Below are 144,179 nucleotides of genomic sequence, written 5' to 3'. Positions count from 1 at the left end.
ACTGGATGCAATTAGATAATGCCCAGTGTCTCACACATGACATGCTTCCCTTTGTCATTGTCCTTCATTAGCCTGAGAGCAGTTGATGACAAATAACAATCTAAAGAGACTTGATGACCCAGCCCTTGCCTGTTGTACCTGAGCGCACTGCAGCTGAGCCCCATGCTCTGTTTGATGGTGCATGGCTCTGGCCTTCGCTGTTACTACTCACCAAGGTTAGGTGCTGGGGACAAGTGCCACTCCTTAGGCTCTGCTGCGCCTGTGCTGTGTACCCCTTCTTCTGAACTGGAGTCACGTGACACAACTAGCACTAGCTGTCTCTAGAGTCAAATGCAGATCCAGGGTATTTCCAAGCCAACAATAGCCCAGCATTCCAGAGTTCCAGTTTCCTAAAGCGAGATGTGACTTTTCCACAGGTTTGGAGGCAACAAGATATGCACTGCCTGCTCCATTATTTACCACTGCCTGTCCCCATACCCAAGTCCTTTCCTTTCTCGCCAATATGTAATCTTCTCACAGGGGTTTCAGGTACTCACATCTAGACCTCCATGGCAGTGACTCACACCTTGTTACTGAGTCTGTCGGGTTTGTGCACTGTCCAAGTCTTCCATCTGTTGGTGGAACTTACCTCCTTATCCCTAATTGCACCTGGTTTTTAATTTCCTGCCCTTACCCTTTGCTGTGTTTACTCCATCCTGTACCTTCTTCCTCCTGACCCCTACTACCTCATTTTGTCAATATTTTTCTGTCTTCTTGAATTCAGTTCAAACATACCCTCTCTGGCACCTTGTTCTGGCCTGCTCTGTCTTTCTTCTTCCTCCTCTGAGTCTCAACTTTTATGCAAAGTTCCCTTGGAGTGTCATTTTCAAACTACAGATTTCAAAGAACAAGTGACCATAGGTGTGTGTGTGTGGGGGGGATTATTTCTGAGTCTTCAATTCTATTCCATTGATCTACCTGCCTGTTATTGTACCAATACTATGAAGTTTTTTAAATCATTATTGCTCTGCAGTATAGCTTGAAGTCAGGGATGGTGTTCTTCTGAACAATACTCTACTCAATGATAACTTGGTCAATGAAGAAGGAAAGAAAGTAATGAAAGACTTTTTAGAATTTAATGAAAATGAAGACATAACATACCAAAACTTATGATACATAATGAAAGTAGTGTTAATAGGAAAACTCATAGCTCTGAGTGCCTCTAAAAAGAAACTGGGGAGAACATACAGTACTAGCTTAACAGCACACCTAAAACCCTTAGAACAAAAAGAAGCAAATACACACAAAAGGAGTAGTTGGCAGGAAATAATCAAACTCAGGACTGAAATCAACCAAGTAGAAACAAAAAGAACTATACAAAGAATCAACCAAACCAGGATCTGGTTCTTTGAGAAAATGAACAAAATAGATAAACCCTTAGCCAGACTAACTGTAGGGCACAGAGACAGTGTCCAAACTGACAAAATCAGAAATGAAAAGGGAGATATAACAACAGAAACTGGGAAAATTCAAAAAATCATCAGATCCTACTACAAAAGCCTATAGTCAACAAAACTGGAAAATCTGGATGAAATGCACAATTTTCTAGCCAGATAACAAATACCAAGCTAAATCAAGAATAGATAAACCAGCCGGGCATAGTGGCACACGCCTGTAATCCCAGCACTTGGGAGGCAGAGGCAGGCAGATTTCTGAGTTTGAGGCCAGCCTGGTCTACAGAGTGAGTTCCAGGACAGCCAGGACTACACAGAGAAACCCTGTCTCGAAAACCAAAAAAAAAAGTCCAGGACTAGATAGATGGGTTTAGTGCAGAATTCTATCAGACCTTCAAAGAAGACCTAATACCAATACTCTTACTATTCCACACAATAGAAACAAAAGGAACAATACCCAATTCATTCTATGACGCCACAGTTAGGCTGATATCAAAACCACACAAAGAAGCCAGGCGCACACCTATAATCCCAGCACTCTGGGAGGCAGAGGCAGGCAGATTTCTGAGTTCGAGGCCAGCCTGGTCTACAGAGTGAGTTCCAGGACAGCCAGGGTTGTACAGAGAAACCCTGTCTCGAAAAAAACCAAATCCGAAAAACCAAAACAAAAACCAAAATAAAAACAAAAAACAAACAAACAAAAATCACTACACAAAGACCCAAGAAAGAAAGGGAACTGCAGACCAATTTCCCTTATGAATATCAATAAAATTCTCACACACTGAATTCAAAAACATATCAAAATGATCATTCACCACGATCAAGTAGGCTTTATCCTAGGGATGCAGGGATGGTTCAATATACAGAAATCCATCAATGTAATCTACTATATAAACAAACTTAAATTTAAAAACCACATGAACATTTCATTGGATGCCGAAAAAGCATTTGGCAAAATTCAACATCCCTTCATGTTAAAAAGCCTTGGAAATATCAGGAATTCAAGGCCCATACCTAAACATAGTAAAAACAATATACAGCAAACCAGCAGGCAACATCAAACTAAATGGAGAGAAACTTGAAGCAATCCCACTAAAATCAGGAACTAGACAAGGCTGTCCACTCTCTCCCTATCTAGTCAGTTTAATACTTGAAATTCTAGCTAGAGTAATTAGACAACAAAATGAGGTCAAAGGGATACAAATTGGAAAGGAAGAATCAAAATATCACTATTTGCAGAGGATGTGATAATATAGTTAAGTGACCCCAAAACTCCACCTGAGAACTCCTAAACCTGATAAACAACTTCAGCAGTGTGGCTGGATATAAAATTAACTCAAACAAATCAGTAGCCTTCCTCTACTCAAAGGATAATCTGGTTGAGAAAGAAATTAGGGAAATGACACCCTTCACAATAGTCACAAACAATATGATATATCTTGGTGTGACTCTAATCAAACAAGTGAAAGATCTGTATGACAGGAACTTCAAGTCTCTAAAGAAAGAAATGAAGGTCTTCTTTTTTGAAGAAGACCTCAGAAAATGGAAAGATCTTTCATGCTTGAGGATTGGCAGCATTAATAAAGTAAAAATGGCCATCTTGCCAAAAGCAATCTACAGATTCAATGCAATACCCATCAAAATTCCATCTCAATTCTTCATAAACTAGAAAGAGAAATTTGCAAATTCATCTGGAATAACAAAAAAACCAAGCATGGCAAAAACTATTCTCAACAGTAAAAGAACTTCTGAGGGAATCATCATCCCTGACCTCAAGTACTACAGAGCAATAGTGACAAAAACTGCATGGTACTGGTACAGTGACAGGCAGGTAGATCAATGGAATAGCATTGAAGACCCAGAAATGAACCCATAGACCTATGCTCACTTGTCCTTTCACAAAGAAGCTAAAACCATCCAGTAGAAAAAGACAGCATTTTCAACAAATGGTGCTGGTTCAACTAGAGGTGAACATGTAGAAGAATGCAAATTGATCCATTCTTATCTCCCTGTACAAATCTCTAGTCCAAGTGGATCAAGGACCTTTACATAAAACCAGATACACTGAATTTAATAGAAAAGAAAGTGGGGGAAAGCCTTGAACACATGGGCACAGTGGGAAAGTTCCTGAACAAAACACCAATGACTTATAATCTAAGATCAAGAATCAACAAATGGGACCTCATAAAATTGCAAAGCTTCTGCAAGGCAAAGACACTGTCAATAGGACAAAATGGCAATCAAAGATTGGTAAGAGACCTTTACCAATTTTATATCTGATAGAGGGCTAATATCCAATATATACTCAACAAGTTAGACTCCAGAAAACCAAATAATCCTATTAAAAAATTCGGTACAGAGCTAAACAGATAATTCTCAAGTGAAGAAATTCAAGTGGCCAAGAAGCACCTAAAGAAATGTCCAACATTCTTAGTCATCAGGGAAATGCAAATCTAAACAACCCTGAGATTCTACCTCACACCAGTCAGAATGGCTAAGATCAAAAACTCAGGTGACATCAGATGCTGGTAAGGATGTGGGGAAAGAGGAACACTCCTCCATTGTTGGTGGGATTGCAAGCTGGCATAACTACTCCTCAGAAAATTGGACATACCTTGAGGACCCAGCTATACCACTCCTGGGCATATACCCAGAAGATGCTACAACATGTAAATAAGGACACATACTCCACTATGTTCATAGCAGCCTTATTTATAATAGCCAGAAGCTGGAAACAACTCAGATGTCCCTCAACAGAGGAATGAATACAGAAAATGTGGTACATTTTCACAATGGAATATTTATTACTCAGCTATTCAAAACAGTGAATTCATGAAATTCTTAGGCAAATGGATGGAATTTGAAAATATCATGCTGAGTGAGGTGACTCAGTCACAAAAGAACACACATGATATGCATTCACTGATACCTGGATATTAGGCCAAAAGTTAGGAATACCCAAGATACAGACCATATGAAGCCCAAGGACAAGGAAGACCAAAGTGTGGATGCTTCAGGGCTTCTTAGAAGGGGGAACAAAATACTCATAGGAAGAAATGTGGAGACAAAGTGTGGAGCAGAGGCTGAAGGAAAGGACGTCCACAGACTGCCACATCTGGTGATCCATCCCATATACAGTCACCAAACCTGGAAGCTATTGTGGATGCCAGGAAGTGCTTGTTGACAGAAGCCTGTTGACTGTTTCCTGACAGGCTCTGCCAGAGCCTGTCAAATATAGAGGTGGATGATTGCAGCCAATCATTGGACTGAGTGAGGGATTCCTAATGGAGGAGTTGGAGATAGGAATGAATGAGCTGAGGAGATTAGCAGCCCCATGAGGGAGCAACAGTGTCAACTGGCCAGACCCCCAGGAATTCCAGGGGACTGGACCCCCAATTGAAGAGTACATATGGAGGGACCCATGGCTCTGGCCGCATGTGTGGCAGAGGATAGCCTTGTTGGACATTAGTGGGAGGAGAGGCTCTTGAGCCTGAGGATGTTCCATGCCCCAGTGTAGGGGAATGCCAGGGCAGGAAGATGGGGGTGGGTGGGGGAACACTCTCATAGAGGCAGGGGAGGGGGATGGAATAGGGGGTTTCTGAAGGGGAGACCTGGAAAGGGGAAAAACATTTGAAATGTAAATAAAGAAAATATTTAATAAGAAATTGGAAAAATATTTCAAATTCTAAATCTAGTTCTAATAATTAATTGTATTGATTGATTGAATTATTCAAGTTCACTTATGGTAGCTATTGTTGGATAATATCATGAAGAGTAAAGCATAGAATTCAAGGTTTATTCTCATATAATAATCATAAGGTGTAAAGAGAGTTTTCAGGGTTCCAGAAGAATAGGGAATTTGGCTTGCAGTGCAGGACTCGTATCAGTTCTTAGAAGATAAGGAATGTGACTTGGACCACAAATGTTCATGAGTGCTCAGGGATGCTCTCCCAGACAGCATGGCGGACATGCTCTCCCAGACAGCATGGCGGACATGCTCTCCCAGACAGCATGGCGGACATGCTCTCCCAGACAGCATGGCGGACATGCTCTCCCAGACAGCATGGCGGACATGCTCTCCCAGACAGCATGGCGGACATGCTCTCCCAGACAGCATGGCGGACATGCTCTCCCAGACAGCATGGCGGACATGCTCTCCCAGCTTCTCTGCTCGGGTTGAGAGAGCTCCTGTATAAACGGAACCTGTTCTTATTTGAAACACTTTAAAGACAGAAAGATGCCATGTGCCCATAAAAGCCCATCTCTCAGAACAAGGCTCACTTGAAAAGCTATGCCATTTCAAGTCCACCAAGCATTCACTTCCTCCTTGTGATCATTGCTTCTGTCAGCCAGACCCACACAGATACCCAAATAATTCAGACACCTTCTGTCTTTTCTCTTCACTCATGGAGAGTGGACAGAGGCTTTGGCTTCCAGAGTGATGTCTCGTTAGGAAATGTAGGTGGCTTTTACTATGTGTCAGACAAGGCTCAGGGGCTTCTGACTCAAATCCTCATGTAATAAATTCAGCAATCCAACCGCTGATCCTGTTGGTGTTAGACCTTATAGATGGAAAAGCTGAGGTGCCAATGGGGTTGAACATGTTCCTGTGGTCACACAGCTGTTAAGCCTCACAGCCCAGTTTTAAACTAACATAGTTGCAGGGAGTATTCATCTTACCAGTCCTCCACTGGCTCCTTGTTATCCAAACTGATTTGTTTGTTACCTTAAAAGCAGAAAAAAAAAAGAGTAAGTAATGTGATTCTAAAACTTAAGGCAAACCAAAAGTGGTTTTATTTATTGTAAATATTTGGATCAATATACAGTCACAAATATAATGGTCCAAATTTTGTGGACTTAGATTTTAAAAACATACTGCTAAGCTGCATGTACTGTTAATTTCCTGACTATAAGCATAAACGAAGATCACTCTAGAGCCACTTTTAAGTCAGTCCAAGGTTACTTATGAAATGATCATTATATATAAATATCCATATCCAAATCTATATCTGTATCTGTTTTGTATCTATATATGTATATGTATATATTTCCTGGTTAATTCAGCTCCAGTCTGAGCAGTTCTGTGCTGGCCTCCTCCACATACATCCTGGGGATCTTGATGTAGGTGGTTTAATGTCTTGATGTTCACTCATGTGGTCCCATTTTGTTAAAAGTCTTCCTAAGCCTCATTTTAAGCAGAAAATCGTCCCATCCATCCTGTAAACAAATCTCCAGGCATTTCTTCTGTTTCTTCTCTCCTTGTCAAGTTAAATACCACAGTAAACAATAAACATGTTTTTTATTGGATTGGTTTATCAAACTTTGTTAGGTTTGTATCAGATTTGGTTAGTGACTCAATCTGAAAGTGCTAGACATCGAAAAGTACGTAACTCTGTGGAAGGGTTGAGGACACTCTCGTGTCCTTGTACACAAAGCAATGAATATGACTGAAGATCTGCACACCTGTGGATCTGACTCACTTGAAGGGCTGTCCATCAGTACGTATGCCCACCGGGAGTGTTAACATTCCGTCTCACTGAATCCCACATGAACTAAGGATCATTGTCCCCAATATGAAAGATGAAAAACATCATAACTGTCCATTGCTTTCCTATTTCTTTGATTTCTGCTGAGGTTAGACATTTAATCTATATTTATTATGCACAAATGTTTAACTTTTAAACTCTTGTTTAAGACTTCTTCTGCTTGAAAATATTTCTCTCATTTCATATTTCTCTGTGAAAATGAATATCTAACATACTCCCTGAAAGCCTTAATGTTGCTTTTTGGTTCCCATAGAAGCCAAGGCCAGGCTTTCAGCTCTTCCAGCTCTCAGAAATCTAGGTTGTTACAGAGAATCAAAATGCGCTCACCATCTGCTGAGAGAGAGAGAGAGAGAGAGAGAGAGAGAGAGAGAGAGAGAGAGAGAGAGAGAGGACCTGGGAAGGAACATTAAACACAATCAAGCAGAAAGTATTCTGCTGGTGTCCTGGTAAAAAGAAACTCAGTGCATATATCAACAATGGTTGGAGGTGCTCCTTGCACAGAGCACTGTGAAGATCCAAGCTTGTCTTTCTAAGGCAGTTTGTTATTGACTATAACTAAATAGGAATGAATACCAACTGCACGTGGATCTCATTGAGCTACTTGTTCTGTTGCTTATTCTTAGGAACTGCCTCTTCATCTATCTTGGCTGCATTGTGTTCCTTACAAATGAGGCCCCTTGGTTCAGCTCACATTCCAGTGGTTATAGAAGGGCATGAATATCAAGAGACAGAGATTGAGGACTGTCTTCTTCAAGCCTGCCAATCACACTCTCTGTCCCTTCCTGTTATATTTGCTACATCATTCCTATTGCCTAAATTACTTGTCTCCTCTTACTTTCTGCCTCCCTTCACCATGGAGGCAGGGTTTTGTCTGTCCTGTGCCACTGAGTCGCCAGGACCTTTAGCGTATCTGTCATGCATGGGCACTAAGTAACTGCTGTTGGCTTGTGTAACTGCTTGCCGGGACGAAGCAGCCTGGGAAAGCATTGTTTTGCACTGTAAGCAAGCAAAATTGGTCAAGTCCAACAGATCTGAAGTAAAATCCCATCTTTTCTTTGGTGACTTTGGACACATCACGTACTGGTTTCCCCTTTCCGGTTCCATATTGAAGAATTAGCTTGGACTTATTTAAATGAGAGAGGCATGGAAGGAGAGAGAGACCCAATGCGTGATGTTCTCAGGATAATTCAGTAAACAATTCTCCTGCGCAGAGTGTGACACTGAGCCCAGCAGCTGAAGCCTGCTCTGGGGAAACCCAATCCATCAGAAGGCCTGTTGGTCGAGGGCCACACGCACCACAGTCTTTTCACCTACCCCAAGCCTTGTTCAGCAAACCGAGTCATAGAGAAGCAAAAAGGGATCACAGAAGATAGCCACACAATCCAGAGACAGCCAGGGCCTGGGCCCTGCGTCAGGCTGAGCCACGAACCAGCAGGGCGGTTCTCTCTGTTACTCTGTCTCTTCTGAAACTTGAGAGTGAGATCAGAGGAGGAAACCCTCAGAATACTAGGGAGCAACTCAATATTCCAAGGCTCCTTTGACCTATGTAATCTATCCCTACAGCACAACTAACAGAACTTTCTTCCAGAAAAGAAAAGTGCCTGACCCATCTCCATACAGTGGGCAGCTTTACCCTGCTGCCCTGGTAGCATTAGTCATTCCAGTTGTCACCCTGTATTAATTTGCTAAGGCTGTTAAACAATGAACCATTAGCTATGCAACTTAAAGCAATCTAAATGTATTGTCTCATACTTTGAAGAATAGACACCCAAAATTAAGGTCTAGGCCCCACCAGCTTGCCCTAAAAACTCCAGGGGAACTCTCCTTGGTTCTTCTGTGCCTAGTAAGCCAACAAGTTTTGGAATCCCTGGCTTAGTAGCTAGACTGGAGCCATCTCTCTGAAGTCACACTGAGGAAGAAATCTGCCTAACTCCAGTTTCACTTTCACATGCAGCATTGCAAATAAAGAGCTGACCTTACCCATGTCACTGTAACACATGACATCACATTCATATGTTCCCTGTATTAGTCAGGGTTCTCTAGAGTCACAGAATGTATGGGTAGTCTCTATATAGTTAGAGAATTTGTTGATAACTTACAGTCCATAGCCCAACTCCCCAACAATGGTCACGGGCAGCTGTGAATGGAAATCCAAGGATCTAGCAGTTGTTCAGTCCCAGGAGGCAAGCAGGCAAAGAAGAGTGAGTCTTTCTTCTTCCAATGTCCTTGTGTAGGTCTCCAGCAGAGAGTGTGGCCCAGATTAAAGGCATATGCCACCATACCTTTAATCCCAGATGACCTTGAACTCAGAGATCTCCCTGTCTTAATCTTCTGGAATTCATAGCCACTATGTTTCAAGACCTCCATGCCAAGATCCAGGTTAGAAACTTGTATCGTTTAGCCTCCAGCTTAGGGTCATAGGTGAACCTTCCCATTCTGGATCGTAGTTCGTTCCAGATATAGTCAAGTTGACAACCAGGAATAGCCAATACATTCCCTTACAAAATGACACCCTCTTGGAATAAACTGGCTTCCCCTTGCTCAAGTACAGGCTAGGATCTGATAAGGCCCATAAGGTAATGAATGGTCCCTTGATTCAAAATCAGGTCAATCTCTACTCCCAGCCAAGGCTGGAGCCGCAGTCTTTATTAATAGCATCTCTATGCAAGCTTCAGTGGTGCAGGTGAGATGGGATGCATGGCAGGGCAACAGGAAAATCTCAGCTTTCTCTTTTGTCTATTCTGCTGCCCTTGTCCTGAAATCTCTGCGCATGCCCAGTCTGTTTCTGTCTAGTGGGAAGAAGGCACAATCGTAAGCTGATCCCCAGATGCAGTGCATTATCTTAGTCAGCAAGTGCACATCTCTAAGAAAAAGGCCGGGTGAAAATAGTCAAATGTTGCCATTTCCCGTGGTCTCCTTGACTACCGACTAATGAGGAACCAGAGTCCAAAATAGCTGGTGAGCTTACCCAGGAAGTGCACTCGCACCCCACTCCTCTGCACTGCTGTGGCTGTGGCCTCTAACCTGCCTCTGGGGTTTCCAACCCCACACAGGCTCCTGGCCCACCCCAGGAACAGCTCTTCTAAACCCCTTTGCATACAAGGAGCATGCGTGTGTCCTTGAGAATGTTGAGACAGAGACAGGGAACACTGCATTAGGTGTTTCACCTGCTGTATCTCTCTTGTAAAGACCCCTACAAAGGATGCTATAGAATCATTAGGAGCCCCCTTGCCTTACTCTCAAGGCTTCCAGAACAGTGAAACTTAGATCACGCCTTCATTTGGTATCTGAGGTCAATCAAAAAACAAAACAAACAAAAACTCCTGAAATGTAATGTTGCCTTTACAGTGAGGATTTGCTAAGCAGATGAATGCCAGAGTGTAAACAAGGCCTTCCCAGTCTTTCCCAGGAACCAGGAGGGTGCAACAAGCTTACAGCCTTGGAAGCAATCCTTTTACATGCTAATTACAAATCCCACAGTATTTGTGGGTCTCTCTGGGCTGTCTGTTTGCCAACAAGTTGTTTATTTCCAGTTTAAAGGGGAGAGAGCTATGAATTATTGAGAAGCCATCTACTCAGCTACTCGGTCAGCCAGGGAACCTGTGTGTGAAAGGTTGTTTGTCTTTATAGCCTTGCTTGGATCTGAGCCTCACCCTGGTCTGCACCTGTGGGAAGGCACACATGAGCCCCGCAGGCACCTGCACCCAGAAGCCCTGCTCTCTGGCCTCATGGTCTGCTTTTCTCTAGATTCTCAAATTCGGTTCTCTGAGTAGTTTAGAATGGTGTGTCCCTAATTAGCTCAAATTAACTCGTTTTTATAAATCTTGTTTTCATTTCACTAATGGGGGAAAAAGGAGGCCGTCAGCCAAGACACAAACTATCAAAAGAGGAAACTGCGATGCTTCCTGAAGCCTACCAGGGACTCTGAAACAAGAAAGATGGAAAATCACCATCTCCTTGTCAAGGTATTTCTTCCCTTTGGAAAGAAGAGCTTTTGCCACTCGGGGAGAAAGTGTTTTCTAGCTCCTGCAAGGTGAGTGCCTGGGAGGTATGGCTGGCAGTGGGTAGGCAGATTTAACCCTTCATCTGCATCTTTCTGATACTGTTTCCACTGTCTACCGAGCGTGAAGAAAGACTGACAAGATGTTTGGAGACAAACTTTGTGTTTAGAAATTCTGCACACCTTCCTCAGCCGGGAGGTGGTCCTCAAGCCACATCAGAACTTCCCATTGAAATGTGTTTGTAGAGCACACAGAGAACACAGTTTAGTGAAAGTTGGGCTTTTGACCCAGAGATAAAACAGCTGTTCGTCTTCAGACTGCTTGTCATTAGAAGACCTGAAACATCACTGGCAAGCCCAAACTCTCTGAGGTTTATAGTGCATGCACTGAGCTTTCCATAACAGCCCCTGTGCCATTAGCTTAGCCTCCCAGCGGCATCTAATGCATAAAACAAGACAGGTTTCAAACAACTACAAGGCACAGCATATAAATCAAGCCTTTAAAATATTTACTAATCCTGACATTTTTATGTGCCCCCCCCCCCCCGCCGTCCCCCACCCCAATTCTTGCAGAAACACATCAGCCGTGACTCTTAGGAAGGAGTTGCAGGACCGGCTCTGGATGCAAATTGTCTCAACAGTGCCGCACCGCACTGTGCTCTTTTAGCTATGGAGCCGCTGAGTCTAGGCTTCAAGTGCAGTGGGACTGCAAATAACCCCTGCACTTTAGAGCAGCGCTTGCTCTAGGAGACCAGTGAGCGAAATCCCAGCAACTCTGATTCATTCTGCTTACCGATTGGTTATTTTCCCTGGCCGCTGACGTCATCCTGTTGCTGGGTGGAAAACTTCTGCACCACAGTCCTCCATATTGACTTCAGATTCTCTTGAAAGGGACATTGTACTCCACGGTGAAATCAGATTATAGCTCAAATGGAATTAAAAATCTTTTTGTGTGATTGCTTCAGCCGTCTTACAGCCCTCCTCCCCACAATTTAGCAAAAGCTTTTATGTGGCACTCCTTCAGGCCACCTGACCCCTAAAGAATCTCAGAAGAAACTTTTTTTTTTTATCTTATAGATGAAAGGTGTTTTTGCATCTCCTAGAGTGGGCTAGCTTTCTGATTACTTTATATCTGCCTTTATGCAGAGAATTCAAGTATGCTATCATTTGTGGTGGTAATTGTGAAGGAGGGCTTTTTGTAATAAGTGGTTTTCTCGTTCTCACGTAGCCATCCAGCTTTCTGTGAGGGAGAGAGTGACTGCAAGTGCTGGCCGCCTCCCTGCCCTTTGTAACTTGCAGAGCACACCATAGATGAATGCCTCCCACATATCTCCAGCAGCCCCGTGAAATATGAACTGTTACTTCACCCAGTGTCCAGGTAAGAAAGGAATCCTTCACTAGCTATAACACAGAGCTCAAAGGGCAAGACTGGGACTCCATCCCTGGCTTTCTGACCCCAAGTCTGACTGCTTTTCCGGTGGACCAAACAACTTTCTGGGCTGACAGCAAGCTGATTTGCATGGAGTAGTCTGAAGTAACTACATAACCCAAGAGGCATCAGGCCCGGGTCCTGTCCATCTCCACACAGAGCCTTTGCTTCTAAACCTTTGGGTAGCTCTCCACAGAATCTCAGGAGATGCTTTTAGATGCACATTTATTATAGAAATCTCTAGGCTTTTATAGCTCTTACTTAAGTGCTTCTCTGAGCAGGAGAAAATAAAAGCCTAATAATTTCAACACACATTTGCATGTATTACGTAAGGCTCCTTTCTATAAGGGTAAGATTATCCAGTGCAGGCTTATTTTAAGTCTTAATGGAATGAATCTGACAGAGCAGAAATAGCAGGCTTCATAACCAGCTCAGTAAATCTGCTGTCAGAGCGGGATGGCAGGCTCCTGTGTGCCTCTAGATGGGACGGTGTGGCCTGCCAGCTGTTTGGCTGTCCTGTTGCCCACCTCACAGCAGCCATCTCTGCAGCGCATGCACCGCTGTGCAGTTCTCCTTTCCAACCTCCAAGGCACCCTTGACATAGTCCAGCTTTCCTAGGTTATTGGTACGTAGGGAAAAGCAAGCCACACACAGCATGGATTCACTCCATGGAAACAGCCACATCTGGCTCTCAGGTGAGAGCAAGGCTGCCTTAGTCTGAAACCAGACAGAGGCTAAGAGGGCACTTCATCCAAGGCTAGGAGACTAACGGGCTGGAGGAGGAGGAGAGGAGGAGAAACACGGAAAGTGGGTAGTTTGGGCTCTTTGCTGTTCTTTCTTGACCGTAGGCTATGTCCCCCAAATACCCAGCCCCCTCCTCTGGGGTGGGCGCGTGTCTCCAACCCACTCACATGAACAAAAGTGTCTTTCATTTTCCCAGTGATGGCTCTGTGCCTGTGAGCCACCATGCAGGGCCCTGGGTCTCGATCCTCGGGACTTCCTGCCTGGTCTATAGCAGGCACCCCACTCTCAGCTTCAGCCCACCGTGTTCATGACACCAGGTTCTTCCACACACTGCTCTCCTTTGCAGCCTTCTACTGACTCTGTTTTCCTGCGTTACTCTGAGGTAACAAGCAGTAGCCATTGCTGTCTCAGATCTCTGCCCTCGCTGTGGACCCAACGCACCTGTGCCCTCGCGGCTGATTTTGCAGATCTTTAAAAATGACAATAAGTTAGCATTCCACGGAACTCCAAAGAAAAGTTCCCTTGTCATATGATAACATGCAGATTTAAAGTTCATACACTATCCAGGCAGTTCCAGAGTGCTGGTAACACAGGTCAAAAGCAAGCTGCCCACCCAGCCCTCACCTCGCCCTGACTTTTGCTCTCCTGTGTAGGGTCCACTTTGCCCAGAAGGTAACCTAGTGGATGCAATCCACAAACACCTTTTCTCTTCAGAGCCAGGTGGCCTCGAAGAGCATATCCAGTGTAGCTTGCTGTCTTTTGGTGGGCCCTAGGAGATCTCTGAGTGCTGGGGTCAGAGTTCAGAACCGAAAATCAGGCCTCATTTAATCTCCACTCCTGTAACACACCTGCACATCAAGAGCAGGGAGGGCAACCAAAATCAATGGGATAATGATTTCTCTGCTAATTCATTTTAAAAATAAGTCAGGGAAAGCAAAAATATCTGTCCTTTGCTGGTGGTTCTGAATAGACCAATAATTAGTATATCCACATCACAGACCTGGCATGCGAGGTACAGAAAAATCTCAAAAAAGCCAAGCATGGTAGTGCATACCTGTAATCCCAGCACTCCAGAGGCTGAGGCAGGAGGATTGCCATGAATTTAGACCAGCCTGAGATACATTGAGTTTAAGAACAGCTTGGGTTACTTAGTGAGACACCATTTTAGCAACAGCAACAAAGACTCAGTAAAGGTTAGTAAGCATTCTAGTGTTTTTGCCAAACATAGAAATTCAAATATTGACAGACAAATCTCAGGCAGAAAGGAACTCAATGAGGAACGCAGACTCAATGTAGGAATGCAGGGAAGCAGAGTTTAATCACTGACCCCGTGAGTCACACCAGGAGACAGTGAAAAATAGAAACATTGAAATGAGTACAAGTAAAAGGATTTTTGGTTTTTTTTTAATTTAGCAATTGGTTTTCCATTGTGACAGTGATGTTTGCCATTTTCTGTACCAGTTACTAGAGAGAGGTTCTATCTGCAAATTGCTTGCCATTTGACACATCCTGCCTATAAAATTAAAAATTGGTGATTTATATGAGTTCTGCATCTCTTTTCTCCAGATTAAAAGATAATTTAATCTATCTGTTTGTCAGTGTGAATGTGCCCAGGTGCATGTGTGGAAGTTCCAGGACAATTTCAGGAGTCAGTCCTCTGGGGATTGAACCTGGGTCATTGCATGTGTACACCAAGCACCTTCACAGGCTGAGCTGTGTCACCAGCAGATGTTCTGAGATCGAGAGCTTCTCTGAAGCATTAGGCAGTGCTCTGGGAAGCAGGGCATGCGGTGCTGTAGAGCGACAGAGCTGTTGGCACTGCTCAGTAGCCCAGAGGAAGCTAAACTGCCCCCCTTCCCCGCTCTGGAGCTGGTCTGCCAGGGTTTCACACTTCCACCCTCAACATTCACCCAACACCCTGGCTGTTTTGCATACTTCCTGCAAGTCTAAAAACAATATGGGTCAAATTACTGAAAAAATGTTTATTAAGTGTCCATCACACGCCTGCATTCTGCTCCAATCAACAATATGGTCATGAGTAAAACAGCCGTTCGTGGATTGTTAGGTCTATAATCAACTACTGTGGGATGGGAACTCACAGGTCTCATGGGCACCCCTAAATAGAGCATTTGTCTCTAGCTACAAGTTAAGATAGGTTTCAGGAAGAATGCCATGTACCGACCAGCATCTACTACTGCTATGCCAAAGAGCATCTGTAAGGCCCCTGAAACCTGTCTTCGGTGACTATGGAGGAACACAAAGAAGACCCATCAGATCTGCATGTGGTAAAGTGGGAGAGAGAACTAGTAATGAACTAGTAAAGATGTGCTGGCTGGGACGGTGCCTGAAACTGGAAAAAAATAGAAGTTTGTATGACAATTGCAAACAACTGCCACCGTTAAGAACTAGGGGTTAGAAAGTGAACCTGAAGCGACCACATGTGACAGCAAGGGGACGAAATGACCCCTGCTCTGGGGATAAGCGTCATGACGAAGCCAGATGTCACCTGGAATACATCACATCCCAAGGATCACATCCCAGCATTTCAGTTTCCCTGCTTGTCTAGGACGAGGCCACATATAAAGAATGCCCCATAAACCTTTCTGAAACCAGTCAAAGTGAAGGCACCTAAAGCAATGGCCCCAACACTGAAGAGGCTGTGCTCGGAGCCATCAAAGGAGCCTGGGTTACTCCTCTTCTTGCTTGTGGTCCTCCCATATTGCTCAGGCCTTCCCATTTTCTCCCGAATATAAAAACCAATAGGCTGGATTTGATATCTCCATAGGCCCCGCCCAACTTTTCATGCTCTCTCCCTGACACAGACCCGCTCTAGCTCCTGCTCTTACTCCCAGGCTCCAGTGTCTCTTCCACACTGGGCTCTCCGCATGGAAAATGACACATACTCGCTTCCTGCCTGCTTTACCTAGCTCACTGCTGCTTATCTACTTAACACATCAGGGAAGCCTCCTCAGACGTCACAGTCTGGGCACAGCCTCTGTGCTGGATGTTAGCTTAGCACTAATCCCAGCCACCACTCAATGCCAACTGTGGAACTGTTTCACTGCTTCTGTGCTAGAATGACTTCTGTGAGGGTGGGCAGTCCAGGTGTCTCAGCCCTAGGCTGAGGCCTAAGGGAGTATTCCTTAAGCTTTAGTAGCCCCTGGAGAAATCTGGGGCATTTTGCAAACCTACAATCCTCCCACTCAGTGGGTCTGACGTGGGGCGGGAGGTTTACACTTTCTTGCAAGCTTCCAAGGACCACTAGATTTAGGGGCCCTCTAATGCACTTTGAGCCGCAAAGACCTGTAGCCCAGCTGTCTCCACGTCTCCACTACCTTGACCATGTCCTTCTTCCTATAGTCAGCTACTACATTAGTAGGCCCACAATACCCTTCACCAAACCATCAAGTCTCCTAGCTAGTCTCAAACCTTGATTTCTAGAGGTTGAATACTATCAAACTGGCTTCCCCAAATGCAAAGCCAAGCATGCTAACCCCACCTCATTTGAAAATTTTCAGACTCCATGCAACCTTACAGGGAAAACATCCACCTTTCTATTCAGCATTTTGGGCTCACTAGAGCTTTTCTGGTGCCTTCTTGATCCTCTCTCACCTTGTCCACTACTGCTTTGACTGTTCTTTTCCCCTTTAGCTTTACCTCAGACCTTCCATGAAGTACCCTTTCCCTGCTGCAGACACTTGTCAAAAGCCCACGCTCCTACCCTGACTCCCCTCCCACATGAAAGCATCTGAAAGGTTCCTTTCTCCAAAGCCATTTGGGTTCTGCTCTGTGAGCCATTAACTTACCCCACAGCAACTTGTCCCTGTAGGTCCAGAGAACTCTGAGTAATCCCCAGGTCTTTCATCCTTGTCCTTCAGTGGAGCACAAATGAGCCGATGCCATCTTCATTGTGCACTGTGCTCTATGTGCAGTTAAGGACAATGTGCATAGTGCATCCCTCTATGGAAGGAATGGTGCAGAATCCCTATGATGTGAGGAACAGCTCAAAGGATGGCCTAAATATGTAACTGGAGAAAAGAGCTACTTACACATAGTGAGCGCTCAATAAATATCTGTTGAACAGCAGAAGGAACAAATACGTCCTAATCATTGTCTCATGCGGAGCTGTCAGAATGAAGCAGTATTAGACTATGTGAGTTACCTGCAGCTCCAGTAGATTTCAGTCCAGTAAGAGGAATTCCTAGTAAGGCTATGACTTACCGGAATCTAGTTCCTTTGTGAGTCTTCTAAATGATCTCTTTCTTAGAAAAGGATAAAGCCATATGGTTTGGGGATTCGGTTCATTATTGTAGCAGCCACCATTAAAGCCATGGGAGATTTTCTCAGCTTTCCTGGTGTCTTAAAGAATCTGTTATCTCTTTCTCTTTCCTTGCCCTCGACTCCTTTTGTTCCTATACGGCTTCAGTGGAAAGACCCCATAGGCCCACTGTATTCCTTTCCCGAGCAAAGCTGGCACCACTGTACTGGAGAAGGCCCGGCAGCAACGATGCCCACCCCCAACCTCCTAGAGCACAGTTCTCGCCCTGTGGCTTGCAACCCCTTTGGGTGTCAAATGATGTTTTCATAGGGGTCACCTAAGATCATCAGAAAACACAGATATTTATATTACAATTTATAGCAGTAGTAAAATTACAGTTATGAAGTAGAAATAAAAATGGTTTTACAGTTGGGGGCCACAATATGCAGAACTGTATTAAAGGGTTGCAGCATTAGGAAGGTTGAGAACCACTGTATTAGAGGCCGCTGCAGCAGACAGAGCACAGCACAAGACTGTCGTAATTCACTGCACTGCCACTCACTCCCACCTTTCAAGCTATATTCAACACTGAGGTCACACACACTGAGCTGCAGTGTGCCACCAGGAGTATTAAACACCCAGGCATGCTGGGCAGTGGTGGCACACACACACTTTTAATCACAGCACAGAGGCAGAAGCAAGCACAGGGTTGAAGGCCAGCCTGGTCTACAGAGTGAGTTCCAGGACAGCCAGGGCTACACAGAGAAACCTTGTCTCAAAACAAAGCAAAAACCACAAACAAACAAACAAACAAACAAACAAGCCCAGGCAGTGAGTCCACTTTTCACTAAGAATTCACTGTTGCTGTGATATAAACTAAAACCTCATTGAGTTGATTATTCTGTCCATATTGAAGACAGAATGATAGTGAAAACTGTACTCACAAAGCATCTAATCTAGTGAAGAAAGAAGTTCAAACAAAAACCAGCCCCTCCCCCCAGAGTTCCAGGGACTAAGCCATCAACCAAGGAGTACACATGGCTCCAGCTGCGTATGGCAGAGGATGGCCTTGTCAGGCATCGATGGGAGGAGAGGGCCTTGGTCCTATGAAGGCTAGAAAGGTGCCCTCATAGAAGCGGGGGGGGGGGGGTTGCGGGGGGGGAATGGGATAGGGGGTTTCTGGGAGGAGGGAAACTTGGAAAGGGGATAACATTTGAAATGTAATAAAGAAAATATCCAACAAATAAATAAAACCAAATAAGCAAAACAAACAAAAACGACCAAAACCCATAAAACTGTGGGCCGCAGGTGCGTCACAACATTGTGTGTCCATCCTGCATGAAGATACAAGGGGACAGGTGAGCCGCTGGGAGAGAGGTGGCAGGTTTCCTTTGTTCTCTGGACCACTGCCTCTCCATACCGCAGAGCTGTTTGGGGTGGAGGGTTGGGTTGCTTCTTCTCTGCACAGCAGAAGTGGAGTGCTTGCTTTCAGACCTGGCAAGGACTCTCAAACGTGCCATAGCAGGCACTTAACTCTGCACCTTCAGAGGCACAAAGAACATCATACAGCCTTGGGCAAAATAAGTGGCTCTGCCAATGGCCGGGGCTGTCAAGGAATGGGAGGGAACACTGAGATGGGCAATGTCCCGACGTCTACATAGCCTGAACCCTATGTCACCCTGTCCTTGGTTTCCCTTGTGCTAAGACCTGTCACCTTTGCTGTGGATACTCTTTCCATCTGCAATGGCATCGTATAATGCTTGCTTTTCGGGGACCTGAGGTCACTGAGAAGATATGAGTGGTCCTCACTCTTCTTGGTAGAGAATCACGATGCTCTATCTTGTCTTACAGCTTCCATTAAACAATAATTTGGGTTGTTTAGTTTTCATAAAATGGCAATGGGAGGTATGTGACACAGGTCACCAAAATAATCTTAATTGTTTTGCACTTGGTCTATTTTTTCCAATTGTTCAATAAAATCTTGGTTGGTAAGTAGCACACCATAATTACAGGAGCTAAGCAAGTAGGAAGTGTCTCTGGATGACTCTGTTCCTACTGTGGAAAGCACAGGCGTGCTACCCCCAGGTGCCCCAAGAGACAGTTGGTTCTATTGCAATCGCTGGCTCACATTATGGGCCCAGCTGCACTGACATTTTAATTTCTGTCTCTTTTGAGGCTTCCATTATCCTGGGGGCCAAGGTATAAACGTGTCTGGAGTCACAATTTGTGGGAGGTTAGTACAGTTTTGGAGCAGGGCCAGAACCATTCAGGGCTTGGGATGGATTTCCTGGAGATGGTCCAGATGCAAGGCTTGTCCATTTGTGCCGTCTAGAATAGACAGTTACGCTAGAGGTCTGCTTCCTGCAGCCAGCTGTGCAGTGGGAAACCCTGACTGAGCAGTCTGGAGAGGTTGCTTCTAGGCTCCAGGGCTGGAGACAGCTACTGGAGTGTGGTGAAGTCAGGGTGCTTAGGAAGCAGCTACTGTGCAGAGAGGGTTCACCAAAGGCAATAACAGTGCAGCTAAAAAGGCTGTCTGCCCCAAGGTGATCCTGTATGGAGCAAAGAACAGAGCAACCCAAAATATATGGTGTGCTGGTTCTGCAGGGTCTGTATTTCAGCTCTAACACTCAACCATGTGACTGAAAATATTACGCATCAGAAAAGCAGTGACATCGTGAACCAAACCTAGGGATAAAGAAGTTAGAAGTTTAGTAGAAGGCCTGAATAGAAAGCAAGCATTCTGTCTCAATAAAAAATATTACAAGGAACGGGTTGGGGGCTTACAGTCTCTTAGGAATCAATAACACCTGGACCCTTGCTCAGTGGAAAAGAACTCATACAAATATTTGCACAGGTTTAGGGACTTAAAGATATGAGGAACAACCACAGACTTCAGATTCAGAATCTTTGGTGTAGGGTTGGTCCAATTCCCAAGAGGAAGACTAAAGTCTGTGGTTTTATTGTATATAATTTTCATTGTTTACTATCCTGACCTCATGACATATTTAATTTGCTAAAAATTTTGTTTGTCCTGATATAAATCCTCTATAGTGTTAATAATGACATCATCTGTTCAATCTTCCAAAATAACAGACTGATTAGAAGTCTAGCTATCTAGAAGTATAGCTATCTAGAGGAGGCTCAAGACCACAGCATATGGCATATATGAAAGAAAAGAGCCTGGACAGAGGGAAGCTTGTGGAGCGTACGGTCAGTGGTGGAAATGGTCCTCTCTTTCAGATCAGCACAGCCTGGCTGAGTCAGTTCACACAGAGGCCTCAGGTAGCCTGCAGGCAACAGGCTAGAGAACACCACTAGTACTCACACAGCCACTCTTCATGGACACTTGCATTCATGTGCGTAAGCATAGCTGAGACAACTGAGACTGCATACTAGCATCCTTCAAGGAATAGACCCGATCTCTAGGCAAACTCCCACCTATCAGTCCAGCAGAAACTACAGGTGGAGAGGAGACCACGCTAGATGTTGCACTGAAAAAAATTCTACTGCTAGTTTGCTAGCAGGATGACGTGGGTGGCTTTGAGAAAACCCTGAACATCAGAGGCAAGCTACAGTAAGAAGTCAGCAGGAAACACAGCAGCTGACGTCAAATGCCATGGATTAATACAGTGTAGGAAGAGGTGAACATGAAAAACAGGAGGCAGATCAAAAAGTGACAGGGTGAAAGGCAAGAGACACTCATGACTGGTGATCACCGGCTCCTGACAGTGCTCATGGAAGTCAAAAGCAGCTTGACACCATCAGGACAGCTGGCTTGTCACTGGGACCCACAGGCTCTGAGGGCTTCACCTCTCACTTCAGAATAGGGCAGAGTCATCCTGCGCGAGCATCACGCAGGGATGTTTAGAGGCCACTACACGACAGCAAAGAAATCCAGGAGAGAGGCTAAATGATGCTCATACATCTAAGCAAAGCGAAAGCAGCCTAAAGGAGTTAAATCATTAACTTGCAAGAACAGCCGTTTACTTTTGAGCCACCCAGCGATGCAGTGATCTTATTCCAGACATTCATAACTAATGGGCCACTGGAGTTTCGTTTGGCAAGTGAATTGTTTACCTTCTTTCCAGAGAATGCTGTCATAAGCAACAGAGTAAATATCCAATAGCCTTGCTTCTTGGATTTGCAAACAACCAGGAAACAAATAAGTTATTTGTCTGATGACCAGTTCAGACTGATGATCAACCTCATCAGTCATAAATGGTCTAGATATCTAGAATGCAGAATGCAGTCATAAAAGGTAAAGGCAGAACCTGGTGCACTAGGCATCCGCTGTCCATGCTGTGTCTACTGTACAACTCAAAGGTCTCTCTCGGCCCAGACCTATTTATAACATGGTCAGTTCCTGCTCGAATCACAGGGGACATATTAGTCACATTACCTTTTGTGATTTTGTTCATGCCACAAAAAGGTAGTTGTCTCCTGCAGAGTAAAGCTGGAATTATTAGCTATAACTAGTAGGCAACATGCTTGAATTACCCCAAAGCACTCTAAGATAGATTTCTGGATAATCAATAGAAATAATAATCCATCTGCATTAACTGGAAAACTATGTTCTTTAGCTAAAAGCTTAAAACAAATTGTTGTTGTCTCTAGCTTAGAAGAGAATTGGTTGAGAGCAAGTCACATAAATGTACCCATGTGCATATACCATCCACGTACACTATCCTGAATACACATCAAGCCCAAAGTGCAGGCATCATTCTTCTTCCTCCACAGAAACTGGAATGACTTAGACTGTGGTTGGGTAGACTGACAGAAATAAAAAAAAAAGTGTGCTTTGCAAATATAAGTGCAATAACTACATTTAATAATAATCTCTGCATATTTATAACTAAAAGCACTAACAACACTGTAAGCCAAAACACACTGTCCTAGTAAATTGTATGGGAGGCCCAAACATTAAAGTTTAAGTAAATTTCAATTGAAATTCAACTGAAAAAGTGTATTGCTATACATGAGATAGTTTCACCTTTAAGCTTTTCTTTTAAATTGTATATTTTAAATAAATAAAAATATTATTAAATAAATAAATATATTTTCCCAAACATTATTTGACAATTTCATACATGTATATAATGTATCTTGATCATATCTAACCTAAAGTCTTCCCTCCTCTACCACTGTTCTCCAAGTATTCCATTTCCACCTTTATATCATGTTATTTAAAAAAAATAACACACTGTCTCAGTTAGGGTTACATGGCTATGAGAGAGACCATGACCAAGGCAACTCTTAATACTTAATTGGGGCTGGCTTACAATTTCAGAGGTTCAGTCTATTAGCATCATGGCGGGAAGCATGACAGCATCCAGGCAGATACAGTGCCAGAGAAAAAGTTAAGACTTGTACACCTTGATCCAAAGGCGATTTCAGGATAAGACTAGCATCCAGGAAGCTAGGAGGATGATCTCAAATACCACCCCTACAGTGACACACTTGCTCCAACAAGGCCACACCTCCTAATAGTGCCACTCACTGGACCAAGCATATTGAAACTACCACATTCCACTCCCTGGTCCCCATAGACTTGTTTAAACACATAAGTCTGTGGGGGTCATACCTAGACATAGCACAATGCAAAATGAATTTAGTCCAACTTCAAATATCCCCATAGTCTATCACAGTCTCATCAAAGTTTAAAAGTCTAAAGTTTAAAGGCTCTTCTGAGATTCATGTAATCTCTTAACATAATTCCCTGAAAAATCAAAACAAAAAAAGCAGAGCATATACTTCCAACATATCATGGCATAGGATATACATTACCATTCGAAAAAGTCATAGCAAGGAAATATTGGACCAAAGCAAGACCAAAAACCAGCTGAGCAAACTCCAGACTCCACAACTCCATGTCCAATGTCAAAGCTCTCTTCAGATCTCCAATTCTTTTCATCCTTCCTCACTAATGTTGACAGATCTGGCACTCAGCAGCAACCAATTTTATTCTCTTGGGTTGTGTTCACTCCCTGTTAGCAGATTTCCTCAGGAGGTATGCCATGGCTCTGAGATCTTTAACATCTTGGGTTATCCAAGGCAACTTCAACTTAACAGTTTCTTGTTCCAATGGCTGGAATCCACACATGATCTTCTGGGATCCTCCAAAAGATGTATGTCAGTTCTCAAACTCTGCTGAAGCCCTCTAGGCTCTGGTTGACTCCACTGCTGCTGCTGATCTTGGTGATCATCCCATGGCACTGGCATCTCCAATATGCTGGAGTCTTCCAATGCAACTAGGCTTCACCTCATAGGCTCCCTTCAAGGTGCCAAGCCTCAACTTCTTTGCATGATCCCTCCAGTCCTAGGTCATCAACTGCAACTGAGGCTGCACCTCCATCTGGCCTTCCCTGACTTCTCACAGTGTCAAGCCTCAGTTGCTCTCCATGACTCCTTCATGCCTTCAAAACCAGTACTACCTGGGTGACTCTTACATATTACAAGGTACAACCTTGCCTATCTCTGGAACACAGCTTCTTTGTGCTCTCAGAAAACACTTCCCAGAATATTTCACCATAGTAATGCTGCTCTCTTCTTAATCACTACTAATCTCTCAGCTCCAGATAACCTAGATCAATTGTCCCAGTAGTCCTTTCTGATCTGGACTCTTACTAAAGCATAGACACATGACTGAAGCTGCTTTCTGGAGCTGGTACGTGGGCCCCCTCGTTTTATTACATTATCAGTAGCTTCCTGTTTTCTCACTGCCTAAACTTGGCTGCCCTGTATCTTGCTCCATAGATGGACCTTGAACTCAGAGATCTACATGGTTCTGTCTCCTGAATGCTGGGACTAAAGGTATGTGCCACCATGCCTGGATTTAAGGTTCTTTACCTGGAACTTGCTCTGAACCAGGCTGGCCTTGAAGCTAGAGATCTGCTTGCCTCTGTGTCTGGGGATTAAAGGTGTGTACCACCATGCCTAGACCTAAGCTTTTCCTGGCCACTCTGCTTCAAGATCTAGAACAAGAGCCTGTTCCCTACATTTCTGGACTGTAGTTCATTTCAGATTAAAAGTCCAAATGAAAACAATAACCAGGTAATAATAACACCTCTATAAAACTATCCCTTGTTCAGCTGCAAAAACACAAACAATGAGCTCAGCTGGAGGGATCCTGCCTGGGAGGCCACCACCCCCGTAAACCATCTCTCTTCTTGAACATAGGATTCAGCTCCATTCTACTGCCCTTTAATACATTTTACATTCTTTTTCTTTCTAAACTTGCTACACTTTATCAAAACACTCTTCATGAGAGTAAACCAAAAGACATAGTTGATGATGGGCATATCTGAAACTTCCTTTGTCAACGCAATTAATCTGAGTCTCTTCACCTTAGCCTCAGACAGACTCTTCAGACAAGGGCAGAAAGCAGCAACATTCTTCATGAAAACATTATAAGAATTATCTCCGGAGTTCAAATCACCTTCAACGCTGATATCTTCCATATTTTTTTACTAGGATGGCCCATTTAGTCCCACTTAAAGAACTCCATGGTTTTCCAAATCCAAAGTCCAAAATCCACATTCCTCCAAACAAAAGTATGGTCAGGTCTATCACAGCAATACCCCAGTCCCTGGGACTAACTTCTGTCTTAGTTAGAGTTTCCATTGCTGTAAAAAGACACCACGACTAAGGCAACTCTTATAAAGGCAACACTTAATTGTGGCTAGCTTACAGGTTCAGAGGTTCAGTCTACTATCATCATAGCAGCATCCTGGCAGACACGGTGCTGGCAAAGAAGACAAGAGTTCTATATCTTGATCCAAAGGCAATCAGGAGAAGACTGGCATCCGGGAAGCTAGGAGTGGGATCTCAAAGCCCACTCCCACAGTGACATACTTCCTCCAGCAAGACCACACCTATTCTAACAAGGCCATACCTCCTAATTGTGCCCCTCTCTGGACCAAGCATATTGAAAATACCACACCCACTGAGTCCAGGCAGTACTATTTGCATGCACATGGTCTGAGGCTGCCCACTAGAGCATGGGCAACCTACTAGCAGTCATACCTAATAAAAACGATTCCCCTCACGCACAGCTGTCGACCGCTCCTCAGCCAGGGTTGGTGTCTCATCAGCCCCTCTCCTGTTCATGCTAGAATGTTTACTAGCTTGATCTTATGCTGACAACTACAGCTCTGTGGGGTCATAAAGGTGACACTTCATAGCTTGCCTCGCCTCCCCATCTTCCAGTCCTTACATTCTTTCTGCTCCTTCTTCTGTGATGTTCTCTGAACCTTTGTTGGGAAGCTTAACATAAATATACCTTTTATTACACTTGATCATCTCTTACTCTCAGCACTCTGAGAATTTTAAAAGAGCAAAAATAATAGACATTTATTGAGTGCTCATAATCAGAGATATCATTCTATACACTATGTATTTTCAAAATATCATCACAAAATTCTATAAACACTAAAAGATGAAGCTTAATAAGAATTGAGTTTAAGTAGTGATTAGATTATATAATACTGGATAAGCTATAAAACAAAAGAATTTTCAGTTTCACTTTACAGGCATTCTAGGCAACGGTGTTCAGGTCCCGAGTAAAGGTGCACGTGGGTAACTTAAGACTGTTTCCACACGCTTCTAGTACTGTGCATTGCAGCACCCCACAGACTTGAGAGTCTCTAGGTACTAGCATCTTCAGTGGGAAATAGACAATCCTGAGTGTCAAGTTTTGTACTACAGATAAAGCAATAGCACCATCTCATCAACAGGAAGGCCAGTAACCACCATCCTAGGATCGCCGGGAGACCAATGAGTGAAGCATTTCTTTTATTTCCAAAGGCTTAATAAAGCTTGACAACTATTTTTTAAAAAGGTGAGAAGAGTCTGAGGGTCGGTAAACCTAGAATGAGCCCAGTAGAAGTTAGAAGAGAGAAAGACTGAGCCTCTCCAGGGGGGATAACAGTGTGGCATAGGAAGAGAACCAGAGCTTCTGGCTCTCTGACTGCCCCTGTAAAACTGCTTTGGCCTTATTTCCACAGTCTCCCTTCCTGTCCAGACCTGCATATCTACCATTGATTTCTACAGGACCCACACAGTCTTAGTCTGTATATATTTTATGGCATCCTCTTATACATGGACTTCACTGCCAACCATCTTAGTGTCTCAGTGTCCCAATGCTAAAGTTCCAAGTACACATCTGATTGGCTCTGATTATCATTTTAAACCAGTCAACAGTAGCTAGTGATTGGTTCTATAGTAACAGAACAATTAGCTGTTCAGGCACATTCCACTCAGGAAATTGAGTCTAATAAAAACAGGTCTCTACATTTGTATTTGCAATGCAGACTAGGTCCTGGACCCCTTGTCATCCTGTGGGATATCAGTGATGGCTAACTGCAGCCTGACACAATAGTACCCTCCATCGCTGTATCTTTTTCCTTGACTAGTAAAGCTTTGGAGAAATTTAGTTGTGATTTTTGTTTATTTTTACATTTATTTTTAATCTTGTGACTCATAAACTCTAGGAAGTAAATGGGCTGGATCCGTGGGCATTAAGGCTGAATGAAGGATGAGAAGGTAAAGGGTAAAAGCTTTTGTCTCAAGATCTGTCTTTTCAGGCACTTGACAAAGGAGACATATGAGAAGCACTTTAACATTGTGCCTGCAGAGAGGCAGTATGGGTATTACATTACTGATGGTTACTCATCAAGGCACAAAAATAAGGAGCTTGAAGGGTTTACACATTACACACGTTCTTAGTGAAACTGTAAGAAGTTCACCAAATGTAAAACCACCATGGGGCTTTCTGGTCCAGTAAGTTCTAGTTCTTTCTTTTGGAATATCTTACTTTTACATCCATTTACTAGTGAAAACTAAGAGTGTAGCTCCCATGTAGGGACACTTGACATGGAAAAGAGGGAAGATTGTTTCAGCTAATCGTGTCACTCAAAAGAAACATAAGTACAGTTACTCACTGTCAGTTGTGGCCAAAGACATGACTGGGAAAAAGAGATCCCCGCAGACCCGAGACAACAAGAGTGGAGGCCACTTCAAGGCTGGGGCGCTCTCTCCATGCACAGCCCCACCCTCCTTCCCAGCCAGCACTGTACTGCTCATGGTGTGTGCTCATGGTGTGTGGCGTCCTCTCAGGGTGATGAATAGCAGATAGCCTTAGTTTCCTAATGCCAAACTTCTAAGTAAGGAATCTGATTGTCTGATATGGTTGTTTAAAAAGACTTTAGAAAGATGACCAGCCCAGCAGTGGTGGTACAAGCCTTTAATTCCAGCACTTGGGAGGCAGAGCAGGTGGATTTCTGAGTTCAATGTCAACCTAGTCTACAGATTGAGTTCCAGGACAGTCAGGGCTACACAGAGAAACCCTGTCTCAAAACAAACAAACAAACAAACAAACAAACAAAAACAACAAACAACAAACAAAAAAAGAGAGAAAGATGGCCAGCCAAATTACAGAAAGGCTGTCTGTCTTTGGGTCAAAAGTCTATCCTATAATACTGATCCCAGACAAGAAGTGACCACATGGTAGAGCACTGAGCACAACTGTATAGAATGAGACCGCCAGAAAAAGGAAAAGGAAAAGGAATAGGAAAAGAAAAAGACAAAGGCCATACAGGAGGATATGGATGGGACGAATAGGTATAAATACCTCAGGACGCTGGAAGGCTATATGCACATCGTTCATTCATCCTGGCCACTGTCCTACTGATTAGCTATGGGCTTGCCTTGATGGGTATGTGAGAACAGCAATGCCACCTCTCTATGGGCTCTGTCATCTTATGCTCATCTCTGCATCTCCATCTCTTCATGTGCACATTAGTCACCAAACTCTTAAAAATTTGGAATGTCAACCTAACATGCAAAAGTATTTTCTTTATCCAGAGACCATCTAGTTGTGTTTTTGTTTAGAGGAACATACCAATAGGCAAAAAGCATCTGTCACCAGCTGTGACTATGTGGACTGATTCCCAGAAGCCACATGGAAAAAGATGAGGACCAACTCCTACAAGTTGTCCACTACATGTGTGCAGTGGCATGTATGTGCCATAAACATTCACGATAGATAGATAGATAGATAGATAGACAGATAGATAGATAGATAGATAAAATTGGAATACACAAGATACAATTCACAGACCAAATGAAGCTCAAGAAGAAGGAAGACCAAAGTATGGATACTTTGGTCCTTCTTAAAAGGGGGAACAAAATACCCATGGGAGGAGATACAGAGACAAAGTGTGGGGCAGAGACTGAATGAAGGAAAGGCCATCCAGAGACTGCCTCACCTGGGGATCCATCCCATATACTGTCACCAAACCCAGACACTATTGTGGATGCCAACAAGCACTTGCTGACAGGAGCTGGATATACCTGTTTCCTGAGAGGATCTGCCAGTACCTGACAAATAGAGAGGTGGGTGCTCTCAGCCAGCCATTGGACTGAGCACAAGGTTCCCAATGGAGGAGCTAGAGAAAGGACCCAAGGAGCTGAAGGAGCTTTCAGTCCTATAGGAGGAACAACAACAACATGAACCAACCAGTACCCCCAGAGCTCCCAGTGGCTAAACTACCAATGAAAAAATACACATGAAGGAACCCATGGCTCCAGCTGCATATGTAGCAGAGGATGGCCTTGTTGGACATCAAAGGGAGGAGAGGCCCTTGGCCCTGAGAGGGCTCCATGACCCAATATAGGGGAATACCAAGACAGGGAAGCAGAGTGGTGGGTTGGTGAGCACAGGGAGGGGGGATGGGATAGGGTGGTTTTGGAAGGGAAACCAGGAAAGGGGATAACATTTGAAATGTAAATAGAGAATAAATAAATAAATAAATAAATAAATAAATAAATAAATGTCAAATATTTTTAATTAATTTTAAGTTATTAGAATCAGGAGTGATAAATACTTCCTTGCCCAATCTCAGTGCTTATTTCAATAGATATCATAGAGGCACCCAAATATATGTGGTGAATGTATGACAGATCTAAGCTAATCCACCTGGCAGGAATTCATTCAAGTAATAGTGACAATAATGCCAAGGTTGAAATCATATAACACTTTAAATACAAACTCAAATCAAATTCTTCCTTGAAACAACTATGTGACACTCACTAGACCTTTATCGATATATATGGTAAAATGATTATACTACAACCAGTTCATTGAGGGTTTACAAATATTAGTCAAGATGAGATATTATATGCAAATTACTGCATAATGATTGACATGTAGCAAGTTCCAGCACATGCTATTAGTTGCTTTTATTACTATATAGATGATTATCAACACTGTGGTTTTATAAGATTTGCAGAATATAGAGCAGAGTAGGATTTTATCTTCAAGTACATAGTAGCATTAATGTTGTGGGCATAATAGAAATGATGCATACTTACAACTTGCACACGTGGATGGAACACGGTACTACTGTAATGGAGCAAATGTGAGATAAGGAAGCTAGCTAAGAGTCTTCCATCAGGAAAGGAGGAAAGGTTCTGTTGAATGTTTAGGGGCAGTGCTCTTAATAACCAGGGGATGTGATACCATGTGGTAGTCTGACTGCTGCAAAGCCATTCTTCGAGGGCGTTTTGTAAATGCAGCTTGAATTACATGGAAAGAGGAAATGGGACACTAACACAGAGCTGCATGTATTAAGGGCTTCCTAGATGGGGTACCTAAGCATCCCTCCTGGAGATGGAAGAGGGCAGTCCTCCACTTACACTTCATTTTATCTAGGAGACTGACATCAGGTGACCAAACCTTACTGTTTATTCCCTGCCTGTGTTCTCTCCAGTACTGCACTGGTGTTACACACTGGTGTTACTTGTTTAGGTTCAGTAGTCTTGGCTCTGTTTTAAATTGTGACTCTTGTGTTCTTTATATTAGGTCTATAATAAAGCACATGCCTGCACATGGGAAGCACAAATTCAGGAAACATCAAGCAACCAGCATGGAAGCAGGAAGTAAGCCCATTGCAATACCACTCCGCATCATTCTCTAGGCCTTGGAGGAGATCAATCCTGTCTTCAGGTTGATGTTGTAATTGCATGACTATACAAGAATTCTTCCTCAAACCCCCAAAGCTACTGCTGAAGGGCTTCTAGTTAGAAGCATAAATGTCTGAAAGTTCTGGGTTCTTTGAGAGCAATACTCCCCTCCCCTTTCCTCCATTTTCCATTTCTCTTCTCTAGCAATGCTGGGATTATGCCTCAGCCACACTGTTAGTTCATAAACCCGTTCTGTCAGTTTTATCACCAGGTCTTACTCTTTGGTAAGGGCTGAGAAAACAGGAGTGTGAACAGAGGGACATTTAGACCATATATACTTCCCAACACATGCTTCCAAACTTGCAAGCTTCTAGCATCCTATAAGTTGCCATTGTGGTTCCAAGTTTGCAATTCATGTCTGTATGCATCACCTTAAAGCAGTACTATACCTCTGAAGTACTGTGTGATTGTATTGTTTATTGAAACGGAGATTATCTCCTTTCTAACAAGGGCAATTGGTGAACTTTATGCTTGCGTGAAAAGATATTTACATTTTAAGATTATTTAGGAATTTTTATTAGTAAAATTGTATGTCCACTAGATTCAGTTAACAAACTCTGGTATGTTTCATTGTTTTCATTTGAAGAGCTTTTGAATAGCTCTTATATTTTAAGTGCTATAAATATCCAGCCAAGTAAGACATTCCTGGGAGATGGATGTCTAGAGTCTAGGTGTATTATAGCTACTACATTCAGAAGCTCTGAAAACTGCAAGTGCACATCTTTATGCCCTTTTGAGCTCCCTCTGCCTTTTTTCTCTGATGTGCCAATTACTGAAAATCCTTAAAAATGCATCACTACTCTAAGCTAAGTCTTCGATGAAAGCTGTTCTGGGTTTCTATTAACAAGCCCTACTTATAAACTGCCTTATTCTCCCCTGGATGTTCCAGTTACCCACTCATCTTCCTTTTCTAATGCTTAGACATGGTTACCTTTACATAAAAAATATAAAATATTTTTACTGCAGATGGGCATTATGGATGTCACCTATATTATATTTGTTCCTCAAAAAATTTTGGGGCAGCGAATTTGGAGTGACAGGGATATGAACAGGATAACAGGAAATGTCCTCGGGATACAAAACAAAACAAAACAAAACAAAACAAAAACCTAACAAAATCTCAAAGTATGCTTGAGAGGCTAATGAAATCAGACTTCAGGATTTATCACCAATACCCTCCATGGCCTCAAGAATTTCAAGTCATGTACTAACATAGTTCTATTTTAATTAAATTTCAAAAATAAGTATTTTATCCACTATTGACAGAAACTAAGGTCTTTCTTGGTTCAAATCCACCCCTTTCCACTTTCCATGTGCTAGAGGAACTGAACAGGAGTAAGTAGATCTGTCTGACTGGCTAAGAAAGCTAAGATGACAATAATTCTCTAATCTGGACAAGGTGGGCAATCTTCATGGAGATCATGGTCATTTGTGCATATGGTGGCAATGTCTATAATAGTTCATCATCATTATTAACTGTGTATGTATAGCATGTTTTTCTTAAATATAGTCCCTTGTAGAAGATGCTTCAAGTCATTACAAAGTTGAAATATCACTGACAACTCACGCTTGTCAGATTGGAAAGCTGAGGCTTAATATCATAGCTCATGGTGGTACTGTACTGAGCCCTGTATTTCTGCATTTTCATACATTGCTATCTTCTCTATCCCCACATTATCTTACACCTCAGATGTCAAATGTCATAAAACTCAAAGATCTTCAATGAAAAGCAACTTTAAGAGTATTGTAAAGATGGAATATCACAGTATTTCTTATAAGCCAGTGATAATTTTCAAGTGTTTACATGGAACCAGACCATGGCGGCACAGCGTATGGAAAGCGTAACGCCCTTCATATAGCTTCAGAAGCTATCTCTGCTATACTGCTCTGCTCTGCTCACTCAGGTGAGTACCTCAGCTACAAAAAGTTCCTGAATAATGACGTTTTAAAACTAAATACATTTTTTTTTTAAAAAAACAAGAGGTCAGCTGGCATTGGGTAGTGAAAGAAACTGACACCATATTTGCTGGACTTGCACTTGCAAGCAACCTTTCAACAGGGGGTAGGCGACAAAACCAGTATGTGGGTTAGAAGAAGGCTAGCAGGATATGTACCTTAGCAGATGAAGCAGATATTCCTGTTGGTAGACAAACATATTGAGGAGAGAAAATGGGACTAAGCCATGCCCTTTTCAGATTTCATTTCTCCTTGGAAGTAGTATTGGTCTTGAGGCACAGAGGAAAAAAATAGCAGGAATCTAACAGCTCCAGGGGAGTAATCAATTTACAACTCTGTGAAGTGCAGATTCCTCTGCAAGAAACTAATTACAGAATTTACAAATGTGTAAATACCACTTGGTATTACAAATGTGTAAAAATGCTTGGGGTAGTAGTGGGAGAGAGAAAAGAGAGAACAGAGGGAGATAGATAGATAGATAGACAGCCAGAAACAAAATTCTAAAGATTTCTTTACTAGTTGATTTTTGATACTAAATCCTTACTTAGCAACCACATAGGAGATAGTAGCTAGGTCAATGGAACGAGAGTCTCTAGAAAAGTCCAAAATTCACCTCATGTCATTAAGTAGGTGCCTCCTTTCAAAAGAGCTAAACATATTTCTCTCAGCACACCCTACATGCTTAATTTGTGTCAAGAACATTAATTTTATAAAAGTAGCCATGTTCAAAGTAGTCATGTTCAAAGCCAAATAAGGAATCATGACAGACTTGGACCTGATCTTTCTGCTCCACAGAATTAGTTTTTATGGGCAATTCTTTTCACAAATATTTCCTGGAATCCTTTTATAAGATCTCATCACTGTTATTAAAGATTAGAAGGACCTGCCCTGAAAGAATGTTTGGAAGTGAGATTGCAAACTCATTGGTCTCCGGGACCTTCTGAGCACTTAGCTGGAGCACAGGTAAGACTTAGGGGTGTGTGGGCTCCACCTATGTCCTCCAGGGTTGGGAGTCTGATGAGAAAGCATTTTTATCATCACTCCAGCAGAGAGCTTGCTGGTAGAGTGGAGGCCTAGAGAGGGACCATGATGCGTGGACAAGCGTTGAGTTCAGTAGAAGAACGGCAGGAGAGGGAGGGCACTTGAAGAGGGTGGGATATTAATGGGCTGACACTAGAGGTGACAGAGCAGATCTGTGGATTCAAATGTCTGCTTCATTGTAGGGTTTTTCAAATCTTTCCACAAAATATGCTCAGCAAGTATTTAAGGGCCTTCAACTAGATCTATACCCCTGTACCCTGAAATTCTCTACCTACCAATGAGAGCTGCTGAGCACAAACTTATATATGAGGAAGTTTATAACAACATTGGAACACCCAAAACCAATGTAAAAGTTCAGCCATAGAGAAATCGAAAGTAGTTATGGAATCTTCAACTTCCTGCACACCTTGTTTAAAAAAATAGTCACATTTGAAGAATATTTCAAAATAGGCAAAATGGTTATGACATGAGTTTCAAATCATGTAAAATATTTAATAAAGTATCACCCTACGTTTTAAAGAAAATATTAAGTAGAGCATAGTAAGATTTGCCCAGGTGACTATTTGCCCGAAACTCATAGCAGAAGTTTGATTCCTGGAGCCAACATGGTAGAAGAAAAGAACTGCCTCCCACACTCGTCCTCTGAGCTCCATGCCTTTGACCCTGGGTATGCACGCATGTGCACACAAAAACAAAACAAAACAAAAGTAATTCTTCACACTGGGAGCAAGTTTTGACAATATCCTATTTTTAAAACATCTTCCCTATTTTAGACAACAGAGGATTGGTGTTTCTTCCCATTTTGAGTGAAGTCAAAACAGCTGGCTTTCATCTTTCCTTCCCTGTAAAGGATCAGTATGATCTTAAGTTGGTAAGTCACACCATAGGCCTCATTCTCTCTCGCCAAGCTGCCTGGAGCAGGAAGGAAGACCTCAACACGTGAAGAACTGAAGATAAAGGCGAGAGAAAGCTGACTTCTGCCAGGAGAGAAAACACAGATGAAGAAAGCCAGGGTGTGAGGATCCAAAATGCGGAGACCAGAGCATAACTCAATGGCACTGAGCACTTTAGGGGAGGACCACACAATCACACATCACAGGTCAATCTAAGAAATGTTACCAAACCCCAAACAAACAAAAAACCCAAGCCTGCTGTCACACACTTTTAATTCGAAGCAGAGGCAGGCACATCTCTGACTTCAAGGCTAGCCTGGTCTACAGGGCAAGTTCTAGGACAATCAGGACTATGTAAAGAAACCCTGTCTCAAAAACCAAAACTAAAAACAAAAACAAGCAACAAAAAGGAAACGTTACCATGAAGTAGATGATTTATAGCTGAATAAATGGCTCTAAAGACAAGGCTTATCAAAGTGGAGGGTGGTGGACCAAAGAAACCTCCCTTTAGTGATCTTAGGTAGAGGATATCAGTTGTGCCAGCAGGAACTCTGTGCCATCTTTTCTTGGAATTTTTATTAAAGAGTGTAAAAGACCTTTTTGCAAAAGAGAACTTTGCTCTTAAATGGGAAAAGGGGGAAAGGTTATAAAAATATTAGAAAACAATTGGAAATAAAATACTATTTGAGGGAAATTCAATATCTGGAGTAAATTCACTTCATCCTTCAGTTTCTTCATTGCTTTAATATGGGCTCACATAAGTCAGCTTTTTAAAAAAGGTTATTTCTTTTTTATTCGATGTATTCTTTATTTACATTTCAAATGATTTCCGATTTTCTGGGTCCCCACTCCCGCAATTCCCATAAGCCCTCTTCCCTCCCCCTGTTCCTCCATCAACTCCTTCCCACTTCCCTGTTCTGGTATTCCCCTATACTGTTGCACTGAGTCTTTCCAGAACCAGGGGCCACTCATCTGTTCTTTTTGGACATCATTTAATATGTGGATTATTTCTTGGGTATTCCAAGTTTCTAGGTTATTATCCACTTATCAGTGAGTGCATACCATGACTGATCTTTTAGACAACATAAGGAGATCAAAGGGATACAAATTGGAAAGGAAGAAGTCAAACTATCACTATTTGCAGATGATATGATAGTATACTTAAGTGACCCAAAAAACTCGACTAAAGAACTCCTACAGCTGATAAACAACTTCAGCAAAGTGGCTGGCTACAAAATCAACTCAAGTACATCAATAGCCTTTATATACTCAAAGGATAAGCAGACTGAGAAAGAAATTAGGGAAATGACCCCCTTCACAATAGCCACAAACAGCATAAAGTATCTTGGGGTGACTCTAACCAAACAAGTGAAAGACCTATATGACGAGAACTTCAGATCTCTGAAGAAGGAAATCGAAGAAAATCTCAGAAAATGGAAAAATCTTCCATGCTCATGGATTGGCAGGATTAATATAGTTAAAATGGCCATATTGCCAAAGGCAATCTACAGATTCAATGCAATCCCCATCAAAATCCCAACCCAGTTCTTCATAGAGCTAGAAAGAGCAATTCTCAAATTCATCTGAAGTAACAAAAAACCCAGGATAGCTAAAACTATTCTCAACAACAAAAGAAATTCTGGGGGATTCAGTATCCCAGACCTCAAACTTTACTACAGAGCAATAGTGATAAAAACTGCATGGTATTGGTACAATGTCAGGCAAGCAGATCAATGGAATAGTATTGAAGACCCAGAAATGAACCCACACACCTATGGCCACTTGATCTTTGACAAAGGAGCTGAAAGCATCCAGTGGAAAAAAGATAGTCTTTTCAACAAATGGTACTGGTTCAATTGGAGGTCAGCATGCAGAAGAATGCGAATCGATCCATTCTTATCTCCTTGTACTAAGCTCAACTCCAAGTGGATCAAGGACCTCCACATAAAACCTGACACACTGAAACTAATAGAAAAGAAACTGGGGAAGACCCTTGAGGACATGGGCACAGGGGAAAAGTTCCTAAACAGAACACCAATAACTTACGCTTTAAGATCAAGAATTGACAAATTTGACCTCATAAAAGTACAAAGTTTCTGTAAGGCAAAGGACACTGTCAAAAGGACAAAACGTCAACCAGCAGATTGGGAAAGGATCTTCACCAACCCTAAATCTGACAGAGGGCTAATATCTAATATATACAGAAAACTCAAGAAGGTAGAACCTAGAGAACCAAATAACCCCATTAAAAAGTGGGGTACCGAACTAAACAAAGATTTCTCACATGAAGAACTTCGGAGGGCTGAGAAACACCTTAAGAAATGTTCAATATCATTAATCATTAGGGAAATGCAAATCAAAACAACCCTGAGATTTCACCTCACACCAGTCAGAATGGCTAAGGTCAAAAACTCAGGAGACAGAAGGTGCTGGCAAGGATGTGGAGAAAGAGGAACACCCTTCCACTGCTGGTGGGATTGTAAGATGGTGCAACCACTTTGGAAATCAATCTGGCGGTTCCTCAGAAAACTGGGCATGGCACTTCTGGAGGACCCTGCTATACCACTCCTGGCATATACCCAGAGGATTCCCCAGCATGTAATAAGGACACATGCTCCACTATGTTCATAGCAGCCCTATCTGTAGTAGCCAGAAGCTGGAAACAACCCAGGTGTCCCTCAGCAGAGGAATGGATACAAAAAATGTGGTATATTTACACAGTGGAGTACTATTCAGCCATTAGAAACAATGAATTCATGAAATTTGTAGACAAATGGATGGAGCTGGAGAACATCATACTAAATAAGTCAGCTTTATAACACAAACCCACGGGGCACGGCAGTGTGACTGTGACGCTTTAATCACAGCACTTGAAGGCTGAGGTAGTTGAATCTTTGTAAGAGTGAGAGGCCAGCCACCATGAGTTCCAGGCCAGCCAGAGCTACTTAGTGAGACCCTGTCTGGGGGGGGGGGGTGGAAGGAGGGAGAGGCCCAGCCAAGAATATAGATTAAGAAACTCAGCAAAAATGGGAACACATATGTGTTTCAATTTTCAGGGGAAAAAAAAAAAACCCGTGCCTTGCTGACTTTCTGCCTAGATTTCTTGGTTCTCTGCAATGAAAGGCACAGGGTAATTTCTTCCTTCATTGGGTTTCTTGCTTTTACAGTCTTTTAACAGAATGTTTAGCACCCTACCCAAATCACTGCTGTTCCAGGCTCTGTTGGTCCACCGAGCATCCGGCCGCCCTTAGCTAGCTATCACTAGCTAAATGGACCCTCACACTTACCTAACCGTATCACCTAGACACTTGGGGTTTTCCAGTCTTGTTTAAGCTGGTGCGGGCAGATTTTCATTTCCTTTGTTCTTTGTGTAGGCTTGTTTAAGGTGTAGGTCTCTAAAGAGGATGGAGTGGAGACAGATGTCGAGTATGGAAGAGATTGGTAGTTTGAACAACAGTTTGGTCTAATGGCTTTGTTATGCTAACCGTGTGGGCTCCTCCAAGTGTGCCTTCCGGATTCATAGGACACTAAATTCCTAACACAGGGTAGTGTGTTAAATTAAAAGCAATACAAGAAATGTAAATCAGTGGATCAATTCTTTAAAATCATCTCCACAGATACATCTGCAAACTGCAGGCCTTCACAAATCCTGCCATACTCAAGACCTTTAGAAAACCAGAAGCCGAGAATACAGATTAGGTTCTCAAGAGCGAAAACAGGTGATGTCATAGCACGCAGTGCGGTATGGTCACCGCCAAGGCCAGCTGGGGAACTGCAGTTGCTGGGAGCTTGGTGCTCTGCGTCAGTAGCAGAAAGCACCAGGTCCTGGGCTCCGCGACTCCGGTGAGCACCCTGCGCCAATCAGGTGCTCGCTCTGCAGCGCCTTTGTTCTCACTGGGGAGCAGGCAGCCCAGGCAGCCGAGTCCGGTCTGCAGTCTGCGGTCGGTGTTTGGCTCCTCGGGGTACCTGGCTTCCTCACTCGCCTAGGTTCGGCATCTGGCCAGCCAGAGCTTTCCTCAGTGACTTAGCCTTCTGTCTCCAGAACATAGAAGCTAAACCCTGACTCACTGTTGTCAGTTTTAAGAGAGGAAGGTCCAGTCTAATCGTTTTAAACGGCAATTCGTACTCCAAACCTTCCATCCCAGGCTGGAGGGGGAGGGGAGAGGAGGGAGGGAGGGAGAAATAGAGGGAGGGAGGAAGGGAGGGAGAGAGAGAAAGAGAGAGAGAGAAAGAGAGAGAGAGAGAGAGAGAGAGAGAGAGAGAGAGAGAGAGAGAAAGAGAGAGAGCTGACTTGTTCATGATAAACGGAACTTTCTTTGCTCTGAGAACAATCATCAGAGGGAAGGAAAAACCCCTAAACCAAAGATGTGTCTCCGGGTCTCCAACTCCAAGCTGTATAGACTTCCATCTCTACAGCCGCAGGTAGTTGGCCTTTCGCCCTAGACTTAGAGAGTGTGTAAAGAGCATAAAGTTCTTTGAGATCTCTGGGAGCAAAGTGCTGCAAGACCGCAGTCTTCCTCCCAGCTATTCTTAGATTTAGACCGACCGAGAGAAAGCCGAATCACTGCCCCGGAGGAAGGAACGTTCTAGCGTCCACTCTGCCCACTCCCGAGAGATCAAGAAATGTTTAGCTAGGTCTCAGATCCTCTAGCGAGCTCTAGCTTCCAGCTACTTAATCTCTCCATTCTGCCCAGTCTTGCAGAGAGGCGTGGCTTGTCCTGAGGGTGGCGCTAGAGTCCCTGATAATTTGCATACACCGCATCCCCCATTTTTCATTGGTAGATTGGAGTCCCTCCCACCCCACTACCTAACTAACCCACCGTCACTCTTCAGCACCGAGCCTCGGAGATAAACTTAACTTGCCCGGAGATTCGTGGTGCTTTCGCCGCCCGCGATTGGCCGACGCCACTCATTGGCTGCGGGCGCGGAAGAAGGCGTGGCCGATGCCGTCTGATTGGCGGGAGGGGGCGGTGCCCATCGCGGCTGCCCTGAAGGCGGCGGGCCTCGGGGGCGGGGCTGCACTGAGGAGCTGAGACGGCCGCGGCTGCTAGTCCTGGCTGGCCGGGCAGGGGTCTGGCGATGGGGGCGGGAAGAACAACGGGCCGGTGAGCGCCGCGGCCGCCGTCCCCGCCGAGCTCGCGCGGGCAGCCGCTGCGCCCTCGCTGCCGCCCGACCCCCTGAGAAGAGAACGTTGAAGCAGCCCTCCACCAGCGGCCGCGGTGACAGCCCGGCTTCGGCGCGATGAACCGCGGTGGCAGCAGCGCGTCGGCCTCGGCCAACTACCTGCTCTGCACCAACTGCCGGAAAGTGCTGCGGAAGGTACGGCGCGGCCGCGGCCGGCTGCGAGGCGCTCCCCATGGTCGGGGTCCGGGCGGCGCTTGCGGGGGACAGGACGCGAAGGGTCCCCCGCGGGGTCCCCGCGCCGGGCTCCGGGTCTGCCGCCGGGTCTGCCCCGAGGCTGAAGGGATGCTGGGATGCTGGGAGGAACCGGCTCGGCTGGGGATGGAGGGTGGCCTGAAATCACAGCAACCAGTTTGGTGTGCAGGAGCCTGGCTGCCTCTCCCCGATGGCTGACTCTGGGGGGGTGTTTTCTTTGACTGGGTCGCGTCTGCCTGGCCTACGGTGCCCTGGCACTTCTTCTTGACATTCTCTTGCTGGGTCCCGAAAGGCACCGTGAAGGCATCTTGAACTTTATGCCCCTGGGAAACGCTGTTCGACCTTCCAGAGCTTTCAGCTTGGGTTGGTGGAGGTGGACGCTGAAGGCGACTGGGGTTCGCCCTCCTTATCATCCCCCACCACGGTGTGGATCGAGAAAATCTGACCCAGCATCGGCTTATTGCTTTCCAGAGTGACTGATAGAAAGTTTACTCCAGTATTGTTTAGCTTACTTGGCTTAATCGCCCCGTGGGGGATGGGGGTTTAGAGAGGATGACAAAATGTCCCTGTAGACACAGAAGAGTTTTTAATCAGATCTGAACAGCTTCCTTGACTAATATAATCTGTTTCTTTTTCACACTCTTATTTTTGCATTGCATGAAAGGAAATCATTAGGTGGGGTGTTTCTGTTTGTCCAGCACCAATGAATTAAAATTGCTGAGCTGTGCATATCTGAGAGCTAAGATGAATATGGTGCCGTTTTTTGTCAATTTCCCTATCTACACTCAATTTAGGATTGCTCTTTATGAACTAGGAAAAGCAAGCAAGCACATAAATAAGCAAGCTCAAATATTTGCGCTCTTTGTCCAAAAACTGTTTTTCTTCCTCTGTGGGTCAGGCCAAGTGCCAATCAAAGTTGTTTTTCAAGCCTCTTTTTCCCTGCCGAGGAGCTGGTTCTTCCCCCCCTCCTTTCTCCTGTTTTATTTGAGAGCATCAGGAAAGCAAGGGGATTGCAGGTTTGAAGTTAATCAAACAATTAAATACGCCTTAAATTGTGTTTATTGGATATGTTTCTCTTAAAAAAGATTTTTATTAAATGTGCATGTCGAGTATGTGCAGTTATTTTTTTCCCCATAAACTCCTGGATCAAATTACAGTTGATACTTGCTCTGCTCATTGCAGGGCAGCTTGTGAGAAACGCAATGGATCAGAAGCTCAGTTGAGCTCAGTTGGATGTTAACTCTTTCACTGCTGGGCCAGATGGCGTCTGAATAGAGGTTTTAAAAATTATTGTGTCTTAATTTTTAAGCTGAAATGGTCTTTGTCAGGAAGAACAGTGCCAGTGAAACCTGTTTAATTCAATGTACAGTTAAAAGGAAAGGAAATGTTTTATCCTAATGTGGGGAACCATGCTATAACTACTTACTTAACTGATATAATTATATTTCAATCAAAGCACATTAAAATTTTTAATAAAAAATTTAAAATTAAGGGCAATTTGTTTGGCTAATAGGGTACTTGAGATAGAGATTAGGCTTCGCACCTTTTTATTGTTCTTTTCAAAGAGCTTTGATTATGAATCCATGACACTAGCACTAATGACATATTTATGGTTTTCTTCCAGTTTTTTTAAGAAACTGATATTTCTGTTTATTTGGGAAGACCATCTTAGTTCCAAACATAACTATAAGAAGAAGTATGTGCAAAGTAGACATTCACATTTTTCTATTTTATAATTGTGCACAGCTCTGCCAGTATCCAGTTTTCAGTAACTACAAGGTGTTTAATTTTGACTCATGTAGTGGCATGAAATGAGTTTAGATGAGAAAAGAATTGTTTGTGCCAGTTAAGACATGATCTGGCAACATTCGAAGCTTTATAAGATTGCTGTTCTTAAACACTAGAAAGAAATCAGTATCTAGCATTCAAGGCTTCCTCATCCTAAAAAGACCACATAAAGATGTACTTCAATGATAATGTTTTTATTTTTGATAGAGTATGACTAAAGTTAGTCTACAGCCCTTCCAGCCCGGTTCTTTACATTTTCTTGTTTCCATATAATAGCATAGTAATGAGCAAGCTCTTTGGTCTTAGTTGAGTGAGGATCACAGTGAAGAATGAATGTCTCCTGCATCCATGTAAGTGATCCTTGGCTATTAGAACTGTCAACAATAAGAAGCAAAGGCCTTTACCTTTATGTAAGGCAGAAGGCCTTTTCCTGGCTGTGAGCACCATATGCAGTATATGATGACTTCTGAAGAAACTTTAAAAGAAACTAAATTAACCTTCAAAGAAAATAAGTTGTTTTAACTCAATGTCTGAACAGTGAATTGTGTATTGTATGAGAATCTTGTTTATTCTTAGACGTGCTATCACAGTTTTGGTCCAGCGTCTTGCAAATAAAGAGAATTGTTAAAGTATTGAAAGTATCTGATTTGGTATCTGATTTGGGTCAGAGAAGAACAAAGAACAAAGCAAGAACATCAGGTCCACAGCTCTAAGTCTGTCTGCTCATTATACAGTTTAATGCACTTTCTAACAAGACAAAATAGTTTTTACTTTTGAGAACATAACAAGACTTGAAATGTAAAGCATTTTACTTGAAGAAATTCCAGTGACAATAACAGGGATCTAATCTTCAATTTCGAACTTGGAATGGCAAAGTACATTAAGGAAAGAAGGTCAACCGTCAGCCCATTCAGCTGCCATTTCAAAAGTAAGGTGGCTTAGTATGACACATACATGAGTGTCAAACTATTATTACTTTAGGAAAATAGAATTAAATATAAATTAAAGGATTTAACATTTTAATTTCTTTTCTTTCTTTTTCTTTTTTCTTTTTTTAAAACACAAATAGGCTCTTACTGTGTATCCTGTGCTATCTTCAGTGTAGTTGAGGCTAGCCTTGAACTCTTGATTCTCCTGCTTTGGTCCTTCAAGTGCTGAGATTACAGGTGTGCAGTTCCATGTTGTGAAGTTTCAAATTTTTAGTATGATTCTAAGTAGTTCTAATGAAACATCTTGCTGTGGCTATAGTATTTTTTCACTTACGCAATTTGATATTTTTATAACTTTTTGATGTTTATATAATCAAATAGACTATCAAATAAAAGGGAAAATGTTAGTTTGACTCCTATAAGCCTTGCTTAATATAATAATCAAAATGGTCAGTATTAAAAATTTAATATGGTTCACCCAATGGAATACATTTCCTTATGTGATGGACAGGTAGCCAGCCATCTTCTGCCTTTGGCTAGTGAGCTGTCTTGTGTTTTGATTGTGAGATGATTTTAAAATTAATATTAAATAACCTATGCAGAGATGGAACAGTGAATCTGTAATAGCAAAGCTGGATGCAGTACTCTTCAAACTGCTCTCTGTGGGTCCCTAAGATGCTTCAGGGCATTAAAATGGTTTTATTGGCTTAAATATTTAAGTATATGTTCAGATATTTCTAATCTAAAATATAGATATTTGAAAAATATACCCATAATTTCAGCACACTGGAATCTATCATAACTCTCTTGTTAAAAGATGGCGATGGTGATGATGTGGGCAGTGATGGCAGTGTGGGTATATACATTAGAGCTCTTTATTACCTTATTGATTAGGAAGATTGTCATTGTTTGGGAAGGCACTGGCCTTTATAAAAACATTCTTTCCTGTACATAGCTACTCATATCATGCATTTGTTTCTTGGACCACAAGCTTGGTAATATCAATAGCTGTTACTTAGTAACAAAATACTTAGTAAAATTGTTGCTTTGTATATTTAATGCTTCATATTTCAATGTAAGGTTTAATTTATGAAGTGGCTTCTGCTACTTCTCAAAATTTATAAGATTTTTACAGTTTGATCTTTGGCACTGGTCTTTCAGTTTAGCTAACTTCCTTGAGACCCGGGTTTTTCCTGTAGACAACACATGGTTTCTACCTGTCTTGTGGTGGTTTTTGTGGCTCAGAGAGAGTGTATGCAGGCACTACACAAACCCTCACATGTCACTATACAAGAATGGAAAGATCAGTCTATGTGTTTTCCTTTGTGTGTTAGAGGACCATAGCCAATAATACACACTGAGTGATTTGGCTGGTTGTCATTTCTCATAGCAATTTTAATGATGGCCAGTGAGAGAGAGGTCCTGACGGTGTTGTGATTGAGAGTAACTGTTACTCACATTCTTATTTGTCACATGTTCCTTTGTATCCCCCTGTCTTCACATACACCTTCCTTTAAAGAGTAATATAATACAGTGCTTTTGGATTTTCAGGTAATTTAATTAAATTGCCGTTGACAAAGAAAATTGGTATTTGATTTGAAAAGACCATGTGATAAGAGTGATGTGCCCAAGAACAGAGAAGATCTAGGATAAAGTAAGGTCATGTATTTACTCAGTTTAGGAAGAGAGTTAGGAAGTCTCCTAATCTTTCCATCTGACTGTCCCAGTTTTTCTTTTGAAGACCATGACCTTGCTAGTTTAAAGCTGTCTTTACATCATCCCAGGTTTCTCTGAAAACTGAGGTTTAGGTGACAGTGTCTATTCCATCCAGCTAATAAGAAGCACTCTTAAGCTGGGACTCTGTCTCTGTGATGGACTTGTCTCCTGCAGTGCTGAGGCCCTCAGGGACTCTCCATTCCACACTTAGCCTCTGTGGAGTACCCCAGGGACACCTGGAACTGGGATTAAGAAAGGGAGCCTTTGATTGGATTGCAAAAGCTAAAGGAGAAAGAAAGACAGACAGACAGACAGACAGACAGAGAGAGAGAAAGAGAGAGAGAGAGAGAGAGAGAGAGAGAGAGAGAGAGAGAGAGAGAGAGAGAGAGAGACTGCTGCGCCTCTCAACTCTTGGATGCTGGTAAGCCCATCACCCCTTACTCTGGGCTTTGGACTCTGGGACTATGTCTAGGACTCAGAGGTGCTAGAACCTGAAAACTGTTACATCCCTTTCTGTGTATAGAAGTAGTGTGATGCAATTGTGCTGACCCGCTAGCACCAAGCATCAAGGGAGTGGCACCAGTCAGCATTGTGGGAAATGATTCGTTTCCTTTAAGAATGCTGTTGAAGAAGCAGTAAGCTTTATGTTTTGTTGAGTCTTTACCCATGAAGAGCCATCCTTTTACCTGTGCGAGGCAGTGGGAAGGGCATACAGCACCTTGTAGGAAGCTGCCTGTCTTGTGTGTAAACATATACAGTAGTTTTAGTACTGAGCTGAACCACCCAGTTTTTCATGCAACCTACTTTACTCAGAAGAAAACAGACAAACTTTGCTTCTTCAGATTCGACGTATGTTACAATTACATATATATTAAAATTACAAACAAATTACAATTGTAAAAAATTAAAATTTTTGTAAAATTATGTTTGCTTCCATTAAATTAGAAAGTTATTCATATCTGTGCTTTGTTTTTGAGATAGGGGCTCATTATATAGTCCTGGCTTGCCTGAAACTTAATATGTAGGCCAGGCTGGCCTCAAACCCTACCAGGATGTGCCTGCCTCTGCTTCCGTAGTGCTGAGATTAAAGGGATGTTCCACCATTCCTGGTATACATTTTCCATTTTAAAAGTCTCTCCTCTTGAGGTAAAGGATTAATGGGTGTGATTTTTTGATAACACAACAGATCTCCATGAACTAGTGTTTTCCTAATGACTAGTATGTGAAAGCTGCTACCCCCATCCCCCCACTTCTTTCAGCCAAGAACCAAACCAAAGCCAAGAACATAAGTTTTGGGTTTGACTATCAGTTGTCATAACATTGACGATGAATACTGGGAGTTCTTTTCTTTAAATTTTCAGGATCATGTTATTAATTTTTGAGGTATTTATTAAGATTACATAAAGATAAAATATTTATGCAAAATGCAAGGATGGTTTTTAATATAGTACAAAATGTTAAGTTATGGTTTCAAAAGGGTTATTTAAAAATTTTGATGTGAATCAAAGAAAAGTATTCATAATCATCTCCTTTTTCAACCACATATCTGATTTTAAAGCATCACAGCCAATGAATGAAGAAAACCCAGCTGTCTTATAATAAACAGACATTGAAGAGATTTGCAAATATGTAAAATTGTAAATATGAATCTCACTGTTTTGTTGTGGAAAATAAAGTTCTATAAAGATGCATGATTTATGTTAACATGTAATAGACTTTTATTTTAGGTAAATTAAATATTTCAACTTTCCCTAACTTTAATTCCTACTACACAATGACTGACAATTATAACCTACACATACACATAAACAAAACTTCTCTGGCATTTGCAATACTTTTTTGAGTATGAAGGGCTTCCATGAGTGGGATATCTGAGAACTGTAGGTGGGGGTTTACAGACAGTAGAGTGTAGTAGAAGCATAAGGAATTCAATAGAGAAAAGGAAAGCCCCGATGGCATTGGCAGAAAATATGGATAAGGCTAACCATAGGCTTCTGTTCTGTGTGGAGAGAGATGCTTGTAGATACTTCCTGGTATCCTTTTCTTGTTGTTCTAGAAGCTTGTCTCTTACCATGGGTCTTACGTTGGTCAACCACAGATGGCCTTTCTCTGGTTCTCATGAGCATCCCTTTATGAGATAGAAATTAGGTGGCAGGGCAAAACTTTGGTTCTGAAAGACTGCTTTGAAGAACTTTGGTTCTGCTCTCTGTTATATGAAGCAACTGAAGAAATGTCTGGTCCAAGGCTATGTGCATGATACTCTGATTGGTATTTGGCTGAAAAGGAAAAGATGGCCCTTAAGCTTTTCAGCCTGGAAATAGAGGTATGTAGAAGCAGGAGAGGAACCAGGGGGAATCAAACCACAGAGAAGTGTGGTCCCAAGGCTCTGATATCATCATTGTGTGACAAGGGGAAGAAAGCAAGAGCACTGTGGGTGAGAAATAGCACAGTTCGGCAATAGGCTCCTGGCAGCTTTCCTCACAGGTACAAGGCAGCTGTGTGCTTGGGGGTGGGGTGGGGAGGGAGGAGGTAGCTGTGGTGTGCCAGTATATGGAAGCTGTCGGTGCCATCGGTGCCTATGGTCTCCAGGATACAGGACAAGGATCTGTTTACCCTTTGTGATTAACTAAGACTCGAGGGTAGAAGCAGCATCTGGCCTATCGTTAGATGTCATTGTGATAGGCATGAGGAAGGAGGTATAAGTTTCCCAGCCTTTTCTTTCTGCTATTGCCTGGACACCAGGCTATCCAGCTACTGCGTCAATTGTCCTTCACATACTTCATTAGAGATAACAAGTTACTTGGATTTTTGTCTTAACCAGAAAGTCTCTTATTTGGGATCTGGTCCATGAAGGTTTGTTGTTTGTTTAAACTCTTAAATGATGAGACTTTAAACATATAAGTATTGGCAGTGTATTCATACTGTATGCAGTACAGTAGAGCTGATACAGTACATTTGCACCATTTCCAAAATATATCCTGTGTGTGTGTGTGTGTGTGTGTGTGCATGTGCGAGAGTGTGTGCGTGTGTGCGTGTGCGTGTGCGTGCGTGCGCGTGTGTGTGTGTGTGTGTGTGTGTGTGTGTGTGCTAGTTTGGTTCTACAATGAACATTTTCTGAAGTACAGTGACAAAGATGATTTGAAAAATAAAATGTAGTGATGCCCAGGTGGGTTGCTGTGTTTGATTGTTTTGCTATTTTATATTTTTAATAGCCATAAGACTATTTCAACTAATTATCCTACTAGTCTTCAGAGAGTGTTGCTAAGAGAGTGTGAGGACACCAGCCTCTGCTCCTAGCCATGCTTAGAAATATAAATTATGAGGCCATTGCTTTGTTGTGAATCCAAGTTGTGAATACCTCCTAGGACCTGGCAGTGTTCTGCAAGGGATGGCTGTTTTAGAAATGAGTTCAGGATAACTTCAGCTTCTAGAACGTTTTGTAGGAGTCTCTGAAGGCTCCCATGTGGGAAAGGGCTCTGCCTGACCTTTGTTCCCCCTCCAAGCCCTTTTCTTTGCAAAGCTTCTCTACCATCTGTGGGCACCTTGGCCATCAAGTGCTCTTGTCGTAACCATGAAGTGTTTTTGTAAGCTCTGGCTACCCCATAGGTAGCCTTTGCCTTTAAAATTCACCCAGGAATGACTCATCCATTGCTCTGTAAGCCAGAAGAATATTGGTTGTCACCAAGGAGAACACATTATAGACACACAGTTTCAGGTATATTTTATAATAGCAATAACAAAGCAGCTTTTGTTATATGCTCCCTGGGTTGCAAGTCCCCATTAGGTATTGAGTTCTATGTGTGTTCACAATTGTCACAGTAAACTCATAAAAATTACTCATACTCTCTGCATCTCTGTCTCTTTTTCTCTGTGTGTATGTGTGTATGTTTGTATGTACATGTATGTGTGGTTGCACTTATCTGTGTATGTGTGTGTGGAGGACAGAGGTTGACATTCATTATCTTCCCAATTGCTCTCTACCTTATTCTTTGAAGCCAGGTCTCTCACTGACCCAAAAGTTCACCAGTTCAGCTAGAGTGTCTGGCCAGCAGGGCCTCTGGGTCCTCCCTTCTCCGCAGCATCTTCTAGCACTGGGATTATTGTCAGGTGTCTCCATGACCAGCCTTTCGCAGGGGTGCTAGAGAACAGATTCAGAACCTCATGTTTACTTAGCAAACACTACGCACTGAGCTCAGCCCTCGACTTTTAACGATAAAGAACTGGAATTCAGAGGCTTTTGGAACTGGCTACAGGTCATAGTACCAATAAGCAAACAGGATATGAAACCAGTCTGAGATTCAAAGTGTGACACAGTATACAGACATAATCGCTGCATGACTGTATATTCCACTTTTTCTTAATATGGAAAACTCAAGTCTTATAAAGTAAAATTGGCTGTATTGGATAGGAACCTAGAGCCTTAAGAGATTAACAGGTGTGTCCTCAGATTTAGATGTATTCTAGTCTTTTCATTATTAATGATTTTAAATGAAGTTATTAACAATCTGGGTCATACTCTCTTAATAGAAGTAATCATAAGATTGATTAAGACAAATAGAGGTTGGTTGGTTTTTTTTTTTTTCTCTTGTAGTACCAGTAGAACCTAGGGCTATGCACATGGGAGACAGAGTTAAAGTGTTTATAGAAGTTTTCGTCTCTTTACTTTTTACTTTTATCTTTTCAAATCCTCAATTATGAGACCAGTTTCTCCTGATCTTAGGATGTCGTTTTCTAACTACCCAGCACACTTGACCCCTCTTCCTGCCAGTTAATCACACGGAGTCACCCAGGACTGCTATAGCATGTTTGAAAACAGATTGTCTAGAAATATTTCAGGTATTGCGTTTCTTGACTAGGGCCCCAGGAAATACCTCGCTTTTTGGTAAATTCTTCTGCAGTGCTCTATGAAGTTAGGCTATGATAGCATGCCCACTTCTGCCATTCAGGTCAGCATTCACATGGAGCATCACATAAAAGTGGCAAGAAGGACTGCATTAGCAGTGTCCCTGCTTACTGTCTCCACCCCGGCACCTACATTTGCTGCTGTGCTGTGTACTCAGCACGATTCCATCCTTTAACTGCCTTGGTTTGGAGACATGGCTTCCTGGTGCAGGTCTACTGCTGTAGATCAGAACTCCAAGAGTTCCCACAGAGATACCTAGGATGGGGCTGTGTGGTAGAGTGCTATGGATACCGCAGGTCTGCAGAGGTACTAACTGATGAACCTGCAAATCTGTCCACTGTTCACAGACGAGAGTCAGTCCTGAGAGTGAAGTCATAGCCTCTCTACAAACTGCCTTTCCTAACTAACATCTTAGGGGTGATGATTTAAGTACACACTTAAGAAGAATTATTTATTTTCTCATCAAAACTTTTCTGTATATTTCTTGGAATTAGTGTATTCTCGGTTGGGCTGTAGGGTACCTATTTGTGTTGTGGATTTATTGTTTAAATACATTATGATATATACTATGTTTACATTATAGTACCCTCTGTGTATTAAATGAAGCTGTAGATGTAGGTTCTAATATTATTTAGGCTAAGTTGTTGATACTTGGAAATTTAGCATGTTCAGGGTGTGAGTCCATAGCAGCGTGCTTGTCTAGCATGTTTGATGCTCTGGATTCAATCTCCAATAATGCATAAAAGAAATTATCATAAACTATTAATTTTGTTTGACTATACTAGAAAACTATTTAGTAGTTGGCACTCTTTAAAATGAAGGAAGTGTGTGTTTAGGTAAATAGAAACACTTTCTTGGTAAAACTGTAGATTTCTATTTTAATAACAGTATGTTTTGTGCCTTATACTATTTCTTTTAAATGGTCCTCACATTCTTAGACAAGAAATAGTAAGTGTTAATATCTACAAATTATTAAACACTATGTAACTTCCATTATTTTTTTTATCCCTTCATACATTAAATCCTTCCTGATAAGAACAGAAAACAATAAGACCATGACTTTTACCTAAGCAACGATCTGTTTCAGTGTACCTTTGGGTATTGTGAAGGTCTTCAAGGTTATGGTTAGGCCTCTCATTTTAGAGTACAAAAGAAGATTTGCATTCTTTCTGTGGTGGGCTGGGTAATTTTTAGGCTTTAGCCCATACTCACAAACATCGTGTCTTTGGCCACAATAAATAGTGCAACGTGTCTGTCTTTTTCTGTTCTTGGCTTAGTTTCTGCCTACCATCCTTAACCAATCTTGACAAAAGCAGCCATGAAGTATGTCATGTAAGCATAACACTTGCATCCACCATAGCTGACCAGGGCAGCACATGATACAGGCTGCATGAGTGTTGGCTTTGGGGATGTTGTGAGGGGGATATCTACTAGAAGGTAATCCTTCTAAGGTATCTTCTGAATACTTCTGATGAAGACACTCTAAAAATGAGACACTAAGCATCCGATCACTGACTGTGATACTGCTTATCTGTGTCGTGAATATGTAAGTGCATCCGGATGTGAAGCTTTTCATGGCAGAAGTCTACATTTACTTGGAGCAGTGACAAAGGCATTGGCTGTGCATAATTCAAGCCCCTTTGGTCAGAATTCTCACTGAATGCAGAGTTGACAGCCCTGCACTCAGGTCTGGAAGGAGCGGTTTGACAAGCTCTGGCTGTGATACTCACCTAGAACTTCAGTATACACAGCCCATATGTTGACATTTCTTAGCCTTTTAACGCTTTTGAAATATATACTAATCAATGTCTTGGTTTTAAAAAACAAACAAAGTCTAGCTAGCTTTGAACTTTTAAAAGTAAACACACATATGAAATGTATGTATTTGTACCTTGCCCACTTTATTGGTTAGTCACTAATATCTATGTGGTTATATTTTCCTTCTTTACTAATCGTTGCCTTTAGGAGAGGTATTGCAGGCAGAGATCCTCTACCTTCTCTCTGGAGGGGACCCAGCTAGGAGCATACAGGGCCTAAGCAGCTGGGATGGAAGTCTTCCTGCCGCCATTTGCACCAGGGACCTGGGAGACTCCACAGCCTTCTGAGCATAGCCCTCCAGGAGAGAGAGATCTCCCAGCAGTGCTTTCACTTTTGAGCTCAGAGGAGTAAGGACACCGGCTTACAGGCCCACAGGAGGAATAAACTCCAACCAGAGACAACAATACCAACTATCACCAGATTGTGAAAGGCAAGCACAAGAACCCTACCAACAGAATCCAAGGCCACATGGCAACATAAGAACCCAGTTCTCCCACCACAGCAAGTCCCAGATACCCTAACACACTCGCAAAGCAAGAGTTGGATTTAAAATCATATCTCTTGATGCTGATAGAGGGCTTCAAGAAAGACTTAAATAACTCCCTTAAAGAAATACAGGAGAAGATCGGTCAACAGGTAAAAGCCCTTAAAGAGGAAACACAAAAATCCCTTAAAGAAATACAGGAGATCATGGGTCAACAGGCAGAAGCCCTTAAAGAAGAAACACAAAAATCCCTCAAAGAATTACAGGAAAACATAAACAATCAAGTGAAGGAACTGAACAAAACCATCCAGGATCTAAAAGTGGAAGTAGAAACAATAAAGAAATCACAAAGTGAGACATCTCTAGAGATAGAAAACCTTGGAAAGAATTCAGGAGTCATAGATGCAAGCATCAACAACAGAATACACGAGATAGAAGAAAGAACCTCAGGTGCTCAAGATACCATAGAAAACATTGACTTAACAGTCCAAGAAAATGCAAAATGCATAAAGCTGGTAACTCAAAATATCCAGGAACTCCGGGACACAATGAGAAGACCCAACCTAAGGATTATAGGTATAGAGGAGAGCAAGGATTTACATCTTAAAGGCCCAGTAAATATCTTCAACAAAATTGTAGAAGAAAACTTCCCTAAGCTAGAGAAAGAGATGCCAATGAACATACAAGAAGCCTTCAGAACTCCAAACAGACTGGACCAGAACAGAAAATCCTCCTGGCACATAATAATCAAAACACCAAATTCACTAAACAAAGAAAGAATATTAAAAGCAGTAAGGGAAAAAGGCCAAGTAACTTATAAAGGCAGACCTATCAGAATCACACCAGACTTCTCACCAGAGATGATGAAAGCTAGAAGATCCTGGGCAGGCCTCATATGGACCCTAAGAGAACACAAATGCCAGCCCAGACTGCTATACCCAGCAAAACTCTCAATCATCATAGATGGAGAAACCAAGATATTCTATGATAAAGCCAAATTTGCACAATATCTATCCACAAATCCAGCCCTACAAAGGATAATAGATGGAAAATGCCAACACAAGGAGGGAAACTACATTCTAGAAAAAGCAAGAAAGTAATCTTCTTCCAACAAACCTAAAAGAAGATACCCACACAAACTTAAAAATAACATAAAAAAATAACAGGAAGCAATAATCACTATTCCCTAATATCTCTTAACAACAATGGACTTAACTCACCAATAAAAAGGCATAGACTAACGAAATATTTCTTATGTAAATCTTCAGTTTTATCAGAAAATGTTTGCAATTCCCCTTTTAATTAATATAGTAATTTTTATGTCTACCATTTTATCTGCATTATTTTTCATGATAATCTTCAATTTTAATGTCTTTCTATATACTTCCTCTATTTTATCAGAAATGTTTTCAATGTAAATCTTTGATTTTATCACAAATGTTTCTAATTCCACCTTCAATTAATTTAGAAAGAGTTAGTACATCAACCATTTTTATGTAAAATTTTCCATGAAAGAGTCATTTTTAATGTGTTTGTCCATTTATTTCTTGAATTTTACCAGAAATATTTTCCATGTAAGTCTTTGGTGTTATCTGAAAATGTTTATAATTCTACCTTCAATCAACTTAGAATTATCTTTATGCCTATCATTTTATCTGTATAATTTCCATGATAATCTTTAATTTTAACATGTTTTTCTATATATTTCTACAATTTTATCAGAAATATTTTCCATGTAAATCTTCAAGTTTATCAAAAATGTTTATAATTCTACTTTTTTTCCTTTATTTTATTTTATTTATTTTTTTTAATTCGATATATTTTTTATTTACATTTCCAATGGTTTCCACTTTTCTAGCCCCCCACTCCCGAAAGTCCCATAAGCCTCCCTTCTCTCCCCCCCCTGTCCTCCCACCCTCCCCTTCCCACTTCCCCGTTCTGGTTTTGCCCTATACTGCTTCACTGAGTCTTTCCAGAACAAGGGGCCACTCCTCTGTTCTTCTTGTGCCTCATTTGATGTGTGGATTATGTTTTGGGTATTCCAGTTTTCTAGGTTAATATCCATTTATTAGTGAGTGCATACCATGAGTCACCTTTTGAGTCTGGGTTACCTCACTTAGTATGATGTTCTCCAGCTCCATCCATTTGCCTAAGAATTTCATGAATTCATTGTTTCTAATGACTGAATAGTACTCCATTGTGTATATATTATAATTCCACTTTTAATCAACTTAGGAATACTTTTATGCCTACCATTATTATATCTATATAAAACTTTCCATGATAATCTTCAATTCTAACATGTCTCTTTACATTTTTCTACAATTTCATCCGAATTATTTTCCATATAAATCTTCAGTTCTATCATAAAATGTTTCTCTCCCATATTTCAATTAATTTAGCAATGTTTTGCATGTATACCACTTTACTCCTTAATTTTTCCATGAAAATTGTCAATTTTAACATGTTTATCTGAAATATTTTCCATGTAAATCTTTAATTTTATCATAAAGTATTTTACTTCCCTTTACTTCCCTTTTCAATAAATAAAAAAATTAAATTAATCATTCAAAAAAAGGACAGATATTGCAGAGTACCTCTCTGTGATAGATAGAGGTATCACAGAGTACCTCTCTGTGATAGATGTATGTTACACACTCAGAGCAGAGGCCTAGGGCCCATTTCCTCTTTTTCTTCCTTATGTCCATTTAACACATCTTAGTGTTGATGGATAAGTAACTCTTTGGCAAGAGATGTTCTGTGCAGTCTATTAGAGATCAATCAATTCAAGGTGAAGGAGTTCTCAGATAAAGATGTAAGTGGATTAGGTCTTGACAAAAACATAATCCTTTGTAAATTATTAGGATTGAATGCCTTGTTTTTCCTTTGAAAAGTTTCTTTTGGAAAGATTAAAGTGTTAGCAGGTGATAGCCATTCCCCAGGTTGTAAATGCTTGTTTACTGTGGGGCAGTGGTTGGAAGTTTCTGAGCAGCCACATGGGCATCACTCCGGAGTTGTAGTCTGTTGTCACCACCCATACTGGCTGACTTAGAACTTTTGAGTGTAAGACCGCCGCCGCCACCTGTTTGTATTCTAACAAATCTTCCCTATGATCCCTGTGTACTCTAGGAGAGGCAGTGGTCTGGATTAGTTTTTTTTTTTTTAATTTTTAGATAGTTATTATTCACACACTAAAAGTTGCTAGACCCAAGGTCTGTACACCTCACTCAACTTCTTTTCAGTTAGACTTACCATTCAAAACAGAAACTATAAAGTTTCACATTAAAATTTACACTATTTAATGCTTTTATCCATCACCAAAACAAAAACCCTACAGCAGAATTAGCACTAGAAAAACAATATCCTTCTATTGTCTTTCATGACTCATGTGTGCCACCTGCATTGAGGCCTTCCTTACCCCCTTCTATGTAGCTTTTCTTGTTCTGGTTTCTGCATGTTATACTAAGTCCACCTTTGCTCTCATATGTACATAAATTAATTGGGTAGATTCTGCAGTTGAGAGAGATGTGCTTTCTTTGTTTCTGAGCTTGTGTGACCTTACTTACGGTACGTTCTAAGTTCAGTCCATTTTCCTGCTGGTTTCTTAGCTCCATTGTTCTTTAAAGCTGGGTAGTATTTCTTTCTTAAGCATATTTTTCAAATAATATTTGTCAAATGTGAGGTGGCTCTAAACTGATTCTGTTCTGTTTAGCAAAGCTCATGGTTAATAATCTAGACCAGCATGTGTCTTGCCTGCATGTATGTATGTGTGTATGTGCCAGTGCCCTGCTGGTGGAATGCAGAAGTGGGAGTCAGATCTCCTGGAGGGAGAGTTGTGAGCCCCTATGTGTGTGCTTAGAATCAGATCCTGGTCCCTCTGCAAGAGCAGCAAGTGCTACTTAGAATCCAGAGTAGATTACAAAGGCTATCTGCTTATATTATATGCAAGCAACTGTTGAGTCAGAACGTTGATATTTAAACTCTCACAAGGAAAATAATTGTTTCCTTAAAGGAGAAATAGGACATGCATCCTAAATACAGACCAAAGATTGACATATTTGTTTTCTTGTTTGAATCCTTATTGGTCACTTACATGCCTTGTATAAGTATCACACACTGACATCAGGAAGATCCATACCTATATCTTAAGTGTGCACTGTATACATGTACATGTACACATTTACACACAAATGTGTCACTAGCTGGAAGCTAGCTCTTTGAAAAGCACAGAGTACTTCAGTCAGTTAGAGTTGTATTTACAGAAGCAATCACAATTAATTTTATTCTGTTGGATTGGTTCTAATTTTGTGATAATGGGTGTTTTTCTTATGCTATCTCTAGTGCCAAACTTGAGCTTGTTGTTGATCTTAGCAAGCTCATTACATGGTCCCTACCCACCTGCAGATTCTCTCAGGCGTTGGCTGCTTAAGACGAAATTGCAGTTACTTAATTCAACATCATGAAGAGAGATGCTTTCTATTGACCATTTTTCCATCTTCTGTGAAGAAAAGACTATTAGAGTGCCTTAAATAGAACTGTCTCCATGGCAATGGACAGTCAGCTTTTGACTTGGAGTCTCATAAAAAAGGAAATTTAAAAGTGTATTTTCATGGTCTAAAATAGCAGTATGGTATCAGTAAGGCATGTGAGTCCTTCCCATCAGCCACTGCACCATTGACTCCACCAGAATAAGCTTCCTTTCACTGAGTAGCATTTGACCTGAGCATTTTTAGTCTGGACAACTCCACTTCTTAGTTAAGGAGTGATCGTGCTGATCTTCAAGTTGACAGTAAACTTGAGATCTCTTACAGGCTTAGGACTGGAGCCAGAGCCTGAAAACAAAGAGTTATTTATCTCTGGTTGTATTCTTGCAAAGAAATGAAACTGATGGGTGGGCTCTTCTTGATTATATTTAAACAGAATTATCTGTGAAATAAGGGAAGCAAAAACAATACTTAAAGTTTAATAAAAAAATGTACTTTCTAGCCCCTACAATTTGTGGTCTTCAGATCACTTACCTTGTTTAAAGGACAGTTGGCAACCTGCCCACCCCCACCCCGTTCCTGCTTCTTTCTGCCCACACCCAAGTAAGAGAGAGAGCCCTTTAATTAGCTGCTGGGCTGCCGCCCCATCAGTGAAGGTCAGTAAAGGTGCACCCACAGCAGACTGACTTTGCGATGGGAAAGGCTACTTCCTTTTAAGTGTGTAATGTTTCAATTTTTAAGAAGATAGACATAGAAGAAGTGTCCAAACTGATGAGATTATTTGGAGTTTCTGGGATTACAGATAAGTTTAACAATGCTTATTCTTCTTCTTTTATAGTTTGTTTTATTGCTATGCACATATTCATAAAAATATTAAATCTGTTACTACGCATATGAGGGAAGCACTCAGCTGAGCTATAGCATCTCCATTAGGGTTTTATAGATGATTGGGTTATTGCTTATTGCTAACAATGGTCATCACACAGAAAAATTCTGAACACTTAAATATATTACTGTATGGAACAGAAGAGTGTGATTAAATGTGAAATTTTTGTGAACTTCCTATACGTAGTTACCAGAAAAAGCATAATCCTCTAGAGCAAAAGACATTATTATTTCCTGTTAGAAATGGTTGGATTGAAATTTTAATATATCATTTTGAGGTCATGATTTCTTGAAGCAGCATCAGAGGTTTTGCACAGCTTATCTTGTTTGTTCTCTGTAAGGACTTTATGAGGTTGAGGTGCCATCCCCACTTCAGGAAAGAATATCTTCCTCTGGTCCAGCACCGCTTTGGTGCTATGGTAACATACGACTCTCTTCCTCTGGGCCAGCACTGCATCGGTGCTATGGTAACATACGACTCTCTCCCTCTAGAATTAGGGGAACAATTCCATTTTAAAATTATTATATAACAAAACACAGCTATCTTGTTTTCTAAATTAGAAAAAGCTCATATTTTCTAAGGAAAATACTTGTCAGCCTTTGTGCAGAAGAGTCTCGTTGCCATATGGCCTTGCGAATTGATAGTTATGTCCAGTCCAGAAAAAAACCTGTTAATTCTGGGCTGATGGAATGAACTGACCCTTGTTCCCCACAGCCTTCTCTTGTGCCATCTGCATGTCTTTCCCTAGGGCATCCAATTGCATTCCAGTAGAAGTCTGCCTTTCCATGCAGTCTTTGACATGTGGATGGCTTAGTGTGTTAAAAGTCTTTGGAAAAAAGCATTTGCCAACTAAATTTTGCTTATTAAATATATGTGCCTGTCCAAACTATAATTTGAAATGATTTTACTCACATTATATGTATGAGTGGTAAGTGTAATTTGGTAATTAGACTTCTCTCAATCACAAGATAAAGCTACCATTAGAGTAGTCAGTAAGTCCTGTATTGAATGATCTGGAAATGTACTTTGTCATGTAGAAGTGACACTTCAGTAACTGTACTAAGAAGTCTTAAAGCCATTCCCGCTGTGGTATATACATTATAGGAAAATGGTAGCCTTGGAACTCCAATGTTTTGCTTTGAAGGATAGAATTAGTCTTTGAAGAGACAACAGGAACTGCCCAGGAGACCCTGCAGCTTCAGCCTTTGCCCATTTGGATGTTTCTTTGGGGAATAAAGCCAGTGGTTAGAGACTGTGGACACAGTCTCCCTCTGTGAGGGAGAAGCAGGCCATTGAGCCAGCAGTCCTTCAGGGGCCAGCATTAGCTTGCCGCTCCCTGCCCTCTATCAGCCCACTCCTGTGCTGTGACAGTGATAGATGAACTAGTCACACTGAGGGCCACACAGTTCATCTTCTATCAAAGACAAACGTGGCTTGGGAAGATGTCATTCTTGGACAAGAATAACTGTACTTTAAAGGTCTGTCAGGATTCTGGGCACTTCTAAGGAAAGTTATGAAAAGTTAAAATATAACACAGAGCTGGGAAGCTGGCTCAGTTGGAGAAGTACTCTCTATGAAAGCCTGAGGACCTGGGCTTGATCTCTATATCCAGATCAAAAGCCATGCATGGTGGCACACACTCTAATTCCAAGTGTGGAGGACAGCTTGGCCATTTGTTGGGCTCCAGGGCAGTGAGAGACTGTGTAAACATCAAAGTGGAGGTGCTGGAGAGATGGCTCAGTGGATAAGAACACTTGTTGCCTTTGCAAAAGACCTGGGTTTGATTCCCAGCTCCCATATGACCGCTCACGGTCACCTGTAACTCTAGCTCCGGGGACTTAATGCTCTCTTTGACCTCCATGGGCACCTTGCACACAGATATGCACTTGCACACTTGCAGGCAAACATCCGTACACATAAAAACAAATAAATTGTCAAGTAGACAGCTTCTGAGGAATGACAACCAAAGTTTACCTTCAGCCTCAAGCACAAACCTTCCACACAAACCTACAGTATCTCTAGATCAAGTAATCTTTAATGCTGAAGCTAAAATTTTATACTTTATTTTTAATGGAAATATCTAGACAATAGATCCATACGTTGCTTTGTGAGAACTTTAAAAAAATCATTCATAACAATAGATTTTAAAGAACAAAGAGCATTTATATATTTTCTTATTATCTCTTATTCATAGAGAAAAATAGAGGAAAATTTTTAGACATTATAACAGCATATAGATTTAATTTTCTTAGAGTATGGTATGTTCTGTGTGTGTGTGTATGTGTGTGTGTGTGGGGGGGTGTGTGGGTGTGTGTGTATGTGTATGCTCATGCGCGCATGTGCACAAGAACAACTAAGTGTGCTCTGGCTTACATGTGACAGACAAAAGAGCAACTCTGTGTAGAGTTGGGATGGAGCTCAGGATCTCAGGCCCTCACACACAAAAGCACCTCATCTGTTAAGCTATCTGAACAAAGAATATAGAACACTGGAAAGAATCTTCATCATATTTAGGCATTCTATAGGGAAAAGGTAAATTATATAGAACAGAATTATATAGTCTTGGCTTTATAGTACTTTTTCAAAAGAATCCAAAATCTAATAGTTTATTAGCTCATTAGTTAAAGAAAGTCAATAATTTTCCATTTTATTACATTACATTTGTTCATGATAGGTGTCATCAGAGGACGGCTTTGGGGAGTCAATTCCTTCCACTGGGTGGACCCTGGAGATCAAACTCAGGTGGTCAGCCCTGGGGCCAAGCACCTTTACCTACTGAGCCATCTAGCTACCACAAAATATTTATTTTTAAAACACTAAAACTTATTTAAAATTAGCAAGAATAACAGGGAAATTGTTTGCAATGTTCTTATTTTGTTTCTGAAAACATTCTACCAGCACTCAGACAATATCATAGCTTAACCGTGCCATGTTCATGCACACAGGCTCTTAGGATTGTTTGATCTCTCATTTCCAGATGGGAAGACCCATGCCTTCTCCAGTAACTAGGTCTGTTGGTGGTTAAAAGGAGCAAGAGATCAGCCTTGCAGCTCTTGCCACAGTGTAGCCTTCACTGATGTTCAGTCACATAGCACCCTGTTATCCCTATTTACTCACTGTATCCCTGTCATCCAGTAGTGTGATCTTCTTTCAGGAGAGTTTATACTTTGTATACGTCTAGACTCTCTATATACTTTATATAGTCTAGTAGACAGATATGAGTCCAGGATGTCAGAACAATGCTTAAAATGGCTGCTGCCCAGAGATGGTTACCTTGACTGTCAGCCACATATTTCGGAGCCCAGATTCTCTTTGTGATTTTCAGTCACTATGACCTATAGCAGAAGATGAATATCAGAATATACATGAAAATCCAGCTGGGTTTAATTAGGCTAAATATTTACACAAATGAAGACAAAACTCTCCTCAATTTTTTCCTAAATTATAGTTTCCAAACAATGTCTTTTGTTAATATGTAATGGGTCTATTCTTCTTATTTTCACTGTTCCTTTTCTTCTGGCGGGTGAGAGCTGCTGCGGTGGCTGGAATCCAGACCCTGGCAGAGACCAACCACATCCTGTACCACAGAGCGGCGCCAGCAGCCTCTCTTCCTACTTTTCATAATATTAATAAATTAAGTGGCTTTCAAGTTTTCTTTAATTTCTAATGTGGTTATTGATAAATATAACCCATAAGCAAAAAAAAAAAGTTCGAGATTCATACTTTTTAAGAGAATAAGGAGGTACTGATGTTTAAAGGGTTATGGAGCAACTTTTTAAGGGAGCTTATTTTAGTATGTATGTGTGTGGCGGTCAGAGGACAACTTGCAGACGTCAGGTCTCTTTGTGGGATCAGACTTGAACTCAGGTAGTCAGGCTGGTGGTAAGCACTTCCTACTGCATCGTCTCCTTGGGCAGTTGTAACTCAGATTGCAACCCATTGTGAGTTTACTCACATCAAATCAGGGCCCAGCCTTGTAGTCTACTATCAGAGGAATTGACACACTTGAGCAGAGATAAAGCCCATGGGCATTTACTGTATGAGCTCCATCAATTCCTGTTCCAGGCAAAAATTAAGAGATGTTTCCTTCAAGCTAGTAAAAAAAAAAAATTAAAAACCAACGTTTAACACAATTTGAATAAACTCAAGCATGTCATTAACTTGTGTAGCTACACCCCAGGGTGCTATAGAAAGGACTCTTTCAGTTTAAGTGAAGATGGGTCCTTGCTGATTATAGGACCACTGGTTTTCATTAACTAAATGCTTACACACTTTGTGAATCTGAGGGGGTCAAATGTGCTTAGTTTGGTACCCTGATTTCTTTAAGCTAAGTGGTCTGTGTTGTTAAAAAATACATAAATAACAACCTGAAAATTGCCCTGTTCCGACTAGAGGAACCAAAGCTGTTTGGCTTGGTCTTCACAAGCTTCTCTCTAGCTCTCCTGATTCGGAACTGAGTTCCCCTACGCGAGACTACTACTTTTGTTTGTGTGTTTCTTCCGAAGGGCTAGTTAGCACCTGAGCATTTACTGCATACTAGAATGCTCTGTAGCTATAACCATATGGGAATTTTATTTTCTCACACTCCCAATTTTAAGTTCTCTTAATCTAATTGGGATATGATTTTAATGGGGAAAGCTTTTTAAGATTTAAGGTAAGGTTTTATTATTACACAGTCTGGAAGCCTCAATGTTTTTGTAGAAGTCAGGTCTTCCTAATACTCTATGAAACTGACTTATAATTAGCAGTAGGACAGTACATTGTACGTTAACAGGGAAACATGGAGTTAAGTGGCTGTCATTGGCTTGCATTATCACAGGTACAAAGACTTATATAAGTTCTCACCTTATTTTCTTGGACTTTAGCCAAAAACTTTAATAGCATATTCAACAAATATCTTTGTACCCTTCATCTCTGAATACTAAAGGCTTAAAAGTAGAGTTTTCTATCCAAATCAGTGTCACAGCATGTAGATTTTCACTTATCTCTACAAACTTAGGGCAATTTGTGGCAGACTGCAGGTCCTGATTGTTTTAATGTAAGCAAACAAATAAACGAGGATCTAAATGGTACACGGAGACTAGTAGATTGATGCACAACCCTGCATTTAATGTATTCGTTTAAGTTACTGATGTTTCCAGAATGTCAACTTCCTCAAGTTAACAGCATGCTTTTACATTAATACAAGGCAGAGAAGGAGACTGGAAAGCCTCAGGCTGGCCAACTCCACTCTGTAATGCAAGCCCAGTAAATTAATGAGCAACTTGGTCTTCCATCATCCTGCTGTGATGCTGGTGTTGCTGATGCTGATCCTATACAGTTGGAAAGCAGTGACACGATTGTGATTTACCTTCGTATCTACAGGCAAGGAAAATGGTGCAGTTATGAATCCTAAGAATAGATTTGCATTCCTAGAAGAGCTTGAAAGTTAGCAGGAGTAGAGAGTGAGGCCCACAGCACTGGTGTTTAGATGGGTCTGGAAGAAAGAATGGGCAGGAGGTAAAGAGCAGAGAGAGGGGACACCGAGGATCAGGAAATACTGTGGAGGCGAGCAGCACCCTCTGAAATCCGCCCACTGGCTCTCTAGTATACAGAGCATGAGGCTTACTGGTGCTGCCCTGTGGCCTCTCACAGGTGGTGGGAAGGAAGTCACCTGCTGTGACTCTCAGTAACTAAATACTGCAATGCTCATTCTGAAGTTTAAAGGAGATCTGGCCCAGTGTTTGACTTCATATTTTCACCATTGGATGTTTCTATCACTCCTCCAAAGGTGCCATCAGGGAGTCAGTCTGTTTAGAAGCTTGGGACCCGCAGTTGTGGCCAGGCATTTCTTGACTTTCAATAGGCTACCTTCCAACAGATAAGAATTCTTTAAATCAGCAGCGTGATGAATATTCCACTACTTAGCCTCCCTATACCTAAGTTTGCACAGATCCTTAATGTTAGCTTCCAGCTGGGCAAAGCCTTTTGCCATAGAAAGTCTATATGTTTTAAAAGTGTTGAGTATCTAGTGTTACTTAGTGAACAGTGTATGGATAGCTAAAGTGGGAAAACCTGAGTAGTTTTTTTACAAGAATAATGGATATTGGCCATTAGTTAAGTTCAAGTACAGTGTCTACTAACTGTATTTCATTTTCAAGCAGAACCATTGTTAAGGATGATCCTATAACTAGAAATACGTACTGAATCTGGGACTGTGTAGCCTATGTTGACCTTGAGCTTAGAGCAGTCCCCCTGCTCAGCCTCTGAGAGATGGGATTACAGGTACACCTCACCTGTTCTGTACTATGTAATGATGGGATATAAGGGTTGCTGTTGCTAGGCTAGGGTGAGCTTATTTAGCTCCAGCTCACTTCAGTGTGCATACAGTTTACTAGCCTCAGTTTAGTCTGGCTATGTTCTGAGTCTTCACACAGCTCTATCCTTTAGATCTGGGATAGGACTGCTAGGGATCTATGAACTGGTTTACTACAAGGAGTTCACTAATTTTTGTCACATACCAGTACTTAGAGATGAGCAGAGTACAGTTCTAGTCTACAAAGGGACTGGTGGCTTAGGGAAGGTGGAGGTAAAGCAGTTGTGATATAGTTGATGAATGCAGTGTTCTTGAGTGGAGGTGTTTTAAGATTTCCACTTAAGAACTGAAATCTGTATATACAGCTAAAGCAGGCTCAACCTTGCCCCTGTGACAGGCTCCTTGTGCTAATGCCTTCATGGCCCCAGAGTTGGAACATGGCCAGGAAATACTTGATAAACTTGGCTTCTGTTTTAGTGTTCTGTTACTGTGAAGACACACCATGACCACAGCGACTCTTATAAAGGAAAGCCTTTCAATGGGGCTTGCTTACAGTTTTGGGGGACTGGTCCATCATCAGCATGGCAGAGAGACGGTGGCACTCAAACAAGCAGATATGGTGCTGGAGAAGGACCTGAGAGTTGTGGATCTGAGTTTACATCATTCTAAGTAGTGCTGTTATTCCCTAAAGATGAAGCATTCAGATGTATGAGCCTACGGAGCCATTTCTTAGCCAACCACCTCATTTGACTTCCCAGCTCCCATAGGCTTGTGACTGTATCATAGTGCAAACAGAACTGCATTCAGTCCACCTTCAAAAGACCCACAATCCATAATAATCTCCACAATGGCTTAGAAGCTCAACATCTCTTTGAGATTCCTGGCAGTCTGTTACTTGTAACTTACTATAAAGTCAGAATCAAAAAGCAGATCACAAGTTTCCAACACACAATGGCACAAAATATATATTACCATTGTAAAAAAAATATATTACCATTGTATGATATTTCCTATATCATAATGAGGAAATACTAGACCAAGGCAACACCAAATACCAGCTAGGCAAACTCTAAACTGAGCATCTCTGTTTGATGTCAATGCACTTTTCAGATCTCCCAAACCTTTCACATTTGTTGACATTTCCTCTCTTGGGCTGGTTCTACACCCTGTTAGCAGATACCTACCTGTCCCATGATTCTGACATCTCTCACATCCTGGGATTGCCCACAAAATCCAGACTTCACCTTCACAGCTCCTTGCTGTGGCCTCCCTGGGCCTCCAGGCAGGGCCTCCCTGGCGCATGTCTGCCTGCTGCAGCTTTCCTTAGCTGTGGAGGGCAACTCCAAAGCCCTGTCTTAGATCCGTGATTGTAAGGCCAGACCCATGTAGCCGAAGCTGCCAGGCTCTTGCTGGGGTGGAACTTGGTCCCCTTGCTCAAATACATTTTTGTCAGCTTAAGCTTTTCTTTAATTCCTTTTCACAAGTTGGAAGCCAAGCTGGGTGAGGTCTTGCCCTGAGGCCATTACTACTTTCATTCTATTTAGCACCACCCTTTCCTTTAAACTTTTTATCTTCTTGAGCACTGGACTTAACTCCATTACAAATCCTGCTGCCCCCCTTTCTCCTCAAACTGTATGCTTTGTATTTTTCCTTGTCTTGTTGTTTTTATTATAAATCTGCATAAGGATGGTCACTAATAACTGCATGACAGAATCAATACTAAGCTGCCTTGGAATCTCCTTTGCCAGTGTTATTAATCTAAAACTCTTCAATTTAGTCTCAGGCAGATTTTTCGGACAAGGGCAGAAAGCAGTCTTCTACAAAATATCACTTGTCTGTGGGCCACTTAGTCCTATTCTTTCTTTCTGAAACTTCATGAGCTGGGCCCCCAGTTCAAACAGTCCTTAGCACTGTCTTCCCTGGCCCTGGTAGCATGGCTCAGTAAGTCCCAATGTAAGGCATTCAGCTGTTTTCCAATCCAAAGTCCACATTTTACCAACAAGCACCGTGGTCAAGCCTGCCACAGCAATACCCTAATCCCTGGCGCCAACTTCTATCCTAGTCATTGTGCCATGGTTGTAAAGAGACACCATAACCAAGGCCACTCATCCAAAAGATGAGCCTATGGGGGGCATTCATGTTCAAATCACCACAGCATGTGTAGCTTAATTGCAAGTGGTACGCTTTCCAGGTTTTCTAGAGCAAGATGCCCTTCCTACAGGTAGGAGAGCTAAGGTGCTCTTTAGCATCTGTGAACTTCCAGCACAGTGCCCCGACCAGCTCCTGATGCTTTCTCTGTACTTCCTGGAAACTAGGTCAGAGTTAAGAGGAGAGAGGTCATGTCTGTTGCCATCCCCATTCCAAATCTTCCTCAGTAAGTGACTGTGGATCTCAGATATTACAGTATTATAAATGCAAGTATACCTCTTAATCAGGCCTGGGAGAGGGGTAATTTATAAAAGTCTGTTATATTTTTTTCTCAACATAGTAGGAAGAATTACACACTGGGAGTACGTAATGAGTTGCACACTGGGAATAGGCAAAAGTGCTTTAACCACTAACTCATCTCCCTAGCCCTGTTGCTACTTTGTTTCCAACCCAATTCCCCAGTAAAAGAAAGCTCAGCTCAGTCAGTGACATTACAAGCTAGAAGCCTAGATTGGGCAGAGCTCCCACTACACTACTCTATTTCCATCTATATTATCCCATATAACTTGCTGTTTCTCCAGGCTAGGAGCTTCTCTCTCTCTGCCGCCTCTCAGTTGATCTCCCGTAGCTCCTCCCCTTCCTGTTACCCCTCATCGCTCCTCCCCTCGACTCTCAGCTCCTCCCACTTCCTCCTGCTCAATCATTGGCTCAACCCTTTATTTGAAAAGTTAAGGTGGGGAGAAGGTTCACAAGGCAACTCCTCATCTGCTGCCCCATTGAGGAGTGGAATTAGCATCAAAATACAAGCCCAGGGCTATCCACAACATAACCCTGGGTTGAGATTTTTAAAGCAGTTCTGATTTGTTCCTCTCTATTTGACCTCTCCTTTTGAAATATACAATATCATTAGTATCTGCCAAAATCATATAGCTGAAATTAACTACCAAGGACCCAAACAGAGGCATCTGCATTACTTCTAAGCATAGTGCCAGTGGTCCAGCCCTGATCTTTCTGCAGTGATTCTGTTGAAATGGAGCATATATATGGTCAGTGCAAGGGAGACAACAACTGAAATACACTGTTCACATTATCAAGTCCAGTCAGATTTTTTTAATATCCACAACAGGACAGCTGGCCTAGGGCACAGGTCTCATCATTCAGATGTTTTCTTGTTGTATGTTGAAACTGTTAAACTGTCATCTGAGGCTACCTTTAAATGCTGTGGGGTTATACTTCTCTTTGCTAGTACCGTTTTATACATTAAGCAGACGGTGCTTAAAAACACACTGTGTTTTTTTAAAATTAGTCACACACATTGCTATTCATATTCTCACTGGAGTGAAGGCAGGAACAACAATAAAGTACTTCTGCCCACTCTTTACATTTTTGCTTTTGCATTTTCTAATGACACAAACTGAAGAAAAAATAAGTAAAAATTAAATTTAATCATTCAAAGCTTTTAGTAGCTTAGAATGTAGCAGTGAATTCTTGTTGGCAGTCAGTTTTTAGGGGCAAGTCATTTGCTGATTAATTTTAAAGACGCATGATTTTCAAAGTTTCTAACTTGCAAGTGTTTTGATTTTCTATTGGGGTTAATTTATATAAAGTGATCTAGTAAAGTGCTTAGCTCTTAAGTGTCAAAATAACTAATTTCTAAATCTATCTGAGCTTTAACCTTTCAGGGTTTTGTTTCCCAGCAGGTAATTGCTTAGTGGGAATGCTCTCAGCTTACTCCTGCCTAGGAGGTCCTCTCTGCAGCTCTGCCCACAAAGAGAAGATCTCCAGCAGCGCTGTTGAGATGACACCTGATAAAGCCGGCAGACATGAAGTAAAACTTATATTTTATGGACAGTTCTTGATTGAAATGACCAATCAATTTTCTTGAAAGAAATGATCTTTGTGAATGAAATGTGAAATAAGTCCATTTTGACTGTTGTCAAAAATATTTGGGAGCAAGCCGCAAATTAGATCCCACTGTGTGGAGCCCTTCAGTCCACCACACTCCTCTTTGTTTGCAACGGTGGAGCCAGCATTAGATAATTCCCCTTCATTTTCAGGGTTTTCAGAGTTATCAGTCTAAGGAGTGGCATCTTCTGGCTTTTCTATCGGCTAATTTCTTGGTTGTGTGCTTTTTCCACAATTACATCTTATTTATTTATTTATTTATTTATTTACTTCTCTACTTGTACATGTTGTGCTGGGGTCAACCCTGTAAAAACGGACATTTCCAAAGTCTCCCTTGTCCCAGAGTTAGGCCAATGGTGTGATGTACTGCCTTACTATACTGCAGAACTTTTGATAGTGATGGAATAGTCTGGAATCACGTGGCTTGGAAACTTTCCATGTTGTTTTTGAATCCTGGGCATGTAGGTAGGCGGTTGAGTCGTTAAATCTGTTACTTAATATTAGTAAATGTAAAATCCAGCAGCCAATGTGACTAGTGACTGCAGTGACGGCGTGATGGATGGCACAGCTAAGAAAATCTCCAGGCTGTCTCCTTCCTGTGTCTTTTACAAAAGCTAAATCAGATTGAGTAAGGGCCATAGTAAAATTCACTGATATGCTAGAAGGCTTTTAATTCCAAGAATAAATCATTAGCTTCATCACATGTAGTTAAAGAAAAGAACCTAGGGCATTTCCCCTCAGAATTAGTACATCTGGCTCGATGAGATGTCTCATGAGGTAAAGTCTGACAACTCACGTTTGTCCTCAGGACTTTGTGGAGGGTGCGAAATGACACCAGTTGTTCTCTGGCCCCTCCCTCCACCCCGTGGCATATATACCCACCGCACATACAAATAAATAGTGGAATATAATAAAAGTTTGAATTTAGTACAGCTGCAGGTTATTTTCTTTAATATAGAATAACCCCAGGTTTCCATGTCTGTGTGGCCTTTTTTCTCCTGTTGGAGAAAACGGGCAGAAGGAAGCTACAGTGCCTCATTTTCCACCAAGCTTAAACATATTTAAATTTGGTCAAATATGATCAGTGTCTATCACCCGGGACAACTGAGGCTGGGCTTTTAAAGTGGTTATCAGTAAGAATGAATTCAAGTTTCCAAGAAAAAGCTGAAGAAAAGTGGACGGTATTACACTCTACCCTATAGTTTAAAGGAAATCGCTTGGGACATTTTGGTTTCTTATTTCTCTTATGTTTGGTCGTACCTTATATCAGTGGTTCTCAACCTTCCTGATGCTTGCCACCCTTAAATACAGCTCCTCATGTTGTGGTGACCCCAACCACAAAATTATTTTTGTTCTATATTACAACTGTAAGTTTGCTACTGTTAAAAATCATAATGTAAATATTTGTGTTTTCTGATGGTCTCAGGAAACCCCCATGAAAGGGTCTTTTGACACCCCCCCCCCACAAGGGGGTTGTAACCCACAGGTTGAGAGTCAATGCCTTAAAACATACAGTAATTAAAAAGTGGCTGGTAATTTTTTTTCAGAGTGAAATGAGATCATAGTAAAATTGAAGATGTGCCTTAACCAGTTTTAAATTGGTTTTCAGCTTTTTAGAAATGCACACAACAGCCATTTAATGTAGCAGAGAAACACCAGAACGAATGCCTCATGCAGAAGCAGGACAGGGTGGTGAATTCAAAACTAGTACCAGTTAGAGAGGAACCAAGGGAGGATGGGATGACTCACACTTGAAATCCAAGAGAAGGCAGAGGCTGGAAGGTTTCTAAGATCCAGCTTGTCCTGCATGATTGAGTTCCAGGCTAGCCAGGGCTACATAGCATAAAAGGACCTGTCTCAAAACAAAACCATGCATACATACATACAGTACAATATGTGTGTCCATATGTGTCTTGGTTAGGATGTCACTGCTGTGAGCAGACACCATGGCCAAGGCAACTCTCATAAGGACAACATTTAATTGGGGCTGGCTTACAGGTTCAGAGGTACAGTCCAATATCAACAAGGCAGGAGCATGGCAGCATCCAGGCAGGCATGGTGCAGGAGGAGTTCTACATCTTATTCTGAAGGCAAACAGGAGAAAATGGGCTTCCAGGCTGCTATGATGAGGGTCTTAAAGCCCACACCAACAGTGACACACTTACTCCAACAAGGCCATACTTAACAAGGCCACACTCTAAATAGTGCCACTCCCTGGGCCAAGCATATACAAACCATAACAGTATATTTGTATTGTATAATACATTATACATATATAATACATATATAGTGTATAATAAACACACTATTACATACTATATATGTGTAATAGAAATATAGTATATATGTAAATGGGTGTGTGTGGGTATGTGAGAGAGAGAGAGAAGACAAAAGAAGATGATGTTAGCTCTTGATTCAATTTACTGAAAAAACAGTGTTCTCAAGTCAGTCTGTGCCACCATTCTCCTGGGCTCTCACCAGAGTTCTGCCATTTTCCTCTCAACGGCCCAGAAGCAGTGTCACCCCCAGAATAATGTGGCAAACATAGCTCTGGTCCTCATCTCTTTATTCAAATAAACATAAAGTAAAAGAACCCAAGCACATTACACTTTTAAAATTAGTGTGACAAAAATGAGCATTTTTGCTCTTCTGTAGCAGTTTGCAACTCTTTAAAGACTAATTATAATCTAAACCCCAGGAAGCCATGTTGCTGCAGAAACTGTGCTGAATCTCATGAACTGTGGCACAGGCCTCATCATGCATATGTTCCTACCAGCATCACTCATGGCCGAAGTGCACATCGCTGCAGTTGGAACAGCTAGCTTTTTCTTGATGGCTGTGAACACTCTTATCCTGGCCACAGTATGCGTGTGCCCACCAGTGTGGAGCAAATGATGTGCTTAGCTCTGTGCAGGCTGCCTTCTTAGTACCTGCTTAAAAACTAAAGGGTTGATGCTATGTTTATCTGCAAGCAGGAACCTTAAGTTAATGTTATAGTGAAAACACATTTCTTATTTAAATGTTGCCTGCTCCAGGATGTAATTTTCTAAGGAAAGTAACAGTTTCAAAATGTTAAGGTGAATTAAGTTGATTAATGTATTAACTCGGGATTTTTATAAAAATAGTATCTCAATCTGTCTCCAGAAACCCCTAATATACTTCCACGTAAGAGACTGTGTATTTTCTTCCCCTATATTTTTTTCTGCATTTTGTGTATTTTCCTATTTTACAGTATTCACTTCTCTCCATACTTACACTGGTTTCTCTTCAACCTTCATTTTCCCTTTGTAATCAGCTTCTTAGAAGCTTTGTTTATTTGAAATGATCAGTTTTCCAGGAAGTTGCTATTCCTGGATAACTAGTTCATGAAGTTCTAGACACAGTAGGGTGCATTTTTTATCCTTCTTTTGTGTACTTAGAGACAATGTAGCCAGTACAATGGCTATGTAACCTAGTGTAGTCTCCACCTAATGATCCCCCTGCCTGATTCTGCTAAGTGCTGGGATTACAGGGCGATTGTCTTATCATTTCATTTGTTGTCATTGGCAGATGGAACTGGGGTAATATAAATCTTCTATTCTGACTTTATTTTCTAGACAGATTACAGTTGATATAGATAAGAAATGCCAGAATGAGAAATTCTGAATGACTCCAGTTCACATGCTGCCCTCCAGTGTAGTCAAGCAGTCGATTGAGGGTGATTTGTCATCATTTTGTAATCTAGATGTGTTACTTGTTTGGAAACTTAAGCAGTTTAAAGTGTCATGTGATGCATACATGTTGCTAGAACCCTGACAGTTGATGGAGAGTGTGCCAGGCTCAGAAGGGTTGGGGCTGTGTCTGTTTTCCTACCCCTCTCCTTGGTCTATCACAATATTCAATTAGGCTCTCAAACAAATCATTGTTGAATACCCAACTGCCTACTTTTGCCAATTTGTTGTAAAACTGCTTCCTAATGAAGTATGGGACTTAAAGGATTTAAATAACTATTTTGTGTTCGGTAGGCTCTTTGATTTGTAAGGAACAAAAAGGACTAAAGTTACCCACAAACCAGGGGAGAGAGAAAGGACAAGAATGAATTAATGACCCTACTTAAGCTTTATTTTCCAGGAATCCATAGCAACCACTGGTCTCTGCTGCCCTGAGCTTGCCTTTTGTTCCCCTCGCCTCTGCATTGAGCAGCTTGTTTCTCCTGGCTCTGATTGCGTCATGTTCACATGGCTCTACTAGATAGTCCTGAGAAATTAGTAATGTGCACTAATTAATCTTAACTTGGTTTGGACAGAACTTATATACCCAGGAATCCATGGGTATACCAATGGACATATTCTAACATGAGTAATTATGAATCAGCCTCTGTTTGATCATTGGGGTCTTAGCACAGGCTGTGGCCAAGAGACTGGATCATATAGAGAAGACTTTGTCACTTTCAGATAAGGAACCACCTGAGTTACTTTCTTACCTTACAAGTGTCCTCAGGAGATTTTGAGGCATCTCAAGCTTTTAAAGCAAGCTTTTCTAATAGCCACAAGGTCTTTAATATTTTCCCTACATTATTATATAATATCCTTAATATTCCATTGAGTCTTTGTAACCATGCTGCTGTCCATAGCGTCATCTTGTGGCAGCAAAGGGCTGATTCTTAACTCAGAGTGTTACTTTTATCCAAAAAAAAATCAAGTAGCCCTTCCTCCTGTCCCCTCCTCACCCCCAACCCCCAGCATCTCTTCTCCTGGCTAAGAAAGAGGCCTCTTTGATTTATCTCTGACCTAACCTCACCCATGGAGAAGGAAGCAATCTCATTAAAATTTTCATAATTTATATAGAGAGACTTAAGTATGAACAAGAATATTAATATTCTTCAACAATACCCTACTGCAGCAGTGTAGCAACAGGTATGCATTTACATGAAGGTCAATGGCATCCCCTCCTATGAAGTGTAAGCTACGGCCCTATGATGAACGGTAACTGAGCTTCCCCAGCACTGCGGCAGTAGGGTATGTCCTCTTAGCTCACATAGACACAACCAGTGCTGCTCTGGGTTGACCTGGAACTCAGACTTCTTTGGGTTTTACATAATTATATTGACTCATTTATTTTAGTATGTTAGCTGAAAATATCGACCAATTTAAATTTTCTTGGTAAGTCATCTTAACACATTGAACTTTTCTTTTACAAACAGGACAAAAGAATCAGAGTGTCTCAACCCCTGACAAGAGGACCAAGTGCCTTTATTCCAGAGAAGGAAGTAAGTTCATTTGTTTTCAACACATTGTCTAGTCATAAACTAACTCTAAAACTGCATCCATTTCCCCATGTAAACATAGATGTGTTTTGTTGTTTAGTGTGTTGTTATTCATGTCAGAAAAACATAGAGTTGAATTTTCAGATTCATTAAGAATGTCTAAAGGTTTTTAAAGTTTAAAGAGACCAGCATTTCACAGTACTTATATCACATAATTGGGAAAAACTATTTTGAAATGAAACCTGAGTTTGTAGCTACACCTTTAAAAGACAGTAGACAATGTTTTCATTACTGGAAGTTACTCTTCTCATTTACACATTTGATTGGCAGGATCCCAGAAATGCTCCAACACAACAATTGTGCGTCTTTGGTAAGGGTTTTGTAACAAGATGGTAACTGCCAGCCATGAAGGTTGTCAGTGCCACAGTAAGGCTTCTGCTTGTTTTGCTGGTGTACATCTTGAGGTTTGGGGGTCTCTGTGCATTCCTAGAAGCCTCTTAGCTGGACCAGGCCGAGAACCACCACTGTTAAGGACAGACTTGTCTGCTTGAGGAGTGCCCAGTGTACATGGATGCTGTTGTCACATGGGCATTCTCTACGTGCGCAAGACATTCTTATCCTAAATAACTAGGGGCCTTGACTTCACCTTCCTGTCCCTGACATAGTGGCCTTCCCATTGAGCCAGAACTCAAGTGGAAGTGGTGTGACTCCAGAGCTCAGAGGTGGCAGTGTAGTGTACGAGAGTCACAATATTGCACGTTTGCCTCATGGCCCAGGGCTGCGCTTGCAGGATGCTGGCCTAGCACATATGAATGGCTCCCAAGGCCTTTTGGTATCTGAAGATAATCCAGTTTTTACGATCTGGTGCAGCATGTGAATCTAGTAACATATTGTGAAAGTCCTGTGAAAACTAAGAAACATCTGAAGAAAGCAAATCAAATATAGGAAAGAACTCTAGCCCTAATTATATTTGAGTCTGGATCCTTGTTGTTTTTTAGCTATTAGCTCAGTCCCCGTGGTTGACACAACAGGGAGATGGACCAAATGAAAGTCCCCAAGGTCCCATAGTGAACCAAGGTGGAGTTTCCTTTTGTGTTTATACCAGGATAACTAGAGTTTCTCACTTTTAGACACACTCCATTTAAGACTTAAGTCTTCCTCCATAAACTGTTCCTTTGTATAATTTATACTTCCCTGGAGTAACAAGAACTGAGAAGCCAGCTCTGAGAATTTCTTAACTACAGTGTCATCTTGAAAGGGCCAAACCTTTGGACTTCATGAGATCTCGTCAAAACCAGTTTGCTATTAACTAGATGCACAAAGTTGAGTTAAATCCAGAAACTGCTTCCTTATCTCTAAACTGAGGGACACATTCATCTTCCACCCAGAAGTATAACTCTGAAACACAGGAGAGACTTAAACCAGCAATGGAGTCATGCCTCGTGTGCATCCACTCCTGCAGAGCCGGCTCTTCCTTCCCACAGGTGTTAACAGTGTCCTCACACCGACCCACCAACTTGTGTGATGCCAGGCTGGCATGGTGCATAAGGCTACATATTATTTATTCTATTTTGAGAAAGTTCTTTGGTCCCTAGATGAAGGATGTAAGTCCAATTTTCATACCTTATTTTTAGTAATTATTATGATAGGCTTAAACTTGCAACAGTAGGATCTTGTGTCTTTATAAATTTTCATCACAAGTCATCATATGTTCCTGTATCTCTAAAAAGATACAAAGTGCTTTATCTATAAAACTGTTTAAAAATGTTGACTAGCAAAACAGCAAAGGATCAGATATTTGTCCAAAATAATGCAACTAGTGTCCTTTGTCATTTGATGAGAGGGACTGCATGCGACCCGTGCTGCCGGGCTCACCTCGCTACACTTGTGTGACAGTGGCCAGCAAGCTAGCTCTGAAGTCTGCATGCTCACTGCAGAGACAGATGGAGCTTCTTTCCTTGGCTTCATAGCTGCGTGTTTAATGTTTGATAACTTAACATTTGTTGTTTAATAAATTGTGGAACCAAAGCCAAAACTGAATGGTACTTTCTCTTTTTAAATGTCTGCTTCTAGTATGAGCAACTGCATAATTGCCATGTCTGTTAGCATCAAATGAATATGTATTTCTTCAGTGCAGGCAGAGTCCATGTAGAGCAGAGCTGCCTTTACATCAGTGTTCACCGCATTCTTTGCTTCTTGGTTGTAAGGTTGTCCAAGCAAACACAGCGGATGAACGAACCAACTTTCTTGTGGAAGAGTACTCTACATCCGGTCGCCTGGACAACATCACACAGGTGATGAGTTTGCACACTCAGTACCTGGAGTCTTTCTTGCGGAGCCAGTTCTACATGCTGCGTATGGATGGCCCCCTACCCCTCCCAGACAGGCACTACATTGCCATCATGGTAGGTGCTTATATCCTGCTATTCCCCACTGTCATGAATTAAATCCACATATTTTGTGTCCCTTCTAAGGTGTGTCCTTAGGAGAGGGTCTAAGTAAGTATGTGTGTGAGAGATGTGTTTTTTGGAGTGTGTGTGTGTGTGTGTGTAAGGTGTGTGGGCTGAGTATGCATATCCGTTTGTATATATAAATGACAGGTGTCTATGTGTACATATATATTTATGTTCGTACATGTGTGTATGTATATAGAGAGATGTTATATGTACATATATATGTATGTATATATACGTGAGTATGTGGGTATGCATGTATGTGTGTGTACATGTGTGTAAAGTTGAATGTACTTGTAGGAGGCATAAGTGAAGATGCCTCTGGTATCTCTTTGATACCTTCAGAGTGCTTTAAGCCACTTAATATGCTGAGTGTTTCTCCTTTAACCTTCAATAGAATTGTTTTCTCATACTTAGTTTCTCGTGATTAAAGATGGTTATTGGGTTCAGAATAATCCCCAACAGTTTTACTGTTGTTCTTGGGGTCTTTTTCTGCATAAGCTGCTTGTGACATTTTCTTAGTCATCTTATCCCTGAAGGCAGTCCCTGGTATGGGGTAGGAGAAAAGTTCCAGTTATCATTCGTGACAGGTCTTCATGAGCGAACACTGAGTGGACCACAGCACTGGAGTGGAGCTTTTGTTACAGGGTGGCTGCTTAGTCACAGTCAGCTGTGGGCCTGGCCTGGGGGAGGCTGTGATGGAGGCCGGAGCCAAGCCGTAAAGATGGCAGCCTGGCTGCTCTGGACTCCGGGCAAGCTCTCACATGAACTTGACAAAGACTATGATTTTTAGCAGACATTTTCAATGACTGGCTAAAAGCAGACAGGGCATGCTTGCTCACAAGACAGAGCATTGAGACAGAGATTTGAAAGAATAAAACAAGATTATCTTGCAAAAAGTAGCCACAGAAGAAAGGGCAAAAAAACATATCTTGATGGTCCCATTGACAGCGCCCAGATGACATTGAGTGCCTAAGGAGAGATGACTGACGTCTGTCTGAGCAGGTCTCTGAGGTCACAGAATTGTTAGGCTACATTACTAAGGAGCTGCTGCATTTTAAGTAGATCAGACTGTATCTTCCCCATGTAGACTTATGTGGTGCCTATGTATTTCCTAAAAACAGCTAGGCTAGTCCCAGGTCTATCTATACAAACTCAAGAGGGGTCGTTGGTTTTGTATGACAGGTATTTGCTTTTAAAACTGCAAGTCAGCCTCATGTATTGACTGAAGTTTCTCTAACAAGAATCTGGTAAACACTTTTGAAGAAGGAGAATGGTGTGAGGAAGGAGTTACTGATTACTGGTAATGACTCCATCTACGTTACCCACTTGTGGAAAGACCTACTCATGACTGTTCTCAGGAGACTTGTTTCTGTGTTTCAGGCCGCAGCCAGACACCAGTGTTCCTACCTAATAAACATGCATGTGGATGAATTTTTAAAGACCGGAGGGATTGCTGAGTGGCTCAATGGCTTGGAATATGTACCACAAAGACTGAGAAATCTTAATGAAATTAACAAGCTGCTGGCACACCGGCCCTGGCTGATCACGAAAGAGCACATTCAGGTACTGGGGTTTCTACACAGGTTCTCAGGGGCACTTGATGCTTGAGAGTTTGTGGGAGTTTGTTTTGTATAATACCTTTAATTTTTATGTTTGAAGTTATTATAATTCCAACCTTTCTCCCTTCCCCCTTTCCATCTGAACCCTCCCATATACCTCCTTTCTGTCTTTCAAGTTCATAGCCTCTTTTTCATTAATTGTTATTACATGCACATATATATGTATGTGAGTATATATGTATCCATATATACTCAATTTTACATACCTATATATAGAAACTTGAGAAATAAGAGATGCTATATTACATTTGTAAAAGATAATTAGAAATTTGGTGAGTTTCATTTAAGTGCAAATGAAAACTGACCCTCCACAAGGAGTCACTCATTGCCCTGAACTTGTGCTGTGAGGAAAGTTGGTTTCTGTTATTCAGGAGCTGATAGATCAAGAAGTCTACTAGCATCATGGGACACCTGACTTCTGGCCACTATTGTCAGCAATATGTGCCCTTTAGTTAGTAAATTCCATAAAGTGTTCTAAAGCCTTTGCTAGGTTCAACATTTCATAATTTAAGATTCATAAAGAAATGGTTTTGCAAATAAAAAACTGATTTTCCAGCTAGTATGGGAATTACTGGCCAGGTGAAAATGGAGCTGTGAGTATGAGCCTTTGTGTCGGACCAGCCCTGTCCGCCGTGCTCGGCAGGCTGTGCGGGAGGTGCCTCCACTTCCATGTCAGAAATGCACATGCTGTGTGAATACATAGAAATGCCCTTTAAAAATCACCACATTGTACCACATTTTTTACCCAGTTTCTAACCAAGCAGCCTGTGGTTTTTTGGTTGTTTGTTTTAAACTTAAATATTAGATTTTGATGACTTGGCACTCTGTGAAGAACAACACTGTTCTAGGTCTGTGTTGTGATTCCATGGAGTGTTAGTGAGATCAGAAATTGATAATTATTCTAATGTCATATCATAATTACTTTATACTGGAATCTTCGGTGAGCTGAAAAGATGAAAAACAAGTCTTGAATATGCTCGGATTTCAGGGGCTGAGAGACAGAACAGGACATGGTGTGGGCACACGTGAGTTGTAGCTAAGCAGGCTGGGGCCGCAAGTCTTGACTTGGAGGGCTTTTTTGTTTGTTTGGTTTGTTGTTTTGTTTTTCAAGATAGAGTTCCTCTATGTAGTCCTGACTGGCCCAGAACTCACTATGTAGACCAGGCTGGCCTCGAACTTAGAGAACTACCTGCCTCTGCTCCCAAGTGCTAAGATTGAAGGTGTGCGCCACCACTGCCCTGGTGCACTGGGCATGTGATTGCAAGTGATTGCAGAGGCCAGGGAGGTTCAGTGGGCATATGAAGTTTGCTTTTTAAAATTGCTGTTTGAGTTAGGTCTAAGAATAAGAAGTTTTCAAACTGAGATGAGCTGTTTCCTGTCACAGAGCAGTGTCATAGAGAAGATACTGCAGTCATATGTCACTGAAAGAGTAACTATCAACTATAGGAAACCAAAGTGGAGGAATTTAGGTGTTGGTAGGATATGAAAAGAATCAGATCCTCTGGTATGTGCCAGAAAAGGCTCCATTACAGAATCTGTATTTTACCCTGAGAAAGCTGTGATCTCCTAAGTTCTACTATCCCACAGAAGACATGATATAAGCTTCAAAGCATTTGTATTCTTTTTAAGTTTCTGTATTTGTATATTTTATTTGTATTTGCACTGCATCTGTCTATTGTGTCTAAATTTTATTTTGTAAGTATCTTTATGAACACATGCTGCATACAGGCCCAACTGTTACTGTTGGAAGTACATATGGCGTAAGGCGGCTTGTGCCAAGTCTTACGGGTATATTCCGTCACACGGGGTAGACTGATTATGAATGGTGCCCACCAGTAGCACAAGTACAGTCCGAGCGTGTATCTGAAAACTGATCTCTGTGTACACGTTCGTGTTGTGCCGTGTGAGACTAAGAAGGGAAGAAGGATGATGACAAATGTGTTCGCTCTTGTGGCATGAGTGTCACAGAAAACAGGGTTATGACTTGTACATGGTGGTACCAGTTCCCAGGCGTAAGGTGTCTCACTCAGGATGAAGACGAGAGTCGACATGGAATTGGGAAGGCAGGCACAGTGGCACTCTTTCTTAATTCCAGAACTTAGAAATGAAGTTAGGAGGGTGAGCAGTCTAAAGTCATTCTTGACTACATTATAAGCCAGGCCAGCCTGGGATACATGATGAGACCCTAAGGAGAGGTGGAGTGGGGCACAGGAAAAAAGGAAGGAAATCAGGTAGTACAAATTAGCCAAAGTCAAGTTGAAAGACCAAATCATCCACCCAGGTCTTAGGACTGTCTGAGGAACGAGGACTGTGTACAGGACAGGACCAGCCAGCATGCCAAAGGCACGTGGTGGTGATGAAGACCCGCTGAAGAGTTTAAAAGACGCTATAGCATGCAGAAGCTACTCACTGTAACAAATACCTGGGGTGGGGGCAGGGAGGAACAAGTCCGCATCCGTTCAGAAAGGAAGCAGGTAGGCGCAGCGCACCGTCCCTGTGCTCTTCAGTTAGCACACAGTACAGCCTCATAAAAGATGGAAGTGCCAGTCACAGATCTGAGCAGAAGAAAAGTATGTCTACAACTGTGGCTGTATCAAGATGATTTGTTTTTAAATAGAGAAGGGAACAGCATTGCCTGTGTGAACTGATGGGAAGGAGTCTCTGAGGAATGTGTTCATGGAATTTACCCTTGGAAGTGGCCCTGCAAAAAGGCAACTTACAGGAGAAAGGATTTATTGTAAATGACAATTGTAAGTTGCAGTCCATCAGTGATTGCTAGGAAGTCAAGGCAGGAGCGCCATCTCTCCTGGTGAGCAAACAGACGGAGGATGCAGGTGCTTGACTTGCTCAGCCTGCTCACCTCAACGCTCTCATAATTCAGGACCCTGCCCAATTTTAACACAGGCCTTCCAGTAGTCCAGTTAAGACACTCCCTCCCCGGGGCGCACGGTGACCTGTGCTTTATAGTTGACTTTAGATACAGTCAAGTCGACAGCCAAGATCGGGCATTACAAAGCATTGTTGCTTTTAATGGGCTTAATTCTGGCTCTGTCATTCTGCTATAGACCAAATAAAATAGCATATGAAAAATGTCCCCCGTTCTTGTTTCAGGGGATGTCATGTTTGGCCCTGTAGCATGGGGAGGCAGCAATCTCTCCCAGAAGCTTTCTTGAGGGAAGTCACACAACTATCCAGTTAAACTAGATTTTTATGTGGCTGTGGAACAGTATCCAAAACACCTGAAGATGAATTGCTTTACTAGAAATTGTCTAAGTCCCTTTCAGCTTTAATGTTTCTAATTCTCTTAACATCTTATTAAAAGAGTGTTTTAGAAGCAGAAGAATCATTGCATAATACGGTATTTGTTATAGCGAATGCCACAGCATAATTATGTTGTGAGGCTTTGGTAGTTTGCTTGTTACATTATGTGATCAAAGGTCTATCTTTAATGGATGAAGCATTTTCAAAGAATTTTAGTTTACTTTGCTTACAAGTGAGCATGTGAGACTGTGGCTTCCATGTTGACCTTGGCTCATGTTCTCATTTCAGAAACTTGTCAAAACTGGAGAAAATAATTGGTCCCTGCCTGAGCTAGTGCATGCCGTGGTCCTCCTGGCTCACTACCACGCTCTGGCCAGCTTTGTTTTCGGTAGTGGCATCAATCCAGAGAGAGACCCAGGAATCGCCAATGGGTTCAGACTAATCTCTGTGAGCAGCTTCTGTGTGTGTGACCTGGCCAATGACAACAGCATCGAAAACGCCTCCCTGGCGGGCAGCAACTTTGGGGTTCGTTTCCTGAACTGTTTCCCTAGTGAGAGTTCACTGTGACAAAATAGGATGTGTGCTTGTGAGATTCCTTTAGTACTGTAAAAGTTTCATCAATGCCTAAAGTCCCGACTTTTATTTTTATTTTTAAATTCGAGGATGTTATTGTACCCTACCTTCGCCATCCACCCCAAACTTTTAAGTTGTTATTATCCTGGGATTCCTGGCACCACGCTTGTGGTCTCCATGTGAACTTTAAACACATTATAACCAGGAAGATAAGTTTCTTTTTTAAATACAGACACCATATTTATGGAGTTCATGTTCCCACTGATGGTGAAAAAAAATCACGCTGAAATTTATCATTAAAATAACTTTGGTTTTCTTTTCTGAAATGTCCTTTTAAATATCTTCACTGCCCAGGTAACTTCATGGTCTTAATCTCTTAGTATACATCTGGCTGGATTTCTTTGGATTTCCTACACGTTTCTTGGCACCTTAAGCAAAGTAATATTGCTAGGAATAATAAAAAGAGGACTGTACTGCCAGACCCTTGAGCAGCAGGTCTCAAAGTGGTGCATCCATCCACGGTCTGCTGCGTGGCTAAGGAGGCAGAAAGGAGAAAGTTGGAAACTGCTTCAATTTTCAGTAAATTACAACTTGCTAGAATTCTGTTTTAACACACACACACACACACACATATGCATATGCACATACACACACTTTATATTCATAACTGAAGCAGTCTAATACATCTGAAAATATTTGCGTATGTCGTCTAATTGCTGTGGAGTTAAGTGTAAAAAGCAACTGCATAGCTTCCTGCCCCAGGTCTTGTTCCCCATGCCTAGCCCGAGTCAGTCACCTCCCTTCTAGCTCTGCCACATTTAGGAGATGCCTGTCAGTTACAGCTATGCCTAAATAACTGTCGTCTGTGCATGCTCAGTGGAGTTGCAGAGGGAGGGCTCCTGGGACCATCTGTACTGTCAGACCGACACTGTCTTCTGTCCCTCCAGATTGTGGATTCTCTAGGTGAGCTAGAAGCCTTAATGGAAAGGATGAAAAGGCTTCAGGAAGACAGGGAAGATGAAGAGACCACTCAGGAAGAAATGACCACGCGTTTTGAGAAGGAAAAGAAAGAAAGTCTCTTTGTGGTCCCTGGAGAAACTTTCCATTCGTTTCCTCACTCAGGTGTGTTTGTCCTTTCTCTTGGTTAAATGTTCAGAGACACAACGCCTTTAGCATTTTCCATACAGACACATGAAGAGCAGTGTGCTCCTGCTTCACTGACAGTGGGTCCATTCTCAGAAGCCTGCGATTGTGCAAACGCTATGCAGTGCACCCACAGCTGGGTGCACTGGGTGCTGTGGCTTCTGACCATGAGCAGTGTGTGGCATGCTAGTGTGCACTTACACACTTGAGGACTACTGTGCATAGATAGTAAATACATAAACCTGTAGGTGGTTGTGAGCTGTCATATGGCTGCTAGGACTGAGCCCTGGTCCTCTGAAATAGCAACAAATGCTCTTAACTGCTTCGCCATCTCTCCGCCTCTATATTCTGATTTAGATAAGTACACATATTTCATATATCAGTCATGCCATTGTATAAGTATTTTTTCCATTAACCATCAACAGTCCCAAATTTTCTAACTATAGAAAGATAATATAGAAAAAATGATCCTGTACAGTGGTTAATTGGTTCTTTTATGTAGATTTACCAATTTTAAAATGAAGGTAGAAGTCGAATTTTTCCTGTTTAAGAAAAAGTATTAGTATGACAAAGCTCCCAGATTCCATGTAGGGAAAGATACTTTTAGAAAGGATTCTAAAGAACCTTTCAACCCTGAAGAAAATACATGCTTGTTTTTTATTTTTATTTTTGTGTTTATTGTATTAGCATGTATTATCTTTATGAGAAGGTCACGCCAATACTACAATGGAGTAGTAGTAATGTCTCACATTACTAACTACTTAGATATTGAAAATTATATACACACACACAAACACACACACACACACATACACACATAATAGAGAAACCCTGTCTCAAAAAACAAAACAACAACAAAAGCCCAGAAATTTGTATATATGTCTCTAAAATGGTATTTCCTATTTAGTATAAACATAAATATAAGTTTATTTGGTGTTTGATGTTAAATATTGACATCACCATTAGTTCTAGGTTGTTGGTCACCTGAGTAGTAGTTTTAACTCTTCAAGGTAACTCGAGAAAGAATAGCACCAATCAGTTCCCTGTGAGTCTTACAAATACTGAGACGTACAGCTGATGCCAAACTGTGATTGGTCTATTAGACATCAGCCTATGATTGGCTGGCCCCATTGCTTTGTGCCAGTGGCAGCACAAATCCAGGAAGACACAGCAAGATCCTACAGTAACTTTGAGGGAACCCCAACCACCTAAACATCTCACAGGAGGCTCCACCTCCTACAGGTCCTTTGGTCCAGCCTTTCCCACGTGGACACTGGAGGAACCCAAGTGCAGTAAAATATAAGTAGTTAGGGGACCATCATATATCCTTTTTATGGATAGATTGCACTTAAGAAAACAGGTCTTGTCTACTGCTGTTTCTAAGTTATAAGGGTTCCCCCCCCCCAGGATTCACTTTTATATGTTATTTACTTTTTATTTTGAAATTAAAAGTTTAAAATTATATAAGAGCAAGACTAAACTGGTATTGAAGGCAAAGGAAGTGCTGTGACAGTCAAGTCTAGTGTCAGCATTTGCAACTGAATCCAGGGACAGGGGTCCAGGGCTAGGAAAAATGATAGTTCAGTACCACATGAACCCAGGGGCACGGGTCCAGGGGCTAGGAAAAATGATAGTTCAGTACCACAGGCATTCTTAGTTGGGTTTTACTTTGCAACTCACAAAACTAATAGGCTTGTCTGACTGTGATTACATTTTTACATTCTGTCATCATGGAGTGGTGGGGTGGATGAGAGAGAACATGACCTCTTTGAGTTAGGAGCTAACTTCAAAAATGCCATTGCCCTGCTCATGGTAACTTGAATGAGACTGGACTGTGGCGAGTTTGGATTAAAGACAATCCCACAATTCCCCATAGAGGAAAAGCACTTAAAAGCTTTGCATGGCACTGGGACCGTGCTCCGGGTGGAGCACTCGCCTAGTGTGCACCAGGCCCTGGGATCGATGCCCAGCTCTTGAGAAAGAAAAAGGAACGAGCCAAAGCCAAGCTTCAGATCAAGGCTGACTGGCAGTTACCTATTTCTTAAGTGAAGGCTTCTTCTTATAACGAAATGAAGGGACTGTGGCTGATGTGATGCCAGCATCCCACCCGCATGCAGGAAGTACACAGCAGATGCCAGTCTCTGCTCTGCCTGAGTAATGCAGGCTTCCAGTCCACTGCATGAACTCATATCATGGGACATAGGAGTTCGCTCTTCCCGGCTCTTCCCATGCACTGCCATTAGTCAGTGGTTACAATCTGAAGATTAAAAGGGGACTTCGTCCTATTGGAATATTCATATATATTCTTTCAGAAGAATCTAAATATTTGTTTGTCAAACTTCTAAAATTTTACCCACATAGGAATCAGTTTTATTTATTATACTATAGTATTTTTGCTCACTTTATCCAGTACTTATTACTAATTAAAGACTGAATTAATTTAACGGTAATTAAATTATTTACAAAGAACTTATTCCTTGCATAGGAACTACTTTTTTATTTTGAGAATGATAGGTTCATTTATGGACTAGAGACAAAGTTTGTTTAATCACTATTAATAGTTAAAATCAGGTGGGAGGGAGTAATTACAAAGACAGCATTCTAAAAAATGAATTGAGCTTCTATTTCAAAATTAATAAATCTGACACGTTGATCTTTTTTTTCTACTGTTGTGTAAATATTTCAGTGTAGTTGGGTTTGTTGCCTATATAACTTTAATTAAATCTTAATCCCTACTGTTTGATAAGGAAAGTATATATAGACCTTCAGCAGTAGGTATTTTGTGAGTGTACTCCATGCTGGCACACTGGGGTTCTGGCTCCTCGTCTCAGCGCCGTGTGTGTCCTGAGTGCCTTTGTTGTCCATTAGATTTTGAAGATGACATGATCATAACAGCCGATGTCTCTCGATACATCGAAGACCCGGGCTTCGGGTATGAAGACTTCGCCAGGCGAGGAGAAGAACATCTGCCAACATTCCGAGCCCAGGTACACAGCGCTTTTAACTTAGGAACTAGAGTTCTTTGCTTCCAAGGGAGAACTGCTAGGACGTAAGTAAAGTGTCGTCTAAAGTAGCCAGCAGGCATTTTGATAGTGTCTGCAAATGCTGTATCTAACCTACTTTTCAACTCATTCTATTTGATGTCCTGATGGAAGATGAGGACATACTTGCCCTTAGCAGTCACAGGGAAGCTGCATGCGTCGCTTAGCTTGCCTGCATTATGCAGGACAGTTACATATGTTAGCGCTGTTTTTGGAGGGACAGGGAAGAAATCAAACAATATGATGACATTTATACTAAGGAATTTTGAGATATGACTATATCAGTAGTTTGTGCTTCAGGACCAGCCTCCCACAGGACAACAGGCTCTGTGGGAGAGGGGTTACATTTAGACCCCTTCATGCCCAAGTAAGTTTGGTGACATAGGAATAGTCAAGACTTCCTGGGTCCTTTCAGATAAAGTATAGTGTGCATGGTGTCTGTCCAGAGGAGGTGGCCAGAGTTTATCAGAAACATGCCAAACCCTGAACCCCATGAGACAACATCCTGGCTCTGCACCCTGCAGCCTGACAAGAAGCATCCTAGGTAAAGCTGTTGTCCTGGAACCAAGCTAGAAATATCTCCCAATACCTTCCTTCAATTCTTCCATTTTATTCTAAAAATTAAAAACATAGAGTTTAACAGAGCATGCCCATTTTGTAAGTGGACACTTTTTCTACATCCAGGACTACACCTGGGAAAATCATGGGTTCTCACTGGTGAACAGGCTTTACTCTGACATTGGACATCTCCTGGATGAGAAGTTTCGAATGGTCTACAATCTCACCTACAACACAATGGCCACCCATGAGGATGTTGACACAACCACACTGCGCAGAGCTCTGTTTAACTATGTTCACTGTATGTTTGGAATCAGGTATGTTCACTGTGCAGACAACTTTACACATTTCTGAGTGGAAATTCAAGCATTTGTTTTATTTATAGCCTGTTTGGGGCTATACCTTTCTGGGGTAAGTGCTACCTGGTTTAAAATTTAATTCTGTCTTAGAGATCATTTTTTTCACTTAAAGTGTTATGAATCTGGTGGTTAGGAAGATGGCTCAGTTAGTAAACTCTGTCTGTGTGAGCAGTGGAACCTGAGTTCAGTCCCCAGCACCTGCAGAAGCGCATACTTGTAATCCTAGCTTTGGGAGGTAGGCACAGGATTCCCAGGGCTCACTGCCTAGCAAGACTTACCTAACTGGCAAGCCTCAGGTCCCAAGCAAGAGATACCATCTCAAAAACTAAAATGGACAGAATTGGAAGAACAGCGCTGATCTTTGACCTCTGACTTCCACACATGCACACCCTGCATGTGTACATGACCATGAAAATGAATGATAGACAGACAGACAGACAGACAGGGTTCCTGACAATCAGCTCGTAGTGCAGCTTATTCTACAGAGCACACAGCAGGGTTAGCACCCCTCTCCTGGAAAGCATCTGGAAGCTAGAGCTTGTGTTCACAGCCTGGCTTTGGTCTCCATCATTGCAAAAGAAAAATCAAAAACTGCCCTTAAGCCCTAAATGTGATCACATGGCTCTGAATTTTGGAATGTTCTGAATTTTGATTTTTAGAAGCTGTTCTTCCTCTCCATCAGTCTGAAGTGTCACCTGACTCGTCCTGGTGTGTTAGACTCCGATTTTCACCTTCTGCCTGGAACCCCCACCGGGAGCTTTTGCAGCTGGCCTTACTCTTGCTCATTTGCTACCTTTTAGTATTTTCTAAAGTGCTTCTCTCAGAGAACGCCTGCCTGCTCCGCTTAAAACCCATGGACCTGTCTTCCCCAGCCAGCCGCAACACATTTTTCTTTAAGTAGCCTCTCACCTACAAGATGTGTGTTTGCTCTGTAGTTTCGTTCTCTTTATACCTAGACAGAGTTCAAGCTCTGTGAGACTAGGAGTAGGTTTTTCCTCCTGTTCACTACAGACTTCTAGAGAAGGGCGTGTGAGACCCAGACACCTGGTAAATGCTTCCTTATGGCTTACGTGATAAGCTTTGCTATGACATCGTTGAATAGCGAGGTCTGAGTAGGGGAGCTTGGGTGTCACCTTAGTTTTGTCACTTGCAGGTATGATGACTATGACTATGGAGAAGTTAACCAGCTACTCGAGCGGAGCCTGAAGGTTTACATCAAGACAGTGACCTGCTACCCTGAGAGAACCACGAAGCGCATGTATGACAGCTACTGGCGACAGTTCACTCACTCAGAGAAGGTCAGTGTCATTACCAAGCAGACCCCAGAGACACATGTTCAACATGACAACCTTAGTCAAGAACCAGGGCAGGCCATGGTAACAAGTTGGTACTGTTGACCCAGCTGTTGTTTTTCATGTTTTCTAAGGACATTGACTGTTCACTAAAGTTTAGACATGTGCTCAGTCTAACATGATATATGTCTTAGTCAAGGTTTCTTTTTTTTTTCTTTTTTCTTTTTTTTTGGATTTGGTTTTTTTGAGACATGGTTTCTCTATATAGCCCTGGCTGTCCTGGAGTTCACTCTGTAGACCAGGCTGGCCTCGAACTCAGAAATCCGCCTGCCTCTACCTCCCAGAGTGCTGGGATTACAGGCGTGCACCACCACTGCCTGACTTTAGTCAAGGTTTCTGTTGCTGTAATAAAACACCATGGCCAAAAGCACCTTGGGGAGGAAAGGGCTTATTATACATCTCAGGTCACACTTCATCACTGGAAGAAAGAGTTGACTCAGACCATGGGAAACACTGCATACTGGCTTGCTCAGCCTGCTTTCTTAAAGCACCAGGACCCTTGCCTGAGGGTGGCTCACCACAGTGAGTCCGGCTATCCGTCCTCTATTTAAACCGAGATGCCCTGCAGACTTGCACACAGGCCAGCCCTATGCAGACATGGTCTCCATTAAGATTCATTGTTTGCAGATGACCCTACCTTATGTTATGTTGACATAAAAACTAGCCAGCACAGTGTGTAACATTTGTTTTTGCATCGCCTTAGAAAGATTGGATCTAAATACCACTAACTCTACCATACTAACTATTAAAAGCCCACTAAGAAACAGTACTATGTAGAACTGTACCCAGCCTAGAAGGCACTGCCATTTAGAAACTCTTGTTAGCCACCAGGTTACTATTAGAATAAATGTTTCTCATTTAGTTTAGTATTTTGTCATTATAGTGAAGACCTGTGAGGCAAATATATTGCTACGTAAGAATATCTGAAAATGGACTATATGTAAATTATTGTTTAAATTAAAATAGAGGTTAAGAACCTTATCCACATTATAGCATCAAATCTGCCTTAAGGTCCTAGGCCTTTTCAGTATTAAATCTGAGAGTCTCCTTTATACTACACTGTCCAGCTGGCGGGAAGAAGATCATTCTGGGACTCTGACCTTCCCCAGGGATCTGTGTGGCTTTGGCAAAGTATGCTATGGTTCCATTTCTAACAATTTCTAGTCTCAAAGTCAGTCGCACACCAGGCGGATTACCACTTCATCTTTAGCTTTGCTGTATCTTTGGGCTGCTTTTATTCATAGTAGATTTTCCTTTCTTTCTAGAGATTGTCTACTCTCACCAGGAGACTATGCCCAGCAATATGTTCAAGAAATAGGAAGATATTAAGCTAACTCAGCACTGTAACATTTCCTGTAGTCAGATTAGAAAGCATAAATTTATTTACATCAGCTTCTGACTATAATGTGCAGTGCTGTGGTTTTCCCAAGAGGTGCCCAGTGCTTTTACCAGAGTCTGTGCATGCGGAGGGTGTCTGGAGAGATCAGATAACTCACACAAACCAAATGGCGCTTTAGGTTCACTGGAGAACTTATTAGATGTAGGCTGTTTGCAGGTTTTGCATAGTAACTAAACCAGTGCTGTTTGGTTTCCAGGTCCACGTGAATCTGCTTCTGATGGAAGCGCGGATGCAGGCTGAGCTGCTTTATGCTCTGCGAGCCATAACTCGGCACCTGACCTGAAGCCCCTGCAGGAAGGTGTCAGCATGCATCAAGGCCTCTCACCCAGGACTCCCATCAGAACTTGTTTGTGACACACCTCAGCAGTTACTCGGTTCTCTAGTGTCAAAGTATAGCTATTGGGGTTGTTGTTGTTGTTTTTGATTTTATTTTTGTTTTGTTCTTGTTGTTAGGGTTGCTTTGTTTTTTGTTTTTTTTGTTTTTTTTTTTTTTTCCTGGCTGTCATGTGCAATGGTGTGTTTTATATTTCTCGATGCTTAACATTGCTAACGATTGCGAAAGTAACCCTGACGAGTACTAGTTAGAGTTGGATTTTCAGATCTGACCATAAATCATGAACTGGTTTGTTACTGCTTCACTTCAATACTTTGAAGTTCATATGTATATGTATTATTTTTCTTTACTTAAAAAAATAAGGAAAAGTGCTTACAATCCGCTCAAGCAGTTGTTTTTCAGATATCAACATTCAGCAAAGAATGGTGTCCTTTCCCGCTCTAAAATCCCACACATGTCCTGAGTCTGGGGAAAAGCATGTGTGGCCCAGCCAAGCTCCTCCGGCATGCCTATGTCCCCAGGAGACCGTCAGGCACTGTTCTGGTTTAGTTTATCTGACTTTCTTACACTGCTATTGGCAATAACGTGAAATGTGATACAGACATCGTCCATAATTTAATGTGAAATTAATTATGATGAATTCTATAGCATGCTACTGAATGCCAAGTTCAGCTACTTCGTCTTCTAAAGCAGAGGACCTGTCGTCCCACTTGGCTGTCTGTGTGGCAGTGGGCTGAGGCACAGTCCCGAGCCCTGGGCTGTGGCTCTCTGTCCCCTCTAGTAGCTGGTGCCCACAGTGCTGCTTACAGCTCCCACACTTGGTACACAAGCTCACACCTGCAACTCCAACCAAATGTTTCTTTGCACATTCTCCTTTTCTTAGAGTTAAGGATGGTTACTTAATAGACCCCTAATTCTTCCTGTTACACTTTTTGAAATTATTTTACTTGATTTTCTCTTATAATAGCTTAAGTAATTTGTTATTCAAAGGTAAAAATTGTGTTTCTGTGCATTAATGTGATCGAGCAACAACAAAACAGTGCAATGTTTTTTAGAAATCAGCTTAGCTTCCCCTATCATGTCACTGCAGAAGTGTCCTTTTAAACAGAGCCTTAAAGAAATGACCTTCACATTTCTTTACTGTGCCAGGTGTTTTTCAGTTTTACCTTGCTGGGGCTGAACAGTGGTTTCACCATGCCAAAGCATTCTTTCCCCAGAAAAATTTGCTTGGGCGACTAGGTTAAAACAAAGCAAAATAAAACAAAAACAGCATTGTCATAGAGGAGAAAAAAAGCAGCCAAAATCTCACAGTTTTGCATTAATTTATGTTGTTTGATTAGACTATCTTCAGAGAGCACAACCTTCTGTGTGTCTATAGCTTTAATTTGCATTATGTTAATGAGCCAGTGAAGTGCCTAGAGGGCGGCCCCAGCGCCCGAGGACTCGCTGAGCACCTTTGCCTGAGGAGAGGTGACTCACATTCTTCACATCCATGCTATCTAGACTGTCCCTGTCTGTCACAGGAAGTCATCCAGGGAGCTTCCACAGAGAGCTCATTTGGGGTTCCCTTGTTCTGTGGGTGATGTCTCTTATGAAAGGCCTGTGGGCCAGGTTCTATTAGGCCCCTTCTGTGTGCCACGTTTTTCTGGATGTTAGCTCCTTTTCCTTGAGATTTTTGTTCTAGAGAGGAAAACAAAGATGGCTGTAGACCTGTCAGCATAGGTAGTTTTAGACTTCAGGATCTTGTTTAAAATCCTCCATGTGAGAAAAAGTTTTTGAAAGCAGGGTGGTTTCTTTAAAGAGACTCTTGAGAGAACCTGTGCTGGGTTTCCTGCCTTGTGTGGGTGTGTGGCCTGTGTGCTCCCCTTTAGATCCTCTGAACTACAAGGAGGTGCTCAGAAGGCTGGCGAAGCACAGGGGGCTCCCACGCTAAGGCTTTCATTTAGTATAGAGTTTATTGTTGCTTTTTAAAAGTAAGTGTTAGAAACAGTTTCGCTTCATAGCCCCATATTTTGTGCAGATGAACTGAATAGCTGACGGAAATAGTTTTTATGTACTGACTAAGGAGGAATTCTCACAGAACCCTGAATAAGCTCTAGACCAAAAGAGAAAACAAGGGTTAAGTACAGCGACCACTTACTTTTTGGGTTTGGTTTTGTGTTGCCCCAGAAATGTCAGTAGAGATTGGTCTGTGGAAATCATTAGTGCCTTCAGTAGATTTCTCTCCTAGAAAAGCTTCTGTTTAGTTTCAGGGCCAGTCAATAATCAGGAGAATAAGTGCATAAAAACACAGCAATGTATTTATGAACCTCAGTGAACCAGCCTCAAAAAGTTGATTTGTGAAGGCAGCCCCACCTCCATGTGTCAGCAGATACAGCATTCCCATTGTGCATGCTGTTGTGAGAATTTGCTGTCAACCCTCTTTATCCAGTGCAAACTTGAAATTCTGATGCGGTTTTCCAGGGTGGCATTTTTTTTTCAGAGTATTGGATTTACGATGTAGTAATTTATAGTGTAGCTTTTTATACATAAATGTGATATTTTTAAAAGGAGCTCCCGGACTCAGTCGGTATACTAACAGAGCCTCTTATAAGCTGAGCTGCACTCGGGCTCACACTGTGCCAAACATAAGCGTGCAAGTGTGTGTGAAAAGCACGTCTGATTGTGAAGCCCTCAACTCCCTGCTCCTTGTGTTAAAATCAGCCTGAAACCCATGATGGTCAGTGGTTTGGGTGGTTCAGTCTGGAATTTCACATTTGCCAGCACCTATGCTGATTCCTGATTTCTCAGATCACTATCAAAAACATCAAGGAAGTCAGACTTGGTGGCACATACCTGTAATCCCAGTACTTGGAAGCCTGAGGCAAGAAGATGGTGGTTTTAAGGCCAACCTGGGCTACATAGTAAGTTCAAGGCCAGCCTGAGCTACATAGTGATACCGTGTTTCAAAAACTAAAAAAGAAGAGAGAAAGAAATATGTAAGTACCCTTACATGTGAAAGTGGGCGTGCCCACTTGTCTGTGGAGTGGTCAGACTGCCCCGGGCTGCAGAGAGGTGGTTTCTCAGGCCAGGTTTCCTCAGGCAGACTCGTGATACTCAGAGGGGAAAAGGCTTTTGAGACGAGACTACTTTTAAAAATATTCCTGTCTCAGTCCCAGGAATGCTCTGCCAGCCCTTAGGGGTTCTGTGAGTCAGAGGGTAGCTAACACAGAGTCTTGGCCTTTTGAACCAGTTTTAAAACCAATAATAGCACAGCTGTACAGGGCTATTTTTAAAAGAGAAAACGCAAGTAAGATTTATATAAAGGTCATGTAAAATTTGAACCAGAGCCCTATTTTGTTTGTGTTACATCTCTTAAAGATTTTAATAACTCTAAGATCTAATGGATATCATCCAGGGAAACACTTCCTCCCCCACCTCAGAAGGTTTCACTAATCTAAAATCTTAGACTTTTATGCCACACCAAAGTAAATTTATGAGTAAACAGTTATAGATTATTACTCAAAAGTCATCACTTCCTGTGGCAAGTGCATGCCTATATGATAGTAAGGCTTCTTTGAACTCAAAGACAAGGAAAAGAAAACAAATCCATGTGTACCATAGAAATGCTGTGTGCCGCAACAGGCCAATGAGGTTTTTACTTTGTGTTGTATTTTAAGGACAACTCTAAATCACCGCTCTCGATCTCTGTGAAAAGGATCCTGCAAGATGATCCAAACAAGCATTCTTAGTGGTCCCTCACCAGCAAGCAGAAAGGCAACGCCTCTGTGGGGAAAGCACTGTAAGCTATGTGCCCATGCAACAGGAACCAATTCTGGGTGCCTGTCACTCTGCACTGCTCTCTGTGGAGGCTCAGATGCAGACTCAAAGCAGGCCTTTACACGAATGTATCCTGTCAGTCCACAGAGCTTTGATCCCATGCATCTCTCCACAGCTTAGCTCACCCCTAATTTAACCCAGTCAAAAACAGCACCTGCTTAGGTAAGGCCAGGAACAGAAAAGGCCGGTGTGAAGGGGCCTGGAGCAGAGGTGCATCCAGGGAGGGTGAGGAAGACTTGGAACCCAGGGCCAAGCTCTGGCTGTCCTTGGCAAGTGCGTCTGCTATGAAGGTGGAAGCGCCTCTGACCTGCACCCACCCTGCCCTGCTTCCTCTTCTCCAAGTGCCTCAGCCACTGCTCCCTCTCCTCCTTCCTCGCCGCCAGCCTGGGTCTTACTGCCTGTCACCTGCCTGTCACCCTTGCCCATCACCAGCCTCCTGCTCATCGTCACGAGTATGGTGTGTCTTTTTCTGAGTACAGTTCCCTCATCATTAAAAACATGTCTTTCCTCAACTCCCTCCAAGTCTCTCCACCGTCCGTCTCTGTTAGCAGATATATCACTGCATCAAATGTGTCCTGCTCACCCCTGCTGTTTATACCATCTTCCCAGCTGCCAAAAAATATCTTGCTGTCCTCTACCTCATCCCCAAAGAGCCTATAAACTCAGAGTGCCCAGCCTTCTCATGGGTTCATTCTCTGCTGTTAAGTAATAATCATCCCTATTTTAAATAAATCATAAAACCTTTGCCTTCTGTCTATCAAAGTAGAAACCTTTATATTTATACATGATACAGAAATTGAACTATTTCTACCATGCAGAATTTAACATTTAGCAGGAACTCAGAGTGAGTGAATTGCTAGCCTAACTTGGTCTTTATTAGATGGTATATACTGGTGATAGATCCAGTCGCTTGAATGTAGAGTTTAAATTCCCCGACACTCCAGATTAACCTATAACTCTTCAGTGGGACAGGAGATTCCTGGCAGATAAGTGAGGTAGTGTTTTAGACAACAGTTTCATTGGTGGTGTTTGGGCCTTAAAACACATTTCTCATAGAGGACATCTAGTGAAAGGTGTTTAGAAGGTCAGATTGGATCATATTAGCCTATTTGATGTATAATGTGGATAAAAATCCCCCCCAAAAAACTGGATACATCTGAATTTGACTTGATTAACTCAAACCCTCCCTATCCCCAATGGGAGAAAACTTACCTTGTGTTAACTTGCGTCTCAATTTCCCCCAGCTGTTCTTTGTGTACGTCAGATAGTGTCATGAAGAAAGAGAAAATTATACTGAGTCAGGAATGCAGTTCCTCCCCTTCAGCCAGGCTCCTAATAGGAGATACAGATTCACATGTAGATGGCTGGCTGCCCTGCCCTGTGTGGGAGTGCAGATCTGAGATCTCAGTGATCTTCAGATGTGTCCATCGCAGGCATGAGCACCCCAACCTGACAATGCCCAACTAATGCACTTAAAGAACCAAGAGTGAGGCAGGGGCCTAGTTGGGCTGTGGATTGGCCACTGAAAGGGACTCACCAGGAGGTGTTCATTTAGCTTTCACTCAATTAGTACTGTACCACCGTGAAGGCCAGACGTGAAAGGGTAAATAAAGGCATGTCTGCTTCTGAATGCGCGTGGAAAGCCGAGAGCTGACCCAGCCTGTGCTGTAAAGTAGCTATAGAACAAACATCCCACTTTATGGTTCATAGGACCCCAAACATTACAAATGGAAATATGACAAATATAATTTTGGTATGTAAAATTTTGCTAAAATTGTCTATTTCTTACTCAAAGTAACCTCTTAAGATGAATGTATCATTTTTACAGAAAGAATGTTAGAGAGAGTCTATGGTCTTTAATATTAACATGTTGCTTACAGGTACCACTGAGTTAAATGTGCACACTATATCCAGAAGAAACCCAGTCTCTTAATTGATCTTTACAAACTTTAACTGGCTCTCCCGGTCTATAAAAGGACAAAAGGTAGAATGAAGGAAATGTATCAGCTGGGTGGCTGAGGCCTTTTCCTTTATAAAGCAGAGACCATCTCTTTCCTGAGTTTAATGGTACCCTGACCACCAAGGATGGTGATCTGGATGACTTTACAGATAGTGCAGACATTTTGTTGGCATTTGGATGTCTCTGCAGGGGAGGAAGTATGACTTTTCCTTCCTCTTTCTCTTCACACTTACTCTTTTTACCCAAAACAAGATGGACATTGGAAGCAAACCCCAGGCCACTTGGGCATCTCCTCTATACTCATTGAATAGGCATGCGCACAGTCTGCTCAAGGTAACAGAGAACCCTGGAGGTCACCATGGAAACATGGCCTTGCCACGTGGCTTAGCTCCTGAAACCTGAAAGAAACATTCCTCATCGTGGAAGAACTGGATGTAGCTTTTAACTTATGAAATAGGAGTTGGACTTGAAAGCCCTTCTGAATCCTGATTGTGCAGGGCAGTTCATACTGGATGCACATGTGAAGACTGTGGCTGAACTGCACCAGTCAGACGCCAGCGTCATGACTTTCCTTGTCGACGTCGTCTCCTGAAGTCGTGAGTGATGGATGCAGCATGCTGTGAAGCACCTGTTCTAGTTCTTAACTCATCAGTATTAATGCAGAGTTACCCTTGCGTTCCTTGGTACTTTATATCCAATGTAATCAGAAGCTGTGATGTATCCCTTCCTAGTCCCATGCTTTGTTGCTGTAAATTTCCTTATGAAGCACGTGACTTTGGACTCATGTAAGGTGGATGATCTTGAAGACTGCTACACACATACACACACACACACACACACACACACACACACACACACACACACACACACCAGTCTCTTATTGTGTATGGTTTTAAGTTAGGATAAGCTTTTCTCCAGTAGACTATCGCTGCAGGGTCCACAAGTTCACTGTCAGGTGGCAGCCTCCTTTGTATAGGGTCAGCTCTGAAAATAGGAAGCTTTATCAACAGCCACTTCACCCTTGCTCTAGCGAAGCAGACCCTGCTGTAAATGTAGGCTATGGTGGTTACCCGTAATGCCCTTCACATGCATCAGCAGTTATGAAGATGTCAGAACCCACGAGAGCTTCTTGTATGTCTAAGTAGGCTTGATCCTTGTTGTTATGTTGCTGGTTTGGCAGTTTGACTAAAGCTGACCCAGATGGGCCGGCTCGCGTACTACTCCAGTGGTTTGATGCCTCTTCTTGCTCTGCTGCTGTCGTTTTGTTTTTTGAGGGATGGGTAATATTATTTGAACAGATAAAGAAGGAACTGTTAGTGAATCAAGACAAACACACCTGAAATAAAGGAGCTGTGTATTAACCTGTTAACAATTCATAACTGCACTTTCTATGACATTTTGAAAATCTATTTATAGGTACAGAACAATGGGTTTTGTTAAACTGTATCACGTTTATACCTGCAGAATTTATTTCATTGTTATTAGTAGGAATTTTATTGGTTCAATAAAATTGGCAAAACTGATCCTGCTTTCTCTCTCTTTAATGACTTACAATTAAGAGTATTCTCACTTCAGTTCACCTCTGCCAGGTGACTGGAACACGTGGTCTGCGAGACGTGAAGGTCATGGTGGCCACAGTCGTACCCTGGTAGTTTTGAGCCAGGCTTTCCTTTCTCTTGATCTTTAGTAGCATTAGTTGTTGAGGATGTAGACCATCTGTTACTTTTGAAGGGTGATCTCAGAAAAGGCGAGCTCCTGTTCTTGGTGAGTCTCACTGCCAGTATCACCATTAGAACAGGGGACTGCACAGAGTCAGAACTGAGTTTAAAACCCAGTGTTCGGCCATACCCTGGTATCTTTGGGGCATTGGGAGTATTCGAACCTGTGGATTCTGAGTTTCACACATGTATGATAGTACCTATCTGAAATGTTTTTTGGCAGATTGGGTGATGTGCACTGGCTTCACAAACCTAGCTCAGAAGTGAACTTGCATGCATAGTTAAGAAAGTGCAGGGAGGGAAGATGGCTAGGAAGGAGAAGATGGTGACTGTGCTATGTAGAGTGGTGATGAGGCTCCAGCACACGAGAGGAATGGCAGGGGTATGTAGGGTCCTCCATGCAGGCCTTGCAATGAGGATCCTAAGAATCCACCCCAAAGACAAACACCTCCTTGCCACCCTAGACCAACTGTGGTAGGGGTCAACAGAACCAGTTCCTTTGCAACCTCAGGGGAAAGAAAGGGCAGCAGCCGAGAATAGCCCTTCTCAAAGGCTTATCTGTAATGTGTTCCCACATTCTTGAGGCTTCCTGAATAGCCTCATTCAGTCCTCACAATAACTTGTAAAGAGCTGACACACTGGCACACGGGGACTTGAACTCTGCTCTCTGGCATTTTTAAACTGAAGTTCACCATAATTCAGCCAGGTTTCTTGATCAGAGACACAAAGGACTGCCGCCGTAAGCCAAGGAGCTCTGTGGCCTGCCGGCCGGCCTTTCCTTCTCCATCGCTGTCCCCTCCACTGTAAATAAGCGCTGTGCTCTACTAAGACATAAAAGTATGCGTGTGCTCAAAAATGTGAGATAGCTTTCTTCTCTGGCTAATTTGATCTTTTTAAATTTTTTTAAAATATTTTTTCTAGTCCTAAATAGGCCTTAATAGAAGGTACCTAAGATTGATCCACTCTCACCTAGGAATATGGACTACAAGGTTCAGGAAAACTGCAAATTGGTGTGTTTTGTTGGAGAGGGGTGTGTTTTCTTCCATATAATAAAGTTATAATAAATCAAGCTGGCACTTCTAACATAAGGTGCCCACTATGTGGGGAGAAAGTCCACCTCAGAAAACCCCTGCCACCAGAATCTCTCTCTTGAATTTGACATGACTCAAAGTATGGTAATTCCATAAAATGCCACTTGTCTTCAAATCTGGGGATCTGAGATGGCTTTAAGACACGGAGGCAAAGATAGTAAGCAGGCTAATTGAACATCTGTATATGGGTGAGATAGCTTAGGGAAACGGGGTGAAGGAGGATTGGGGAGCTCCAGACCTGAACAAGTGTGGAAAGAGCCAAGGAACAGGAGGACCAGTGATGCAGAGAAGAAAGCGCCATCCTCACGCTGGCTGCAAGAGGGGATGGAGCAGATGCGGTCCTTATATGGACCTTACCCATGTGAGGCGAGAGTGGCGAGGAGGAGAGGCCAGGAGGCCAAGCAGTTGCCTGACTACCTGTTGAAGCTAAGGGAAAGACAAGAAATAAGAGGAAACGTTGAAGTGGATCAGCCAGTCAGTGCTGGGATGCTAGTGAGCGGCAGGTGCCCTGTGATAGTACTGCAGGTTCTGTGGTAGTGTCTCAGCTCCTGGAGACCAGAAGTGACAAAGGTGGGAACTCCCTCCACCTGTTGCCTGCTTGCCCAGCGCAAGCCAGGGCTTCCCTCCCCAGCTGCTTTCCCAGGAGGTTCTAGGGACAGAATGACTATGGACTTTGGCCAGTGGGTGTCTCCCCCCAAAATCAGAACAGATGAAGGATCCGCTCAGAACAATAAAAGAATATGATAGGTGGAGGAGCCGTCGCAGGCTTTGGCCCAGGGATGAGACAGATGGGTGTGCCAGCACTCTCTGGGCACCTGGTGATGTGTGAAGAATCGTGGAAGGGTGGTTAAAACGCCTCGTGGTTAAGCTGTCATTAGTGACACAGGGCAAGTGCCTGCTGCTCCTGGTCCTGTTGGTAAGCAATGGTGTTGGGAAAGGGGCAGCTGGACTCTGGTCAGCAGGTGTTAGGGTCTCATTTCATTCCTAGGAAGGCAAAGGACTTCCGGAATGTGTGCCGGTCAGTGCTACCAGCCCTACACCAACACCAACTAACCCGAACGTTCTGTGACCTCTCCAAACCATCGTAAAGACTACAGCAGCTCACCACCACCGCCAACGCTGTTTGAAACAGTTTGTGTCTTCCTTTCTATAATTGCAACCCTAGCTGAGCCATTTCCTCCTTGGCCAAAGAGGTCACGCTTCCCAGAGTGAAGGCACAAAGATGATTGGTGCTACGGAGCAAGGCTGTGATTGGTCCAAGCACAAGCATTAATGCCTGTGATTGGTGCTAAGAGAAGGGTTGGCCTAAACAAGTGGCAGTGATTGGCCCGAACAGCCCTGGAGAAACATTCCCGCATGCTGCTTGCTTAGAACACGGGGCCCAGTAAAGGATGGGAACTTGCTGGCGTACCTCCTCTCTCCCGCTCCACCTTCCCTCACCTCTTCAACCCTACCTTCTTATGCAGGCTGGGCCTGGGCCGGTAGCAGAGACAGTCCAGATGGGGCAGCTGTGGACCTCACCCAGCAGCTGGGACCAGCGCTGCCCGGTTTTTAGTCCCCATCCCTGTGCTTGCAAACAGACTAGCTTACATCCATTAGTATGCTGCCTGACAGCTGAACGCCCTGCAGTAGGTGGCTCTTCTGCTGTGTACCCTGCCTGTCTGCTTGCCGGAATCCCACCTGATGGCCAACAGTCCCACTAGCAGCAGATGCGCAGTTCCTAAGCAGTCAGCTGGCTGTCCCAGTTCCCATGTGCCCGGCTCTCATGCACCATCCCAGGTAGGCCAGCTCCTCTGCTAATCCAGGTAGCAGACACAGAAGGGGTCAGGGTCAGGCTGCCTTGTTAATAACAATTCCAGAGCAACCAGGGTAGAAAATGAAGAGGGGGAGAAGGGAGGGAGGGAGAGGGAGAGAGAGAACAGAGAACACTAATAAGAGACTCGGAGGAGTCAGATAGGAGAATCTACAGGCCTTGCTTACCAGCAGAACTGGCCACTCTAACACTGGCCACTGCCAGGAGTCTAGGGTTCTGATACTGAGGCCTGCAAAGGAGCTACAGTGTTTAGCATACTGTAGGGTCCTAGTGTCCAAGCAGACACAGGGACTGTTAACAATGCTCCCCCTGCTGACTGCCACCACTCCTGTCAGACCAGCACTTAACAACCACCGCCTTGCTCACCCTGGATTTTACCCATGTAGAGCAGAGCTCTCTCTCATCCTGCTGATTAGTGGCACTTGGACTCTTCCGCGGGCCTGGAGCCCACACAAAGTGCTACATGATGGGCCCTTAAGGGAACAAAGCCCTTAACTAAAGCAGAAATTACCCAGCCAGTGTGGGGTATGTCTTAGCCATGCCAAGCCAGCACCAAAGCGAAGATAGCAGTGGTTGCCATGGTGATTTTATGCTCAGAGGACCAGGCAGTCAGATAGACACACTTACTGGGGCCCAAGCCCTCTGGACGCAGCCTAGCAGGTTTGTGAGTTGTCTGAAACATACCCCAGACTAAATCCTGATACTGGGTCAGCAAGGTCAGTGTCAGCTGAACTTTAGTTCTTGAGAAGCGTGGTCTGGTGTGCCCAGTCCCATCTCACTGGGCACATGGGCAGCAGGACCTCGATGCAATGTGACAGCACTTCAGAGTCAGGGCCTACCTCAGACACCAGCTCTGCCAACCGGTTCAGTGACCTTGGGTAGACTATGTTTATTTTCTTAATTCCTTAGAGCTCTTAACCTTCCTTCTTCAGCTTATGGGAGCACTAAACAGTCTCGGGGTGAAGTGATGGCCTATCCCATGAGTTCAAGGTCCTTCTAACCCCGGACTCACTGCTAGACCCACATTCCTCCGGCCTGCAGGGATGTGTCGTCACCCACAACCGCACTGTCCTCTCTCTGCTTCTGACCACACACCCAGTACCACAGCTGCCCTTGAACCTGCCATGTCTACTGAACGACCACTCATCTTTCAGAGTGAAAAGCAAACACCACCTCTTCCTTGAAGCCCCTGTGCTCCACCTTCTCCAAGAAGCTGCTCCTTTCTCCGCACCTCCTCTTCCTCCACCTCCCATGTGGCCCCGCCAGGAACTTAGAGAACAGGCTTTTCAGTGAGCCCGATCTTAGAATACAGAACACAAGATAGAGTGATCCACTCTCACGACACACAGCCCATGGGCGAGCCAGGCCCTCTGACACCAAGTGAGTGCTCTGACCACTGTGCTGAGCTGCCAACTCCAGTCACACTACACTCAGGCCGTCCCATCCACTGGAGGGACAGCTAGGGATTGGATTTTAGCTCCTTCCACAGCGCCTAGGACCTGGCACATGCTGGCTGCCTGGTCCCACCTGGCAGACTCTAAAGCGAGAGGATTGAGAGAAAACTACTAGCCCAGGAGAAGCCTCCCCCACCACATGCTAGGCTCTTCTCCGGCCATGATTTCCAATCTCTTCACTGCAGTCCTGTCCACTGAGCCTGGTGTTGTCTCTTTGAAGGTAGGCTTTTAACAGAGCTACTTCCATTGTATCTGGTTGAGAATCCCACTGCCAGGAATCCTGGGGTGCTCTGAGCTCAATGCTACAACAGAGGTTATGCTCCTGGGAATGAGAATGACTATGCAAAGAGAAGAAAGGGGGCAGGATTTATTCGGCACCAGACTCGCAGAGGGACCCTAGCTGGCTACATGGTTCCCAGAGGCAGCTGTGATGTCTGCAGAGGAGGAAGCCTTGAAGAGGAAGTTCTCTGAAGGCACAGCTGGCTGCACACCAGCCTTGGGGCTGGCAGCCTGCCTCGTCCAGCTCAGAGCAGCCAGAATGTCTGCTGGGAGGGTCAACACATCAGAGGGTGTTACTTTTAAAAGCCTTCCGAGCTGGGTTCTAATCAGCTCTACAAGAAGCATTGTTTCAGCCAACACTTAAACGACCTCTGTTGAAAACGTGGACTTGGAAGCTTCTTGAAACTACAGTTGGGAGGGGACAGCTGTGGCCAGGAAGGGTTGAGATGGAGGCATCCCCGGTCTGATGCTTTGCCCCGACTCTGCAGCTGATGAGCTTGTGAGTTTTCAGACCCCTGGTAAATATTCGCTAAGCATGATGGCGCTAAGCAAGCTAGACAGGAGTGAGAGGAAAAGAGGGCGGAGCCCAGAGTCTCCAAGGGCAGTCCAAGCGACTTGGCTCCGCCCAGACGTCTGCTGGGAAAGAAGTTGACATTCCTAAAAGTGTGTCTTTGAGGGGGGAGGGGGAGGTGTGGAAGGGTTAAGTATGTGGGGGGTGGCAGTGTGTGTGTATTTATTCGCCTTATTTAAGACTCATTATGTGGTTTAAAAAGCTACATGTGGATGCCTGGGATGGGGAGATGTTTGTTCTACACCTACTATACCTTCAGATAGTCGCCATTTCACTCTTACCCACATATCTTTCATTAACTACCTACGTGATTCTAAGTTCCTGGCTCCAGCTACAGAGGCAACGGGGACCACTGGAAGGATTCGGAATGATAGAAATGGAATTTTAGAATGGTCGTTTGCACAGAAGGTTCCCAGGTAAAAGTACAGGACACCCAGGGACAGTTGAATTCCATATGAGTGATTTTTAAAATTATAAGTATTGATCATACAATATTTATCCCCTCCCCTCCTCCCCCCTCCCCACTAATGTCTTAATTTAAAGGAGTATCGATTTTCCCCTTTTGCCAAATCCGACAGCCTTGCCCATGTGGGATACGGCAAACAAGTGGGAATGAATCGAGGCAGAAGCCCAGTGGAGAGGCTCTGGGAGAGCTGCTCAGTCAGGTTGGCTCCGTCCTCTGGAGTAGGCGGATGGGACGCTGTGAGGGAGTGGTTCTGAAGGACGAACAGTCAGAGCGAGCAGCCCACTGTGTTCTGTGGCACAGGCCAAGCAGGAGCCCTGGGCAGAGATGCAACTCCTGAATTAGACAGGGGCCTTCTGTTCCCCCACGACTACCATTAAGTACCATTAGTATATCAGGAGTACAGCGATGGTGCACACGTCTTTCACATACTGTGTGTGAGCGTAACAGTGAATGCCACACTCACGACAGGAAAGGCATGCCTCCACCAACTTTGCCAGCACCACCCCTTGGCCCACATAGTTGGACTTGTACAATCTCAGTTTCTCTACATACCAATGGCTCTGGGGCAGCCTACCCAGCCTTTCTCCCCAAACAGAAGGCAGTTGTTGATTTGCCCTTCTATTTGCATTAATGCTTCTCCATGTCAGCTTTAGGAGTGACGCTTGCACAAAGTCTAAACAGTTCCTTCTGAACCACAAATGATGGGTGCATAGCCAGCTCTGGGGCAGTGGTTCTCAGCCTGCCAGATGCTGGGACCCTTCCTTCCATACAGCTCCGTCTGTTGTGGTGACCCCCAAGCATGAAATTACCTCACCACCATTCAGAACTGTAATTTTGCTACTGTTATGAACTGTAATGTAAATATCTGATAGGCAGGATATTGGATCCAACTCCCAAAGGGATTCAGAGCCACAGATGGCGAACCACTGCACCAGAGCTTGGGTTTCCTCAAGTTCTCCCCATCAATCGCGGTGGCCCTGAACCCTTCCAGCCCAGGAAAGGACCCTGACAGACTCACTTTCCAGCCAGGCTCTCTGCAGGCAGCTAATCGCCTCATCAAGGGCTTTAGTTGTCTTTCGCAACCCTCCCAGATGACCAGATTAAACCCCTTTACTCTTTTTCAAACTTGGTCAGGGCCACTCCATTCTTCTCAAAGTCATCCTCAGTATACCTGCACATCATAGGGCAGGAGATCTTTTATACCTAGCACTGTCCTCATGGTCCAACTGCTCTCTCTCTCTCTCTCTCTCTCTCTCTCTCTCCCTGTCTTTGTCTCTGTCTCTCTTCTCTCTGTCTCTGTCTCTGTCTCTCTCTCTCATTCACACACACACACACACACACACACACACACACACACACACACACACACTCATCACTATTCTGGCCTTCAGCTTCAGGTTGTGAAAATCAATTTCTATCTGCTCCTCAAATACCCAAGAAAGGCTCTGTGCTGCTCACACATGGAACCTGTCACCCACCATGCCTGTGTCACACATGGAGCCTGCCACCCACCATGCCTGTGTCACACATGGAACCTGCTGTCCCACACCTGAGGAGTCCAAGCCAACCGCACCTCTCCAGCAGAGTTTGACAACAGTGTCTGACCATGGGCCCAACAGGACATCTTTGACTGGAACATAGTAGGCATTCTGTAAGTGTGTGTTGAATGATGATATGATCACATGAGCTTTTAGTTGCCAAGGACCATTCTAAGAGGAGACTCATATGGACGGCTGAAGGCTGTCCAGTTCTTAGCTCCTGACTACAGCCCCTGCTCTTACCACAGCACAGGGCAAAGGCCTCTGCACACAGGGAGTCACTCTCATGTGCAACACACACATACATACACATGCACACATGCACATACATGCATGCACATGCATACACGTGCACACACACACAGAGATGCATGCATGCACTATATACAACCTTTCTCTGTTATTCTTGATGGAGACGTTTTAGCTACTTAAAACATTAACAGTTCTTAAAGGTAAGGAGGGACAGAAGAACAGTCCCTTCCACACAGGCAGTTTACACCAGCTCTGCTAGTGACAAGGACGGAAACTTCCTTTTGGAGACCCTGACCTGTTAGAACCACTGAAAGGTGCCTCATGCTGACCTGAGAAGGGGAGGAAAGAGAGACCATGCAGAAAAGATGGAGGTGGAGATTAACCAGGAAGATGCCCAAGTCCCTCCTCACCCATGGTAAAGCGAGGAGAGATGCTCAGGTACACACTTAGAAACTTGGAACACGCATGCCCTCTGCAGGTAAAGCTAGGAAGTGCGCTCACTGTGCAAGAGGGTCGTGAACAGCCCTGTGGTCCAGGGGATCCCTGATGGCACGGGATTGCTCATGCCGGGAGGACAGTGGACATTCCAAGTGCTGGCTGGCCACCTTGAAAGAAATTAGCAGGCTAAAGGTGTAACTGCACCTTCGCTCTGCCTAACTCGAGGGCTGAGAGCACTCCCCAGCAGCCTCTGCTCCCCCACTGCTCGCCACCAGGCAGACCTGTGGATTCTAGAAGCACTTTCTAGATGCTCCCACCACCAGCCTTCTCATCTCAATCAGGCTGCCCAGGTTAGGACCTCAGGGCGGGCAGGCATACACTGCGCTGAGCACGAAGGCACCCTGGGACACCTTCCCCAGGCTGGAAACTGGGAGCCCAGAGGATCCTGAAGAACTAGGGGTGTGGGTTTTTTTTTGTTTGTTTGTTTTGTTTGTTTTTGCTTTTTTGTTTTTGTTTTGTTTTGTTTGTTTATTTCATTTTCCCCCTGGAAGTTCCCTTTACTCTTCAAGGCTCTGATCCAAAGAAAAGGAAAATAAAAAAGTATAAGAGATTGGGCCATCTGTCCTATCTGCCTTGCTTCTCCTTTCAATCTTGCACTCCTGCCGTGTGTGTGTGTGTGTGTGTGTGTGTGTGTGTGTGTGTGTGTCCAAAGCTGGAAAGGGGAGGGGAGGAGAGGGGACATGGGGACTCATGTAATTTGCACTTCCAGGACATACCAGGAGCCAGGCTTGGCCACTTGGGCACAAATACTTTGCCCTAGATCTGCAATGCCCTGTGGGTGTCCAGGGGACCCCAGCAGCAGGGAACAACCCAGAAAGACTCAGGTCTAGTATGTAGTTCCCAGCAGGGATGCTCTCTACACCAAGGCCTTCTGGGAAGCAAGATTTGTTATTTGAGTGTCTCTGCATTTCCACGTTGGTGTATGCGTGGATACACAAGCAGTCTGTGTGTGTATTTTGCAGCTGCAGGCTTCCAGAACCAAACCCTGCTCACTTTTGGCTCCTGCACAGGGTGCAGAAACACACCCAGGAGTGTGCGCGTGTCTGCCAGCCTGACAGGATGTCCAATCGTCTCATCTCTGGCCTCTGAATTTGCAGGTGTTTACATCGCCACTGTGTGACGGCCACCAAACAATTCAGATCCTAGTCCTGGGGAGAATGAGCTGTTGCTGGCATTATTTTCACTGGAGGCTCTAATTTGACAGATATTGTTTGGGGGCAGTCATGAGTCAGGAAGCCAGGCCCTGCAACCTCTGCCTTCAAGGACAACAATGTCCCTCTGTGGCCAGTTCAGTTGGCTGATCCCTGTCCTCCACACCCTGGACTCCCACCTTTTCCAGGATGTCACAGAGTGCAAGCCCCTCTCTTTGGAGGGGAGTTTTCTGCCTGTAGAGAACAGAGAGCCCCTTCCTTGTCACTCCAGGGGAAGGTGGGTGGGGCTTTGTCTGCACTGAGTAGGTGCTGGCCCCTGACTCTCAGCTGACAGCACTGGCCAGAGCAACTGAGCCCCCAGGCAGGCTATGAATCTGCAAAGTCTGCCTGCCGCCAGTAACAGCAAAGGAGTCTCAAACACAGCACTTGTCTGCTTGGAGAAATTAACTAGGAACAATAGTTCAATAACTAGGAATAAAACAATTCAAAACAAAACAAAACAAGCCATAGATAAATGCAGCTAACAGTGAACTAGATATGCACCCATGTAGAGGAGAGAACGATAACTAACAGCCACAGCTATAGGACTATCAGCACGCATCTCCCACGAGCCCGGAGCTGAGGCGGAGTGCCACTGTCCCCTTTCCGACCCAGCCCTCTAACAGCTCTGCCAGGCTCCGCTTCCATGCCCCTGTGACGGCATCATCCCACTGCCCATCACTCGCACCGTCAGTCTCCGTGTGTTTCCTGTGCTGACTCTGTGCTCCACATAAAATTATCTTGCTTCTCTAGCAAATCTGTGTAGTGTCTTATTTTTCAACTCTTTGCATGAGAGACCAAGAACTGCACAGGCAGAACGTGACTACCAGGAGCGGTGTGCCAGCCTCGGGATCTCAGCCTGTCAGAGAGGACGGGAAGGTAGAGTGGGGCCCGAAGACAGAGGAGTCAGGGGGGTCGGTGCAGACGGAGGGAGGGGTGGGGGTTCTGGGAACATTTAGAACGTGTTGCCAGCCTTTCCTGATAAGTGTGCCCCTCCTCCTGTTCCTCTCCTCCCTTCCTTCTCTTTCTGGTTTCTTCTCACCTGTAAACCCTCGATTTCCTCTGCTGAAGCGTTTGGGAGACTGAGCAGGCTTGAGTGAGGACTGAGCGAGCCAACCTGTGTTCTTCAAATTAACGCCATTTCTATAGTTCTGGTTCTCTTTTCACCTTCTCTGCTTCCCCAGCTTAAGAATCTGAGGCTGGACCAGGCACAGACTCAAGGATGGGATCCAGGAAAGGCCTGCATCCCCCGTTTTGTTTCATCCACTGTGCACGCTACCCTTTGAAGATGACTCCATCATGACTGACTGGTTTGTCCACAGCCTCCCACCGTAGCCTCTATTCGGGGCTTGTCCCTGAATTATTTAGTTTAGAGCAGTGGCTCTCACCCTTCCTACTGCTGTGACCCTTTGACCCTTCTTCATGTTTTGGTGACCCCTGACCTTAAATTCAATACCATAAGCAAATTCAGCTCAGGGTCATTAAACACCCCAGGCTGCCCTAGGAATCCATGGGTGGGTTATAACAGCCATTTGCCTTGGGGTTCTGTTTGAGCTGGGAGAGCCTTTGAGTGCAGCCATCTGAGAGTCGGGGGAATACTGTTGTCCACAGGTTCAAGGCTACACTGGCTGCCAGACACATCAGGTACATCCCACCTGTAGGTTGTGGCGCCTTGATTGACTACAGCAACTGTCTCGCTTGTACTCTGTACTAGAACAAGGGTTAGCGTTAACAGTGCATGCCCTTGATCCTGCTCAGACAAGTCAGGGCTGATCTAGCCTCAGAGCCATGGAGTCCTTTCAATTCCCTATGGTCGTGGCACAGGCCACCTTCACATCTGCCCGTCTCCTTCACATCTGCCCGTCTCCTTCACATCTGCCCGTCTCCTTCACATCTGCCTGTCTCCTTCACATCTGCTTGTCTCCTTCACATCTGCCCGTCTCCTTTACATCTGCCCGTCTCCTTCACATCTGCCCGTCTCCTTCACATCTCTCTGTCTCCTTCACATCTGCCCGTCTCCTTCACATCTGCCTGTCTCCTTCACATCTCTCTGTCTCCTTCACATCTCTCTGTCTCCTTCACATCTGTCTGTCTCCTTCACATCTGTCCGTCTTCTTCACATCTGCCCGTCTCCTTCACATCTGTCCGTCTCCTTCACATCTGCCCGTCTCCTTCACATCTGCCTGTCTCCTTCACATCTGCCTGTCACCTTCCTTTCTCAAGGCTTTGGCCTTAACTGTTTTGTTTTGCTTTTCAGTTTGGGGGTTGACTGGCTCTGCCCCCTGGCCCTGATCCCTCTGTAAACATCTTCTTAGTGTCTTCTATGAATTCTTTTCCCACTTGTAAGTGATTCTTGGAATCCTACCTGCAAAGACAGAAGTGCTTACAGTCAATCCTGACTTTGTGATCTAGGACTGTGAGAGTCAGAACAAGTTTTTAATATTTCTAGGTTTCGTTTGCTACCAGAAGACAAAGGTGCCTGTGAGGATGAACCTCTGTGAGAATGTGCCTCTGTTATGTGCTTCTGTATCATGGGCACAGTCTTTCAGGGCATTGCTTGGGTCTGGTTAACTCCAATTAAGCCCCAGATACCAGAACAACCAAAACAAGAGAAAAGAAAACACACACACACACACACACCCTATTGTGTGGAGTTCAGAAAAATGTCAGCGATTCCTTGGGAACAAGTCTGTTTCAAAAACAACATCAGGGAAAATCAACAGCAGCCTCCTTGGGTTTCCAGCGGACCCCATGTTTTTTAACAGGCTTGGGATCTCAGAAGCAGGTGAAACCAGTTATTACAAAACCCTCAGAAGTTCACGCCAGGGTCACAGAAGCTAAGTCTGCAACAGCTGCAGAGGTGGCCGGGCTTTCTCTTCCACACAAAGAGCTGGGCTTCATAGCTTCTTAAAATTATCTTTATAAACATCTCATAGATGGTATCAAACAAACGCCAGGATTCAAAACTTTTTGTATTGTTTTATTTCATGTGTATGAAAGAGTGTTTTGTGTGCATGGATGTAAGAGCACCATATTCATGCAGTTCTTGTGGAGACCAGAAGAGGGCGCCAAATCCCCGAAACTGATGTCATGGACAGGCGGAGGGGCCCTATGGGTGCTGGGACTCTAACTCAGGTTCTCAGGAAGAATAGCATATGCTTCAACAACTGAGGCATCTCTTTAGTCTGAATTAGAAATTTTAATTTTAAATGACAATCATAAATATCTGTGACATACTTAGATCTATGGTTTTGGTTTGGATTGATTTTTATTTTAAGAAGCGGAGAGTGAGCACAGCACACGCCATCTGAGCCCTTCGCCACCTCCCCGAGTCGTCACCTAGAACCGGCTCGGGTTCTTGCTTAGGAGCGTCTCTCTGATCACAAAGCCGAGCTTGTCTCTTCTACCTTCTCTGTTTGAAAGTATTCTATCACTTCTCAGCCTCTGCGCAGCCCCTTGAAGGCGAGGTTTGTGGGTTCCTTGGCCATCCGTTGCGCTTAACCCTGCTGGCCAGGGGTTCTGCCTTCCCATCCTCTGCACAGAAAACAGCTTCCCATTGTCACCTTATCCACTTCTAATGGCACTTGGGAGAGACAGGGCTCTGCAGTGCATCTCCAGATTTCTATAGTTCAGTGTTTTATAGCCCCCCGCCCCCAAGGATCAGATTACCCATCTATCCCTTCGACTCTGTCCAGGACCCAATAACTTGTCTCTGGATCGGTTTGGTTTGAGTTGGTTTTTTCTCCTTACTTTTTGGGAACTTGTATGTGCTATGAACCCAAGCTGTTATTTATCAAAGGAATGTGGAATGGTTTCAGTGACGCAGCTGCTTTTGAGTCACTCCTGCTCCTGGGAGCAGCCCCCATCCATATCCCTCTTCCGGTGACTCCGGTGAAGCCATCGCTTTGCCAGGGGAGCTTTGGTCTGCTGCTCCTCATCTCAACTCCCACGTTCAGCTTGAGAATCCCAAGAGCAGCATTTGTTTTGAAAACCCCATCGCAATCTACTCTTCAAGTAAAACAGAAATCAAAATGGAGAACTGAGATCTAAGTCTCTGGAGTCTTAGCAGCAGCCTGACTTTGGGAATTGAGTTAAAATGTCTACAGTTGGCACTGAATAATTAAAATGCTGAACGGAGAGATGTTCCCTGGTGAGAGCGTGCTTAGAAGGCATTCAGTGTGAGTTCTGGCGTGGGATGGGTGCGTGCTTGGAGACCCAAGTCCACTTCCTTTCTGTGTGGCGTTGGATGAGGCATGTGGCCTCACTGAGGACACAAGATCCCCGCCCCCGCCCAGTGTCCTCCTTTATAGAAGACAAGTACAGTGGTCACACATGTTATCGTCACCAAGTATACAATGTCTTGGACCTGATGCCACACTGGAGAAACTATGCCATGATTGCTAAAGAGAGCAAAGTGCAGTCTCTAGAGAGGCGGCTCAGGATCTCCACACTTAGGAGATACATTGTATCCTCTCACCGCTAGCAGAGCTGTGATGCTCACTGTGCCACCCTGAAGCACCTGCAGGGAGATTTGGCATCTGCTTAGTGCGTTGGCATCATGGAGGCAGAGCAGCAGAGAAACTCAGGTATGGACAGGGACGTGAAGCGCAACTAGGAAAGAGCTGTCAGATAACTGGGTTAAGGTAACTGGCTGCAGATTTGTAAATGTTCAAAGCAAACTGCAGACTTCCCCGTCTCTCCATCCCACAGCATCCACACCTGTGCCTGTCTCGCCTCGGCCTCGCCATAGCTTTTTAACTCTTCTTCTGCTGGACCGTGTCTATATAGCTTGGTCTATGTATCTTATGCTCAGCCTTGGGATAAGGCACAGGGTGTGGGGGGGCCAGCTCCCTGCGGCTCAGCAGTAGAAGCTGGGAGTGAGGGAGAACAAAGACGCACCCTCGCCCGAGGCGCTTTCAAAGGATCACACCAGCCAAAAACCTCTGAAGTCAGCAAACATCACAATCCAAGGGACGCCGGGCCCCCTCAGAAGGCCAGCTATGTAGTGTGTACCCAAACAGCACAGGGTATGGGCGCAGCAGATCTGCCACCGTGTTCCTCTCAGCTGTACCCACCTCTGTTCTCCTTTATCTCATTTTCTCACATTTGAACAACACTTTCCTACTCTTAGAGGCCTCTCCCTTCCGCCCCAGCACTCATAATCCAGGGCTTTCCTTGTGTCAGAAAGGTTCTGGGTTCATGGGATGGTGGCCTAAGGTAGGTACCTCCCAACTCTCAGGAAAGAATCCCAGAACACCTCTTACCTGCTGAGTATCTCCTGTATGAGGAAACAGTTTCCAGCTCGGGGGAAGATTTCATAAGACCACTGATGGTCTGGCCATACTGTTTTAACTCTCCTCAGACTGCTTGCTTTTGTAACCTACAGAAGAAGCAAGTGGTATGATTTCCTGCAATGCTTCAGGCTGCTGGGGACGAGGAGCCTGAATAGTTTCTTAAATGTCTTCAGGCTAACTACACCAGTAACTCATATCGCACCAGCCTGCAATGAAAGAAAGGATAATGGTGTGGCTGAGGAGCCTCGTTTACAAATGCAGCAGTAGATTTCTCTGGAATTGTCCAGTTACTCACAAGAAGGAGACTCAATCTCTGGGGTCCCAGGAGCACCCTGGAACTCTCAGGGTGCTCCCACATTTCTGGATGCAGCGAACAGGAGACACCGGGGAATCTACAACCTGCGCACAAGTTAGGGGGACCAGGCCCTTGCTGGGGACCTCCAGCAGACATCAGGAGCTGCTGTCTGGTACTGGGAACTGGCCAGGCTGGCTCTGGGTTTGCCAGCTTGCCAGATTTGTGGCACTGCTGTGGTTTGCATATGTGTGGCCCAGTTAGGAGGTGTGGCCTTGTTGGAGTAGGTGTGGCCTTGCTCTACCTACCAAGGAAGGGAATGAATCCATCTGTGGACTCATGATCTGAGAGGCTGGCAACTCAGCCTGTCTGTTTACGGTGAGGGCCACCACTTCACGGCAGCTAAGATGTTGCCTCCTGCAAGGTCCCCTTTCACCTAAGTGAAAGAGAAGCCACGCCTGTCATAAAATTCTGGATTCCTTGAGACAAGAAGCCTGAAGGGAAACTGCCTGCCAAAGCCAAACCTCTTGCTCCCTTCTTTAACACTGCTGCAGACGCAGGTCTCCTTTTCTTATTTGTCTGAACAGACTCCAGCCTGTTCTTTCATGGACACCACACGAGGTGTATGGCCTCTGCTGTCAGTTTCACATTGACGCCCGTACCACACTTTAACTTTGGCCCTTTCAGCTTTGAGCTAGAAACAACACAATCTTTACGGAAACCCAAAGTCCGATGTCTTTCTGTCTTTCAGATGAGGAAGCTGAGCAACTTGTGCACATAAGTTAGTGAGGCAGGCCTGACTGTCAGCTGGACTACAGAGCAACACTGTCCGCCAGGAAACACCTCCTCACCTCCCGGGAGCATCTCACATTGAAACCCTGAACTGACACAAGTGGTCACAAGCGCCTTGCTGGTCTGCACGGTGTCCTTTAGAGATGAAATGCTGGTCTTAGGAAAATAGGAACATAGACAGACAATGAAAAACTCAGATGAATAATCCTGTTTATAGTGTCTTGCTGTGTAAAACATGTGTGATATGTTAAATAGGGTGCTCAACACATGACACACAAAGCTCACTGTTTCACTCTAAGGGACACCTCATGACAGGCCACAGAGGATCACCACGCCCTCCACAGCTGTCTTTTCTGAACTGTGTGAGTTTTCTGATGATAAACAACTAGACGATTTCTATAATTTTCTATGCGATTCAGAGTCTGTGACGCAAATAGGCCTTTGTTCATATTTATGAAGAATATGAATAGTAGTTCTAGACCCCACACATGGATCAGAGCTTCTATTCCTCACAGATAGCTCGGGACGTTTTAATAAATGATAGCAAATTGAAAATGTCATGAGGTGATTTGAATCAAGAAGAAAATAAATGGGCTGGGGAGATGGCATAGTGGGTAACAAAGGGCTTGCTGCATAGGCTTGAAGACGTGAGTTCACATCCCAGCACCACCCCTGCACACACACACACATGCACACACATACACACACACAGCACACACACCACACACAGACACACCACACACAGACACATCTCTCTCACACATACACATAAACACACACACAGACACATCTCTCTCTCACACACACATACACACATAGACACACCATACACAGACACACCACACACACATACACACCATACACACACACCACACATACATATACACCACCCCCCCCACCCCACATACCCCCACACACCACACACACACATACACAGATACACATATACACACAGACACACATACACACACACCACACACATGCACACACACCATGCATACACACACACCATGCATACACACACCACACATACACACACACACACACACACACACACACACCTGTAATGTCAGAGCTAGGGAAGTAGAGACAAGCAGACCCCCAGAGCTCATTGGCAGTGCTAACCAGTTGGTTGGCTCCAGGTTCAGTGAAAAACCCTGTATCAAAAAAACAGGGTGAACTTCAACAGAGGAAGGCAGCCGGCCTCATCCTCCGGCCTCCATGCAGACACACACGTGTGTACACACCCACAAACAGAGAGAAGAAATGAGCAGGGGATGTGACTCAGCAGTGGGGGCCTCTCCTAGCACCAGCATGGTTTACTCTCCAGACTCACAAAGGAAAAAGAAGAAAAGGTAGTCCCAGACACCCCAAACCTCCTGCCAAGCATTCAGACATCCCCACGGATCTCAGAACCAGCAAGCTGTCAGCAGTGACTTTATTGAGCAGGTGCACAGCACTGTACATAGTTATGGTCAACATGGTTTTGTCTCATCCTCTCTAACGGTGTTCATCTTCCTGGTCTTGGAGGTTTTCTTCCTGTGCTGTGGGGAACGGGTCAGATATCCTCAGTGCGTGCTTGCGGTGATTCGTCGCAGCATGGGTTGTACCTTGTCTTTCTACTGCACTGGAGCCTCCTTACAGTGGAGCCTTTTCCACCCCTGTAACCTTGATGACCGAATACATGCTCACTAGCTCGATGGATGGAAGACCACAGAGGAAGCCTCCCTGGGGCTGCTTCCATTCCCTAGTTTGCATTGGGTGGAAAGGCACTAAGGAGAGTGGCCTGTCTGAGAACATGGCTGACACAGGCTGGAAAAGCAGCTTCGGGAGTGACACAGTTGGCCATCTTCCCCAAGGGCCCGAGAGCAGAACGAAGCCACAGCCAAAGCTCCAAGTTGAAGACAGGGTTCCGCTTCCCAAACCCCCGTGTCAGAAGCCTAATAGCCTTCTGGGAATGGGCCTTCGGCCCAGAGATCTGGTAGGACTTTAAAAACAAATACACCCAGCTCCAGTGAACCACAGGCCGTGCCAACACGAAACTCCAGGATGAAGGTCTCAGCCCTCCAGCCTGAAGGACATAATTTTCTCTTATTATTGTTTCTCATATTAAAAAAAAAAAGCCACACAAAAATAAATAACCAGACAGCTGAATACGGTGGCAGGGGTTGAGTGGGGGGTATTTCCAAGTGATTCCTTATAAGGGGTTTGCGCCCTATGCAGAATGCAAATATTCACTGAAAGGGAAGGGGGCTTCACTGAGAGGCAGTCAGCACAGTGTCATCAGTGAATACCTGGTATTTCGTTAACCATGCCACATCCAGTTGATACAGAGCCTGGCATCTTTGATAAATGGTAAAATCCTAGGTACACCCAGGGAGGCACACTCTAGTGTGACGGGGTGTCCTAGCTCACCATGACCTGCTTCGATGAGCCCTGCAAGCAAGGTCAGATACAGTCTCCTTGAGCCTCTGGGTCCTAAACAAATGAGAGTTTGGCCAGACTGTTTCTCCCGCAACTTCCAAGAGTCCCCTTTTGGACTCATCAGTACGAAGGTAAGCCCTCACTCTCCCACTGACAGAAAACTCATGGCAAATACAGCTATGAGTCTTGATACACGGTGTGCATCTACCTGGGCAAGGCCTAGCCTGCTGTCCGGATTTCCAGTTATGGCTGCATGAAAGCTTGCAGGCTGTTAGTCCTCTCTGGTGCTTTTCAAATCTTTCCTGCAAAATTTAGTTCTGGCTACATAAACATTCTCACGTGCCAGCTCCCTGGGGACAGCTTACGGTCGCACCCTCTGTGTTTTTCTTCTAGGCTCCAAGTCTTTACAACTAATTTCCAGACAGCCCTGGGCCACAGCCCTAAGGTAAGTGCACGCTTGGCCCTTCTCTCCTTCACAGCGACTCTTTAGAACGCTGAGAAAAAAACACTAGACAGTCCATCCTTACCGTGGGAATGCTCGGTTCCCACAGAGCAAGTTTGGCTCCTTTTGTTATAATTTCTAGTGCAAGATTTAAAATAATAAGTGATTGATCAAAATTGGAAATAAGTTCTCAAATTTAACTTGCATTAATGAAGGACTTATTGTTTTCTAGCCTCAAACACACTATAAAAATGTTCTAAGAGATAGTAATTCTTCAATATATATACACATAGACTTCTACCCAAGAGGATCAGAATGTTTTCCACCTTTTCTATTACCTAGTTATCACAAATAATTGTTTCAGGAGAGAAGTCAGACTGGTTTATGGTACTGAATACTCACTTGATGGATTAGATGCTGCAAAATATGAAGTTTCCTATTAGATTAACATGTAGATCTTTGTGTTTGATGTTGTCAACCAATGATATAACATAACTGGGACAACGCCTCCCGAGGACACGGCACCCACGTCCCGCTTCCTCCTTACACCTGGAGGGACCAGGCCTGCTCCAACTGGGGCTGCATTCAAATTTTATTATGTTGCCTTTGGCATAAAATGCTTATTGTGAACCAGCAAAATTCAACTCTAGGAGAAAATTAAACTCAACCAAGCCTTGGAGACCTAGGTAAAGCAGATGCAGCCTCCGCGAGAGAGGGAGTTTAACAGAGCAGTCACTGGCTCGTTGCTAGGGTCAGCTGGGTAGGAGAGGAGATGCTGAGACTGGGTAACAACATTCAGATCTAGTTTGCCTTAAATCTCCAAGAGTAATGGGAGACACAAAATACCGTTTCTTACAGCAATGTCACCCTCTTCTTCCTTATTTATAATTTTCATAATAGGCCTGGGTCATGCCAGGTGTCTCCCTGAGTCGGAGCACTGTGCTGAAGTTACCGGGCTCAGGGAAGCACACCTGTGTAGTTACAGATGCTTGTGGAGAATGACACTAAACCTGCCCTGAACATTTCTCTTTGGTCAAATCTAAAGCGTGCCATACTCTTGTGCAGAAAAATACACACCCACTGGGCAAACATAACACAATAGCTGACAAGGAACAGAAACCTGCTGTTTAAAAGAAAAAAAAAATCAAACTTCACCACAATGGACATTACTAGGTTTTTGAGTTCTATAACTCCCCGGAATTGTCTAAAGTAACCTTGTAGCCAATCCGCTTGAAGACACTAAAAACAATCTGAAACAGGCCACCCATGGTGCCAAAAGCAGTGTCGAAGAGGAGCGAGAGGGTGCCACCCAGGCCCACAGCAATGTCCTTGCACACTATGGGAATGGCCCCTACAGTATGCACAGGGAAAGTAGCTACATCCACGAGGACGCGGAGAGGGATGCCCAGAGCTCGGCAGACAGCCTTCAGCAGACAGCAGAGGATCCGGAGGAAGGCCCTGACGACTTTGGCCACGACCTTGAGCACTTTCCAGGGAATGCTCACCAACTCTTGTCCAATGGCCACCAGGTATGAGGCAGTGGCTTCACACAGACGGCACAGGCAACTCTCAACAGTGTTCATCACCTGCTTGGCAACAAACCAAAGGAGATGGACTATATTCCTTAAGGCCATTGTAACAAGGTAATAAATTATCTGGAAAAGCTTAATGAACGGAGTAGCAAGGAAACCCAGGACTTGTCCCAGAAAACTGCCCCCTCCCTCTGGTGGTCCTTCTGGGGGCAGCAGGGCAGACCTCTGGCTGTGGGTGCTGGGAAGGGGACTCATGCTCTCTTGAGACTGCAGAGACCGCTCCTCATCTTGGACTTGGTTGACCACTTCCAGAATCTTCTTCATCTTCTCTGTATCTTGCTCCGTCTCACCACAGTTGTCCTGGAACAGCTGAGGCTTATGAGGAAGCAGCTTCTCAAGGTCTCTCAGCATCACATCTTCTATGACATCACTGCCCTGGGTGTGCTTGATGAAGCCCATGGCCCAGCCTCCTCCGGGGACCGCGCAGCAAGCTGCCAGCCAGACAAATTCAGGGACAGTCACTTTGCCCTTAACTTTGTGCTCTGAGGGAACAGCACCTGTGAGGATATACAGGTCTTGGCCATCGCTGCAGTGTGGGATCAAGGCTCGGTCCATGAGGCTGTTGAGATTCATGTGCCACCGTTCCCGGAAAGTCGGGGTCATCGGGACTGAATTTGTGAGTGGAAATGTGAGCATCTGGGGGTCACTGCTAAGAGGAAACGGGTACAGCTGTCCTACTACATAGTCAGAGTCAAGGTAGTGCGCTCTCAAGGCTTGCTTGCTTCCCAGATTGTTCACAGAGGTGACAGCGTCAGCCTCGTCAATTACCTCCTCAAGGTTGCTGTCGGGGTCATCAATCTGAAAGAAAGAAGGCAGAGCTGAGATTCGTCCCTGCTCACAACAGTAGGAGTACCTGAACCACCTGCCAAAGCTCCGGGGACATCTCACCCTTGGGATCTCAAGACATGTTTCTTAGATACATGATGGATTATGTATCTAATGGCGCGAGTGCACACGCACACACACCATTCTAGTATCCCTCAATGCTTGTATTTGAAAGGGTCATTAAATAAGATGCATCCTGCTTCATGTTCTGTGCCTTATACAGTTGTGATGACTCTTCCCAAGGTGAGTATGTATACATGCAGGTACATGTAGGGGATATGTGCATACAAGCACATGATGTGACATCCAAGGATAACCTTGAGTACCATTCCTCAAGAGCCACCACCCACCTTAAAAAAAAAAAAAAAACATTAACTTATGAAGAATTAGGTTTCTTTTTCAAGAAAAATTCAGTTTTGCTGTTCCTCTTCTAGGTCTTGGGTTTGTTTGTTTTTTTGTTTTAAATTTAAACAAAAATTCATTATATGCTGTGTATTTGTGAGGAGTTATGTGCAGTGTGAACAGATGCACACAAAAGCTAAGGGAGGGTGTCAGCGCTCCCTGAGCTGTGTTTACAGGAGGCCACACCCTGCTGATTACGGCAGTGGAAACAGAGGCTGGGTCCTCCAGAAGGGCCACCCTCCAGTGTGCCAACCTTGTTTATTCAGACAGTTCTCATTCACCTGGGGCTCACTAACCAGGCCAACTGGCCATCAAGCCTCGGGAACTCGCCTGTCTCTGTCTCCCTTGCGCTGGGGTCACAAGCCCAAGCCATCACATCTGGCCTCTGTAACGTGGCTCTGGGGGATGGACAGAGTGTCCTCAGGCCTGTTCTGAAAGCACTTTACCGGCTGAGCCAACCTCCAGGCCCGAGCTTTCTTTTCCTCGGTTGCTAAGACTGAACCCAAAATGTGATGAAGCAAGGGCCCTCCCAACTCCCATCCTGTGACAATCTTCTAAAGTTGCTCCCACGTTCACATTAACTGATGTTTGAATTAATCCCTCCACGATGCTTACTGTGATTAACAAGCTAATCAATGTATGTGGTACATATCAATTATAATATATAGATACATCTTTTCTTCTTTCTTTAAAGGTACTTTTGTAGTTCAACAGTATAATATAAACATAGAAAGATGACAGGTAGGTAGATAGATAGATAGATAGATGATAGTCACTTTGCTAATAAAAGGGCATAAGAACTCTGAGTTAAAGACTATTTTTTCTTTCCCAAACTAGACGATAAATTCCTTGGTATCAGTGACTGCTGTTTTGCTAGAGTATCCAGCCTAAGGCCTGTGGACTTTCTGTTCACTTTTAGGCCCAGAAAAGATCATAGTTGACAGCATTTGTAACAATAAGGGCTTTAACAAAAATCTAAAATGTGAAGCAAATGATAAAATATCCCCTAAACATCTTGAACCCTTCAAAAAGCACTTGCAGTTCCGGGGAGCATGTGATTTGGAAGTATGTGCTATGATGTTGACAGCAAAGGCAAGACACAGAATTAAATGTCCGGGGCTAGAAAGATAGAAGTGGTTAGCTCTGGCTGCTCTAGGCAGACTCAGCTCCTAGCACCCACCCAGCTCACACCCATCTTTAACTCTACTTCCAGGGGTATCTGATGCCTTCTTCTGTTGTCTGAGTGTCCCAGGCTCACACGTGGTGCAAACAGATACATGCAGGCAAACACTCAGACACACAAAATAAATAAATTAATTAATTAAATGATCATAATTTTGCTTAAAAGCCCAAAACTATCCCTTCTTTTTTTTTTTTAAAAAAAAAGAAAGAAACCTAAAACACTTAGAAGAATGCATGTGCAATTCGCACTGGTTGATTGATTCCTGGATTGCTGATACTTCCTTCTATTTTTTTTTTTTTTTTTTTTTGGTCTGTGTACCACCTCTACTCACAATCAAAACAAATCTCTTCTTGCTGACTCCCTAATATTGGAGCTAACTCAACTTCCTAGATCGCCCTTCATACCTCCAGTAAAGCCAAGGCCATAGGGTTTTGTCACCAGCCAAGGTGACAGGGCAGGCTGACTGAGTTTGCCTGGCCTGCAGCCTTTCCTAGTGTAAATACAGAGCAAGTGAGGGTGACGGTCCAGCAGGTGGACAGGAAGCACGTATGGCTGCTGGAGCCTCTCACAGTTCTCCTGGTAGGCTGACCCCTCCTTGTTCCTGCATCCTCCTGACGCGCCTCGCCTCCATCCCTCCTAAGAAGCAATGTGTCCCGACGCCCCGCACCCACCCATCCCTTGTAGTAGGAAAGAGATAAGAGGCTCATTCATTTTGCAAGCCTTTCGTCTCCACTTTCTTACAGCTGAAAGATAAACCCCAGGGAACAGTAGCTTAGCTGTTGAATGGGGAGAGCAAGGCACAGGATCTCCGGGTTAGCACAAATCTGCATGCTTTAAGACGTTGCCTAGCTCTTCTAGAGGAAGTCTGCTGATGACTTCTGGTCCGTCTGTTGGCAGAGCACGGATACCACACTGAAGTGTCTTCAATGCGGGAGCCACTGAGGGATAACATGGAGGCCTGGGACATGTATGAGGAGTGGGGCTCTTAGATGATGAAGGAGATAAAGGCTAAGAGAGGGAAGAGGAGGATGGAGGACAACGGGAGTCAGGGGACATAAACATCTGGGTACTGGGGAGAAACCAGGGCTGGACCGACTCATATTCACGGCAAACTGTGTGCCAGCCTTGTAGCCGCCAGTCACGAGGCTCCGCAGAGGACACTGAGTGGGGTGCCTCTGTTTAGTGGGGTGCCTCCTCTGCTGGTGTTCAGACTGCCTGGGGCTCACTGGGGCCCCGTAATTCCGGGATCTTTGTGGAGCCTGATATTTTAGGTTTTCTTGGGTTTCCGTGTGGTTTATCCTTCCAAGGAGCCCATCATTTTGGGAGGAAACAGGAAACTTTGTCTATGAAGGATACAAGATCCTTAAAAAGGAATCCCAAGCTGGGCAGTGGTGGCACATGCCTTTAATCCCAGCACTTGGGAGGCAGAGGCAGGTTGATTTCTGAGTTCGAGGCCAGCCTGGTCTACAGAGTGAGTTCCAGGACAGCCAGGGCTACACAGAAATTTAATAATAATAATAATAATAAAAGGAATCCCAATCCCATAAAGTATACAGTTTATCCAGGGTTCTCTGGTTAGCCAGGGTCGCTTTCCAGCTTCTTTCCCCTGAGCGGTTCAGGACCGTGAGGGGACTGACCTGGTGGGTTTTGATCTGAAGGTTTGCTATCCGTACTTCCTGGGTATGGGGAACAGATAAAGTGGGATGGGGCAGGAGGGCTGCTCTGTGCAAGGCTGCTGTGTCAGCACTTCATCTGGCTGCTTCCTTTGGTTCTGGGCACCAGAACCAGTGCAGAGGCGGCACAGAACACGGAGCAGCCATGCAAAGCAAACTTTCTGAACTAAAAATCACAAAACCAGTGCCAAAGAGCCTCCTCTACCCCTGTACCACACGGTGGAGTTAAACAGGAAAGGGTCCTAAGTTATCTAGGAAACACGGAATCTCACCTTCCCAAGACCTGTTTTCAGTGGACAGAGCTTCCTGTTTCCTCCAGTAGTGACAGATTTGATGAAACAATAAAAGAATGGAAACTCAAGACAAGTTGAAATAATAGACTCCGCAGAGGTCTAGGAACTGCGGCGTACCCTGCAGCTGCTGGGATTATAGAGGCTTCAATGCTGTGTGCTTGAGATTCACTACACCCTAGGTGTATGGGACCGTGTGGGCCACACTTGACCTGTCCCACCAAGGTATAATACATACCTCATGTGATGGCTTCTTCCCCGTTCCCCATGCCTGTCCTTCATGACCAGAACTTGCACAGGGATCACGCCCAGCCTGCCAAGTCACCTGCCACCTCATTAACATTTAGAAGCAGCTTCAACAATCATCTGAGGTGGTTTGAAAGTGATCTGTCCCCACCTGGTCATGTGATCGAACACTCAGTACAGTCACTGTTTGGGAAGGTTACGGACCCTTTAGGAAGCAGAGCCTCAGTGGAGGAAATGGATCACTAGGGGTGGGCCATGAGATTTCACAGCCCTGCCCATTTCCGGTCCCACCTCTGCATCCTGATTGGCCCAGATATTGTGAACAAACTGGCACGCCATAGCTCTTCCATCCCTTCCTTCCTGTCTTGGTCTCGTCTCCACATTTTGCATCTTACTCTCTCCATCTGACACAGAACTTCCTCTTCAGTGACGCCTTTCAGCTTTTGAGACACAGGATTCTATTACTCAAAATGAAAAATAGCAAAGAATGTGGGCGATTCAAACATTTTTAATATCCTCTCTGACCTGCTGTCACCTGAAGGGCAGATGTATTTTCCACACCCTAGAGACACAGTTTAAAGATCTGCTTACTGCAACTGCAGTAAATTAATGACAACATAGATCCCTGAAGACAACACGATACCTATGACAGAAGCATCAGCTTCAGATTAGCTATAGTCTCCAGGTGACACGGCTCCCTGGCAGCCCCAGGGGCATCTCTGTAGGGAGAGACTGTGCAGAACCTATCTGCCTCCCAACTGACCCCACCCCTCTGGACTGCTGATGTAATTTGATGTAGTGTTTGTATTTAATGGAATGTTTTTCCCTAAGATGAACATGTTAAATAGGTTTTAGAAGAAGAAGCAGCTGGCTCCATCTTACTAGTCTGCAGCCTCACAAATAACCTTGTAATAAATTCCTTTTCAAATTTAATACCAAGAGAAAAGAGTGTTTCTCAACAAGCTTGTGGTTCCTTAATGGATATTTAAACGCATTACTAAGACCGACTTTAGAGAGCATGGACACTACCTACACATGTATACAAACAGTGCACACATACATATGGGCTCATTCTTATGCCCCATACACACAGGGTCATGCACATACATGTACACCAGCATATTTTAAGGCCAAAAAGAAAGTCAGAGGGGAGCTGCAAGCTGGTTCTGGGGTGTTTCTACAGACTGGAGGTTTGGTCTACTCTTTCTTTTACCTTTTCTACTTTTTTCTACCTATGTCTTCATCATAACAGAGAGTCAACCTGTATAGCAGGCTCAAGGTGGCAGGAGATCATATGGGACTGAGGGGAAGTGGGTGTCAGGAGCACATGGGAAGTGTCAGCTCCTGCAGGAAGGCTCTCCTGAGAGAATGGGACTGCTGTGGATAGTTCCGGGGATGTGGTAGCTAGCACTGACGTCACGATATCCAGGACAGAGCACAGGGAGAACTCAGAAGGTCAGCTTCTCAGGTCAGTGCACTGGAGAGCCAACAAAGGGGAAAGGAAGGCCGTGCAAGTCCCGAGTGTGGAAGGGTCAAGCCAAGCAAGCTGGTGGGCAGTTGACTGACATGGAGGCGGAGCCTGGTCCGCTGGCAGATGTGGGGGCGGAGCCTAAGCCACTGCCGACATGGAGGCGGAGCCTGGAAAGGCAGACCAGTTTTAGCAAGATGACTATTATGAATGAAAAGAAGCTGTGTCTGGAAGTTTTCTGTGTTTGCAGAGATTGACAGACAAACTGGAATTTCAGTACTGTGGAAAAACTGGAATTTTGTAGGTTCAGAGGTTAATTACCTTGTCTTGGGTTCATTTTAGCCTTCTGGAACAGCCATTTTTCCCAACTCTGTATCTGAACTAACACCTCATAATAATAAATAAAATTTTCTTAGGCGCTATTAGCTTAATTACACCAATGAAAGAGCTAAATGTGTCATTAGATAGCATCTGTTGAAAAGTTTCCTTTTCACTTCCATGATCCTGCCTCTCCGGTACACCCAGCAATGTATTTTAAACTTGCCTTGATTCATGACTCTGCTTGTTCTGTAAAACAATAAAAACCTGTGAGACTGCGTCCATATTGGAACATGAAATTTTGAGAAACCTAAATGTGCCCTTGCAGGTCACAGTCACTCAACTGGCTCCAAAATAAGTTCTCTCTTACTCCGTCTAAGGCATAGTGGCACATACCTTTTATTTCCAGCACTAAGGAGGCAGAGGCAGACAGAGCTCAGAGTTCAAAGCCGGCGTGGTCTACAGAGAAAGTAAGAAAGAACAAAAACGGATGGGAGCTGCGGATCTTACCTCTCCGTCAATCCCTGCATTAACCGGCTCTCTGAGCTGCTGAACTGAAGGGTCATGGCTGCTGTCTCAAGGTCTCTCTGCTGCACACCTGGCTCAACAGCCTACCCCAGGATGCATGCAGGAGCCATCACAGCTTACAGAAGGGACCGGGAAGAGAACGGACTGTCCTGTCTCTGTTGCTGCCTCACAAACTTTCACTAGGAAAAGGTAGTGTTGATGAAGAGTCATCAAGTGGGCTGCCTTGGCAAGGGCGCAGCTTCCTTCCCCTGGGGAATTCTAAGCCACAACCAGATAAGCAAGCACTCGCAGGGGAGCCGACCAGTGAACACCAGTTTAACTGGGGACAGAGCCTTCCTACGGCTTTGTTTTATATTTTTAACAAGTCTTGAATAATAGAACAGGCTGAAAGGTGTGTGTTCTGATGAGTGAGGATGAGGTGCAAGTGAGCTTGAGCGGGTGCACACCACACACACACACATACATACCACACCACACATCACACATACACACACACCACATATATGCACACACACACACACAAACATACACATCACACACACATACACACATACATACACCACATACATGCACACACACACAAACATACACACCACACACACACACACACACACATACACTCACCACACCACACCCCCCCCACACACACACTCACATACATACCATACCACACACATGCACACACACAAACACACACACACACACACACACACCACACACATCATACCATACCACACCCTCCACACACCCACACACATACACCTACCCACACCACCCACATGCACACACACACACCACACACACACACTCACACACATGCCACACCACACACACACACACCACACACACATACATGCACACGCACACCACACCACACACACACACATACACACGCCACACCACACACGCACACACACACTCACACACATGCCACACCACACACACACACACATGCCATACCACACACACACACCACACACTACACACCACACACACACACACACACACACACACACTCACAAACACACTCACACACACACTCACACACATGCACACTCCCTGCCCATCACCACTGGGTGGAAGAAGTCCCTCCTTACCAAGAAGGGCAAGAACCTTGAGCTAGACCGCCAATCAATGAGATAGATGCTCTTACCAGAACTGTCTAGAGCAGAAAAGCTACCCATGATCGAACACTGATCTTTGGGGCTAGGAGGCTTTCATCCAAATATCTCATCCAACATGGATAATAAGGAACTGCTTTTCAACAGCAGCCGCAGCAGCAGCAGCAGCAGCAGCAGCAGTCCCGGGAGCCTCAAACAGCAACCCTGCTCCACCAGATGGAGGGCAGAGAGGAAGCCTTCCAGCTCCCAGGAAAAAGAACGTGCTGACCCACCCATGAAGAAATAAGCCTGCCTAGCTCCCTATTAGGAGCAATTCCGACTCCCTTGAGAACAGAGGCAGCTGCAGAGGATTTAGATGGAAGCTAATATTCTTTCTTCTGCTTTTTTTAGACCCAGAAATCAAGAGGTTTCCATTTCCTGTGCTGATTGCCTGGTACCGACAAGGGCCTGCTGGCCTTCTTCCTGGTGAATCACTTTCCTCTGGCTCCCTGGCCACACACACACACACACACACACACACACACACACACACACCTTCCTGCTCTGGCTTCCAGCAGCCAGCCGGGCTGGGCACACCCATGAGTTCAGTGCTGTGTGACCTGCAAGGATGCTCAGACCAGCTTCTCATCAACTGACTCAGAAGTGCTGGGGAAAAAGAAGCCCCTTCCATTTTAGACTTTTTTTTTTCCTGAAAAAGAAATTAAAATAGAACATGCCGATTCCAAGCTGGCAGTCAGTGTTGGAAAGGAAGCCCCCAGGGGAGGCCTGCACCAGGGTAGCCAGTGCTCTGGGGACTGCTCTGGCTGCCCCTGCTCTCGCTGAGGTCCCCATTCAACCTCCTGGGAACTTAAGAAAGAGCCTGGTTCTCCTCAGGCCTTTCCAGCTTGCAGAATCCTCTCGGGTTACAAACCCAGTTGTCTTGGGTTCCTTCCCTGTGACACAGAGTCTCTCTTGCACTGGACATCGCTTGCTTTTCCAGAGCAAATACTTTTGACAGTCACATGTGGTACTGAATTCAGAGTGTCAGCTAAAGTTAGGAGTCCCCGTTCCTAACATCTTATATTGCTTGTCCTCCAAATTCAGCTCATCTACAAGCACATCAGTCCTTGTTAGAATACAGATTCCTGTGTTCAATGCATGGAGCCCATGAAGAAGAAAACTGTTGCCCCCAAAGTTCCTCTGAGGACCACAGGCATGCTGTGTCCTGCGTCCCATGACACGTGCACACCTACACCCACCCCCACTGGGTATAAACACAAACACATACATGTTTTTTTTAATTTGGGGGAGAAAACAACTTTAAGGATCGCACTCATCTGGTTTCCTGAAATTTCCCAGCCTGGTTCCTTTGAGACCGGAGTAGTTCCTTTCCTGTGTCTGTGAATCTTCTAGCGTGTTCTCATGTCAGACCCAGCCCACCCCCATGCACCCGTGCATGTGATTAAAAGTAGATGAGGCTACAACTCTTGCATCAGTGAGGCTAAATATCAGGGATCCTGTGATTAGGGAATGCAGTAAGCCTGGTATGGATAAAGGGCAGCAGCCTTGTAGACAATGCAGACTTCAGGATGCCAGCACAGCACTGGGAAAACAAGTGCAAAGGCACATTGTCTTGGTCCCTGCATCTCAGAGGACAGCAGCCAAGAGCCTGGTCAACAAGCCGCAAGGGCAGAGGGCTCCACCTGAGGCACCCACGTCAGCCCCACCTGAAGACTCAGAACGTTCTTAATGAAGGCATCTCCATATCAGATAATCACTGTAACGGAGTGCCAAAGCCAGCGAGACCTTGCCCAACACGTATGAAGCTCTGGTTTCCATGCGAACACCGAGATAAAGGCAAAGGAGATGGGATAGAAGTGGAATGAGGAAGAAATATGGAAAGCATGGTCATCTGCCTTACAGGCTGCAGGGCTTCGAGCAATGGTGACTCCTGACCATCTCCTGTTCTGCATGATGAAAAGACAATAGTTCTCTTTGCAGAGACATAGGAAAGGGAAGGAGGGCGGGGCTGTTCTAGTCATCTGTGAGTCATCTATGTTTCTGAAAGAAAGGCAGGATAGAGTAGACTGCATTTGAAGCTCTTCTATGCCTAGGTTAAGACATGTAGTAAACGGTTTCTGCTTATCTACAAGTCCACCCATTGGCAGGCCCATGAAGCCTCTTCCTGGGGCACAGTGATTGGCTGAGGCAGCTTTGTTGAGGCATCATACAACCTTGGCCACTAAGAGGAGTATGAAATGGTGCATGCATCTCTAAGTGTAATGGAAATTTCTGGACTGCTGCACACACATATCTACACATATACAGTCTATGAAGATCTTTGAGACATAAGATCTGCTTTTTTATATGCTTTGAAAAATCCCCAAATAAAATTTGATCATGAGCTTATGTTACTTTTGTGTACATTGAAAGATCTAAATAGTATAAGTAATGACTGCAGGGGCCACCATCAGCCAAAGGCTGGGCTGAAAAGTTCTCAGATCCACCTTTGGCTGCTGGGCCATACAGGAGTTAGGACAGCATTGCTTTCAAACACCACTGCCACAACGCGAACCACAGGTGCTAAGAGCTCAGCCATTGCTGACATTCATTATTTTATTTACAAATATACTGAGTACTGGTGTTGCACTAGGTCGGGGGCTGGAAATTTACATCCCATGAGTCAATCCAATCTACACATTTTCATAAATAGGGTATTTATATATTTCCTGTGGCTGTTTTGTTAAAATAAAAATAGTGAAATAATTGCAACAGAGCCATCTGACCTATACTACCTAAGGCTGCTACCTCCAGAGTTAGGCAGTATCTTAGTCAGGGTTTCTATTCCTGCACAAACATTATGACCAAGAAGCAAGTTGGGAGGAAAGGGTTTATTGAGCTTACACTTCCACACTGCTGTTCATCACCAAAGGAAGTCAGGACAGGACCTCAAGCAGGTCAGGAACTGTTGCAGAGGCCATGGAGGGATGTTTCTTACTGGCTTGCTTCCTCTGCCTTGCTCATCCTGCTCTCTTAAACCCAAGATCACCAGCCCAGCGATGGCACCACCCACAAGGGGCCCTCCTCGCTTGATCACTAATTGAGAAAATGCCCACAGCTGGATCTCATGGAGGCACTTCCCCAACTAAAGCTCCCTTCTGTGTGATAACTCCAGCCTGTGTCAAGTTGACACACAAAACCAGCCAGTACAGGCAGTGATGTCTAATGAGGAGCTACCACAGCCCTGGCCTGTCTCAGTAGGACCTGGAGTCAAGTCATGTGGTACTCAGTCACAGAAATAGCTGTGTGGCTGTAACATGCTGACAAATACAAGTGTAGGGTGACGTTCTAGAGTATTCTGATGTGGTGGGTTGAATGGCAATGGCCCCCACGGGCTCATATGTTTGAGTGCTTGGTCCTCAGTTGGTGGAGCTGTTGGGAAGGATTAGGAAGTGTGATCTTGGGGGAAATATGATGGTTGGGGCTTTGAAGTTTCAAAATACTCATGCCATTCCCCGTGTGCCCTCTGTCTCCTCTGTGGATTAATACATGGGCTCTCAGCTGCTGCTCCAGCCCTCTGTCATTGTCTCTGCACTCCGCCATCATGGACTCTAGCTCTCCAGAATCCTAAGCCCACTTAAACTCTTCTTTACAAGATGCTTCCCTTGGCCATGCTGTGCTAACACAGCAATAGGAACCCTAACTAAGACATTTGGGCACTTGACTTCGCTAGCAATGCCATAGAAAGCCAAAAGCAGTACACGGAGATTGACGTGTATACCAAAGCCATGTGTTGAGACAGATGAAGGACATACAAGGAATAATCTGGCCTCAGAGCTGAGAAAATGGCAAGGCATGCAAACCCAGATAAGGCGGGAGGAGGGCAATGGCAGGCAGGACAACTCTGTGGGCTGTGATAAGGAGCTATGTCTTTATCAAAGAGAAATGGGGCACCCTGAAGAAATGAGAATGTTCTGAGGACTTCTCTAGCTTCAAGGTAGGACAGAGAAGGGCCAGTGTGGCCAGGAGGGATGGGCTGACTTTAACCTTCAGGAAACTGAGTTGCAGCTTTCCAAAGCTAGGTGTCAGCTCAGACTTGAGGTGGCAAAGGTCACAGGAGTGAAGTTAGTGCAACTCAGGTGCAGAAAGAAAGGCCACTAGCTATCTCAAGCTACCCTCATCATTTTAATAGGTATGTCTGATGCTGTTTCCATGACAGCAGACACTACAGAAATACCCAGGATGAGGACAAGGCATGAGTTCATAAACTCGGCTTCCTTTCCTCATGCTTCTATTTATCATCACAGGACGGTGGATGCTCAGTCTTACAAGAACACACATGGTAGCTCTAAGGGTAGCTTTAACTGGCAACACAACCTAGAATCACCTGGGAAGAGAGTCTCAATTGGGAATTGTCTACACTGGGTTAAATTGTGGATATCTGTGGAAGATTATCCTAAGTTAATTAACTTGGAAAGACCAAGCCCATTATCGGTGGCACTATTCCCTAGGCAGGGGTTCTGCACTGTATATAAAGTGGAGAGATAGAGCTGAGAGCAATTGAGCAGGCATGAATGTATTCTTGTCTCTCTGCTCTTGGCTATGGATGTGCTATGAACTGTCGGAAGTTTCTGCCTTAATTTCCGCACAATGATAGACCGTGACTTGGAATTATGAACTCAAATTAACCTCTTTCTTCCCTAAATTGCTTCTTTTCAGGGCAACAGAAATGAAACAGATGGGGGCCCTTTTCTTAGGGGGTCCTGTCCAGTCATGCACACTGGTCCATTCAATCAACAACTGGATTTGGCTCTATTCCTTTTCTTTATTAAGACTGTTTAGATGATGACCTGCAGGGTTCCTAGAGCCCCCATTGCCCTCTTAGAATTCCACAGGACTGCATATTGGCCAAGTTGAAGTGTGGATTAAGGATCAAGATGGGTTCTTGACAAGATGAAAGCTGTTGGTATGCTTCCTACAGTCATAAAGGGATTTCTGCACCTTGGCAGAGGTGAGGATGGCCTGAGTTGAAGCCAACTTAACTGATTTAGGAGAAGACCACCACAGGGGGATAAGACACAAATAGACCTCGACCCTTCACCTGCCACCTGTTAAAAGCATGCATTCAACATCTTCATCAGAAAATTCTAGATTAGGCCACAAAGCAGAGTATTTACTGACCAAAAGAAGCCCCTTCTGAGTCAGCTACGCTAAAACACAGGCACCTGAAATAAAAAAGACAAGGGGAAATAATTTTTAAGAAAAGCTCAAATAACTCATCTTTCCTTGCTTGGTCTTATCTGATAACAAAAAGACTAATCAATAACCTTGGTTTGGTTTGCACTAAAGTGATGTGAAGGCTCCTTCAAAACGAGGTAGTCCTTTATGGTAGAAGCAGCTCACTAAGGGCTGGGCTCTGAAGGTTCCATCTCTGCACCTAGCCACTCTGGGCTTCTTGGTCCCTGACTACATGATTGCATGTCCTTAGCCTGATGATCCTAACACAAATAATAGAACCTCTCCACGATGTCCTCCCCATGAAACTGGACTGGACTCTCTTGAAATCACGAGGCAAAGCAAACCCATCCTTCCATAAGCTGTTCCTGTCCAGTATGTGTCCACACTAACCACACAGAACAAGGACTAGAGTAGCCTGATTTACTTCACATGGATGTGATGCCTGCTTTGCTAACGAAGCTGTCTCATTCGAGCCCCTAAAGGTATCTGATGGAACTGCACTAAAAGCTTGGCATCTCTGTCTTCATATTGTGTCCGCCCTCCCCCGCTGCTCACTTAGCCTCTGAGTCACGGACACATGTTGATAACATGAAGCTTTTGTCTGACACGGTAGGCACGGTTTACTTGGCCTGTTCACCATGAGTGCCTCCTCTTCCGCCTCTTCCTGGGCTTTCTTGCCTGCTCAAGCACTAACCTTATCAGACCAAACCACAGGATCAGGGTTGTACAGAAAACCTATTATCAGTTCCTAGATGAAGCCACGAGCCACGAGCCGGAATGTTTGTACAGAAGAAGGAAACATCCCCGAAAGCCGTGCATGCCCTTGACTGAGGAACAGCCACCAAACTTCAAGCTTCCCCACCTTGAGTCGAGCAGCCTGGTGAGATCCCTCTGGCCACAACCTACTCCCTTCGGCACTCAAGCTGAACCGCCCGTTAGTACTTTGCCTGACTCGTATGTAGCATGTGGCTTCATCTCCTTTCTTTCTTCCACATTGTAAGTAGTTGTGTCCTGTATCACCTCTGCTGGTCCTCGAGGTAGGCTCCCTCCATTACTGACTTAGTAAGTTCCAGAATAGACATCCTGCAGGGTGAGGGGACAGCGCAGCAATCTTCACTGACACCTTGACCGTGTCTCACAAATATTTGGAATGTATAAAACCAAGCCCAAACACACACACACACACACACACACACACACACACACACACAGAGAGAGAGAGAGAGAGAGAGAGAGAGAGAGAGAGAGTACAATTTTGAGGAGTTTTGGGGCATACGAACACCTTGGTGACAACATGTAAATGCAGCAAGCATGTGCAACACCTTTCAAGGTTTCTTTCTATCTGTGTGTTTTTGCTGCAGTGAATGACATAAGATCTATCCTCTTTAGACAACTAGTTAGAGTGACAACTTTGGAGTTTGGTTTCTTTGAAAAACACAGAAATATTATAAGACTATATTTTCATTTAATCCCAGGTATAGGGTAAGGGTGCTTCAGACTGTCCACAGTAGCTGACTAGGATTTGCCTTGTGCTCTAGCAGGGGCACGATCTTGCCAGCTGCAGATAGTTCTGAGACTGTGTGATGTTTGGAATTCTGGGGACTTTTCAGAGGGTATATAAATCCTAGAGCCCCAAGAGGTGGTGGGTTGTTGGTTACTGTTGTCGCAATTAAGTAGTTGTGTGCAAAGAAGAAGCATCAAGAAGAAATTAAATGTCCTGCCAGCAAAGATAAGACTTTCCCCAGGGAACTCAATGCCCTTAATCAACAGGAAGTATCCTAATAATAATGTCACCCCTGACTTTATTTAAGGATCTATTCTCTTTCCTTTTTCTCACTTATCTACTGTTAGGGGGTTAAAAGGGTGGATAAGGGTGGAAGAAGCAAGAACCCACAAAGTTGAAAAGACTAGCCGGGCGGTGGTGGCGCACATGCCTTTAATCCCAGTACTTGGGAGGCAAAGGCAGGTGGATTTTTGAGTTCAAGGCCAGCCTAGGCTATACTGAGAAACCATGTCTCGGGGGAGGGGGGGAAGAAAAGAAAAGAAAAAAGAAAGAAAAGACTAGGTACAGTTAGTATTAATTATAAACTTGGCAAATTAGAATTACTTGAAACATGGGCCTCGGAGAATTGTCTCTGGGGGATTATCTTAATTAGATTAAGGTAGGAAGACACGCCCACAGTGGGTGGTACCATTCCCTAGGCAGTGGATCTCAGTACATCTGAGAGTAGAGGAAGCATGGATGACACCTTGACTTCCCTGTGAGGATAGATTGTAACCCGGAATTGTAAACCAAATAAGCTCTTTATCCTTTATGGCTTTCAGCAGAGTGCTCTACTACAATAGCAGCCATGAAACAAAGAAAGACTATTAACTGCTCCTTCTGTGTGATGAACAGCATCCCCAACTGTAGGCTAACACTGTACAGACTTCTAGGAAAAATCCATGCGGTGTCACTAAAGTGTACTCATCAAATGACTGCCCACCCGGTATCCCCACCTCTAGTAGCCACCACTGTAGTGTCCTTGCCCTTTCAGGCAAAACCAGCTCTTGATACGCCCTTGAACTGGCTCTTCCAGGACTGTCCTCTCAGTCACAGGAATCCCACTGCATCAACCACAACTCCACCCATCCTCCTACCCAAAGAGCCCTAGTCCTTTCTTCATAACATATTGCGAACCACACTGTCTGTCATACCACAGCCCTTCAAACTCTGACCTAGCAAGCCATTACTGTCTGCCTGAAAGATAGACACTCCTAACTAGTCTCCATTTCTACTCTTGATCCTTTAAGACTGTTGTAGCAACACCAAAACCACTCTAGTAAATATGAGTTGAATCACAGTGTCAGCCTCTGCTCAGAGCCATGCATGGGGGCTTTCCATTTCACATGGTGGAAAACTCCACTCCTCTCAACAGCCCACAGGGCTGAGTGATACAGCACTCACTCTCTCTGTCTCTGTCTCTCTCTGTCTCTGTCTCTCTCTCTCTCTCTCTCTGTCTCTGTCTGTCTGTCTGTCTGTCTCTCTCTCTGTCTCTCTCTCTCTCTGTCTCTCTCTCTCTCTGTCTCTCTCTCTCTCTCTCTCTCTCTCTCTCTCTCTCTCACACACACACACACACACACACACACCACCTCCAGAACTCATCTCCCGCTAAGCCTCCCACAGCCAAGCTGGCCTGTTGGTTCCTCCTCATGCAAGGATCACACACACCAGACAGCCTTTGCACTTACAACGCCTTTTGCCCGGAATGTTCTTACCCTAGATATCTGCTCAATGGCTTCTTCTCTCCCTTCCCAAAGTTACGTTCTCAATGACACCTTAGCAAGAAAACCTTTTCACCCATCACTTTTTCCTGATATATTATTTTTAATTTATTTTTCTCCTGAACACTTAAAACTGATGGTATGTTCATTGTTTTTAACTTTCTCATTTTTCTTACTCCTGTATCCTTTATCAGATAATGGCCCCAGACAGCAGGTCATGCTGTCTGTGTAGGTCACTGATCTAATCTCAGCAATGAAGCAGAGCGGACGCTCAGTGAAGGGGCTTGGGGAAAGTGTTGTGTGACTCTGCTAAGAGAGGGCAATCTCGGCTCAGGTCAACTGAAATTAATGGATAAGTTAACTCAAACATAATATTTAATTTATATGTTTAAGTAATGCCTTCGGAATGATTCCTTTGGGGTAAGCCACACTTCCATCGGGGTACAGAGCCAAGAAAAACTCAACAGGAGGCTGAGTGGCCCGTCCACACACGGTTCAGCGTAAGCAGGCTGAGTGGCCCGTCCACAGCGTAAGGGTCAGTTTTCTTTGGCCATCACTCACTCCCTCCTTTTCTGTTTTTTGTTTGTTTGTTTGTCTGTTTATTTTGTTTCCCCCAGACCAGATCTCATGTAGCCCAGGATGGTCCCAAGCTTACTACATAGCTCAGGATGACCTTGTAGAAGGCTGATGCTCCTGCCTAGGCCTCTGGACAGCTAGGGTTACAGGCAAGCACCACATGTCCACACTTCTCTTTCCATGAACAAGCACAGCACCGAGACAATCACTGCCCTGATCCACGCCACGGTTCGTGGAATGAAAAGGAAGGAACCAGCATAGAACAGGAAATGCATCTCGCAAGGGAAAATTCCAGTTTCCCTTGACTGTGGTGCTTCTTACTGAGAGGAAAACTCCTCAGAGGCAAGAACTGTGCCGCTCAGTTTTACTCTCAGAACTAGCAGTTTAAAAGGGAGAGTTGGAAGCCCAGGTATTAAAATGTTTGTGTCTCATGGAAAGCTCATCCAATCACTGTAAGCCAAATGCTAAGCCATCAGCAATCGGAAGCAGGGATTTTGAGAGCCACCTGTTTGTTGTAAAGCCAGAAGGTAACAAACAAACAACCTAAAACCCAAACAAACAAACAAAACCAAACTGGTTCAATTCAATAAAATAGCAGATCTAACCAGACAGCTTGAACTCTGAAGAAAGTTTTAAAATATTTTAATTGAAAGAGATTAATACTCTATATGCTAATTATTCTTCCCCTGATCCTTCCCCACCCACTCAATTCCATACCCGTTCTTTCTCTCTTTAAAAAACAAACAAACAAATCTTTGTGGGGGGCAGCGTGTGTAAAGGTCGGAGGATGAGACGGTGGAATCAGTGCACTCTGTGGGCTCTGAGGTTGGCACTTAGGCCCTCAGGCCGGGCAGCAAATGCCCGTAGCTGCTGAGCCATCGTGCCAGCAATTTATGTAGACAGTGTCACGAGAGAGAAGAAATGGAGCTGAAAGGTTTGGTGGCTCAGACCAGAGCAGGGCGGCCGAGGCTCTACGAGGCACCAGCTGAGTGACCCCAGATAACTTAATTAGCCACGGTGAACATGAGTTTCTTAAATTTTAAAACATGGGTCACGCTGGGTGGTGGTAGCGCACACCTGTAATCCCAGCACTCTGAGAGGCAGAGGCAGGCAGATTTCTGAGTTTGAGGCCAGCCTGGTCTACAGAGTGAGTTCCAGGATAGTCAGGGCTACACAGAGAATCCCTGTCTCAAAAAAAAAAAAAAAAAAAAAAAAACCAAAATAAATTAAAAAAAAAAAAAAACATGGGTCACCGGGGCCAAGGTTATTTATTACATGATTAAAAAAAAAGTTTGATGGTAAAGACATTTTCAATAAGTAAGGGACCAAACATGGAGAGTTACCACTAGGTTACAGAGGGTAAGCAAGCCTTGAGTCTGATTCTAAGAATGGTCTGTAGATTAATTCCCATGATTGAGCCAATGCAGGAAAGGGCTCTGCTCTCTGAGGAAGTGGCAGGTGTTTTTCCAGGAGCCCTCCCCAAGTCCTGCACGTCCAGCCTTGCCCAGGCTCTCAAAAGCTCCTGTTCATTGTTTGTTTGTAACATGACACTTCTTGGTTGCCCAGCTCCAGAGAGGATGGAGGTATCCCTGATGCCTGTCTGTGTTGCAGGTTTCTATCACTGTATTCCACCCATGCATGCACCCATGCATCCATCATGTGCACATCCATCCGTCCATCCATCCATGCACACATCCATCCATGCACACATCCATCCATGCTCACATCCATCCATGCACCCATCCATCCATGTGCACATCCATCCATACACCCATCCATCCATGCTCACATCCATCCATGCACACATCCATCCATGCACACATCCATCCATGCACCCATCCATCCATGTGCACATCCATCCACGTGCACATCCATCCATACACCCATCCATCCACACACCCATCCATCCATGTACCCACCAATCCATGTGCACATCCATCCATGCAGACATCCACCTATGCAGACATGTATCCATGCACAATCCATCCAATTTCTTATTCCTTCAGGCTCTCTCCACTAAGCACTGACATGATGTAGGATGTAGAGTATTTGAGATTATTCACAGGTATATATATGGGAGTGCAAAAGGCCCCCATCTAGTCCAGTGTGTGTGCATTTGTGATTACCCAGAGCCCTGTAGGCCTTGACAAAGTACATACATTAATACTTACTATAAGTTTCTATGGTCCCGGTGCTACGCTGCCTGCTTACCTCATGGGCTTGTGTATTGCCACAGTGGACCCCTACACTACAGAGGATGCCACTGTTGCCTCTGATAAACAACCAGGGGTGGCAGACACAGGTCACACAGCTTGCACACGGCTGGCCAGGAATCTGAACCAAGCCTTTTATCAAGAAGTGAGGCCCATGTCTGCTGCACCCTCTACAGAGACTTATATGTATGTCGGTTTCTACAATCTGATCTCTGATGCAATGAAGAGGGGGCTGAAACTGCACTACATTAAATGTGGTGGCCAACTGTTTCCGGGTGTGTAGGCAGCAAACAAATGTCAGAAACTAAAGACAGAGGACTTGAGGTTCTAAGTGAGGCTACTTCATGTGCATTTGCAAAGATATGAAATGCAACCTTCCAAGGCCCATCCCCCCAGGGACATCCCATCACTGCAGAGCCGGCAGAGGTTGAACGCATTTCCACATCTGCATCCACACTTGTCTGTGTTCTCACTTGTCTGTGGCAGTAGAAAGGAGGAAGAGTAGACATTAAGATTCTCATGTGAGGCCGGGCGGTGATGGCACACGCCTGTAATCCCAGCACTCTGAGAGGCAGAGGCAGGCAGATTTCTGAGTTTGAGGCCAGCCTGCTCTACAGAGTGAGTTCCAGGACAGCCAGGGCTACACAGAGAAACTCTGTCTCAAAAACAAAACAAACAAACAAACAAACAAAAAAAAAAAAGATTCTCATGCGTAAGAGCCAGGAGAATCTCCAGGTTTATAAGAAGAGCACCAGACCACAAAGACTGGGTCCGGTGTTGTGATACAAGCTGTCTGGCCTCAGACTCCAATTAGACATGTCAATAATGAGGAGACAGTGACAAATCTATCTTTATGTATCTTTTTAATATCAATAATGTACACTGCCATCACTGGTGGTGAGGCCAGACCCCGTCAGAGTTTGTGTTTATAAGACAAGGGTCTTTCCATATTGGATTTGAGAACAAGTATACTTTTGAAAACACTAGTATCAGAGACAAAAAAAATCCCATCTGTCGTCAAGCTGTTTACCTTGTTCCTAAAATCTAACACAGCTCTCAGACTCTGGAGGTGTGGGTGTCTGCAAACACCCGCCTGCTGCTCCCCAGCAGACCTCAGAGTTCTCTCTGTTCCCCTCTCCACTGCCCCCCAAAACTTTCTATCCCTAGACTGTGGGTCTATCACAGACCCCTAGCCCTGGGGCCTGTGATCACAGACGGGAAACAAATCAAGGCAATGTTTCCAGGCCCAGAGCTGGTGCTGGAATCGAGGAAGATCCCTTAGTTTGAGGCCAGCCTGGTCTACACAGAGTTCCAGGACAGCTAGGGCTACATGGAGGAACCCTGTTTCAGAAGGAGAGGAAGAAATCAGCCCCAGTAGTTCACCATCCCCATACTAGAGAGGTGGAGGCAGGAGGATGGTGAACTTGAGGACAGCCCGGGCTACATGGCAAGACCCTGTGGAGGTTAGGAGATGGAGATTAGCAGAGGAGAACCTAGGAATGTGGCCCTAGCTTAGGGGGAGGAGCTATTCTGTTGGAGAGTTCGTTGGGGAGAAGTTATTCCAGCAAAGATGTGAGGAGGATGGCACGGCAAAAGGTGAAAGGTCAGGGTTCATGGGAACTGTGTAAGAACAGCATTCCTGCAGACCCCAGGTAATACCAGCCTTGCAACATTCCCGTGGGGTGTGGTGACATGACTGATGGAGCCTGGCCAGGAACTACGATCCCCAACACCCAAAGGCTCTTGTAAATCAAAGTGCTGGGCCTGCTGCTTGAACTTTGTTCCCAAGGTGTTGCCATTCGACACCTCAGAGGTTTGAAGCACTGGTGACCACATTTCTGCTTCTTCTATTCAGAAGCCTTCTTCAGGGAAAAGTGCAGACAACCCCAGAGCTGCCCAGCTGGGCTGGGTGCCATCCTGCCTGACTCACTGTCCAGCACCAAAATCCCTGTCTGCCTCCTGGACCTCTTGAACATGCTGACCTCAGAAGGTGATGTGGGCGCAAATGGACCGGCCATAGAAACTTCTTGGAAGCATCTAGAAGCACACGAAGACCTGAGCAGGACTTATAGCTCAGGCACTGGATCAGAGGCTGGTGTTGAAACAGAAGTAGGGACAGCTCCAGAGACCACCTGCATTTCTGTCTCCTCCCCTCCCTCTCCTCCCCTTCACCCCCCTCCTTCAGTGTTCTTTGGATCCCCTTGCTGACTTCAAGTCACGGTATTGTGGAGCCCACCATTTTGCAGGGAAAAGCAGCCACAGTTCTCGGTCTTGGCAACTCTCCAAGGCCATGGGGTGCTCAACTTGTTTGTTCTAAGACAGTCTCATATAGCCCAGGCTGGCCTAGAACTCACTATGCAGCCTTGACATTCTGATATGAGAGCTGGATCTATATGGGTGATCCCCATTTTATGCAGTATTGGGGGTAAAAAAATATGACCAAGTGCATGCTGGGCTAACACTCCCCTCTGAGCCCCAGCCCAGGCCTCCAGTGCTGTGAGTCAGGTCATCTCACAGCTCCAGCTGCCCTTAGGAACTATTCCCTCCAGCTGTCCGCCACAAGCTCTCCCCCTCTGCCCTGTACTCCACCCAGGGTCTCCACAGCCTCACTGCCAAACACTGTGCCTTATAATAACAGGTCCATGGCTCTGCCTGAGTCTTCTCTGATGACTCCCTCACCTGCTCCTCCCTCCCATGATTCTCTTTATTCTGAGTCCTTGGATTCCAGGACTCATAATCCAGTATTAGCTTACCTGCCCCACGCATTCCCAAACAATGATCAAGAATCTGCCACGCCCAACTCATATAATACCAGTCTGAAATTCCTTCTTCCTCTCTCTCCTGAAGCCTGCTAATCCTTCCACACAGCACAAATGCCAACCAGACCCTAAGCTTTCCCCTGTCACCTTACCAACAGACCGAATCTAACAGGACTCTGTTTGCCTTGGTTAAATTACCTGTTTTGTGAGCATCACAACAGCAGCTACTACTTACTGGTCTCTGGAGAACTTCACATATAAGAACTCATTTTACCCCCCCCCCCCTCCCACAACCACACTAAGTGATCCTGGAGCCCACACCAGCCAACAGCTAGTCTTGAGGAAGCAGGATTTGACTGCACACAGGGAGAAAGCAGGTGGTCACAGGGTATATTCCAAATTCTCATGACTTCATCCTGTTATGTTTGTCTATTCTAGACACTAATAAACTCAACGAGAGTGGACTCAGTTGCTGTTTTCTTCCCAGACCTGGGAAACATAAGTAACTTCTAGGGGTACACTGGGGAAAAGTAAGTTTAGATTGGCACGCGTCGTGCCTTATGCACAAGCTAATAACTCTTCTACTGGCCTGAGCTCAAAGGTCCCTACAGCAGGCTGCTGGACACGGAAGGATGTAGGAAGGTAATACTGGTGCAGACTGCCTGAAACCTGCCTGGTCAATGGTAGCTGGAAATAAGATCGAGGTACAACGCATTCTTTCAGGCGAAGACACCTGGAAGCCAGCAACTTTGCATTGGTGGCAGGCAGGGACCTGGAGCTGTGGGGCACAGGACTGGAAGGCCAGGGAGAGGTCAAAGAGGGGCAGGGCACGGTGTCTTCCTGAGGAGACCTGGCAGAGGAGAGCCAGTCAGCAGGTTCTGCATGGCCCATACAAGCCTTTCTCCGTGTTTGATCCCTGCCACCAAAGAGACCCAATGCTGTGAAAGGTCACTTGATTGCGATGGTCTGATAATCTACAGATACAAAGAGTCAGGAAAAACTGGTTTGTCCTTTCTGCATGGGCACTACCCCACTGAGCTTCTGGAAGTCCTTGTCCTGTAAGAAGCTTTCCCCTAGCAGTAAGGGCAGTGATTTTCTAGCCTCAAGACCACTTCACTCAGCTCACCAGCTAGCTGGGTGGTCTTCTGCGACCTCACTCACTCTCCTTGCCTGGAGCTGCTCTCTGTAAAATGGGGTGAATTGTGGCTAAGGGGACATGGGCAGACCTGGGGAGCGATCTGCCTAGTCTTGGTCACCAACGGCTGTCTCCCAGCCCATATTCTCTCCTACCCAGGAAACCAACCAGACACTGCAGACGTCTGCCCCCAAGAGGAGGGAGGGCCATCTCCCCAGGGCTTAAGTGGAGAGTGTCCCACTCGGGGCCAGGCAGGCAGCAATTGGGGGATTAGGGGCAGACTCCAGGGTGGATCTGAATCCCAGATCCCCGTCTGCCCGAGCCCTGCTTACCTGCGGCTCCAGCAGCCCGCGCTGCTCTGCACTGCGTGAGGCGGGGCGAGCAGCGCGAAACGCGGAGAACACGGGGATGCGGTGGCCCGGGCTGTACAGAGTGGCGAAGCGCTCGGAGCCCGCGAAGCGTTGACAGATCTTCACGTGCGCCTCGGTCGCCAGCCCGGCGGGCGGGGTCCCCGCGTAGAAGAAGCGGTCGCACTCGCCGAAGCCCTCTTGCTTCGGGAGCAGCAGCCGGGCCTGCAGCAGCCTGGCCAGGGCCAGGAGGCCGCCCAGCACCAGCCAGCGCGCACAGCCCATGGCGGCCTCTGCGCGGCCCGGGCGCCGCTGGAGCAGGGAAGTCCGCGGTGCGCCGCTCTGGCGGGGCGGCTCCAAGCCAAGGCCGCGCCCCTTCTCTGCCTCCACCCCGAAGATGGCTGCAGTGCTCGGCCGTGGGCTTTCTGCAGCGGCGCCCGCCCCTGGCCACCGGACACTTGCCGCGGCGCTGCTGTGTGCCAGAGCTCCCCCTCCGCACTGGACTGGCTCAGCCCAAGGGACGGTCCCCAGGGCAGGCGCTGAGAAGCCGGACCTTGCGTGCACCAGGTTCCTCCAGGATGCTTATGGGCTGGAGATGGCCGCAGAGGAAAGGGTGCCTGCCCTTCCGCATCAGACCCCAGTTAAGAAACCCGGTTAAAACCAATCCTGTTGGTAGAGGCAGAGGGGATCCGTAATTCGTAGCTAAACATGTCTCTGTAAGACCCTGCTTACAAATATAAAAATAAATAAATAAATAAATAAATAAATAAATAACGTACTTGATGAAGGAAGTTCTTAGGCAGACAGCACAGCCCCACTGTGGTTTACTTGGTATGAGGATTAGACATCAAACCGAAACTCAGAAGGGAACAAGACAGCCAACAACCTTTATCCATCCCACTGCTTACACACCTCTGCACACCCCCACCTCGAATTAGTATAGTGATAACCAACAAGAGCAGGATCTCTGCTTGGTGAGCAGCTTAGTATTAATTATAAAACAAAAACAAGCTGTTGACAGAATCACTGAAAACCCAGTGTTAATCCACTGCGTGACTCAGTGAACAGAGTGCTTGTCTAGCACTGAGAAGCCCCGACCCCACCCCACCCCCCAGGATGCATATGACTAGCCACGGTGGTGTGCAGAGGGACCAGGAGCTCAAGGGCAGGCTGGGCTTCCCGGACCCTGCCTCAAATTTTAATTTAAAAATAAATAATGACTTAAATGTTTTCTCTGAGTCACTAATGGAGTATAAACTGAAGTTTGGAAATAATAGTCTACGTTAGGTTAGGGGAGCAAGAAGGGTGACTCGGGTGTGTAATTCTGGCGCTAGAGAGCAGGGGCCAAGAAGACGGAGTTTAAGACCAGCCTGGGCTACAAATCAAGACCCCCACCTCAGAAAACAAACAAAATAAATAAAATATATCACTAAAATTTCGTGTCTTCCTACCATATTTCGGAGCGGAGACTGATGTACTAGAGTGGTCCAAAAGGAATGAAAAGCAAAACCAGACCAGGGAGATGGTTTAGTGGTCACAGCGACTGCGGACTTGGCGGTGGGGGTTCAGATATGAGCAAGAGAATGTGAGTTTGATGCACAGAACCAACCTGAGGTGGTTCTGTTTTTGTTTGTTTGTTTGTTTTGGTTTTTGTTTTTTTTTTAAAAAAAAAAAGCAGGGCAAAGTGGCACAGACTTGTAGTCTAGCACTGGGGAAGAGGAGACAGGTAAGTTCCTGAGCTTGAAGATCAGCTTAGCCAACTTAGTGAGTGCCAGGCTTGGGAAAGCCACTGTGTGTGTGAGCAGCTCTAATGCCCAGGATGTGTACACCTTTCTGCCGCACAGTAGGGTTTCAGCTTTATCTCCGCCTCCTGGGAGCTGCTGACAGAGATAAACAGCATCTTACGGTGATAATCTGTCTTCCTTGTGCTCATTGCTTTTGATCGCTCACACGCTCGCCTTCCAAGAATAAAATTTTAATTTTTTAAATTTGCTCTTGAAAAATTGAAAATTTCCTTATCCCAAGATTCCAGGGGGAAAAAATTACAGGATGAATTAGGCTTAGAGCTAATTCAGACATTTGCTGAACGCTCATTCCGGGGAGGAGGCTGTCTTAGCAGCATCGGGAATATTCAGGAATGCTCCTCAGTCTACCCCTGCGGAGTCTCTTTCCCTTTCTACGGACTGTTTGCAGGCAGGGAAGGCAGCTTTGGCCTGGGTTCTCTCGCACCTCTCTACTCACAGCCAGGCGGCCTTAATCCAGAGCTTCTGGCTGAGGCCTGACGAAGAAACAGTGGCTGATGTTACAAACAAGGACGTTAACATACACGTCTGTGGTTTGAGTTTCTAGCCCAAGTTATTTGAAAAGATGAGCCTTCCTTGTTCCCATACCCTGACGTTGGACCCTGCCACCACATATGAGCCAGGCCTTTCTCTGTCAAACGGGATTTTATCCCATCTTCCCTCCTGCTCTCCCGATGCAGATGGGAGGACTAACTGTCACTGTACTCTCCCACTCTCCACTCCTCCTGCGCCATCGAATAAAGTTGGCCGGGCTGATCATAGGGCCACTGAAGCTCGCCCTCGCCCTCTCAGGTCTCCTCTCTGACCACTCCCACCCTGTTCCATGACCTAAGAGCTGTTGAGCTTCTTGCAGCCATACAAAAGAGACCCTGGACCTCTCTCCCCTTGACTAGATTTCCCCTGCAGTCTGCCCCACCCTCTCTCACACCCCCAAGCCCTTCACTTTCCTAACGAGCTCCTACTCACTCTGCACTAGCCCTGAGGTTAAAATCTCCTTCCACTGGTACCTATCAAGCCCAGCATTTCCTCCTCCACCTATGTCATAGTTACCTCCACCCTTAGATATTGTGGCAGTTTAAACAGGAATGGCCCCACAGACTCATGTGTTTGGACACTTGGCCTGTAGACAGTGGCACTGTTAGTAAGTGTGGCCTGTGGAGGAGCGTGTCTCTGTGGAGGCAGACTTTGAGGTCATATTGCTCAAGCTACGCCCATCGTGAGACACAGTCTTCGCTGCCTGCTGGTCGACATGCAGAACTCTCACCTCCATCAGTTCTGTCGGCACGTCGCCGTGCTTCCTGCCATGGTGATAATCAACTATATTTCTCAAACCATAAATGTTTTCCTTTATACGAGCTTCTGTGGTCATGGTGTCTTTTCACAGCAATGAAACCCTAACTAAGACAGATATGAACTATGTGCTTGTTTTAAAATCAAATTCCATGTAGTGAGGAAGGAGAGAGGGAAGAAGACAGAAGAGAGAAGAAAGGAAGAGGATAAGGAAAGGGGGGACGAAGAAACACTCTTTCCTACAGCACCTCATTTAGGCTTTATTGCCCCAGTCCATTTGTTCCCAGAATGCCTCTTTCCCTGTTTCTGTGTATGAGCGTTTGCCTGCATGTGGTATGTGAACCATTTGTGAACCTGGTGCCAGTGGAAACCATCAGAGGCTATGGAATCCCCCAGAACTGAAGTTATAGACAATTGGGAGCCTTCATGGGGGTGCATCTGGGCCTCATTCTTAGAAAGTTTCTTTCTTCTTTAAAAAGACATAAGTCACTTTATTTTTCTTGCTTCTTTTTTTTTTTTTTTTTTTTTTTTTTTTAACTTGTTTGTGCTTGCCACAGCTGGAGCTTGGGTCCTCTAAATAGAGACTCTAGTATGGATTTTCACAAGATGGTCAGTGGATTCCTGGTAAGGAGACTTGGTAAACCCAGTCTCTTTCCAGAGGTCGGGGGTCACATAGTTGCAGGTCTTGCAGAGTGACATCAAAGGTGACCTTGGCAAAGTTGCCCAGGGTGGCAGGGCAGTCATCAATATCAGCCATACCAGTAGCTTCTTGGGCACAGGAGCAGAGCCAATGCCAATGCCTCCAGGGGCAGGGACGAGACACACCAGCACAGAGCCACAACAGCTGTCACCTTGCATGGAAGAGTGTGGGGCTTTCAGGTCTTGCTCCCTCAGTAGCCTCTGTGCTCTGTGGGCCTGCGGGGTGGTGGGCCTGCAGGGTGGTGGGCCTGCGGGGTGGTGAGCCTGCAGTGTGGTGGGCCTGCGGGGTGGTGGGCCTGCGGGGTGGAGGGCCTGCGGGGTGGTGGGCCTGCGGGGTGGTGGGCCTGCGGGGTGGTGGGCCTGCGGGGTGGTGGGCCTGCGGGGTGGAGGGCCTGCGGGGTGGAGGCCCTGCCGGGTGAGAGTTTTGGCAGAGAGGAGGGTGGTGGAGCGGACAGGGTCAGTCTGCTGCCACTTCCACTTCCACTTCCGTCTTGGTTACCAGTTGCTCTGCGCTGGCTGGGTTGGGTCTGGTGGATGGATGAAAGTCTTCCTAGCCAGGGAGGATTGCAGCAGGGCTCCTGGTGGTGCTTTGGGAGAGCAGACCTCTTCCCTCATGTTAACAGCTCTTTTGACAGAAACTCTTGGATGACAGAGTAATTCTCGCATACCTTTAATTGGCTCCCATAGGATTCAGGATAGGGTTTATATACAGTTTTGGGGTGATTCAGGGTTTGGCAGCAGGGACTTCTCATTGGCTTGGACTGAGAGCTTGGGGAAACCTTATTTACATGTGGGAAGGCTTGGGGGAGGGGGTTGGAGTTGTAGGGGCTGCAACTGTGATGGGGCAGGAGGAGGGGGAGGGGGCGGTAACCCAACTCCTTCCATCCTGAGAATGTGGAAGCTCCACTCACCAGGTCTGGGGGGGGGGTTGGGAGGATGGGGAGGG

The 144,179-nt window shown here is 44.3% G+C and overlaps 2 protein-coding genes and 1 long non-coding RNA gene across 5 annotated transcripts; 2 read left to right on the top strand and 1 right to left on the bottom strand.

Annotated features, from left to right (window-relative positions):
- Window positions 1-39,327: 39,327 nt before the first annotated feature.
- Window positions 39,328-95,694, top strand: Sesn3 (sestrin 3). The gene is made up of 10 exons (XM_052189110.1): window positions 39,328-39,639; window positions 72,235-72,300; window positions 74,505-74,702; window positions 76,134-76,316; window positions 79,922-80,158; window positions 81,154-81,328; window positions 84,218-84,336; window positions 85,075-85,265; window positions 86,461-86,605; window positions 88,255-95,694. Exons 1-10 carry the CDS (start codon window positions 39,562-39,564, stop codon window positions 88,339-88,341), a joined length of 1,479 nt encoding a protein of 492 aa, XP_052045070.1. The 5' UTR covers window positions 39,328-39,561; the 3' UTR covers window positions 88,342-95,694.
- A 17,134-nt stretch (window positions 95,695-112,828) lies between these two features.
- On the bottom strand, window positions 112,829-140,100 carry Endod1 (endonuclease domain containing 1). The gene is made up of 2 exons (XM_052189109.1): window positions 139,428-140,100; window positions 112,829-116,675 (listed from the first exon to the last, which is right to left on the bottom strand). The coding sequence occupies exons 1-2, from the start codon at window positions 139,725-139,727 to the stop codon at window positions 115,470-115,472; spliced, it is 1,506 nt and encodes a 501-aa protein (XP_052045069.1). The 5' UTR covers window positions 139,728-140,100; the 3' UTR covers window positions 112,829-115,469.
- Window positions 127,861-138,424, top strand: LOC127689430 (uncharacterized). Of its 3 annotated transcripts, none has more exons than XR_007978913.1 (3): window positions 127,861-127,907; window positions 129,894-130,144; window positions 137,057-138,424. It is a non-coding gene; the product is annotated as an uncharacterized LOC127689430 (long non-coding RNA). The 3 variants fall into 3 exon arrangements; XR_007978912.1 differs by lacking the exon at window positions 127,861-127,907 and adding an exon at window positions 129,698-129,757; XR_007978911.1 differs by lacking the exon at window positions 127,861-127,907 and having other exon boundaries at window positions 129,717-130,144.
- Window positions 140,101-144,179: the final 4,079 nt, after the last annotated feature.

The sequence above is a fragment of the Apodemus sylvaticus genome, chromosome 7, assembly GCF_947179515.1.
Source record: "Apodemus sylvaticus chromosome 7, mApoSyl1.1, whole genome shotgun sequence".
NCBI classification, from domain to species: Eukaryota; Metazoa; Chordata; class Mammalia; order Rodentia; family Muridae; genus Apodemus; species Apodemus sylvaticus.
This window is presented reverse-complemented; position numbering and strand designations above follow the sequence as displayed.

Coding starts and splice junctions, on each gene's coding strand:
- Sesn3 (XM_052189110.1), top strand. CDS start 39,562: ATGAACCGCGGTGGCAGCAGCGCGTCGGCCTCGGCCAACTACCTGCTC. Junction 81,329..84,217: donor CCATTCGTTTCCTCACTCAG/GTGTGTTTGTCC, acceptor GTTGTCCATTAG/ATTTTGAAGATGACATGATC. Junction 84,337..85,074: donor TGCCAACATTCCGAGCCCAG/GTACACAGCGCT, acceptor TTCTACATCCAG/GACTACACCTGGGAAAATCA.
- Endod1 (XM_052189109.1), bottom strand. CDS start 139,727: ATGGGCTGTGCGCGCTGGCTGGTGCTGGGCGGCCTCCTGGCCCTGGCC. Junction 116,676..139,427: donor GCGGGCTGCTGGAGCCGCAG/GTAAGCAGGGCT, acceptor TCTTTCTTTCAG/ATTGATGACCCCGACAGCAA.